Source organism: Capra hircus, chromosome 13, assembly GCF_001704415.2.
Source record: "Capra hircus breed San Clemente chromosome 13, ASM170441v1, whole genome shotgun sequence".
NCBI lineage: Eukaryota > Metazoa > Chordata > Mammalia > Artiodactyla > Bovidae > Capra > Capra hircus.
In genome coordinates, this window is record NC_030820.1 from 43,212,019 (window position 1) to 43,356,197 (window position 144,179).

At 42.5% G+C, this 144,179-nt stretch overlaps 4 protein-coding genes across 7 annotated transcripts; 3 read left to right on the plus strand and 1 right to left on the minus strand.

Annotated features, from left to right (window-relative positions):
* On the plus strand, positions 17,137 to 34,240 carry LOC102188418 (dihydrodiol dehydrogenase 3-like). Its single transcript, XM_005688138.1, has 9 exons — positions 17,137 to 17,246; positions 19,856 to 20,023; positions 20,862 to 20,978; positions 22,309 to 22,386; positions 22,801 to 22,923; positions 28,491 to 28,600; positions 29,488 to 29,653; positions 32,146 to 32,228; positions 34,099 to 34,240. Exons 1-9 carry the CDS (start codon positions 17,163 to 17,165, stop codon positions 34,139 to 34,141), a joined length of 972 nt encoding a protein of 323 aa, XP_005688195.1. The 5' UTR covers positions 17,137 to 17,162; the 3' UTR covers positions 34,142 to 34,240.
* LOC102188684 (prostaglandin F synthase 1) lies at positions 37,846 to 66,910 on the plus strand. Of its 2 annotated transcripts, XM_005688139.3 has the most exons (10): positions 37,846 to 37,978; positions 51,709 to 51,848; positions 53,805 to 53,972; positions 55,921 to 56,037; positions 56,984 to 57,061; positions 58,647 to 58,769; positions 60,424 to 60,533; positions 61,720 to 61,885; positions 62,469 to 62,551; positions 66,428 to 66,910. In XM_005688139.3, the coding sequence occupies exons 2-10, from the start codon at positions 51,765 to 51,767 to the stop codon at positions 66,468 to 66,470; spliced, it is 972 nt and encodes a 323-aa protein (XP_005688196.1). In that variant the 5' UTR covers positions 37,846 to 37,978; positions 51,709 to 51,764; the 3' UTR covers positions 66,471 to 66,910. The 2 variants fall into 2 exon arrangements, with proteins under 2 accessions (XP_005688196.1, XP_017912815.1); XM_018057326.1 differs by lacking the exons at positions 62,469 to 62,551; positions 66,428 to 66,910 and having other exon boundaries at positions 58,647 to 58,905; positions 61,720 to 61,758.
* Positions 72,348 to 84,174, minus strand: AKR1E2 (aldo-keto reductase family 1 member E2). 3 transcript variants are annotated; one of them, XM_018057329.1, is made up of 10 exons: positions 84,004 to 84,174; positions 80,533 to 80,700; positions 79,748 to 79,864; positions 78,839 to 78,916; positions 77,205 to 77,327; positions 75,275 to 75,372; positions 74,825 to 74,897; positions 74,443 to 74,532; positions 73,399 to 73,481; positions 72,348 to 73,126 (listed from the first exon to the last, which is right to left on the minus strand). In XM_018057329.1, exons 1-10 carry the CDS (start codon positions 84,040 to 84,042, stop codon positions 73,084 to 73,086), a joined length of 912 nt encoding a protein of 303 aa, XP_017912818.1. In that variant the 5' UTR covers positions 84,043 to 84,174; the 3' UTR covers positions 72,348 to 73,083. The 3 variants fall into 3 exon arrangements, with proteins under 3 accessions (XP_017912818.1, XP_017912817.1, XP_017912816.1); XM_018057328.1 differs by lacking the exon at positions 74,443 to 74,532 and having other exon boundaries at positions 75,275 to 75,345; XM_018057327.1 differs by lacking the exon at positions 74,443 to 74,532.
* Positions 97,626 to 98,458, plus strand: LOC102188953 (malignant T-cell-amplified sequence 1). Its single transcript, XM_005688140.3, has one exon. It carries the CDS (start codon positions 97,769 to 97,771, stop codon positions 98,312 to 98,314), a length of 546 nt encoding a protein of 181 aa, XP_005688197.1. The 5' UTR covers positions 97,626 to 97,768; the 3' UTR covers positions 98,315 to 98,458.

Consider the following 144,179-nt stretch of genomic DNA (forward strand, 5'->3'; position numbering starts at 1 on the left):
GAGACAGGAATCAAGACCATCCCCAAGAAAAAGAAATGCAAAATAGCAAAATGGCTGTCTGAGGAGGACTTACAAATAGCTGTGAAAAGAAGGGAAGCAAAAAGCAAAGGAAAAAAGGAAAGATATACCCATTTGAATGCAGAGTTCCAAAGAATAGCAAGGAGAGATAAGAAAGCCTTCCTCAGCAATCAATGCAAATAAATAGAGGAAAACAATAGAATGGGAAAGACTAGAGATCTCTTCAAGAAAATTAGAGATATCAAGGGAACATTTCACGCAAAGATAGGCTCAATAAAGGATAGAAATGGTAGGGACCTCACAGAAGCAGAAGATTTTAAGAAGAGGTGGCAAGAATACACAGAAGAACTGTACAAAAAAGCTCTTCACAACCCAGACAACCACGATGGTGTGATCACTCACCTAGAGCCAGACATCCTGAAATGCAAAGTAAAGTGGGCCTTAGGAAGCATCACTCTGAACAAAGCTAATGGACGTGGTGGAATCCCAGTTAAGCTATTTCAAATCCTAAAAGATGATGCTGTGAAAGTGCTGCACTCAATATGCCAGCAAATCTGGAAAACTCAGTAGTGACCACAGGACTGGAAAAGGTCAGTTTTCATTCCAATCCCAAAGAAAGGCAATGCAAAAGAATGCTCAAACTACTGCACAATTGCACTCATCTCACACGCTACTAAAGTGATGCTTAAAATTCTCCAAGCCAGGCTTCAGCAATACGTGAACTGTGAACTTCCAGATACTCAAGCTGGTTTTAGAAAAGGCAGAGGAACCAGAGATCAAATTGCCAACATCCAATGGATCATGGAAAAAGCAAGAGAGTTCCAGAAAACCATCTATTTCTGCTTTATTGACTATGCCAAAGCCTTTGACTATGTGGATCATGATATACTGTGGAAAATTCTGAAAGATATGGGAATACCAGACCACCTAACCTGCCTCTTAAGAAACATGTATGCAGGTCAGGAAGCAACAGTTAGAACTGGTCATGGAACAACAGATTGGTTCCAAATAGGAAAAGGAGTATGTCAAGGCTGTATATTTTCACCCTACTTATTTAACTTATATAGAGTACACCATGAGAAACTCTGGGCTGGAGGAAGCACAAGCTGGAATCAAGATTGCCAGGGAAATATCAATAACCTCAGATACGCAGATGACACCACCATTATGGCAGAAAGTAAAGAAGAACTAAACAGGCTCTTGATGAAAGTGAAAGAGGAGAGTAAAGAAGTTGGCTTAAAGCTCAACATTCAGAAAACGAAGATCATGGCATCCAATCCCATCACTTCATGGGAAATAGATGGGGAAACAGTGGAAACAGTGGCTGGCTCTATTTTTTTGGCTCCAAAATCACTGCAGATGGTGAGTGCAGCCATGAAATTAAAGACACTCCTTGGAAGGAAAGTTATGACCAACCTAGACAGCATATTAAAAAGCAGAGACATTACTTTGTCAACAATGGTGTGTCTAGTCAAGGCTCTGGTTTTTCCAGTGGTCATTTATGGATGTGAGAGTTGGAGGTCAAGAAAGCTGAGCACTGAAGAATTGATGCTTTTGAACTGTGGTGTTGGAGAAGAGTCTTGAGAGTCCCTTGGACAGCTAGGAGATCCAACCAGTCCATCATAAAGGAGATTGATCAGTCCTAGGTATTCATTGGAAGGACTGATTCTGAAGCTGAAACTCCAATCCTTTGGCCACCTGATGCCAAAAGCTGACTCATTTGCAAAGATCCTGATGCTGGGAGGGATTGAGGGCAGGAGGAGAAGGGGACAACAGAGGATGAGATGGTTGGATAGCATCACTGACTCAATGGACATTGGTTTGGGTGGACCCCGGGAGTTGGTGATGGACAGGGAGGCCTGGCGTGCTGAGGTTCATGAGGTCGCAAAGAGTCGGACATGACTGAGTGACTGAACTATAACTATACTTATTTTTCACTTAACATAAGTATTTTTCTAAGCTATCAAGTATTGCTTCATGGTTTCCAAAGGGGAAGGGGGTGGGAGAGGGTTGGATTGGGAATTTGGGGTGAGCAGATGCAAATTGGTATATATAGAATGGATAAACAACAAAGTCCCACTGTTGTAGGAGCTATTATAATCACATAGGGAGCTATTACATATTCCTATGGTAAATATAAAGGAAAATAATATGAAAAAGAATATATATATATTTGTACATATAACTGAATCACTTTGCTGTGCAGCAGAAATTAACACAACATTGTAATTCAACTCTCTCACAAGCTGCAACTGAAGATCCTGCATGCCCTATTGAAGACCCAGTGCAGCCAAATAAATATTAAAAAACAAAACCCCAGAACTATTAGAAGTTCTTTATTTATTTAAAAAAATTATTGAAGCATAGTTGACTTACACTATTGTGTTAATTTCTGCTGTACAGTAAAGTGATTCAGACATATGTATACATATATATTTTTTTTGCTCAGTATTTTAGTTAGTTCTTACATGTTTTGCCATTCATTGATTTAATCAGCAAACTTTATTGAACATTCTTTAGTAGGACATTGTTTTATCAATAAATATCAGTAATTAAAGTAAGAAATGTCTTTAGTTGATAATCTAGTGGAGGATGAGACTATGAATGAAATCAGGAGTATTCAGCTGTTAGAGATGGGTAAGTGCTTGTTGGAGATAATTCTGCATAATCTCTCACATTTCTGTACATCTGTTAGGCACCAGCTACCCTTCATCCCACACAACTTTTCAGAAACAGCCTTGAAACAGAGATAGTGGCTCCCTTCATTTCTCTGGAACAGAAAATGCCAAGTTCAGGAAGAAAGAGTGTTGTGTAATATTTAAGGGCCAGCAAGTCAGCTGATGTGGGTGGAGTTTAGTGAGGTGGGGAGATAGGAGTTGAAGATAAGGCCAGAGGACCAGTGGGGTCAGGGGGCCTATGTCATTAGGCTTTAGAAAGGAGTTTAGTCTCAGAGAAATGGAAAATAATACAGGTTTTGAGCAGAATAGCTACATGAGCTGACAGGTTAGAAGGACTTTAAGATAAAGAGTTAATTATCTTTATCATATAGATAAAGAAATTATCTATAAAGATAATTGAAATAAAGAGATTGGAATGTTCCTGGATTACCTGGGTAAGCCTAGTGTCATCATGAATCTCTCATGCATAATACCTGGGAGGGTTACAGTCACAGAGGAGGTGGTAATATAGGAGCTTTAGATGAGAAATTCAAAGAGGCTATCAGTTCAGTTCACTCAGTCATGTCTGACTCTTTGTGACCCCATGGACTGCAGCATGCCAGGCTTCCCTATCCATCACCAACTTCCAGAGTTTACCCAAACTCATGTCTATTGAGTTGGTGATACCATCCAACCATCTCATCCTCTGTCAATACCTTCTCCTCCTGCCTTCAATCTTTCCCAGCATCAGGGTCTTTTCTACTGAGTCAGCTCTTTGCATCGGGTGGCCAAAGGATTGGAGTTTCAGCTTCAGAATCAGTCCTTCCATTGAACACTCAGGACTGATCTCCTTTAGGATGGACTGGTTGGATCTCCTTGCAGTCCAAGGGACTCTCAGGAGTCTTCTCCAACAGCACAGTTCAAAAGCATCAATTCTTCAGTGCTCAGCTTTCTTTATAGTCCAACTCTCACACCCTTACATGACTACTGGAAAAATCATAGCCTTAACTAGATGGTTTGTTGGCAAAGTGATGTCTCTGCTTTTTAATACGTTGTCTAGATTGGTCGCAACTTTCCTTTCGAGGAGCAAGTGTCTTTTAATTTCATGGGTGCAGTCACCATCTGCCGTGATTTTGGAGCCCCTCCAAAAAAGTCAGCTACTGTTTCCACTGTTTCCCCATCTATTTGCCATAAAATGATGGGACCGGATACCATGATCTTAGTTTTCTGAATGTTGAGCTTTAAGCCAACTAAGCCAAAGAGGCTATGCAGATGGCTTTGAAGATGGTGAAATAGTCCCCAAGGCAATAGATGAAGGAGTTCTCTAGGAGCTGGAAAAGGCAACCAAGTAGGTTTTTCCCTAAGAACTCAAGAAGAGATGCAGACCTGCTAGTCCACTGAACGGAATGTTGAATTCTTGACCTCCAAAAATGTAACAGTATTATTTCAGGCCACAAAACTTTTGGCCATTTGTTGGAGCAGCAACAGTAACTAATATGGATGTGGTTCAAGCCAGCCGACCTCTGTGTCCTGCATCATAGGTTTCCCCTCTCTGGGGACTGTTCTCTGATCTCAAAGGCAGGCAGTCATCTCCCCCAATAGGAACCTCGTCTCTTGATTTCGCTTTCTTCTTCAGCAACTGCCAACACAGTATCAGCCTACTCACACCACTGATAACTCCCTAAACAAGACCACCTCCTAGAAACAAATAATACTGGCCTCAAAATTTTATTTAAAAAAAATCCACATCAATATACCATTTGATGAGTAAATATTTGCTGTTCTATGTACACTGATGAGTCTCTTCAAGGGAGTGATTGAAGAGAAATAAAATCAATTATTCACTTGTGGCACAGGAGAATTCTTGTGTATAATTCAAGATTCCTCTTTTCTCCCTGCCTTCCTCTTGTCCTCTTTCTTCACTCTGAAAAGCATTTCTTGTTAAGATGAATAATATGAAAATTTACTTGCATGTGCCTCATCTAGTCAACATAGAATTGGTAGTTTTGACTAAAATAAGAAAATAAACAAAAAGAAAATACTATACTTCAAAATAAAATTATCTCTGTTCTGAGATGACATAATTATGTGTGTAGAAATCCATAAAGATAAATTTTTTTAAAGAATTGCTTAGAGCTAAAGAACAATTACAGCAAAAGTGTAGGATAAAATGTCAACATAGAAAAATCATTTCCATTCTATATACAAATGATGAAGAACAGTCTGAGAAGAAAATTCAAAAAGCAATTTCATTGAAAATATTATCAAAAATACTCAGAAATAACCAAAAGAGAAAAGAAATGTATCATTTAAAAGTATTGTTTGAAGAAAATAAAGACACAAATATTAGCAATTTAACCATGTTCATGAATATTAAAATGACAAGAGTGCCTGATGAACTATGGAATGAGGTTCGTGACATTGTAGAGGAGACAGGGAACAAGATCATCCCCATGGAAAAGAAATGCAAAAAAGCAAAATGGCTATCTGGGGAGGCCTTACAAATAGCTGTGAAAAGAAGAGAGGTAAAAAGCAAAGGAGGAAAGGAAAGATATAAGCATCTGAATGCAGAGTTCCAAAGAATAGAAAGAAGAGGTAAGAAAGCCTTCTTCAGAGATCAATGCAAAAAAATAGAGGAAAACAACAGAATGGGAAAGACTAGAGATCTCTTCAAGAAAATTAGAGATACCAAGGGGACATTTCATGCAAAGATGGGTTCGATAAAGGACAGAAATGGTCTGGACCTAACGGAAGCAGAAGATATTAAGAAGAGGTGGCAAGAATACACGGAAGAACTGTACAAAAAAGATCTTCATGACCCAGATAATCATGATGATGTGATCACTAATCTAGAGCCAGACATCTTGGAAAGTGAAGTCAAGTGGGCCTTAGAAAGCATCACTATGAACAAAGCTAGTGGAGGTGATGGAATTCCAGTTGAGCTGTTCCAAATCCTGAAAGATGATGCTGTGAAAGTGCTGCACTCAATATGCCAGCAAATCTGGAAAACTCAGCAGTGACCACAGGACTGGAAAAGGTCAGTTTTCATTCCAATGCCAAAGAAAGGCAATGCAAAAGAATGCTCAAACTACTGCACAATTGTACTCATCTCACATACTAGTAAAGGAATGCTCAGAATTCTCCAAGTCAGGCTTCAGCAATACGTCAACCGTGAACTCCCTGTTGTTCAAGCTGGTTTTAGCAAAGGCAGAGGACCCAGAGATCAAATTGCCAACATCCGCTAGATCATGGAAAAAGCAAGAGAGTTCCAGAAAAACATCTATTTCTGCTTTATGGACTATGACGAAGCCTTTGACTGTGTGGATCACAATAAACTGTGGAAAATTCTGAAAGAGATGGGAATACCAGACCACCTAACCTGCCTCTTGAGCAATCTGTATGCAGGTCAGGAAGTAACAGTTAGAACTGGACATGGAACAACAGACTGGTTCCAAATAGGAAAAGGAGTACGTCAAGGCTGTATATTGTCACCCTGCTTAATTAACTTATATGCAGAGTACATCATGAGAAATGCTGGACTGGAAGAAACACAAGCTGGAATCAAGATTGCCGGGAGAAATATCAATCACCTCAGATATGCAGATGACACCACCCTTATGGCAGAAAGTGAAGAGGAGCTAAAAAGCCTCTTGATGAAAGTGAAAGAGGAGAGCAAAAAAATTGGCTTAAAGCTCAACATTCAGAAAACGAAGATCATGGCATCTGGTCCCATCACTTCATGGGAAATAGATGGGGAAACGGTAGAAACAGTGTCAGACTTTATTTTGGGGGGCTCCAAAATCACTGCAGATGGTGATTGCACCCATGAAATTAAAAGATGCTTACTCCTTGGAAGAAAAGTTATGACCAATCTAGATAGCATGTTCAAAAGCAGAGACATACTTTGCCCACTAAGGTCCGTCTAGTCAAGGCTATGGTTTTTCCTGTGGTCATGTATGGATGTGAGAGTTGGACTGTGAAGAAGGCTGAGCACCGAAGAATTGATGCTTTTGAACTGTGGTGTTGGAGAAGACTCTTGAGAGTGCCTTGGACTGCAAGGAGATCCAACCAGTCCATTCTGAAGGAGATCAGCCCTGGGATTTCTTTGAAAGGAATGATGCTAAAGCTGAAACTCCAGTACTTTGGCCACATCATGCGAAGAGTTGACTCATTGAAAAAGATTCTGATGCTGGGAGGGATTGAGGGCAGGAGGAGAAGGGGATGACCGAGGATGAGATGGCTGGATGGCATCATGGACTTGATGGACATGAGTTTGAGTGAACTCCGGGAGATGGTGATGAACAGGGAAGCCTGGCGTGCTGCAATTCACGGGGTCACAAAGAGTCGGACACGACTGAGCGACTAAACTGAACTGAACCAAAGTGATCTATACATTTGATAGAACTTTATGTATACCCCAACAAGTCTCGGAAAAGAAAAAATAAAAAGAGAGCGCATTTAGGTTTCTCACAATTACAGATTTCAGAACTTACAACAAAGCTATTATCATCAAAATAATGTGAATAATGGCAAATATAAAGTCAGATATAAAGACCAGTGAAATAGAACAGAATACAAAAATTAACACAAATTAATGTTGATTGACAAGTTTGCCTAAGACCCATTTACGGGAAAAGTGCAGTCTTTTCAACAAACAATGCTGATAAAACTATACATCAATCTACAAAAGCATAAAGTTAGACCTGTCTATCTTAAACACAGACACACGTACACATAGAAACCTCATAACATGTCCAAGACCCAGACTTACAAGATACAGGTATGAAAGCCTTAGAAGACAACATTGAGGAATGGTTTCATTACATTGGATTTGGCTATGATTTCTTGGGTATGTCACCAAATGAAAAACTAAATAAATTAGCATTTGTCAAAATTCAAAAATTTTTCATGTCAAAGGAAATTATGAAGAAAGTGAGAAGTCAATCCACCGAATGAGATGAAAAATCTTTACAAAATATATTTCTGATAGAGCTGAATGGAGTGGAACTTCCTGGAAACACACCCTAAAACCTTATCTCAAATTGCTTGGCTCAGTTGCCAAGGTCACCTGGTGATCTTTGTTCGTCGATACTTACTATTTCCAAAATTAATCTTTTGATTATCCCTCCTGGTGGTGCAAAATTTAAAGTTTTTTATATTTCCTCACTCTGAGTTTGTCTTGACCACCATCTTTTCTCTTCCCTACTGAATTCAAAGTGTTTCGTAAGAGCATTTGGATTGAACTGGCAGACTTGGACATGGTAGAAATTTGAACAGCCGACACACAGGAATGGAAACACATTGTTCCACAAACATCAACCAAGCACTCTAGTGTATTCTCTCCACACCCTTCAGTAGCCACTTTTGTTTCTCTTTGACTCCAGTTTTCTACACAGTGCATCCCAAACCACAGTAACTATGGGGACAGAATGATGGTAAGCTCCAGGTGACGGTGGCCCAGGTGCTTTGGTCACATTCCCCCAATCCTGCTTCCATTCCTCCCCTCCACATCTCAGAAGAACCACCTGTTCTTCTTCATTTTTGTATTCGTGCACTTACCAGATCTCAGTGTTTGAGAGAACTTGAAGGCCAGTCACAGTCACAGAATAATTGTGATCAGATCGCAACTGGAATAAAGTGTTACATCAATAAACATCATATTTGTTATAGAAAGTGAAAGTGAAAGTTGCTCAGTCGTGTCTGACTCTTTGTGCCCCCATGGACTATACAGTCCATGGAATTCTCCAGGCCAGAATACTGGAGTGGGTAGCCTTTCTCTTCTCCAGGGGATATTCCCAACCCAGGGATCGAACCCAGGTCTCCCGCATTGCGGGCAGATTCTTTACCAGCTGAGCCACAAGGGAAACCCAAGAATACTGGAGTGGGTAGCCTACCCCTTCTTCAGCAGATCTTCCTGACCCAGGAATCAATCTGGGGTCTCTTGCCTTGCAGGCAGATTCTTTACCAACTGAGCTAGAAGGAGTTGATAGTAATGTACAAGAAATGCTCAGATTCGCAAGCTTTCAAGGAGCTCCTCTTAGGTAACATGCATTCTAACATCTGTGGGATGTTCATCCACTCCATCTTCAATCAGAACGATTTCCTCAAGTCCTGGAGCAAGTACACCTATTGTTCTGATAACTAGGAAAGTCTTCTCAATATAGTGTTCATGATTTCCACCCACAAATTCAGATGAATAAGAAGAAAACACAGTTATTTGTTCTTCTTTGAATTGATATTTCTTGGAAAATTGTAGCTGAAGAACATACTCTAGTCTAGATACAGAACCAAGACTTGGGAGTACCCTCATCATCAGGGACTAGCTCCACAGAGACAGCCATTGTCCCAAGTCCTTTTGTGCATTCAGGTCCAGCTGTCCGCATGGTGATCAGCTCAGCTCCAGAGGGAAAAGAGAGGGTTACTGCTTTGAGGTCTCAATGTCTAATTGTTGATACAAAACAGAAACAAGAAAAAAGCTTAACATGATGGCCTATTGCAGATGGAGGACATCTTGGATCTGTGCTGGGAGAAAAGACCTCCACTTCATAAGACCTTTTTTCTTATTCTCCAGACCACAGAGAGTCTCTCTCAGACAATATCTGGAAAATTTCACAGGTGAATTTTGGCATTCACAGTAGAAACAGATATCAAGGACTATTGCTCAAATATACAGAAATTCAGGGTCATTTATCTTACTTATTATTTGGTCACAAACTTTGGAAATTGCTTCTAATCAAGTCTATGTTCCTTATCTCTAAAACATCTTTAGTTCTCTCTTACAGGGAAGAACTGAGAGAGTCATTTCCTAGGCAGGTTGATAAGAAGTCTAGGGGTCCCCAAGGAGAGAGGGGTCTGGAATTCTCAAGGAGGAAGAAAAGGACAAACTTTTTTTTTCCTTCTCTACATTCTTTAGGATTATATAACAACAATGTATTCTGCCTGAGGACAGTCTCTGGATTAAACCTTATGGCTAATTCTGTAAATTTTGGGAGTAGACCTGCTCTTTACAAGGATTATATAACAACAATGTATTCTGCCTGAGGACAGTCTCTGGATTAAACCTTCTGGCTAATTCTGTTATGTAAATGATGGGAGTAGGTCTGGTGAGGTCTTTACAACCACCAGACATTCTTTGGATTCATTGGAGAGTATATAAACTCATTGCTAACAGTAACAAGCAGGTACTCTTTCTGCCCTCTTCTGATGCCTATGTCAGAAGCTTTCCCTATCTCCTTTATACTTTAATAAAACTGTATTACACAAAAGCTCTGAGCTATCAAGCCTCGTCTCTGGCCCCGGATTGAATTCTTCTCCTCCGGGGGCCAAGAATCCCGGCGTCATGATTCAACAACAACCTTTCAGAACCCTGACCTCATGGTTACACAACATGTCTAAGGTACCCAACACAACTGGTGGATCCAAGGAAGACAGCTCATTCATTACTCACCACCCAGCAAACACCAGATTTACTGTCATGTATGCAACATAATAAAAAATAGATGTCCCAAGGACTTGGGACAGTGGTTGTCTCTGTGGAGCTAGTCCCCGATGATGGGGTATTCCCAAGTCTTGGTTCTGTAGCAAGATTAGAGTATGTTTTTCAGCTACCATTTTCCAAGAAAGATCAGTTCCAAGAAGTATGAATAACTGTTTTTCTTTTCTATACCTCAGCATTTATTTGCCACAGAAACTGTATATTCTACAGAGAATGAGAAACAGATATTTTGGTTTTCTATCTCTTCAGAAATTAACTAAAATTACAACTACTTCCCCTTCACAAAGCATGGAACACTGCTCTGCTCATGCCTTAGATCTGTGAAGCAGGGAAAAAAAAAAAAGAAACAAAAATAATTTTAATCACAGACACACTGGAGCAGAAATGTTGTGTTGATGGAGCAACAGCATCAATTATATTACCCAATAGTTTGAGCGATTGTTGTTTTCCAGGCAGCAGTCTTAATGATTCAAACACCCTATGAAGTAAATTCAACTATTAGCACATTTTACAGATAAAGAAACCACAGAGGTTATTGACTTGTCCAAGGCCACATGGAAAGTGATTGTTTTTGTTACTTTTGTAAACCTAAAGAGGCACTGTATTATATAAATGGTTATAAATTTCCCCTCCTTTTCTACTTTTTGCTTCCTCCCTTATCTGATAACAGTGTGGGTAAGGTGGATAATTTTGAGAAGGGGCAAGGGAACATTGGCAGAAATTTTCTTGCCTTACATTTGAACTGTATAGAAAATGGGCAGCTACTTGGAAGAAGGGAGATGGCTTGAGCTCTGATTTTCCAAGTTTTCCCAAGGGCACCTCACGGGTAAAGTGTGCACACCTGTTCCAGCAGCACACCTGGACAGACACTGCAACTTGAGCAAGACGGGCTTGGCATTTGACACATATGTGCATCATGCCAGATATAACTCCACTCTTCTCCCAATGGACCACCTGCACCAGCATTTAACGATCATATGGAGAGTCACCATGTCCAGCGAGGAAGTTATATAGAACTAGGTGGTCCTAGTGCCTCCCTCCTATGGAGGACGGTCAGAATTTGTCCCATGATCTCAGTTATCAGTTCAGTTCAGTTCAGTTGCTCAGTCGTGTCCGACTCTTTGCGACCCCATGAATTGCAACACACCAGGCCTCCCTGTCCATCACCATCTCTCGGAGTTCACTCTGACTCATGTTCATCGAGTCCGTGATGCCACCCAGCCATCTTATCCTCTGTCATCCCCTTCTCCTCCTGCTCCCAATCCTTCCCAGCATCAGAGTCTTTTCCAATGAGTCAACTTTTCGCAAGAGGTGGCCAAAGTACTGGAGTTTCAGCTTTAGCATCATTCCTTCCAAAGAAATCCCAGGGCTGATCTCCTTCAGAATGGACTGGTTGGATCTCCCACAAATGGATATGAGTAGGGTGAAGAATGCACTGGTTGGTGTCCCTTCCCTTGTGTGCTCTCTGATCCTGGATGTTGTTTGGATTTCAGCTGATGACTTTTCTTCTCTAGTCAGTCCTCTGAGTATTCAGCTCCCCTGCCTCTGTATCACTGAAGTCACTCATTCAAATGGCAGGTGTCTGGTTGGAATGTTGTGGAATTTTAATACCCAGACACACTCCAAGTGCCATGACAGTGTTGCTGGTAGTGGTTTGGGGCTGCCCCATTCTTTCTTTGTAAGGAAGTTAACATTCCCTGATGTAATGCTATTTTCTAATCTTTGTCCTGTTCTAACCTTTGACTCAGTCATATTGTGTTCTGTCAAGAATCATGATGAATATAAGATTTCAACCTAATTTGTGAGCTAACAAATCAGCTTGCCCTGGTTTCACAGATGCTGGTAAAGGAAAAAAAAATTATTATTCATAACAAATGCTGTAGCCAAATAAGTATCATTTTTCAGCTTTGTTGAGCCATAATTGACATAGAACATTGTATAGAATTAAGGTTTACAGGGTAATGAGTTCATTCACAGAGTATATTATGGAAATGTTCTTCACAACAAGGTGTGTTGTGCTAGTTCCTTGGGTTCCCATTTCTAAAGTTGGAGTGAAGGTCCCAGGTGATGCCTGAATATTCAGTGAGTTGAGTGACAGGAAAAAAAACCTTGAGTCTAGGGATCCTGGGTCAATGAAAGTATGCTCTCAGCATCCCTCCTTTTCTTATGAGGGAGAGGTTTTCTTTACTGCACAGCAAACATGCCTTCCATGTCTCTGCAAGGAGTCACTGTCTCTATATTGCAAGGATGTTCACTGGACAAATGTCTTGAAAACTTAGTGTGGGATGAAGCGTGGTCAGAGTCTCTGCTTATCAGGTGCACAGAAATGTGAGAAACTGCAGGGTTATCTCTCAAGGGGAACTCTCCCACTCCTAACAGCTACATACTTTTGATTTTATCCATATTCTCTATCCTCCACTAGACTATCAACTCAAGTCATTAAAAAATTTTATTTCCTGTTTTTGTTACTTGTGGATAAAAGTGTCTGGCACATAAAATATTTTCAATAAAGTTTTGCTGTATGAATCTATGAATGAGTGGCAAAATATGCAAGAACTAATCAAATGCTTAAGAAAACCCAAATGATGAAAGAATAAAGTACATTAAGACAATATACTACTCAAAAGAAGCAAAATATAATACTGGATTTTTAAAATAATATTTGAGAGCTTCAGAAGATACTTAAGTCAAAAGGAAAGCACACAATTAACATGTTGCAGATTATCTGATTTGTAAATAAAATACAAATTCACACATTTGTCAAGGCTGATTGGGCTTCCCTTGTGGCTCAGATGGTAAGGAATATGTCTACACTGCAGGAGACCCAGGTTTTATCCCTGGGTTGGGAAGATACCCTGGAGAAGAGTATGGCAACCCACTCCAGTATTCTTGCCTGGAGAATCCCAAGAACAGAGGAGCCTGGCGGGCTATAGTCCATGGGGTTGCAAAGAGTTGGATACGACTGAGTGACTAATCACAACAGGCTAATTATAGGTTATATTTATTCTCTAACCTCTCCTTTCTTACCCTAAATTCTGTGATTTGTATGTATGATTTTAATGATCAGGAAAGCAAGCATTCTTGTCTTTTTCATTGAAATATAGTTGACAAAATATTCTATTATTTCAGATGTACAGCTGAGTGATTCATTATTTCATAGATTATACTCCATTTCGAGTTATTATACATTATTGGATCTATTTCCTAGTATCCTAGGTTGTAGATTTTTTTCCTTTCAGTACTTTAGGAACATCATGCCACACTGTTGTGCCTAATTTCTGCAGAATAATCAGCCGAAAGCCTGGTGTCTTTTTCCTTGTATGTGACTCATCATTTTTCTCCTGCTGCCTTTAGACTCCTCTCTTTATCTTTAACTTCTGCCTTTCTAATTTTGATGTGTCTTGGTGTGGGCCTCTTTGGTTTTATCTTATTTGGGGCTCTCTGTGCATCTTGTACCTGGATAGCTTTTCCCTTCTGCAGGTTCAAGATATTTTTAGCCATAATTTCATCAAATGCCTTTTCTACCCCCTTCTTTCTCCCCCTTTCTTCTAGGACTCTTATCATGAGGATGTTAGTACACTTGATGTTGCCCGAGAGGCTTTTTAAACTGTTTTCTTTTTTAAAGTTTGTTTCCCTTTTTGCTGTCTTTAATGCTAATGCATGATTCACATAAATCTCTCTTCCAGGTCACTTATAAATTTTTCTGTATTACCTAGTCTGCTACTAATTCCTTCTAGAGTGTTTTTTTTTTAATCTGAGTTATTGCATTTTTCAGTTCTGACTGGTTATTTTTTTTAATAGTTTTTAGTTACTTGTTAACAGTCTCACTGTATTCATTTACTCTTTTCCCTAGTTCAGTTAGCATTCTTATTACTGACACTTTCAATTCTGGTAAATTACTTTGGTAAGCAATACATCTGTTTCATTAGCTGATTTTGCAGGTGTTATTTTCTTATTCTTTCATTTGAGATGAATTCCTCTGTCTTTTCAATTTGTTTAACTTTTTCCATTTCTACGAAACTAGTTATCCATCCATGTCTTGCAGGTGTGTCCTTGTATGGGCACTGCCCACTCTGCCCAGCATGGGTGGCCCTCACTCCAGGGGGGTGAACTGGATCCAGAGGTGCTAAGGGGGCATCTGTAGGCTGGGGGCACACAGGCTGCCCAGTAAACCAGCCCGAGTCTGAGCAGTGTCCTGCCGCCCCTCTCAGCCTGTTCCAGGAGCAGGAGCAGGTGCGTGTCTCAGGAGACGAGTCAGGTTCCCAGGCCTCCTGCGGGTCCCCCTGGGTTCACAGCAGCTGTGGGGCTGTGACCTCCCGGGGTCGTCCCAGGGCTGCGGTGCCCAGTGTGTGGTGTTCACGGGTCTCTCCAGGGAGGACCTCTGAGCCCCTGTTCCTCCTCCTCGTCTGGGGCCCTCCCAGGGGCTCAGTCCTGATCTGACGGCTTCTCTTCCCTTCCCACCCAGCTCCGTGGGGACAGTTCTTTACAGCCCTGGTGTGGACAAGGCTTTCTGCTGGTGTCGTGTGTTTTCAGGCCATGGGATCCTGATGTGCTCCTGGGGGAGCTGAGCTCAGCATCCTGCCTGGAGCTCCTCCCAGGACAGTGTGTGACACTCACGGTGTGCTAAGTGTGGCTCCTGTGACTGTTCAGGAAGAGTCGGTGCCAATTTATTTTCTTCCTTTCCTGGACTATGGTTTCCTTTTTCTTTCTTTCTCCTTCTTTTCTTTCTCTCTTTATGTCATGTGTGTGTGTATGTGTTCCTGTGTGTGTTCACAGCTGGGTACTTGAAACAACAGGCAAACACTCACTGCTGGTAGATTGGTTTCATGTCCTGACAGTACTTCACTAGTTTGCTTGGAATACTCCTAGTCCTGGGATCAGCCCAAAGGAAAACTGAGGACAACTTGGTTCATTTCTGAGTCATAATCTTGCCTGGCATATGTGAACCTTTTTGATTCTCCTGAATTTAGGATGGTTTTTGAAATAACCTACTGTCCCCCAAATCCACACTCCAGTACTACTCAGGGTTTTACATGGTCTATGTATCCACCCTTATCCTTTGTCCCTGGCCCCACATACGTATAGTCCCCCTGCAGCTGTAATGAGATACCCCAGCTGCTCTTCAGTTTAAGCTTAAAACATAGAATGAAACAGTCACCAGTCTCCAGGCAGCCCCTAAGTAGGTTGGAACATTGCAGATAAGGTTTTCTGTGATCATTCTGGTTTGAGGGAGGCAGCTGGGAGTTGAACAAGATTGCATTGCCCCAAGCAGAAGGGTACAGGTGGGTGAATCCATGATGAAATTTCCTGCCATTCTGTTCTGAATTTTCCTTAATTGGGCGTTCATTTGGTGTTGTTGTTTAGTCACTGAGTTGTGTCTGACTCTTTTGAGACCCTATGGAACTATAGCCTGCCAGGCTCCACTGTCCAGGGAATTCCCCAGGCAAGAATACTGGAATGGGTTTTCATTTCCTTCTCCAGGATATCTTCCTAACCCAGGGATTGAACCTGTGTCTCCTGCATTGCAGGTGAATTCTTTACCACTCCATCACCTGGGAAGCTGGTTCATTTGTCATTCTAGGTGTTCTTCTGACTGTTTCCCAGGGCTCCTATGAGGTTGTATAGCTAGTTTATAGCTAGTTTCTTTAATTTTCCTTATGCTTCCAGGGGAAAATCCAGCAGCTCATAGCTCACTCTTTAGCTAACTTTAATTTCCATGTTAAATTTTAATTGGCTTCACAACATTCCATTGTAGCAATGCTTGATGATTTTCCTCACTCTTCCAGATATATTATAATTTAACTTGTTTACAGGTCTTCCTTTTATGAATAATGTTGAGCAAGATAACAAATTATATAAAATATCATTTACGTCATGGCAATTTTAAAGGTTCTCTAACTAGCTTACTCATTAGAAAAGACCCTGATGTTGGGAAATATTGAAGGCAGGAGGAGAACAGGATGACAAAGGAAGAGATGGTTGAATGGCATCAGTGACTCAGTGGACATGAGTTTGAGCAAGCTCTGGGAGATGGTGAAGGACAGGGAAGCCTGACGTGCTACAGTCCATGGGGTCGGAGAGTCAGACATGACTGAGCAACTGAACAACAAAACTAGCTAAAAGATTGGAACAGAGAGTCTGTTAACATATCGTACACAGTAAAAACCATTAATAACTAGCCTCTAATAAGATCTTTGCCAGAATGTCTGATTTTCACATCATTTTCAGGATTTCACCCCCATCTATAAGCAAAATAATTTTGCTGGTAGGATATATAAAAAGGCAAATTTATATTCATTTGATATTTTCATTCTTTATTAAGTGTTAGCATTTTGAGAAGTCCTTATTAGTCATTACTTTAAATTCTGTGACTGTGTGTATAAGTACGTATGTGTATGCACTGTAATATAGATAATTGTTTCAATTGATGTTTGCTCAAGTTGGGCTTCATAATTAGAAAATTTTAAAAATTGGTACGTGTGGTTTCTAGTCTAACATATGGTCAATAATTATTCAGCAAATCCCATGAAATAATTCACAATAATGTAAGTGGATCCAGAATTCAAAATTTACTTATTAAAAAAATAAAGTAAAGATGGTATGGGGAGGGAGATGAGAGTGGGGCTCAGGATTGGGAACTCATGTACACCCGTGGTGGATTCATGTTGATGTATGGCAAAACCAGTACAGTATTGTAAAGTAAAATAAAGTAAAATAAAATAAAAATTAAAATTAAAAAATAAAGTAAAAATGTCCAAGAAATTGATGATTTATATCACTGTATCATAGGAATATTGTTCTGATAAAAAAGCAAACAAGTTAACACCCTTTGTTTATTTCTTACTCCGTGGGTATTGGTTCAATCATGCCCCTCCTACAATGTATCTGCTGACATTGGACAGTGCAGTTGGGGTGTTACCTTCGTATTACTTATAACCTGTGAGGGCAGAAGAAGAAAATCAGAGTCTGCTTACTCAGAAGAGCAACAGGCAATGGATCCCAAGTACCAGAGGGTGAAGCTTAATGATGGCCACTTCATTCCTATCCTGGGCTTTGGAACCTATGCACCTGAGGAGGTAAGAGTAGTGGTTGTGGGTTGACATAAACTGTAGTGGATGTGACATGAGTGGAAGGAACTTGGGTTGTCAAGCACTGAGTTCCTGTGTGACTCTGGGAGGATCTTGTGGTTCTACTAACCAGGCTAGAGCCATGCCCTGTGAAAGGGGAGAGAGCATCCAGTCTCCACTCTGCATCAGGGTCTGAGGCTGTGCTCACCTGCAGATTACTCTGGATTCCCCCCCAGCTTCCATCTCTTTCCCAGCTTGGCAGGAGAGGTGAGACTCAGCTGTCAAGAACACTGACTGTCAGCTGCTTTGCTTTGAGGGTGATTGTAATGGCTAGGTTTCTCTGTATATTTCATTAATTCCAGAACCATTTCCTCCTTCCAAAAAGACATGACCCAGAGAAGTATTTGAGGTAAAAATTCCTAAAGATGAGGTGACTGAAAACTAATGGGAGAGAATTGCTTTTCTACTGTGGAATACCTAGCAGGTCACAGGGAAGAAAGACTTCAACTGTGTTTTGCCCTATACTTCTGTTTCTGAGTGGGAACTTCTAATGGAAAGTTCAGTGCCATTTGAGGAGACAAGCTATAGTCTTACAGGAAAAGATTTCAATTCTTGGTTTTTGTAATATATTTTTATCTAACTATGGTCTTCAGTGCTTGAGTGTAAGAGGGACAAAGAGGATAATTTACTAGACTGGAATCCAGGAATTTTGCTACTCATCTTGTCTTTACAGTATGTATTGAATAGTTGTATGACAAGGTTCTGGTCCTTAAACTTTGAATATCACTTATTTTATGTATGAAACAGAAGGAAATATTCAGAAAAATTTTGAAGACAGAAGACAGGACTTTGTGGTGCAAACTGGGATGAGGAGAGGGAAGGGTTCAGCTATTACTGAAGCTCACTAATTCATTCCTCAGCACATCCCTGAATGCCCCTGCATTTAAGGAAAGGCAGAACTAGACCCAACAGATGGAAGTTAGACAAGCACCTCCTTTAAAAAGAAAAGATTACAAGTCACATAAAAAGAAGCAAAATATTATTCAGGCTTATAAAAGAAATGATCCATAATTTGCAACGACATGGATGAACTTGGATAACATTAAGCTGAGTAAAATAAGTCAGACATAAAGAACAAACATTGCATGATCTCTCTATGAGTAGGATCTATAAAAAAAGTTGAGCTCATAGAAGCAGAGAGTAAAATCTCAGGGACCAGGAGCTGGGGATAAAGTTGGGGAAAATGGAAAGATGCTGGTCAAATGGTAAAGGCCTTCAGTTGTAAGATATATAAGTCTGGAGACCTGATGTACAGCACAGCGGCAACTGTTAATAATAATGGGTTATATTCTTGAGATTTGCCAGAAGAGCAGACCTTAAAGGTCTCACAAACACCTATAAAAGTTAACTATGTGAGGTGATGGAACTGTTAGCTAGCTTGGTTGTGATATCATTACCCAGGGAAAGAAAGCAAAAGTGGTAGTCCACCAGTTGTGTCCAACTCTTCGCGAACCCAAGGACTGTAACCTGCTAGGTTCCTCTCTCCATGGGATTTTCCAGACATGAATACTGGAGTGGGTTGCCATTCCATTCTCTAAGGGATGTTCCTGACCCAGAGATCAAACCCACATCTCCTGCATTGCAGGCTGATTCTTTACCATCTGAGCCACCAGGATAGGCATTAAAAAATCACTTAGCACACTTTGAATAGGTATAGTTTTTATTTTGCGGAGAAGGAAATGGCACCCCACTCTGGTACTCTTGCCTGGAAAATCCCATAGACGGAGGAGCCTGGTAGGCTGTAGTCCATGGGGTCGCTAAGAGTCGAACAGGACTGAGCAACTTCACTTTCACTTTTCACTTTCATGCACTGGAGAAGGAAATGGCAACCCACTCCAGTGTTCCTGCCTGGAGAATCCCAGGGACGGGGCAGCCTGGTGGGCTGTTGTCTATGGGGTCGCACAGAGTCGGACACGATTGAAGTGACTTAGCAGCAGTTTTTATTTTGTGTATTCTGCATGACTACATTGGTAGATAGAGCACTCTTAGAAGATTTCACCTTGTTTCTTGGTGCTTTGTATCATGAACCTTTACCCTCATTGACTTTGCATAAAATATCTCACTGTATAAATCATATCTATGGCTCAGATGGTAAAGAATCGCTTGCAACTCAGGAGACACAGGTTTGATACCTGGAGAAGGGGATCTTCCTTTCTTGCCTGGAGAATTCCATGGACAGAGGAGCCTAGCGGACTACAGTCCATGAAGTTGCAAAGAATCGGACAAAACTGAACCACTAACACGTTCACTTTTTTCACTTTTATGAGTTCCTCCAGCACATCACTGAACCTGGAGGTGGCTTTTGGGGTCCTCTGATGCCTTTGATCAACCACTGATCACCTGGGATTGAAGACTTCCTGGGTGTTCATTTAAAAACTTTACAGGAAATTTCAGATAACTTATCATGGGTTCAACACCACACGTGCAGAACTAACCAAAGGCACAAAGAAACATTAAAGCTTTTGTTTGTTAATTTCTCTTGGGAAAAATCAAAGCTTGCGCATCAGCAGTTTATTTATCGTGTGAATATTCAACTACCACACTTGTTGCGTATGTAGGTTCCTAAGAGTGAAGCTCTGGAGGTCACCCAATTGGCTATAGAGGTTGGGTTCCGCCATATTGACTGCGCTCATTTGTACCAAAATGAACGGCAAGTTGGACAAGCCATTCGGAGCAAGATTGCAGATGGCACTGTGAAGAGAGAAGACATATTCTACACTTCAAAGGTGTTGTGTGTGTTGTGTGTGCACATGTATGCAAGTCATTGTGTGCAGGTGATAATTATGTAGCCAGATCAATAGCTGTTTGGTGAACAGTGCTTATCGGTACAACTTTTTTCACACATATTTGTGTATTAAATCTGGTATCCAAAAATAAAGTGAGAGTGATGATGGCTTTCTCATCATTGGTTCAAATTTTAATTTTAAATTAAAGTCAATTTGTTTTTCTGAGCCTAGACCAGAGTAGTGTGATTTAGTATGGGCTAATGAATCAGACAGAAATAATTAGATTATAGCTTTCCTTATCATCTAGGAAACTTTCCAAATTTTATTCAAATTCTAAATCTCAGTTCTTACTTTCATCTAAGAGGTGGAAATAGGAGGAGCTGTTTTTTTATTACATAAGATCTAACCAAATGCCTTAAATTATGTTCTGTACATAATAATATGTTCAAAACACTTCCTACATTTATGTAAACAAAAAGGTTCTAATTTCTCCTAAGAGGATTGATTCTTTGATAGAATTAGATTGACTTTGTGAACTGCTTTTAAACGTTATTAAACATAATTCAGATGATGGGTACATTAGTTATTTGATAATACTTTTCATTCTTGGGTCATTTTCTTCCATTGTGAATGATATACTAATGATAAATTCAATCAAATAACAAAGTTTACATGGGTTGGTTAGATAAAAAATGGAACTGAAAAAGAAATAGGGTGGTTTTCCTCTGTGATCATCCATTTCTAATCAGGAAAAATCTCTGATTTTTAGATGAAAGCATAAAAACAAAATTACCTACAATGTTAATTTCATGCAGCTTCCTTTCTTTAATCTCTGCAGCTTTGGTCCACTTTCCTTCAACCAGAGTTGGTCCGACCAGCCTTGGAAAAGTCACTGAAAAATGTTCAACTGGACTATGTCGATCTCTACATTATTCATTTTCCACTGGCTCTGAAGGTTGGCAATTTGTATGATTACAACTATTTTATTTCTTTTGTCAGAATGTCTATCAACCTGCATGGATGATTGACTTCAGATTTTTCATAGTAGGATATACTCTTCACTAGAGTAGAATTCCCAAATAATCATTTATGATTATCTTTTTACTGAGGGGTTTTTAAAAAATTTTTAATTTCTTCGTCATTCCTCCCAGAGAAAAAAGCTCAATAATCTCATGTTCTCCGCTCAAAAATTTGAGGGAATATAAATAGGTGAGTTCTGCACACAGTACTGAATATGACTCTTGAGTCCCTTGGGGATTTTAAGAACACAGAGTTTGGTGTAGCTGTGGTGAGCATGACATTGCCTTACACTCGAACAAGATGAGTTTATCTCATCTTTCACCCTTTCAAGTTGAACAGATTTGATGGTGCTCTCTCTAGGTGAGTCTAAACCTTTATTGGGACTTAGGTGACCTTGCCTACACTGTTGCCTGTCTTCATGATGAGGTCTGTGGACTGCACTTTGCCATTAAGAACTGTATTACTTTGAACTGTTTTTTTTTTAATTATTTATTTATTTTAATTGGAGGTTAATTACTTTATAATGTTGTGATTGTTTTGCCATACATAAACATGAATAGGCCATAGGAATACATGTGTCCCTCCCATCCTGAAGCCCCCTCCCACCGCTCTCCCAAACCTATCCCTCTAGATTGTCCCAGAGTTCTAGGTTGATGTTAAGTTGCAGAAATAAACTCAAGCCAAGCCATCCTATGGAGAAGAGTTTATTGGTTTATGTAGATGGCAAGGCCCAGCTATGGAAGATTTAAGGATCTGCAGTACTCTTCAGAAGTGTCTCCTTCCCCCCCCCCCCACTACTTAACTTTCCATTACTCTTGGTTGGCTTTATTTTTATATCAACATTTTCCATCAGTGGTAAATTAACCTTGATTAGTTCAAGGCTCATGGTCATGAACATTTGAGAACATGTCTGGATCTTTCACAGCTCATATCAACCTAAGGATAGTCTTGTTGGTTCATGTGTCTGCCCTAGGGCTATCAGATGATCAGAGAGAAAAGAAACTGTATCACATCTAAGTCAAGACTGTAATTTTTATTCTGGAAATAAAGCCATGTAACATTGCCATTCTTTGCATCAGTCACAATGAGTCCCCTTTAGGACCTAGAAAGTTCTATTTATTAAAACATATGGTAAGTGTAAGAGATCTGGAATGTTGTAAACCTGTCTTATGGACGTTAATGTCCTGGTCCTAGATGTGCCTGGCAGGCTGACTAAATGGAGAAATTGTTTTATGACATCTCTAAAATGACTGCTTCTATTCCAGCCAGGAGAGGAACTTTTTCCAAAAGATGAAAATGGAAAAATAATGTATGACTCAGTAGATCTCTGTCGCACGTGGGAGGTGAGTCCAGGGAGGAGAAAACCAGGGGAGGAGTCAGGAGACAGGGAACCACCTTCATTTCTTCCACCTGTGAGAATGGGCTGTGGACGGTCAGACTCAGCAGTTCAAGAATCTAAGGACTGGGATGCTGGGGTTGTGGGGAGGAAACCATTGCTGAAATGTTCACAGAAAAGGACGGAATCTGGGACGGTGAAGCCAGGCATCTATTTCCTTCCATGTGATATGTCTTCTCTAGGGTTTTCTAAGGAGGAGATGATTAATTCTTCTTCTTGTGTCATGACCTTCTTCTCCTTTCTTCTTTCTTAAAATCAATGTCAATTCTTGACACGAGACACTTTTTACAGATTTTTTCCAGCATTTATTCTTGATCTATCACTCATTTCTAATTACTGCTCACCACCCTTCCCTCCCCAGGCCCTGGAGACATGTAAAGATGCAGGGCTGGCCAAGTCCATCGGGGTGTCCAATTTCAACCACAAGCAGCTGGAGAAGATCCTGAACAAACCCGGGCTCAAGTACAAGCCTGTCTGCAACCAGGTGAGGATCTTCTCCCTCCTGCTCTTCAGAACCTCCTTCTTGGACTTCAGCCTGATGTCTGTCTGTCTCTCCTCCCCTCCTGTTCATCCGATCTCTGTGGACAGATGATTCTAGGGATCAGAGCCCCTGTCTGGATGGTGTAAATAGAACCAAAAAAGGTATCTCTGTCTGAAAAAGTCTGGGTGGAAAATCTGGGGATGGCTCCCTGCTAAATTGTGGTGAGGACTGAGGGAAGGTAATGGAGGTGAAGGGAGTTAGGCTAGTCCCCTAGAACTTAGAGGAAGGAGGTGTTTCCCTGAGCTGAAAGGATCTCCAGAAATCAGACGGTAAAATTGCCTCAGAGGAAACTATGTACCCGAAGAAAGACCATTAAAACATGGAATAGGAAGTAAATAGAGATAAATCAGCTGAGACAAGTGTTAAGAGTTTGTGTGGGGTTTGGATACCCAAATCCTTAGTCTTGGTGTCTCTGCGTTTATAGGGTCTTCAACAGGAAGCACAGTACAAAAAAATTTACTGGAGGCTATGAAAATCATTCAGGTTATAGAGTGAAATCAACATCTTATAGCAATACTAACAGTAGATAAAATAGGCAGGAATTAGAGCACACCCTGTGATTTACTCAGAGCACACCCCGTGATTTACTCAGTCTTAATCTTTTTCTCCCATTGATGTCTATCATAAAGTTAACTGTTTAAATACATTTTTCTTTGTTTGGTTCTGTACTCTTATTTTTTTTTAATTTTTTACTTTATTGCTGTAAGAAAAGTTAAAATGATTCATTTAAAAACATTTTAAGTATATAACACTGCGCAATACAATGTACTTTAAGTTTATTGTATTGTGTTATATAATACAATAACTTTAAGCATAGGGACGATGCTGTACAGTAAGTCTCTAGAATTTATTCACCTTGTATAACTGAGACTTTGTACCTATGAATAGGAAATACTGATTTCTCCCTACTTCCCCCCCCCCCCACCCTATGGTAACCATCACATTACTCTTTAATTCCGTGAGTTTGACCAATTTAGGTATTAACATCGGTCTTTCTGCAACTGCTGTATTTCATATAACATAATGTCCACAAGCTCCCTGGTGGCGCAGTGTAAAGAATCTGCCTGCCAATGCAGGAGACTCTGGTTCAGTCCCTGGGTTGGTAAGATGCCCTGGAGAAAGAAATGGCAACTCACTCCAATATTCTTGCCTAGGAAGCCTATTGGGCCACTAAAGAATCAAACGACTTAATGAGTAAACAACAACAACAATGTCTATAAGGTACAACCTGAAGAAAATGCAGCTTGTAAAATTCAGGATAAATATATATATCAGTTCAGTTCAGTCACTCAGTCATGTCCTACTCTTTGTGACCCCATGAATCACAACAGGCCAGGCCTCCCTGTCCATCACCAACTCCCAGAGTTCACTCAAACTCATGTCCATCAAGTCGGTGATGCCATCCAGCCATCTCATCCTCTGTCGTCCCCTTCTCCTCCTGCCCCTAATCCCTCCCAGCATCAGGGTCTTTTCCAGTGAGTCAACTCTTCGCAAGAGGTGGCCAAAGTATTGGAGTTTCAGCTTCAGATCAGTCCTTCCAATGAACACCCAGGACCGATCTCCTTTAGGATGAACTGGTTGGACCTCCTTGCAGTCCAAGGAACTCTCAAGAGTCTTCTCCAACATCACGGTTCAAAAGCATCAATTCTTCAGCGATCAGCTTTGTTCACAGTCCAACTCTCACATCCACACATGACCACTGGAAAAACCATAGCCTTGACTAGACAGACCTTTGTTGGCAAAGTAATGTCTCTGCTGTCTAGAGACATTTTAATGTCTAGCACATTTTAATATGCTGTCTAGATTGGTCATAACTTTCCTTCCAAGGAGTAAGCGTATTTTAATTTCATGGCTGCAGTCACCATCTGTAGTGAATTTGGAGCCCCAAAAATAAAGTCTGACACTGTTTCCACTGTTTCCCCATCTATTTCCCATGAAGTGATGGGACCGGATGCCACGATCTTCGTTTTCTGAATGTTGAGCTTTAAGCCAACTTTTTCACTCTTCTCTTCCACTTTCATCAGGAGGCTTTTTAGTTCCTCTTCACTTTCTGCCATAAGGGTGGTGTCCTCTGCATATCTGAGGTTACTGATATTTCTCCCAGCAATCTTGATTCCAGCTTGTGCTTCCTCCAGCCCAGAGTTTCTCAGGATGTATTCTGTGTATAAGTTAAATAAGCAGGTGACAATATTCAGCCTTGATGTACTCCTTTTCCTATTAGGAACCAGTCTGTTGTCCTATGTCCAGTTCTAACTATTGCTTCCTGATCTGCATACAGGTTTCTCAAGAGGCAGGTCAGGTATTCCCATCTCTTTCATAATCTTCCACAGTTTATTGTGATCCACCCAGTCAAAGGCTTTGGCATAGTCAATAAAGCAGAAATAGACGTTTTTCTGAAACTCTTTGGCTTTTTTGATGATCCAGCAGATGTTGGCAATTTGATCTCTGGTTCCTCTGCCTTTGCTAAAACCAGCTTGGACATCTGGAGGTTCACGGTTCACGTACTGCTAAAGCCTGGCTTGGAGAATTTTGAGCATTACTTTGCTAGCGTGTGAGATGAGTGCAACTTGCAGTAGTTTGAGCATTCTTTGGCATTGCCTTTCTTTGGGATTGGAATGAAAACTGACCTTTTCCAGTCCTGTGGCCACTGTTGAGTTTTCCAGATTTGCTGACATATTAAGTGAAGCACTTTCACAGCATCATCTTTCAGGATTTGAAATAGCTCATCTGGAATTCCATCACCTCCACTAGCTTTGTTCATAGTGATGCTTTCTAAGGCCCACTTGACTTCACATTCCAGGATGTCTGGCTCTAGGTGAGTGATCACACCATCATGATTATCTAGGTCAGAAGCTCTTTTTTTGTACCTTTCTTCTGTGTATTCTTGCCACCTCTTCTTAATATCTTCTGCTTCTGTTAGGTCCAGACCATTTCTGTCCTTTATTGAGCTCATCTTTGCATGAAATATTCCCTTGGTATCTCTGATTTTCCTGAAGTGATCTCTAGTCTTTCCCATTCTGTTGTTTTCCTCTATTTCTTTGCACTGATCGCTGAGGAAGGCTTTCTTATCTCTTCTTGCTATTGTTTGGAACTCTGCATTCAGATGCTTATATCTTTCCTTTTCTCTTTTGCTTTTCATTTTTCTTTTCACAGCTATTTGAAAGGCCTCCTCAGACAACCATTTTGCTTTTTCACATTTCTTTTCCATGGGGATGGTCTTGATCTGTGTCTCCTGTACAATGTCAGAAACCTCTCTCTACAGTTCATCAGGCACTCTGTCTGTCAGATCTAGTCCCTTAAATCTATTTCTCACTTCCACTGTATAATCATAAGGGATTAGATTTAGGTCATACCTGAATGGTCTTGTCTAACTCAGTGAAACTAAGCCATGCTGTGTGGGGCCACCCAGGATGGGCAGGTCATGGTGGAGAGGTCTGACAGAATGTGGTCCACTGGAGAAGGGAATGGCAAACTACTTCAGTATTCTTGCCTTGAGAACAGTATGAAAAGGCAAAATGATAGGATACTGAAAGAGGAACTCCCCAGGTTGGTAGGTGCCAATATGCTACTGGACATCAGTGGAGAAATAACTGCAGAAAGAAGGAAGGGATGGAACCAAAGCAAAAACAATACCCTGTTGTGGATGTGACTGGCGATAGAAGCAAGGTCCCTGGAGAAAGGATAGGTTACCCATTCCAATATTCTTGGGCTTCCCTGGTGGCTCAGATGGTAAAGATTCTGCCTGCAATGCAGGAGACCTGGGTTTGATCCCTGGGTTGGAAAGATCCCCTGGAGGACGGCATGGCAACCCACTCCAGTATTCTTGTCTGGAGAATCCCCATGGACAGGGGATCCTGGCAAGTTACAGTCCATGGGGTCACAAGGGGTTGGACATGACTGCACAACTAAGCACAGCACAGCATATATGTATAATCAATATTCTAAATTAAAAGGGCTTCAAAACTATTGTGATTTTAGCATTAATTTTGCCTCCAAGTTTTCATTGTGAAAATTTTCAGATATTAAAAAATTAAGGGTACGGTCAAGGACACCCATATTTTCCCTCTTGTATGCAAAATGTTTCACATTTTGCCACATTGGCAGATGTGTATGTGTGTTCATATATATGTATATTTACATGTGTAATATTAGCTTGAACTGATCTCATTGTGGCTCACATGTTCACTCTGAGTCATGTATCTCAAGCTCTTTTAATCTGTCATGGTCACTCAATTATAATTTTTAACCATGATATCCAAACAATTTTTCAACAAATATAATAGATTTATCAGGCTATCATCTTGTATTGTTAATTTGTTTCTCAATTCCTGTAAATTAACAGATAGACCTGAACCCCTTACTCATGTTCATAAATTTATACATTTTGGGCATATGTCCTTTGCATGCTGTTCCCCTCACATGGCACCCAGCAGGAAGCACGTGATGACCAGCTATCCCACTGTGATGATGGTATTTTTGTTCTCCTAGTAAAGCTACTGGTAGCTAGATTTTTAATTTGGAAATGTGTATTTCCCATGTTGAAATTGCCTAGTCATCTACTGGATAATAATTGTCATCAAAGGAATTTCAGTTTCCCCCAAGTTTTCATATAATGGTTGACAATCCATCAATGATGTTCACCTGAATTAATTATTTTTCTAGGACAATTTTCAATATTTTCAATGTAAGCACTTTTTAATCTTCTTACCTGACATTTTATTGTAAAAATAAAATTCCCTCATTAAGTCAGGATAATATGCACCTATTCCCATAAGACAGAAGGCAGTGGCACCCCACTCCAGTACTCTTGCCTGGAAAATCCCATGGACAGTGGAGCCTGGTGGGCTGCCGTCTATGGGGTTGCATAGAGTCAGACATGACTGAAGCGACTTAGCAGCAGCAGCAGCAGCATTCCTATAAGACAAATCAAAAATGTCCTTTCTTCCCTTTAATTGTCAGTTTCTGAGAAAGGAGTTTTCATAATAATCATCTGTAGACGGAAACGTTTTTGCTCTTTCTCTCTCTCTCAGGGATTTTTGTTGACTCTGCGTGCTACATTTGCTCTCATTCATGATTCCCTTTGGTGTTAAAATCTACTCAGATGTTACCAATGGGAACCCATCAATCTGGTTCTTTTGTCCTGCAGACATTTATTCATGTATCTTGGAGCAAATTCTTGCTTTTTGCAAGAATTGATGTCCAAGGCTCAAACAGTTGTTTTCTTGTCTCAGATCTGGAGTTAGGTATGTCCCCTGGTAATGTATTTAGTAACTGAGTTCTGGTCCCTAGGGTTGCTTGTTCTCAGGAATGTTATTACTTTTTCTGTTTTCAGGAATAGAGATATAATATGTATTTCTTTAAAAAATTACCTGATATTGATATTTTCAGTTCCAATTTAGTGTTCCATAGTTTATTTTTTCTTTAGATGTTTTAAACTTTTTGCCTTTCTCTGTCATATTGATATCACCTTCCTACATAACCTGACACTCTTCTATGTTGGCATTCTGCAGGTAGAATGTCACCCTTATCTCAATCAGAACAAACTGTTGGAGTTCTGCAAGTCACATGATATTGTTCTTGTTGCTTATGGTGCTCTGGGATCCCAACGATTGAAAAATTGGTAATGAACACTAATAAGACAACAGAGAGTTTACCTAAAATTCAATTTTTCATGGAATATGTTTTGTTATATTGTACTCAGTGCTCTCAACTGGCAGGCGGTAGAGAGGGGAAATGGAAGAGACTTCTCTTTTGTCTTCTCATCACCCAGCCAATTATTTTTTACATTATATGTGTCTTGTTGTAGATTAATTAATAACAAGTGACTGCATTAAAATCTATATATAATCCCCCAGTTGAGATCTAAGACATAAGCTTAAGACATGATTTACTTACTAATGAACACATTGCTAGTAAAAGACTCTGAGCTTCCCTTACCGTATGCCGAAAGTCAGGATAATAAACCTCCCAGGTCAATGATGATCCAAAAAAAAAAAAAAAAGTGACAATTTGAATCATTTTTTTAAACATCTGTACAAGTACTGCACACTGTAAATAGTGATGAAAAGAATAGTTACTATGAGACTACTCAATTTTTATCAATACTGAGAAAGTTAAACTAAAAAGTATCCCAGTCTTTTGCTTCTCCTTTTATGCTCTTGTACTTACTTTGGGGCTATGATTGGAGAGGAAAACCAACCCCTGAAATGTACAAGAACAAAACCACAGCTGTGGAAGCATTGATCTCATTTCAGTATACACCCAGGTGACCAGGAGAACTTTGTAAACACAGATAGGGAAGTGACAGAGTCGAGTTTCTGATTCAGTTTGACTTCAGCTAAGCCATGGGATTTCTAATAAGACTCCAGGTGAAACCGATGCTGCTGGTCCCTGGACCACACTTTGAAAAGCACTGGTCTAGAGTGGACCTACTTGGTCTGTTTGAAAAGCCTCTTAGAAACTGAGTACTCACTCTCAGCTCCTCAGGATTTCTTAATTTCCTTTCAGGGTGAACCCGAACTACCCTATTCTTTTGGAGGACCCGGTTCTTTGTGCCATTGCCAAAAAGCACAAGCAAACCCCAGCTCTGGTTGCCCTTCGCTACCAGATACAACGTGGGGTTGTGGTTCTGGCCAAGAGTTACAACAGGAAGCGGATCAAAGAGAACATGCAGGTGATGAGTGGGGCTGTGGGCAGAGGGCTCCTAAGCAATATCCTTCATGAGGGTCATTTTTGTCCAGCTCTCAGATTAATTTTGCGTCAAAATGAGTTACCTGTTTTTCCCTGTGCATGAATGCCTTGTGTGTGTTTCCAGTGGTTTTCCCCTCCTGATGTGGCAACAGGAGAGGTGGCATGGCTGGAGAGAGTTAAGGTTGCACAGAAAGTAGAGATTTTAGATCCAGCATTACATCTGGAACTTATTCTGTCAGCTTGTGCAAATGACATCTTATTTTCTTTGTTTTCAATTGACAAAATTGCATTATGTGATTTTCTTAAACTGTTTAGGCTGCTCTAACAAAATACCACAGATTGAGTGGCTTAGAAAAAGAATTGAAATGCATTCCTCACAGTTCTAAAGCTGAAAGACTGGAGCCAGGGTGCCTGGGTGATCAGGTGAGGGCTCTCCTCCAGGTCACAGGCTTCTCCTTGTATCTTAACACGGTGGAGTGGGCAACAGAGCTCTCTGAGGTCTCTCATATGAATATGATACTGTTCAAGTCTCGTTCACAAAAGCTCCACTGTCATGAACTAATCACCCCTCAGAAGCTCCCTTTCTAGCACCATCACAGTGAGGGTAAGGTTAACAACATATGAACTTGGGGACACACGAGTGAGAGTAGCCATCCTGAACCAATTCATCCTGGTTTTATTTTACATTTCTCTGAATATTAATGTAGTTTCATTTTCATGCATTTCAGTTTCTGCCTTTGTGATGTTCCTGTTTATGACTTTGTACATTTTCATTAGATTGTATGTCTTTTTATTTTTATATTATACCATTAGTCTAGCTGTACAGGAAATCGCCCCCATTTAAGGGTTTAAGGCAGAGATCGTTTACGCATCTCTCTATTCTGTGGTTTCACAATCAACCTGCACTCAGCTAAGCTGTTGTCTTCTTGGCTGAGCTCTTTTGGGCATTTGCAGTGCAGTGCAGAGCTGCTCGGCACTTCTGCTTTAGCAGGTGGATGAGGCTATTGTAAGAGGAGACTGCATGCTTCTCTGTATATATATTTTCATATATATTTGGCTAGACTGTTGTCAACCTACTTGGTCTTTATCTCATCACAGTGCTATTAGCCCTAGTCAGTGAGTGGGAAAAATCCTCTTCCTGTCTGGGCTCAGATCTGACTCACCACTCCAGGGAAATATCACTGTTCAGTGGAAGTTACAGGTCAAACTAAGTCAGTGAAACAGAAGTCGCTCAGTCGTGTCGGACTCTTTGCGACCCCATGGACTGTAGCCTACCAGGCTCCTCTGTCCATGGAATTTTCCAGGCAATAGTCCTGGAGTGGATTGCCATTTCCTTCTCCAGGGGATCTTCCCAACCCAGGGATCGAACCTGGGTCTCCCACATTGTAGACAGACGCTTTACCGTCTGAGCCACCAGGGAAATCCAAGTCAAGGGTAAGGGAAATGTTCCCTAATAAACTGGTTTTTTGTTTCCACTCAAATGTCGATCTGTAATACACTTAAACTGATTTTTAACTATGACATGAAAAGGTATATACATATAGTTAAACAGAAATCTATGTGTCAGTATTTTCCCACAGATTTTCACTGTCAACTCTGTCATGTTTCAAATGTTCATAAGTACATTTCTGGCCTCTCTCTGTTCTATTTAACTATTTACTTCTCTGTACTACTTTATTATAGTGGAAAATAAACTTGTTTTAAATAACATTCTTTTTTTCCCTTCAAGTATGTCTTCACTGCTCTTGACTAGCTGTTTTTTTATATAAAATTTAGTATCAATCTACCAACTTCCACAAAAGAATAACTGTTTAAGACTTTGGTTCACATTGCATTTCTCACTTTGGAGAAAATTGATTTCTATACAAAACTGACATTTCCATTTTGTGACTATGATATGCATTTTTAATTATTCAAGTATTCTTTAATATTTTAAATGCATTTCATAACTTTCTCACAGAGACATGTACATAATCAATGTTTTAGATTTATTCATAGGTAATGAATAAGTTTGCTATCAGATTCTTGATTAGGTTTTCACAGGGGGATCCTCTTTTCCATACTTGCTTAAGCTCTATGCTGTGTCATATTTTAGGGAATGTTAAGAAGGAAGAAAACAGTCTAGTGTTCAGTCAAGTGCACGTATTTTGTCCAGGTTGTCCAACAGTGCCTTTGTTTGCAAAAAAGTTGATTTTTGTTTGCTTGTCTTCTGTCAAAAGAAATTCACGTGGAAAGATAGGGGATTGATGCCTTGCAACCTGTGTGTGTGTGTCTGAGAACTGGAGTAGAAAAGTAGAGGTTGTAGAAAGAAGTGAGAACTCTGCAGAGGGTCCCAGGTTGTTCACCTGGAAGCTGAAGACAGACACGGCTTCTCTGTCTCCTCTTCTTGTCTCCATCCAGCTGGAAAGTCCTCCAGTCCCTGGGGGAGGCCAGCTTCTTAGGGGAGAAGTCAATGTGATTCTTCCTTTATTCCAGGTTCTCGACTTTGAATTGACTCCGGAAGACATGAAAGCAATTGATGGCCTCAACAGTAACATACGATATTATGATTTAGTCTTGTAAGTGACTTGTGTATATTTCATACATACACTCTTTTTTGTAGCAGGCAGGTCAGTAGAGGAACTAAGCTTTTTAAAAGCTTAATTCTCAGAAGACAGTCCTGGTTTCCAGAGTAGGTGTAAACCTGGGGCTTCATGCAGACCTCAGACCAAAGGTTTCCTCCACGGCTCCATCTCTGACCAACAGAAATGTGACTAGGGCCCAGGACAGCCCATAAATAAAATCCCCATATTTGACATGGTGTTGAATTCACTACTTTGTGCCCCTAATCCCTGTGACTAATGTATCTCCTCTCAGGGTCCAGGAATCCAGTAGACACAGAGGGAACAGTGCCTGCAGCCCACTATTCTTTTAGGGACCTGTGAACATATTTTGTCTTTAAACTTTTTATAAAATTGGGAGGAAATGATTAATAGTGACTATTAATAATGAATCCAGCTTGGACTACATTTGTGTTTATCCTAACACAATTGTAAAATATATTGTTGATATTTTTTATGGAGCAAAGTCTCATGAAAGGCAGAATGCATCAGTACTGAGAGGTCACATGGCCCAGCCTCCACTCCCTTCCCTAAGTGTCTGGTGAATTTTCTCCCTAATGGGCCTTTCTTTACCAAGACACCATCCATTTCTTTCAAATAGATCTCTTCTTTGGCCTTTTCCCCCTATTAAAAATCCCGTGTCCTCATCCTTATAATCTCACAAAACTGAATTACAAGGCAATCATGAGCTTAACTGACCCTCCAGTGAGTGATGGCCGTGTCCTTAGCAGGACACACCCAGGTAAGATCGTCTGGGTCTCTCTGGTTTCTTGAGTAAAGACTCACTCCAGTGTTGCCTTTGTTCATCAGGGATTATCCTCTAGGAAACCCCCAACTCCTTGACTTTGATTTAGTCACTAACATGAAATTCCAGCTGCCTAATTACTGCAGGAGGATGTCAGGATTGAAGAGAAAGAAGGGTAATCAAACAGAGATATTAGAAGAGAGTTTAGAGAGAAGGTAATACAAATTATTAGTAAAAGGAAGATTTAGTTTTAAATGAAAGATGTCAAAACTTTGTCTCCTGTTTGTAAAGCTATATCATGATTCTGAAAAAGGATATTACAAATGAAAACAAAAAGATGGAAATTTACTTTTCTGTACTCAAAAACTTTTCAGCATACTTCTCTGTTCATCTTCATCAGGCTGTCAGTGCCTGGCCTTACTCATGTTTGTGGGTTTAAGTCAACAGCATAACTCTTGGCATATGGAATCACTCAGAATGTACTCTCTAATGAAATAAATGGAAAGGAATAAATTTAGGAAGAAAAGTAAAAACATAGTGAAAAAAAGGAGAGCAGCAGTAATACTAATTATTAATTAACCACTGTTTTAATCCTTTGTAAATTAAGAAAATAGTCATCTCACTTTATCAGTATTGTTGCTTATGAGTCCGTGACATCTCAAGAGATCAGAAGTTTCTTAATGGAATGCCTTCTATTTTGGGGGGTGCTCAGTACTTACTTGTTGAATGGATGTGTTAAAAAGGTCTGCACAATTGTTACTGAGATCATCATCATCACCACACAGGACCAAATGTTCCACCTAGGGCTGAAATGACCTTGATGTTTTAGCTGTAGTTCTCAGACCTTCTTATAAACTGTAATTCCAATCAAGGTAAATATCACTGTGATGTTTATATTGCTTGTGACTGTGGCAATCACACACGCAGGCACTGTTCACACATGGACCTGGGTGCCTGGGGTAGAAGGTGGGATGTGATTGTAGACTGAGATGTTTAGGCTATCTTGGCTACATACACAGAGAAGCACTCTCCTTGGCCATGTGATACAGAATTAATAAATTAACATCCCTCCTTCTCTTTCAGCCTTGCTGATCACCCTGACTATCCATTTTCCGAAGAGTACTGATTGTGAGCGATCCATCATGGTTCTATCAGAATTTACTGATTTTCGGGGTGTGGAGAGAGTTGTTATGATTGGTGGAGCTAATTAAAAACTGTGTCTCTAGTTTAAGTCTTCTTGCTTTTTGTGTATGTGAAATAATAAAGACTTCAAAGCGAGGATACTTGGGAGGGGATTAAAAAGCAGAGTTGGAGACTTCCCTGGTGGTCCAATGGTTAATAATCCATGCTTCCACTGCAGGGGGCATAGGTTTGATCCCTGGTTGGGTAACTAGATTCCCCTGCTGAGTTGTGCAGCAACAATAACAAATAAAATGCCACTATATAGAGAGTAACTCTTCCTGCAAAAAATTTGAAGAGTAGCAGGAGAGCAGTGGCTCTTCTACACCTGAGGCCATCACGAAAGAACTCACAGAGTCTAGCTGGCATGTAGGAGAAGAAATCTAGTTAAGATCCACACCCCTAGCAGGTGACACAGAAGAGGAGAAGTACCAACAGGCTCAGACATTGTCCTTAAAGATCGAGGGGTTTAAGACCCATGTTAGGAACCCCAGGTCTGAGGATGGGCCCTGGGAAGATGAGCCCCTTCGACTCATTTGAAACCTTGTGGGGCTTTACCAGAGGGTGCAAGGAGCCAAGACTCTACTTTGCTTGAGTGTGTGCATATGTAACTGCTCTCAAGTCCATGGGGCACTGCCTGATGCTCTGACCAGCCTGCAGGACCACGTCAGTCCAGGCCACCCCCCCTGCACAGGCTCCTCCTGCAGCCACTCTTGCTTGGCACTGATGCCTACTGAGGGGGAGATGGCCATCAACCATCACAGGCACTGGGGAAAGTGGGGCCAACTCAGAAGCATGACTATGAACAAAGCTAGTGGAGGTGATGGAATTCCAGTTGAGCTGTTTCAAATCCTGAAAGATGATGTTGTGAAAGTGCTACACTCAATATGCCAGCAAATCTGGAAAACTCAACAGTGGCCATGGGACTGGAAAAGGTCAGTTTTCATTCCAATCCCAAAGAAAGGCAATGTCAAAGAATGCTCAAATTACTGCACAATTGCACTCATCTCACACGCTAGCAAAGTAATCCTCAAAATTCTCCAAGCCAGGCTTCAGCAATACTTGAACCGTGAATATCCAGATGTTCAAGCTGGTCTTCAAAAAGGCAGAGGAACCAGAGATCATACTGTCAACATCTGCTGGATCATCAAAAAAGCAAGAGAGTTCCAGAAAAACATCTATTTCTGCTTTATTGACTATGCCAAAGTCTTTGACTGTGTGGATCACAATAAACTATGGAAAATTCTGAAAGAGACAGGAATACCACACCACCTTGACCTGCCTCTTGAGAAACCTATATGCAGGTTAGGAAGCAAGAGTTAGAACTGGACATGGAACAACAGACTGGTTCCAAATAGGAAAAGGAGTATATCAAAGCTGTATATTGTCACCCTGCTTATTTAACATATGTACAGAGTACATCATGAGAAATGCTGGGCTGGAAGAAGCACAAGCTGGAATCAAGATTGTCGGGAGAAATATCAATAGCCTCAGATATGCAGATGACACCACCCTTATGGAAGAAAGTGAGGAGGAACTAAAAAGCCTCTTGATGAAAGTGAAAGAAGAGAGTGAAAAAGTTGGCTTAAAGCTCAACATTCAGAAAACTAAGATCATGACATCTGGTCCCATCACTTCATGGCAAATAGATGGGAAAACAGTGGAAACAGAGTCAGACTTTATTTTTTGGGGCTCCAAAATCACTGCAGATGGTGACTGCAGCCATGAAATAAAAGACACTTACTCCTTGGAAGGAAAGTTATGACCAACCTACATAGTATATTGAAAAGCAGAGACATTACTTTGCCAACAAAGGTCCATCTAGTCAAGGCTATGGTTTTTCCTGTGGTCATGTGTGGATGTGAGAGTTGGACTGTGATGAAAGCTGAGCACTGAAGAATTGATGATTTTGAACTGTGGTTTTGGAGAAGACTCTTGAGGGTCCCTTGGACTGCAAGGAGATCCAACCAGTCCATCCTAAAGGAGATCAGTCCTGGGTGTTCATTGGAAGGACTGATGCTAAAGCTGAAACTCCAATCCTTTGGCCACCTCATGCAAAGAGTTGACTTATTGGAAAAGACCTTGATGCTGGGAAGGATTGGGGGCAGGAGGAGAAGGGGACGACAGAGGATGAGATGGCTGGATGGCATTACCTACACGATGGATGTGAGTCTGAGTGAACTCTGGGAGTTGGTGATGGACAGGGAGGCCTGGTGTGCTGTGATTCATGGGGTTGCAAGGAGTCAGACACGACTGAGTGACTGAACTGAAATGAATTGAACTTTTTTTTTAAAATTTTTATTTTTACTTTATTTTTCTTTACAATACTTTATTGGTTTTGCCATACATTGACATGAATCCACCACAGGTGTACATGCGTTCCCAATCATGAACCCCCCTCCCATCTCCCTCCCCATAACATCTCTCTGGGTCATCCCTGTGCACCAGCCCCAAGCATGCTGTATCCTGCATCAGACATAGACTGGCAATTCAATTCTTACATGATAGTATACATGTTTCAATGCCATTCTCCCAAATCATCCCACCCTCTCCCTCTCCCTCTAAGTCCAAAAGTCCGCTCTACACATCTGTGTCTCTTTTGCTGTCTTACATACAGGGTCATCATTGCCATCTTTCTAAATTCCATATATATGTGTTAGTATACTGTATTGGTGTTTTTCTTTCTGGCTTACTTCACTCTGTATAATCGGCTCCAGTTTCATCCATCTCATTAGAACTGATTCAAATGTATTCTTTTTAATGGCTGAGTAATACTCCATTGTGTATATGTACCACAGCTTTCTTATCCATTCATCTGCTGATGGACATCTAGGTTGCTTCCACATCCTGGCTATTATAAACAGTGCTGCAGTGAACATTGGGGTACATGTGTCTCTGTCAATTCTGGTTTCCTCAGTGTGTATTAACTGAACTCTTAAGGGGGCCTGTTCTTCTCCAAGGTTGTTCTGAGTAATTATCTCTTAAATGACTGGGTAAGGAATTCTGGAGATCGGCCAGAGGCTGAATGGGCTGGGAGCTGAGCACAATCAACCTTAATGTCCATTTTTTTGCCTTCCAGTGAAAGAGTTCTTTTTTTTGCATAGAATACTGGGGAGGACCTGGAGGGGAGTTTTAACTCCAGGCTATTTTGAGCCATGTGGATGACAGAGGATGAGATGGCTGGATGGCATCACTGACTCGATGAACGCGAGTCTGAGTGAACTCCGGGAGTTGGTGATGGACAGGGAGGCCTGGCTTGCTGCGATTCATGGGGTCACAAAGAATCGGACACGACTAAGTGACTGAACTGAACTGAACTGAACTTTCCTTCATTTCAGACCCTAAGGAATGTATACAAAAAGAGAAAGAGAGGTGGGCATTGCTAATGCTCAGGGCTTCTTGGTGCTAATAAATGAGGGTCAGAGGTTCGTGGTCTGAGAGGAAGTCTAAGGCCTGTAGTGTTGATTTTCTAGTCTAGCTGTCAGGGTCTCCAGCAAAAGAACAATCTTGACTTGATCTCAGGAAATGGCTCAGATTCGGTCTTGGAGGAATCCCTGGAAAAGATTAAACAAACAAGGTTCAAAGGTGAGTAGAAGGATGATAAAAATTAATGTTCCGAGAAGGCATAAAACCCAAGGCATCCAGTTCCAATCTGTTAAGCATGACTGCCAGGAGTTGTTTAATCTCTGGCAGATTCATGAGGCTCGATCTGGAAGGTTTTTTGTACCTCCTTGGGCAATAAAGGACTGGTGGCATAGAAACAGCAGGATTCATCTGGAAAAAGGTACAGACCTCCCTTCTCTATAGTGAGTAGATCTAATCTCCTTCAATTTTGTAAAACTATGGACACCAAGGAATCAAGTTGATTTTGGATAGTTATTAGGATAGTTAATAATATAGTTGAATTTGGATAGTTAATAATATAGTTATTAGTTTGAGCTATTTCCTGGAGGCCGTCTGATAGGTCCTTAGAGAGTGTCTGATAGTTTTGGATGGAGGTGGTTAAGCCAGCGGTTCCTTTTCCAATTCCAGCCACTATTCCTATTCCTACTAAGAGGGGATTGAAATGAATGGCTCGTTTTATTCACTTGTGGATGAGAGGAATAGGCAAGGGCTGATCACTGAGGGCTATTAAAATGTTTGGATTGGCATATACCAGGGTGCAGGTCCCGGTCCAATTAGTAGGTAGAGAGAGGTATGTAGACATCCCACACAGGAAAAATAGGCCAGGTGTCATAATACAACAGCTGAAGTCAATGGTGAAAAGGAGTTGGGGGGCAGGGGAGGGGGGGTTTATCGTTTGTTCAAGGACGCTTACAGACCCCACTAAAGTGACCCCAATAATGGGAGAAGTGGAGGAATATGTTGAGGGAAACCACCCTGAAAATGTTAAAGAGTGTCCTGTAGTACCAGAAACATTATATATAGCCTTTCCAGTGGCAAAGAGGTGGAGGTATGTTTGCACATGGAGTTAGGGATTGTGTCCATAGTCATATGAACTGTTTTGGGAATTTCTGGATATGCAAAAAGGAGCTGGTCGTAACAGTGTTACTCTGCGGGCCATAGGGCCTCCTATTGGACATTTTACATTGAAGGAGAAAAGTTCAGTGAGTAAAGATTTTAAGAGTATGTCTAAATTTTGGATTTGGTCACTAGTGTGAAGATATTTAAGATATGAGACAAATAAAGGCTCTCCAAAGTATGAGTGGTGTAGGGACATTTTACCTGTGGTCCAGTTAAGGATGGATGTGGGGAAGGATGAATCTCACAGAGGAATTACGAATAAACATATCCAGCAGTCTTTAGCCAATTGAGGGTTAGAAGCATTGAGAAGCTACTGCTGTTGCTAAGTCGCTTCAGTTGTGTCCGACTCTGTGTGACCCCATAGATGGCAGCCCACCAGGCTCCCCTGTCCCTCGGATTCTCCAGGCAAGAACACTGGAGTGGGTTGCCATTTACTTCTCCAATGCACGGCAGTGAAAAGTGAAAGTGAAGTTGCTCAGTCGTGTTCGACTCTTAGCGACCCCATGGACTGCAGCCTACCAGGCTCCTCCATCCAAGGAATTTTCTAGGCAAGAGTACTGGAGTTGGTTTCCATTGCCTTCTCCGGCATTGAGAAGGGTATAGGCGCTAAATTAAGGGTCTGGAATAGATAGTTGAGTTTAGGATGTTGAAGGAGTTCGTGGGTCAGAGGAAGAAGGGAGGATAAGAAGAAGATATTAAACAACATTTGGGGAAGTGAGCATAAGATAGATTACTATGGAAAAGAATTGGATTTCAAAGGGCTAAAAGTTATAAAGCGTTTCTTGTAGCCACAGGGTGGAGGTATAATCTTCAATGTGTTCAAGCATGGATCCTTGAGGACTCGAGACCCAGATATCTGCTAGAAGTGGCTCCAGGAATAATTAAAGCTGTGAAACAGACAGGCTCATCCATCGCCAGTTGAGGCTGGTGGAAGCCGTGAGAACTTTAGAGTTGTAGGGCCTGTGTGAGAAGCTTGATAAGTATTAGTCTGGCAAGCATTTTCATCATTGGGCCGCATAACCGTTTTTAACCTCGTGGTGTGTACCCAAGGGGTGATTTATTTCAATTTTGTAGTGGTAGGGGTCAGCAGAATTACCATGCAGGGTCCTTGCCATTTTGGGGTTAGATCTGAGTAGGACTGAACTGTCATATAGACCTTGTCTCCTGTTTGAAGGGATGGGTATGGAAGATTGGGTTGCTGTCAAGGGAGTAAGTTATCCATATGTTGCCAAAGGGCATCTCCTATCTGGGCAAGTAAAGGAAAAGGAAGGTGGTAAGGCAGTTTGGGACCGTCCTGGGAATGGGGAAGACCCAAAGGTATTATGGGCCTCCCATACATGGCCTTGAATGGACTGATATTTAAGCGGTTTTTTTTTGGTAAGGCCCAGATCTTTAGAGGACTAAAGTGAGGAGTTTAGTCTAGTCTTGATGAAGATGAATCATTAATTTGGTCTGAGGGTTTTTTTTTAGGACTCGGTTGCCTCTCTCAACCTTACCAGAATACCAGGGATGATAAGGAATGTGAAACCTCCAAGGAACTTGAAGGACTTGTGGAATATTTTGGGTGATTTGAGATGTGAACTTGGGCCTGTTGTCAGACTGGAGGGAGGAGGACACTCCAGACCTGGGGAGGATTTCAATAAGAATAAGCTGAGCCACAGTAGGAGCTTGTTTGTCAGTAGATAGGAAAGCTTCAATCTATCAAGAAAATGTATGTATGAAGACTAGGAGAAATTTAACCCTTTTTACAGGTGGCGTGTGGGTGAAATCTACCTGCCAGTCTTATGCGGGAAGATGTCCACAATTTGGTGGGTGGGGAAAGGAGGGGGGCGAATGTTAGAATTAGGATTTGTCTGCTGACAAATGGTACACGTTTGAGTCAGATTAATTAAATAAGTCACATCGTCCTTAGTTAATTCAATAAAGTTCTGAAGGAAAGTCTTAAGTACTTTTGTAGAGGGGTGGAAAAGGGAATGCAAGTATCAAAGTAATGGGCGGACGTTAGGCTCATCTATTTGGGCCATAGTAAAGACAGGACTAACAGAGGCACCCTGCTAACAGAGCTGGTTTGTTTGGGATCTGCTATATTGTTATAAAAGGAGATAGGACTATGTCACTGATGTCCCGGGCAATATATTACAGCAGCTTGGTTTGGGAGCTGAGCCACATGGAGGAGTTCAGAAATAAAAGAAGCATTGAGAATAGTTGTGCCCTTCTGAGTGACGAATCCCCTCTCCCTCCAGATTATAATGTTAAAATGTGATGTGTTATAGACATATTTGGAGTCAGTGTAAATGTTTATCTTTTGGTCTTTGGCTAGGGTCAAAGCTTGTGTAAGAGCTGTCAGTTCAGCCTGTGGTGAGGATGTGTGAGTTGGGATTGTGGCTGACTTGATGAGGCAAGGAGGGATAACTTTGTCGTGCTGTCCCTGGACTATAGCGTGAAGTGGAGTGAGTGAAGTTGCTCAGTTGTGTCCGACTCTTTGCAACCCCATGGACTGTAGCCTACCAGGTTCCTCCATCCATGGGATTTTCCAGGCAAGAATACTGGAGTGGGTTGCCATTGCCTTCTCCTCTCCCGCATTGTAGGCAGACGCTTTACCATCTGAGCCACCAGGGAAGCTCGGGCTATAGTGGATCCAGCCCCAAATAGGGCTTGTTTCTGGGCAGTGCCATCTATAAACTAGGATGGGACTGTGGGGTCAGTAAGGGGCTGATCAGTTATATATTCAAATGGATAAGTGTCATATTTAAGGTCTAAACACAGTCATGAGATAGGTGTTCTGCTTCTGGATCTGGTGTAGGGATTAAGCTAGCAGGATTAAGAGGTTTAAAAGGCATAAAAGAAAGGAATGGGTCGAGGAGATATGCCTGGAGGCTTTGTAGTCAAGCAGAGGGCAGAGAAAGGAAAGCCCAATGAGAGAATAGATCTTTGAAGGAATGAGGAGAGCATAAATTTAGAGGAGCATTTCAGGTTAGCTTTTGGGCCTCAGGTATTAAGAGGGTGGTTGCAGCTAAGGCCTGGAGACAAGGTGGCCATCTGAGCATGATGAGATCGAGTTGTTTAAATAAGTAAGCTAGAGGCCCCCATATGTCTCCCCCTTTTATGCACAGAATCCCTAAGGCATGTCCTTGCAGAGAATACAAAAAGTAAAAAAGGCTTGGTGTAATTGGGTAAGTAAAGAGAAGGGGCCTGTCGTAAATGTTTGATAAGAGTCTGAATTAGGGTGTGGAGAGAAGTGGGGGTCAATAGGGTTCATCTAAGTTTTCTCAAGTAGCTTGGTAGAGAGATTTTGTGTGGAGGGCAAATGTTGGGACACATATTTGGAAGAAGTTTAAGAGACCTAATAGAGGAAGAAGTTCTCTTGGTTTGGGCCTGGGGGTCTGTGTCAAGGCTTGAAGTGTCTGAGCTGGGATTATTTTGGGTGTGGGTGTGAGAAGTAACCTCATGTAATTGACAATGTTGGAAGCAATTTGTGCTTTGGAGAGTGAGGCTCTGTAGCCCCAGTTGCCTAGGGCATTTAATACCTTTGCAGTGTGGACTAGGCAGTTATGGTGAGAGGAACTACATAACAAAAAATCGTCTCCATATTGGAGTAAGGTAGTAGAGCCTAGGTCTAAAGTTTGTCAGTCCCTTTGAAGGTCTTCACCGAAAAAATGAGGGCTATCTCTAAACCCTTGTGGTAAAACAGTCCAAGTTAATTGTTCAGATTGATATGTGTCTGGATCTGTCCAGGTGAAGGCAAATAGGGGCTGTGAGGAATGATGTAGAGGTATAGTAAAGATAGCATCTTTGAGGTCTAATACCAGGAAATAGAGTTGTCAGGGGGAATATGTGAGAGAAGGGTGTAGGCGTTAGTGACCAATAAGTATATGAGTATAATGGCCTCTGATCTTGCGAAGATCTTGAACTAAATATCAGGAGTGGGGTCCCTTTTTGACTTCCAGTATAGGAGTATTATGAGGAGGATAGATAGGCAGCAAAAGGCCGGCTTTAAGCAGTCGGGAGATTATTGGTTTAAGCCTTTGACGGGATTCTGCAGTCAGGGTATGTTGAGTTTGGGTAATTTCTTGAGAGGGATTTTTAAGAAAGACCTGTATGGGAGAATGGTGTCGGGCTACCGACAGGGCTTCAGTGTCCCAGACCTGAGGATCTATCAGGGGAAGGTCAGGGGGCAGGTTTTGGGAGTGAGGGCTGGCCAGGGGTTTGGGTGCCATTTGGATGCAAAGAATTGATATGGGATCTAAGAATGGGAGGTTTATAACAGTTTGTATCTTAGCCAGAAGATCACGTCCCATCAATGCCATTGGGCAATGAGGAACTACTATATAAGAATATGTTAGTGTTGTTTTGTCAAAGGAACAAAGGAGAGGAGGGGTTATTTTGGGATAAAAAGGGATGCCTGAGACCCCCTTTGATAGCCACTTCTGAAGGTTGGAGAGGGCCCTTAAAGGAGGTTAAAAGTGAAAAGGCCATTCCAGTGTCTATTAGGAATGAGACTTTGTGTCCAGCCACTGTGCCAATTACCAGAAGCTCTGAGTCCACCTGTATGGGGTGGACTTGGGGTCTGGAGCTTGGGCTCCATCACTGGAATAACTCAGGCACAATTGGATCATCTTTCACTTCATCTGAGGAACCATGGTCTGGGTTGCCGGGGCTTGCCTGAGTCTCTCTCCTGGCCCATTGTTGTTGAGCCTGGGATGGACCCCGAGATTTGGTGGGTAGTGTCTGAAAACAATCTATTTTCCAGTGGTCCCATTGTTTATAGGTGGGGCAGGGTTTGGTGGGTGGCTGGGGATTTGGGCAAGACCTAGCCCAGTGTCTCATTTGGTTATATCTAAAGTAGGGGCCTGGAGGGTTAGGTCCCATACGGGTGGGCCGAGGTTGATGGGCCAAAGGGGTTGATTTTTTTTCTTGGATAGCTGCAACAGATAAAGCATATTTGGCCTTTCTTTCCTTTTCTTTTTCTTTTTTCCCTTCTTCCTCCCTATTGTTGAAAACTTTAAAGGTTATTTCTAGGAGATCTCACTGAGGGATTTCAGGGCTCTTCTCTAACTGGCCTAGTTTCAGTGAATATTGGGGGCTGATTGGCTTATGAACTGGATGTGTAGCTACAGAAGTCCAGTGGGGGTGGAAATATCTAGATTAGTGTATTTTTGGACTGCCTCAGTAAGCCATGAAAGAAAAAGGGCAGGATTTTGATCTTTTTCTTGAGTCACTTCCCTAATCTTATCGTAGTTAACATGAACGTGAGAGCTTTTTAGCATTCCTTCTAGTAAACAGGTGATCATATGATGCAGGTACTGGATGCCAGCATCACCTGCTTGATGTGTCCACCCTGGCTCAGTTAAAGGGACTGCATCATCAGCCACCGGATTAGTCCTGTCTTGGTTATGGAGCTGATCAGCATGAGTCTGGGCTGCCTGCCATATCCATTTCTTTTCATCAGGGGTTAAAGTGGCATTTAGGATGTAATAAAGATCTTCTAGGTTAAATGACATGCTTGTGTAAGTTTCAGGAATTCTTTTTTGTATCTGGTAGGATTTTCTGAAAAGGATCCCAATTTTTCCTCAATCTGGTTCATATCAGAAATTGAGAAAGGCACATGAACCCGTATAGGGCCCTCTGGTCCCGCTACCACTCTGAGAGGAAACATGCAGTTGCTTCAGGTCCTGGCCAATGGAGGGGGGATGGAAATCTCTTTTGGGGTTTCAGACTGTTTTGGAGGAGGAAGGGCTAGAGGATGGGGTCTCGTCTCTGGAAGCTTTCTCTCTGGGCAGTAGGGAGGAGGCTCATCTGCCATGTCAAAATCGGGAGCTGGTGGTTTAGAGGGCCTTTTGGGGGCTTTAGATTTGGATTCTTTTGTAATGGAGGTGGAGAGAGAGCAGAGCAGGATTTGATAGGTAGAACAGTCCTTGCAGAGAGAAGGATGGCTTCTAAGGTCCCAGAAGGCTTGAATATATGGGACCTCTGACCATTTGCCATTCCATTTGAGGAAGTTAGTGAGATCTGATAAAATATTGAAATTGAAAGTCCTGAACTCAGGCAAGTGGTTTTGGTTATCCAGTTTGTATTGAGGCCGAGTTTGAGTGCAAAGTGACTCAAGTTTATGAACCTTGAGATCGGTCAAGAATAGAGGTTTGAGGTTTCATTTTATGCAGGCCAAGGGAGAGTGGGACGGATTGGCTTGACCCCATAGCAAGTGGCTAGCGACTGTCTGGTGGAGAGAAAAGGGTCGTCACCTAATCTTTTAACTAGGCAAAGAGAGAGAGGCTCTGAAGGAGGGAGGGGCATCCTCCACATACCTCCCCAGGGGGCCTTTTGGCCAGAGGGTTCTTTGGGAACCCAGAAAGGAGGATAGTCTATGGCGCCCTGGAGTACCGTCTGAGCTTACTCGGGCTACTGGGTCAGGCGAGAATTCGTGGTGGATGGAGCGAGGTCGAATGGCAAAAGGCCTCTGTCCTGGCATTGGTCGGTCTCTTGGAAAAGAAAGTGCAGAGAAAAGAGGGAGAGAGAGAGAGAGGGAGAGACCAGTATTCCTTGGGTTATGTGGAAAACCAATAAAGCCCTCACATAGGACTTGTACCACTCACGAAGGCACGGGGCATCCTCTCGAGGAGATCTTGAAAGTCCGGGCAGGAAAGTGAGCTCGGCAGGCTTCCACGCTCCAAAGAGCTGGCTGTGGAGAATGAGAAGGACACGACCTCCGTGGTTTCGGCACCAAAAAATGTAGGGTAAGGGAGTTAGAGAAGGTGAGGTTCAGAAAAAGAACCAGACTGGCACTTTACAGAAACAGATCACCTCTAATGAGGCAAGAAGGGGCAGCAGTCAGATTAGTGAGCTGCTGCACTAACCCAAGAAGAGACTAAGTATATATAGGCAGATATGTTCAAATCTACTGTCTTAAGGGGGCCTGTTCTTTTCCAAGGTTGTTTGGAGTACTTATCTCTTAAAGGTCTGGGCAAGGAATTCTGGAGATCAGCCAGAGGCTGGACGGGCTGGGAGCTGGTCACAATCAACATTAAAGTCCATTTTTTCCCTTCGGGTGAGAGAGTTCTTTGTTTTGCATAGAATGGTGAGGAGAACCTGGACGGAGTTTTAACTCCAGGTGATATTGAGCCGTGTAACTTTCCTTCACAGCTGAGTGCTGGATGAGAAACACTGCACCTGGGTTTTGCCTCTTACTCTTGTTACTGCTTGGAAACTTATCTTGAGTAGAAAATATATTATGATTTGTAGGAATAAGCTGCACTCTTATAGGGCAAGGCCTAAATTCTTGGTCCTTGTTACTGTATTTTAATGGGAATATAACTTCAGTGCTTGGACTTAAGAGGGGCTAGTGGACTGGAAGCTCTATACTGGAAGCCAGAAAGTTTTCTGTTCATTGTGACTCTAGAGTGTACAGTTGTATGACCAGGGACTGGTCCTTAATTTTCGAGTCCCAATTTTATCCTCTGGAAATACAAAAAGAAATATTCTTGGACACTTTACCAAAGAAGATACTCAGCTGGAAAATATGCATATGAAAAGTATGTGTCATTTGGACTTGCAAACTAAAAAAAAAACAAAAAACTATTAGGTTCTCCTACATACTTATCAGAATGGCTAGACTCAAAGCAGTGACAACATTGAATGTTGTGATAGAATCTCCCTTTATGAGTCCTGGGAATGCAAAATGGTACTGTTCCTTTTGGTCAATAGTTTGGGGTTTCTTACAAAACTAAACATACTCTTAGTAAGAGATTCAGCGATTGTGCTTTTGGATATTTACACAAATAAGCTGAAAACTTATGTCCACACAAAATCTTGCACATGAATGGTTACGCTAGTTTTACTAATTGCTGTTTAGTCACTAAGTTGTGTCCAACTCTTTGCGACTCCTTGACTGTAGCCCACCAGGCTCCCCTGTCCACAGGATTTCCCAGACAAGAATACTGGGTGGATTGCCACTTCCTTCTCTAGGGAATCTTCCTGACCCAGGGACTGAACCTGAGTCCTGCTTGGCAGGTGAATTCTTTACCACTGAGCCACCCAAGTTATAAATATAGAGATTCATTGGATACAGAGACATAATTTTATCCATCTGTAGAATCTTATTTAGTGGTAAGAAATAAACTATCAGGATATGAAAAGCCATGGAGGAAAATTAAATGCATATTGCTATGTGAAAAAAGCAACCTTAAAAAGCTACATACTATATGTATGATTCCAACTGTATAACATTCTGGAAAAAGCAAAATATAAAGAGAGTAAAAAGATCAATGTTGCCAGGGATTTAGAAGAGGAAAGAAAGGGAAAGATGGCTACTGGAGCACACAATGTTCAGGGTGGTGAAACTATTCTCTATTACGTATACAGTAATGGTGGATTCTTATGTCAATATGCATTTTTTAGTATGCATAAAGCTGCTGTACAACTAAAAGTTTGAATTGTTTTGCACTCTATGGCCTTGCTTAATAGTAAAGTATCAATATTAGCTTATCAGTTTTAACAAAAGTTGCACAGCAACGCAAAATGCTAATAACAGGGCAAAGTGTGGCAGGGGATGGGGAGGAGAGGAGGGATTTCCCTGTCCAACAACTACTCTAAAAATAGTCTAGTGTTAAGATAAACAATGTAAGGTCCAATTTTTATTCCTTCGAACAGTTTGAAAGTGTTAGTTGCTCAGGGGTCTGACTCTTTGCGACCCCACAAACTGTAACCCTTCTGGCTCCTCTGTCCATGGGATTGTCCAGGTAAGAATACTGGAGTGGGTTGCCATTCCCTTCACCAGGGAATCTTCTGACCCAGGGATCAAACCCAGGTCTCCTGCACTGCAGACAGATTTTTTTTACTCTTTGAGCCACCAGTTTAGGAATCCCTAAACAGAGAGCAGAGCGCGATTTTGATCCCTCAGCTTCTGTGTTATGGGCCCAGCACACCTCTGCTATACCACTCTGCTGAATCCTCTAACAGTTTATTTCTTTTAACTTTTTAAAGAACTTTTTTGAGGATCTGCTAAGAGTCAGATTTTGTGATTATTTCATGACACCACTGTTAAAGGATTCAACACTCAAATTGTCAGTGTTTCTAATAGTTTTCAGGTCTATGAAGGTGAGCTAGAATGACAAATAGGCTATTTTGTGGTCATCACCTATGTCTTAGCAAAGCAGTTTAGCAGACTTCCAGGTGATCCACATGAAATTGTGTGGAATAGTTTTGGATAGACTAGCTTTCAAAGGGCTATTCCTTCCCAAGGAGAGTGGAATTTGACTTCAAAGGACCTTCCATGTCTGTGAACTGACTTTCCTACCTCTACAAATATGTGGCAGTTTTCCTCATCTAGAAGAGAAGGGATAGGCTGGAGAAGGGATAGGCTACCCACTCCAGTATTCTTGGGCTTCCCTTGTGGCTCAGCTGGTAAAGAATCCACCTGCAGTGTGGGAGACCTGGGTTTGATCCCTGGCTTGGGAAGATTGCCTGGTGAAAGAAAAGGCTACCCACTCCAGAATTCTGGCCTGGAGAATTCCATGGACTATACAGTCCATGGGGTCACAAAGAGTTGGACATGATTGAGCAACTTTCATTTTCCTTATCTGGTCATTTTCTGCCTGCATAGCAGTTGGCGGTGCCAGATTCTTTCATAACTCACACAGCAAAGTAACTTCAATCCATGCTGACCTATAGTACCACAAAGATAAAGTTCACTGAACTATAGCAAGGTTCAGAGATAAAATCTAAGGTGGTACAGCCTCTGAATGTCACCCATGCCTGAGGCAGACTGAAAGAAGAGCCTCGTAGTTGTAGAACTCAGCCAACTGGGGCAAAATTCCTAGTTTGATAATAATTTCTATGTTTTATTGTTTGGAATCAAAGTCACCAAAAATGGTCTTTGCCAACAAGGACCCATGGAAATTGCAGTGCCAAACACTATGGATTTGAAAAACCATGGGATTCATTCAGAAATTCAGCTAAGATTCTCCCAGCAAAATACTAAAAGGTCATAGTAATAGTGGCCTGTTTGGAATTGATATTATGAAACCTGACATTCAGACTGAATAATCCTGAAGCTTAACCTAAGATCTGAAACCACAAGAGTTACCATCAAACCCCATGACAAGCAGTCACAGGGTTGTTTCTCAAATTAAAAATAATAGATGCAAATGAGGAAATCTAATACTTCTCCTTTTATAATAAAGTGTTTTTACTTATTTATTTGGCTGCACCCTATGGCAGCATGTGAGACCTTAGTTTCCAGACCAGGGATCAAACCTGCACCTCCTACATTGGAGTCTTAACCAGTGGACTCCCAGGGAAGTCTCTATAATAAAGTGTTTTTCAAAAACCTATTTTGATATAAATCTTTAACTTCCTGATTATGTCTGTCATTATCTACTCAAAGTTTTGCCTTTTGTTTCTAGTAGAGGAGGTTCTTTTGACATTTTATGTAATGCAGGAAAAGTTACTGAAACTTTATGGGGTCACAAACAGTCAGACACAACTGAGAGACTTCACTTCACTGTAGACAGCATATTAAAAGGCAGAGACATTATTTTGTCCACAAACGTCTGTTTAGTCAAGGTTATGGTTTTTCCAGTAGTCATGTATGTATGTGAGAGTTGGACCATAAAGAAAGCTGAGCACCGAAGAATTGATGCCTTTGAACTGTGGTGTTGGAGAAGACTCTTGAGAGTCCCTTGGACTGCAACAAGATCCAACCAGTCCATCCTAAAGGAAATCCGTCCTGAATATTCATTGTAAGGAATGATGCTAAAGCTGAAACTCTAATCCTTTGGCCACCTGATGCGAAGAACTGACTCATTTGAAAAGACCCTGATGCTGGGAAAGATTGAAGGCAGGAGAAGAAGGGGAAAACAGAGGATGAGATCTTTGGATGGCATTACTGACTCAATGGACATGAGTTTGAGTAAATCTGGGAGTTGGTGATGCACAGGGAAGCCTGCATGCTGTAGTCCATGGGTTCACAAAGAGTTGGACACGACTGAGTGACTGAACTGAACTGAACTTGAACAACACAGGTTTGAAACATGTGGGGCCAAGTGGCATTTTTTTCCAGTAAATATGTACCACACTGGTAAACCCAGCTTGGTTGGAGATACAGAGGCAGAACTGAAGAGGAGACTCTAAAGTTAAATGTGGATTTTCAACTGTGCTTGGGTTAGCACCCCAATCCCTGCATTGTTGGAGAGTCAGCTGTATATATATGGACTATTTATCTCCTATCTGATCAATGACAAAAATCTCTAGTATATTCCAGTAAACTTCTTTTTTTGCTGTAATTTCTTGTGTTTGTGGATATATTTGCATCATCCAAGACATTTTTACTTTAGTCAAGTTTGAACTAACATCCTTGTATTATCTAATTTTAATGAGATGACATTAGAAACACAAGCTGGAATCAAGATTGCCGGGAGAAATATCAATAACCTCAGATATGCAGATGACACCACCCTTATGGCAGAAAGTGAGGAGGAACTAAAAAGCCTCTTGATAAAAGTGAAAGAGGAGAGTAAAAAAGTTGGCTTAAAGCTCAACATTCAGAAAATGAAGATCATGGCATCTGGTCCCATCAATTCATGGGAAATAGAGGGGAAACAGTGGAAACAGTGTCAGACTTTATTTTTGGGGGCTCCAAAATCACTGCAGATGGTGACTGCAGCCATGAAATTAAAAGACGCTTACTCCTTGGAAGAAAAGTTATGACCAACCTAAAGAGTATATTCAAAAGCAGAGACATTACTTTGCCGACTAAGGTCTGTCTAGTCAAGGCTATGGTTTTTCCTGTGGTCATGTATGGATGTGAGAGTTGAACTGTGAAGAAGGCTGAGCGCCGAAGAATTGATGCGTTTGAACTGTGGTGCTGGAGAAGACTCTTGAGGGTCCCTTGGACTGCAAGGAGATTCAACCAGTCCATTCTGAAGGAGATCAACCCTGGGATTTCTTTGGAAGGAATGATGCTAAAGCTGAAACTCCAGTACTTTGGTCACCTGATGCGAAGAGTTGACTCATTGGAAAAGACTCTGATGCTGGGAGAGATTGGGGGCAGGAGGAGAAGGGAACAACCCAGGATGAGATGGCTGGATGACATCATGGACTCGATGGACGTGAGTCTGAGTGAACTCCCGGAGATGGTGATGGACAGGGAGGCCTGGCGTGCTGTGATTCATGGGGTCGCAAAGAGTCGGACACGACTGAGCGACTGAACTGAACTGAACCAGATCTTAAAGTAAAACAATACTTTGAAAGATCAGCCAACAGGGGTTTTAGCATGCAAATTGTTTCTTATTCCTGCAGGAAATGGAGTGGGCTGACCTCAGTGGTGCTGACCAGACAATTTCAACCTGGCTAATCAAAATTACAATTTTGATGAAGCCATTTATCCAAAGAAGACAAACAAATGGCCAATAGGTATAAAAACATGGTCAGCATCACTATTCATCAGGAAAATCCAAATCAAACTATAAGATACTGTCATACTTGTCAGAATGGCTATTATTTTAAAAGGCTGATAGACACAATAAATGTTGGAGAGAATGTAGAGAAATCAGAAGACTTGTACACTGTTAATAAAAATGCACATAATGCAGCTACTATGAAAAATAGTATGAATGCTCCTCAAAAAATTGAATATAGATCTGCCATATTCAGCAATACTTGTTCAGTTGCTAAGTTGTGTCCAACTCTTTGCAACACCATGGACTGCAGCATGCCAGGCTTCCCTGTCCTTTGCTATCTCTTGGGGTTTGCTCAAACTCATGTCCATTGAGATCCAACCATCTCATCTTCAGTCACCCCCTTCTCCTCTTACCCTCAGTCTTTCCCAGCCTCAGGGTCTTTTCCAATGAGTCAGTTCTTCACATAAGGTGGCTTCAGCTTCAGCTTCAGCATTAGTCCTTCCAGTGAATATTCAGGATTGATTTCCTTTAGGATGGACTGCAATCTTACTTCTGTGTTTAAGAAAAAAATTATACTATTTTCTTCCCTTTGCAGATTTCTCTTAATAAATAAGAAAATCACAATTTGTCTAGCCAGAAAAGTGAGAGAAGATGAATCAAGTGAAACTTTTTTCTTTAAAGATGAATGATGGATACTTCATGCCTTTGTTGGGATTGGGCACCTCTGCTTCTAAGGTAATCAGGATGGTGTTAGAGATGGAGGAGTAGCAGACTCGGGTCCTGATCAGAACCAGCCATTGTGTGAATTTGGGAAATCCAGATGGAGCACCCTTTCTTAATTTATATTATGCTTCTCTCCAGGGTAGCTTATTTTGTGCATTAAGTCAGTGCTTTTTGAATTTTCAGGATGGGTCCACCTTTTCCCTTTATTCTCATCTGCTGTCCAGTTGTAGCCATTTCACAGCAGATTAGAATCAATGACTTCCCTAACTGGTGTCCCATCATTCCCGTCAATGGTGTCCCAGACAATAAAGAGTCTGCCTGCAGTGCAGGAGACATCAGTTTGATCCCAGGATGGGGAAGATCCCCTGGAGAAGGAAATGGCAACCCACTCCAGTATTCTTGACTAAAGAATTCCATGGGCAGAAGAGCTTGGCAGGCTACAGTTCATGGAGTTGCAAAGAGATATGACTGAGTGCCTAACACTTTCACAATCAATGAAATCCAGCTGTCGTGATTGGTGGTTTGGTCACTTAGTCGTGTCCGACTCTTGCAAACCCATGGACTGGTAACCTGCCAGGTTCCTCTGTCCATGGATTTCCCAGGCAGGAATACTGGAGTGGGTTGCCATTTCCTTCCTCATGGGATCTTTCCAATCCAGGAATAGAACCCAGGTCTCTTGCATTGCAGGTGGATTCTTTATGGACTGAACTACAAGGGAAGCCCATTTACCATGTATCAGAGACCTTGATGCTAATTTGCTTGTGATGCAGTTTCTCTGAAATTTCTAACATCCAAGTTGTCCCCTCCTATGTACCCCCAATCGTAGAGCATCCAGAGAAATCTTGGGGATAAAAGGACCTAGAGAAAGAGATTAATCTTTCATCTCAGTGGGAGTTTCTGTGGTCTAAGGTGGAGATAGTCCCTTAGAGGTCAGGCTATGAATACTGAGCTGTGGGAAGAAGCATGCGGCACATGGAAATTCTTTCTCTGTTTGGAAGACTGAACTTCATGTTTGATGCCCCAGCAGGAGAGTCATTCAGTGTATGATGTTGAAGTCTGACACAAGGACACTGGCAGGAACTATTGCTTAATTTTGACTTGGCTTTTTCCTCTGTGAACAGTCAGTTCATCTCCATGGGACTAGTTAACTCATCAGGAGTTTCAAATTAAAAAACAAACAAACAAACATATATATATATATATATATCCAAGAGACATTTTTCTACTGAGTAAAGTAACAGGGGTAATGGAGAGGTGAAAATTTTAGATAATTTCAGAAGACCAGCCTGGTGGACCAGCAAACCAGTAGACAGCTAAGAAGAATATCAGTTTTGAAGAAGAAAATGTTAGCTAAGGAAGAACTTAGTTAGCCAAAAAAGAAATAAATAATAAGAAATTTTTAAGTGAAAAAAAGTGATTTTTTTTTTACAGTTTTATTTCTTCCTCAAATGTCATTTGAAGTGTTTCTCCAAGTTTACTTAGGTAATTCACTAATTTATTCCATCTGAAGTTATGTCCTCATTGCACTGATAATTTTTTGCACTGGATATCTGGGTTGAAACCAGTTTAATAATCTCTTACAAAGTGAATTAATTTAGAAAGGTAACTCTATATATTATGTAAATCTACACGTCATGTAGATAGTGGAAGTCCAGAAATAGAGGGTAAATGATATGATGTGCTGGGACCAGTTCATGAACTCAAAGTTTCCATCATAAGTATCTTTTCCCAACATTGGCTGCATGAAATGAGCCATGGTGGGAGTATTTCCACCATAGAAAATGGCTAATGCTATAAATCAGGACTCCTGTTCTTCAGACTCAGTTGCTAAATATTTACCATGAAATTAAAGTCAATATTACGTTTTGTCACCACTAGCTCTTAACTCTTAGAGTGATGGCTTCTGCTTGTGGAATTGGTTCTCTGTTCCTGATTTAAGTAGATCTTTATCTTGTTATGCTTTTCTAGGTTGTTAAGAGTGAGGTAGAAAAAGCTGTCATGAGAGCAATTGATGTTGGCTACCACCATATTGACTCAGCATATATTTACCAAAATGAAGAAGAAATTGGGAGGGCCATCCAGATGAAGCTTGCAGATGGTACCGTGAAGAGGGGTGATTTATTCCTCACTACAAAGGTGCTGTGTGCAGCTACATGTGTACCTGTGGGGAGCTCACTCTTTGAGGAATCATTTCTTGGCAAATTCTTCTTCTCACTGGTTTAATTCCTGTTCACTCTCAGACCTTGAACTATGAGAAGGCTGGTTTGGAACAGATGAATAACAATATGAATTCTGTGGTCAGATTTCCTGTATTTGAATCCAAGTTCTGTCACTTACTTACTTTGGACAAACTACTTAAATTCTGTCCCGTAGTTTCCCAAGCTGTAAAATGAATAAAATAATATTTACCTTACAGGATTTTTTGAGTATTATTAATACATCAAAAACAGATGTAAAGCTTTACAAATATTTAATGCATTTTAAACGCTCATAATACTAGTTGCTATTATTGTCATAAGGTTTAAAACTCAAAGTGGATTTATCTTTTCCAACTCTGTCATACTCACATTTTGATGTCATGACTTCATCGTTTTTAGCTGTAGTGTGAGAGAGAGCAATTTATCAGAAAAGATAGGGTTATGGAAACTAAAATCAAATTTTAGCTTTTTAATATCCCATATATTTGACTTTGTGAAATTTCTTAACCAGAAAAAAAAGTCTTTAGACTTCTTTAAACCTTAGTCTTTTTAATCTCAGCCTATATAGCATTATCAATAGACATTTGTTTCTCTTTCCTATAAGATAGGAAAAATTATACCATGGAACTCATATGAGGGTAACATTCATGTTTATAAAAGCATTTCTAATGTATTTTTTAAATCTCTCAACCATTTTTACTCATATAATTTATATCCACTGATGCCATATCTAAAACAAAAAAACTTAATATTTGAATCGGATTGGAAAGGGAACCTGAGAGGAATTTTCCCCATCATGTTCCTTGAACGGACTTCTAGAAAAAAAAGCATTTGAATTGGAGGTAATGCAGCCCAAGAGGAGGGAGACGGTGTTCATGGTAGTGAACCCATCCTGGTCTATGAATGGATATTCATTCCTTCCAGCTCCAGAGGTATCCCTACATCACTAACCCTCTTAACTCTCATCTTCCATCCTCTTTTCATGGGATCCTTTTGTTTCTTTATCCTTAGTAATTTTGATAGATTTTCCTTATATTATTACACTTAAAATGAAGTGACTAAAACACCCTCTACCCCAAAATTCCTAAGAGACCTAACTTTCTTTGGCAAATCTAACCATTGAATACAGCTGATATCACAATCACTTAATGTCCTTGTTTAAAATGCAGTTTCCTTGAACTACCCTGGTGGTCCAGTTGCTAAGACTCTGCACTACCAATGCAGGGGGTTCTGGGTTTGATCCCTGGTGGGGGACCTAGATCCCATATGCCACAATTAAGAGTTCACTTGCCACAGATAAAGATTTGGTGTGCTTTACAATATTATGTTGATTTTTGCCATATTATCATGCTGTACACCTTAAGCATACAGTGAAAGTGAAGTTGCTTAGTCGTGTTCGACACTTTGTGACCCCATGGACTGTAGCCTTCCAGGCTTCTCCATCCATGGGATTTTCCAGGCAAGAGTATTGGAGTGGGTTGCCATTTCCTTCTCCAGGGGATCTTCCTGACACAGGGATTGATACTCAGTCTCCTGCACTGCAGGCAGACGCTTTACCCTCTGAGCCACCAGGGAAGCCCCAAGCGTGCAGTGTTATATGTCAATTATCTCAAGAATAAATGAACTTTAAAAAATAATTTTTTAATGCAATTTCCCATCCCAGTCTCCAGACATCTTTATGTTTCCAGTTTTGAGAACACCTGTGTAAGACCATATTTTAACTTCCTACATTGGTGTCTTACTTCAGTGCGAAAATAAACTATGATGATAAAGAATCCCGAGCTTCACAAGTGGGTTTCTGGTTGTTTCTGTTTACTCACCATTATATTCATCTCTCCTGAATATTCTTAAATGATCCCACCCAACTTCTCTTTCTGCCACTGCAGCTGTGGAACACTCTTTTCCATCTAGAATCGGTCCAAACCTGCCTGGAAAGCTCGCTGAGAAAACTTCAACTGAGCTACGTGGATCTTTATCTTATTCATTCCCCAACAGCTCTGAAGGTTAGTGAGAGTTATTTTACTTTGGTTATTAATGTCATTAGGAGTGAAATAAAAAGAGGACATAGTTTGTGAAAGTGGGCCATATCATACATAATACTTTGACTTTCTCTTTGTTTTTTCTTTTTTCTGCACCTATCCCCATTCCAGCTTACTATTCCAGTCCCAGACCGAAGGGTTAGTTGTTGTTCAGTTGCTGAGTCATGTCCAACTCTTTGCAACCCCATGGACAGCAGCATGCCAGGCTTCCCTGTCCTACACTGTCTCCTGAAGTTTTCTCAAGCTCATGTTCACTAAGTCAGTGATGTCATCCAACTATCTCATCCTCTGTAGTTCCCTTCTCCTCTTGCCCTCAATCTTTCCCAGCATCAGGGTCTTTTCCAATGAGTTGGCTTTTTGCATCTGGTGCCCAAAGTATTGGATGGATTTACTGGTTTCAGTGTCTTTGCCTCGATCTTGTGGACAAATGTCTAAATTTTCCAGGCCCTGTACTCTTGAATTTCCACCTCATGCCCACTGGTGTCTGGGGGAACATCCTGATGTGGAAACTAGGGAAGGCACAAAATGTATAATGAGGATGAGACTCAGCTCTGAGATGCCCACAAGTCCCTTTCTCATACAACCACCTCCAGGTGGAGAGCAGGGGCGGAAGAGTCTTACCCCACAAGGATCGGGACCAAGGAGCCCATTTGGCCGTGGCACCACTCTGGGCTCTCACTATGATGGGGTCTTGGGTAACTCAAATTGTCCTTACACAAGCAATATTTATTAAATCTTCATGGGTTAAAAACATTTCTAGAAGTATACTTTTTTAATGTATTACTTTACCCTCTTCCTTTCAAGAACAAGGCTAGATTGTTTCATTAGTCTCAAGGTCTAAAGGCTCCAAACAGCTTGGCTGAAGCCAGACACAGCCTGATATAACCTCCTCTTCTTTCCTGTGTTCCAGCCTGGGGAGGACCCAATCCCAGAGGACACCCATGGAAACATCACTTTTGACACAGTGGATCTCTGTATCACGTGGGAGGTGAGTGCAGCTCCAAAGAGGCCATATCTTTGCACACTGAGAGAGACAGAAGACTCACAAGGAGCTGAGGGGAGGTGGACAGGGTCCAGTTCTGCCTCTTGTGTAGACGTGGACAAGGCCATGAATGTCCCTGTACCTCAGTTTCACATTCCATCTGTGTAGATTCAGTAAGTAGTTACTGAGTGCCTGTGATGTACTTAGCCCTGGGTACTTCCATGTACTCAGGCTATACCTGTGAACAAAACTAAGGTCTCTGGCCCCATAGTGTGGTAGGTTCTACTGGGCAGGGGAGGAATGCAGTGATATAGGAAAGTGAAGCTGATTCAGGGAACTGAGAATGCCAGGATGGTTTGGGGGCACAGATAGGCAATTAAAAACAAAATGGACATGGGGCAGTGCTCCCAATACAGGGGCCCTAGGTTCAATCTGGTTGGGGAACTAGATCCCACATGCTGCAATTAAGAGTTCACAGGAAGTATTAGTTTCTCAGTCATGTCTGACTCTTTGCAACTCCATGGACTATAGCCCTCCAGGCTCCTCTCTCCGTGGAATTCTCCAGGCAAGAACACTGGAATGGATAATCATTCCCTTCTCCAGGGGATTTATCCAACCCAGGGATTGACCCTGTGTCTCCCACATTTTGGGCAGATTCGTTACCATCTTAGCCAGTAGGGAAGCCCCAAGAATACTAGGGTAGGTTGCCATTCCTTTCTCCAGGGGAATCTTCCTGACCCAGGAATTGAACCTGGGTCTTCTGCATTGCAGGCATATTCTTTATGATCTGAGCCACCAGGGAAGCCAAGAGTTCGCATGCTATTGCCAAAGATCCCACATGCTACAACTGAGAACTGGCACAGCCAAATAAATAAATTGAATAATTTGTTTAGAAAAAGAAAAACAGAAGGGATATTGCAGTCCTCTTTGAGAAGGTGACATTTGACCAAAGACTTTCAGGAGATGAAATTTATTAAGCGAGCATCTGGAGGAAGACTGATGTAGGCATAAAGAAAATCAAGGCAAAGATAAGGTAGGAGAAAGTCTGTGTGTGCGTGCTAAGTCGCTTCAGTCGTATCCAACTCTGCGACCCTATGGACTGTAGCCCATCAGGCTCCTTTGTCCATGGGATTCTCCAAGCAAGAATCCTGGAGTGGGTTGCCATGCCCTCCTTCAGGAGATCTTCCTAAACCAGGGATCGAACCCAGTTCTCTTGCATGTCTCCCAATGGGAGGCAAGCATGGCAGCTTCCTGTTTCCCAGGCTATGCCTAGCTCAAGCTCCTTTCTCCTAGCGCTTATTCTGCTAGTGTTTTACCAGATTTTTCTAGATGATCAGCTAAAGATCGTACTGGTTCTGTTAACCCTGCCTGGGCTGCTTTCATCCTTTTCTTTTTCTATCTTCTTAGCCAATTAAAAAACTATTTTTAAAAATACTTCTCATTCTCCTATTTCTCATCCTCTTCCTATTGGCCAACTCCTGTCTCATTTATTGCAATCTGCATCTTGGATTCTCCCTCACCCAGAGCCACTCATGCTACCATTTAGCATGCTTCTCTAGCCAGTTACCCCTCACCACCCCTCCCACCCCAGGCCCTGGAGAAGTGTAAGGATGCAGGGCTGACCAAGTCCATCGGGGTGTCCAACTTTAACCACAAGCAGCTGGAAAAGATCCTGAACAAGCCGGGACTCAAGTACAAGCCTGTTTGCAACCAGGTAATCCCCTCATTAATCTGCCCCCACTCTCTTCTCCCTCCTCACCAGCTTACTCTTCCTTCATTTCAGCAAAGTCACCAAATGGCACTTCCCTCTTTTCCAGTGACCTCGGGACATCAGCTGATCCAACAGAACAGAATGTATTTTAAGTTAATGAAGATATTGCTAAAGATTGCATCCATTTATTTTTATTTCTTTTATTTGTTTTTGTTCCCATGTCATTTTACAAGAAACATCCAGGAGTCAGGTTGAAGTATAATCTACTAAGTGTTACGGTAGTTGGCCCTAGAAATTCAGAGCTAGCAGATGATTGACCTTTTGCATAAAAGGTCAGAAATATTGGAACACTCATGCATCAGAGAGAATGAGTAATTCATCTTTTAACAGCTCTTTTTAGTTCTTTGTCATGAGATAACCACTGGGATTCTTTTTTGAAGTTTTTATTTTATCTTGGAGAACAGTCAATGAACAATGCTGTGTTTGTTTCAGGTGTACAGCAAAGTGATTCAGTTACACATATACATGTACCTAGTCCATTTCAGATTCTTTTACCAATTGTTGTTGTTGTTCAGTGGCTCAATCATACATGACTCTTTGTGACGCCATGGACTGCAGCACGCCCGACTTCCTTGTCCTTTGCTATTTCCTGGAGTTTCCTCAAACTTATGCTCATGTGATGCCATCCAACCATCTCATCCTCTGTCGCCCCCTTTTCCTCCTCCTCTCAATCTTCCCCAGCATCAGGGTCTTTTCCAATGAGTCAGTTCTTTGCATCAGGTGGCCAAAGTATTGGAGCTTCAGCTTCAGCATCAGTCCTTGCTGATGTTTTTTCCAATTAAGTTGCTACATAATGTTGGACAGAGTTCCCTGTGCCAGAGAGTAATTCCTTGTTGGTTATCCATTTTAAATATAGTAGTGGCTACATGGCATGAAATCACTCCCAAATGACATGAATGTACTTAATGCCTTTGAACTGTATACTTAAAAATGGGTAAAATGGTAAAAGTTTGTAATGTAGCTTTTACTCCCATAAAAAACTTGAAAGTTAAAAAAGTTTAGAAGTCTATTTGTTAAGATAAACTCACATTAATGAGCAACACATGCACTTCCTTATCTTGGAGAATAGGGAAGGAAACCATGAGTATAAAAATATTAATAACTGGCAGCACTTCTTCCTGGCAGATGGCCTACGTTTCTACATGATCTTATCTCCTTTTAGATATCTCACATCTAAAGGCAATCCATATATTAGATATTAGTAAGGCTTAGTGTTTTCTTCCTTGTAGATAAAAATAAAAACAGAAGTTCTAAAAAATGTTTATTTTTTGTCCTTTGGGAGATTTGCCTTTGCTTTGGAGATCACTGATTTGAGAAAGGAAAGAAAATTGGCTGCTAAGCATTCTTTCCTGGGGAGGGAATGAGGGATGAATAGATAAAGCACAGATAAAGCCTAAATAGATTTTTAGGCAGGAAAACTGTTGGGGTCTTGTGCACCAAGGTCACAGCTGTAGATGACGGTTATGTGCTGGCCCTTGTTGCTGGTATTTCTAAGTAATTCTGACACCGTGACTATAGCTCTGTGTGTTCCTTGTATGTTTGGGGATGGTGATCCTGCTGACCCCACACTCTAGCACTTCTGCTTGGCAATATACAGGTGGAATGTCACCCTTACCTCAACCAGAGCAAACTACTAGAGTTCTGCGAGTCCAAGGACATTCTCCTCATTGCCTACGCTCCCTTGGGGTCTGACTTAAGGAAGAAATGGTAACGATCTCTATAAAGGTATTCTGATCCTAGATGCTGCGTCTTCTGGAGCCATCTTTCAACTGTCCGGGGGAAATTAAGGATAATTAGCAGGAATGATCCATCTTTGCAAATCCTTTCCCTAGCCTACATTTTGAGGACTCAATAAAGTGTTATTGAATAAAAAGTAATTATTGCGTGAGTGCTAAGTCACTTCAGTCGTGTCTGATTCTTCGCAACTCTATGGACTATAGCCCAGCAGGCTCATCTGTCCGTGGGATGCTCCAGGAAAAAATACTGGAGTGGGTTGTTATTTCCTCCTCCAGGGGATCTTGCTGACCCAGGGATCGAATCTGCGTCTCTTATGTCTCCTGCATTGGCAGGTGGATTCTTTACCACTAACGCCACCTAGGAAGCACAAATTATTATTACTAATTAAAATGTTCATCCAATTCAAAAGTTTTGGCTTTAAAGATTGACAAGGTTTCCAAGTCATGATTCTGACACTTAGCAGTTGAGTGATATGAGATAAATAACAATTTCTGTAAGTTTTAATTTCGTGATCTCTTGAAGGGGCTTCCCTGGTGGCTCAGAGGTTAAAGTGTCTGCCTGCAATGCAGGAGACCTGGGTTCGATCCCTGGGTTGGGAAGATCCCCTGGAGAAGGAAATGGCAACCCAATCCAGTATTCTTGCCTGGAGAACCTTATGGACACAGGAGCCTGGTGGGCTACAGTCCACGGGGTCGCAAAGAGTCGGACAGGACTGAGGGACTTCACTTTCACTTTCAGTCTCTTGAAGAGGAATATAGATGTGTACCTTTTACCACTTGAGTACAGAACAGAGACAGTTAGTCAAGTGCATCTTTTGAAATAGCAAATTCTTATAAAATTCTTGACTATTTGTTACAATGGTGATCATTGGGTCTTACTTGGAACAACAATTTTGCCTTCTTGACTTATTCCATATTTTGCTAAGTTTCTCAAAAATGTTTAAAAGATGAAAAAAAAAAACCTGATTTTCCCTTCTCACCTTGCTTTCTCTTATTTTTCTTCTTTGACTTTCCCAAAAGAGGCAAAAGAGCTATTGAGACAGCCAGAGTGTCATGAGGAAGATTCCAGTGAATTAACCACCCCTAACCTGATTAAACTAACCCAGGTAGAATGGATGTGCAACCTCAGAAACAGAGCATCTCTGTCTCCTTCCCAGGGTGAAAAAGGAAAATCAGGTTCTCCTGCAGGATCCAGTACTCAATGCCATTGCTGAAAAGCACCGGCGAACTTCACCCCAGGTAGCCCTGCGCTACCAGCTACAGCAGGGTGTGGTGGCCCTGGCCAAGAGCTTCAGTGAGAAGAGGATCAAGGAGAACTTCCAGGTACCTGAAGGATTGTGGGTAGCAAGAGGCTGACAGAGGCACATTGTCTGTCCTCTGGGATGGATTGTTTGGGAGGTTCCCAGCGTGTATTTGGATAAAGCTTATCTCCCTATGTGCTCTATGGGTATATGTGCTGTATTTAACTCTCCTGTCCTCCAAACCTACAAGGCAGGAAGCATAGTGTTTGGAAAGAACAGTCTACAGAGGGTTTGAGTCAAGTTTAAGTCTCAAACCTGGTTTTCACTCCACAGTATGGCCCTGAATAAATCATCTCTTGATTTCTTCAGATGAAAAAAATTAAGGAGTTTGTCAAGATGAGATCTGGGCTCAGAAATCTCTAAGATTCCTTGGCTATCACCACAGTCACCCAAAGTCTCTGAGGGTGACCAGAATCACCAACCTCAACTCTTGAAATGCATAAATTTCTGTGACTTTTGCTGGGGATGAACCCCAGGTTCATGAAAACTATACAAGTTCCTATATAAATGTGTGTGTTTGTATCTGCATGCTGGGGGTGGGGGCGTGCAGGGGTGGCAGTACTTGCCTCTGGGAAATTGAATTGGTCGTCTCATATTTCTGATAGGTTTTTGAATTCCAGTTGACCCTGGAGGATATGGAGTGTCTGGATGGCCTAAATAGAAACATACGCTATTTTGACTGTGGCGAGTAAGTAGCTGGTTCCACTGTAGATGCTGTGGGAGCAGGGTAAGGAGGGAATTCCATTTATTCTAGTCCACAAAGGACAGGGTCCTCTGTTGCCTCTTCTTTTAGGGAAGTGGATGGAAAACCTCTCTTTCCTTCAAGCTCTCATAACCTCGTTGCTCCATGCCCCTCAGTCCATGTTCTTCCTGAATTCCAGAATCGATCAACATGTTGACATCCTTTGCCCGTACTTTCAGGTCTCCTCGCTCTTTGTCTTACTCCTTGGTCTAAAACCTGGCTACATCCTGCTCTCCACCTGCGTCATCAGTTTCTTCCTCCCTGGGAGAATATATATATATATATATATATATATATATATATATATATATAACTGAATCACTTTGCTGTACACCTGAAACTAACACAGCATTGTTAATCAACTATACTCCAGTAGAATATAAAAATTAAATTGAATAAAATAAAGATACTACTATTTTCTAGGAAAAAAATAAAGGTCTGATCAGGAACCTCTCTTCTTGGCATCTGGCGGCCTGCTTTCTCACTTGGAGCAAAGGCCAAAGTCCACACAGTGCCTACAGAGGCAGCAGGACCATCCCTCCGTGTCTCGGCCTCCACATCGGTCCTGCTGCCCAGCCCCTATGACTCAGTGCAGCCCAGTGGCCTCCGTGCTGCCCCACGTGTCAGGCCCAACTCAGGGCCTCTGCCCAGGCTGTTCTCTCTACCCAGAATGCTCTTTCTCCAGATACCTGGGTGTTCCCTCTCTCACCAATGTCAGTCTTAACTCAGATGGCACCTCCGGGACACCTTCTCTGCCATTTCATCTAAAAAGGCGGCCCAGCCCACACAACACTTCCTCCCTCTGGGTCCTGCTCTGTCTCTCTCTTGGCACATCTCCCTCATTAACATAGCACATGGTTTGCTAACCTATTTTGTGTACTTTCTGCTTATCATAGAACAGTAGATTCCTAGGGAAGGAATTTTAAGAAACTATTTTCTCCCTGAGTAATTAGTGAATACTGGTTGAATGAATAATAAAATAATAGGGTAGAGTAACAGACAGTGAAGAAGCAGGCAGTAATTTTTAGCAATTAATACCAGTCATTTTTATCAATAATAATTATCCAGTGATTTAGCACCACCTATCTCAAAAATGATGACTTTATATATACAAAGAGAGTTCAGCTTCTTTGCCAAAATGGAAACCCTTGTTGAAGTCGCTTAAATTATAATCACCCTATCCATTTCTAGGTCTAATACATAATTTTTCACCCAGTGAAGTCATAGGTAAATTATTTCTTAGTGCTTTGAAGAGACTGAACAGCAGTATTATTCTTGTCACCTTCCTCACCGTCACCTTGAAATATTTGTTAACTTCAGATATTAAGCCAGAATGGCACTGTTTTAAAAGAGGAAGAACTCATTTCTGCCCTCTTGGGAGTTTATAATATCGACACAAATTGTTTATCTCCTTATGCTGTAGAATAACAAACCTACAAAAATTTAATATATTGGTTTATTTTTGTGCATGTGCCCAAGTGCATGTAAGCATATTTTTTTCTACAATGTGTTGATTACACTGCAATGCAATTGCACATAGTGGTTATAAAACTGGATGGGCTTGTACTTGTCCAAAAGGAAAATTACATCAATTCTTTTGCTCAAGTTCAGTTCAGTTCATTTGCTCAGTCATGTCCGACTCTTTGCAATCCCATGGACTGCAGCAGGCCAGGCCTCCCTGTCCATCACCAATTCCCAGAGTTTATTCAAACTCATGTCCATTGAGTCAGTGATGCCATCCAACCATATGATCTGTTGGCCCCTTCTTCTCCCACCTTCAATCTTTCTCAGCATCAGGGTCTTTTCAAATGTCAGCTTTTCACATGAGGTGGCCAAAGTATTGGAGTTTCAGTTTCAGCATCAGTCCTTCCAATGAACACCCAGGACTGATCTCCTTTAGAATGGACTGGTTGGATCTCCTTGCAGTCCAAGGGACTCTCCAACATCATAGTTCAAAAGCATCAACATTTCGGTGCTCAGCTTTCTTTATAGTCCAACTCTCACATCCATACATGTCTACTGGAAAAACCATAGCTTTGACTAGACAAACCCTTTTTGGCAAAGTAGTGTCTCTGCTTTTTAATATGCTGTCTAGGTTGGTCATGACTTTCCTTCCAATGAGTAAGCATCTTCTAATGTCATGGCTGCAGTCACCACATGCAGTCATTTTGGAGCCCCCCAAAATAAAGTCTGTCACTGTTTCCACTGTTTCCCCATATATTTGCCACAAAGTGATGAGACCAGATGCCATGATCTTAGTTTTCTGAATGTTGAGTTTTAAGCCAACCCTTTCACTCTCTTCTTTCACTTTCATCAAGAGGCTTTCTAGTTCTTCTTTGCTTTCTGCCATAAGGGTGGTGTCATCTGCATATCTGAGGTTATTGATATTTCTCCTGGCAATCTTGATCCCAGCTTATACTTCATCCAGCCCAGTGTTTCTCATGATATACTCTGCATATAAGTTAAATAAGCAGGGTGACAATATACAGCCTTGATGTACTCCTTTCCCAGTGTGGAACCAGTCTGTTGTTTCATGTCCAGTTCTAACTGTTGCTTCCTGACCTGCATACAGATTTCTCAAGAGGCAGGTCAGGTGAGCTGGTATTCCCATCTCTTTCAGAATTTTCCACAGTTTATTATGATTCATACAATCAAAGGCATTGGCATAGTCAATAAAGCAGAAATAAATGTTTTTCTGGAACTCTCTTGCTTTTTTGATGATCCAGTGAATTTTGGCAGTTTGATCTCTGGTTCCTTTGCCTTTTCTAATTCCAGCTTGAACATCTGAAATTTTGTAGTTCACATACTGCTGAAGCCTAGCTTGAGAATTTTGAACACTACTTTGCCAGTGTGTGAGATGAGTGCAATTGTGTGGTAGTTTGAGCATTCTTTGGCATTGCCTTTCTTTGGGATTGGAATGAAAACTGACCTTTTCCAGTTCTGTGGCCACTGTTGAGTTTTCCAAATTTGCTGGCATATTGAGTGCAGCACTTTCACAGCATCATCTTCTAGGATTTGAAACAGCTCAACTGGAATCCCATCACCTCTACTAGCTTTGTTCATAGTAATGCTTTGTAAGGCCCACTTGACTTTTCATTCCAGGATGTCTGGCTCTAGAAGAGTGATCACACTATTGTGATTATCTGGGTCGTGAAGATCTCTTTTGTACAGTTCTTCTGTGTATTCTTGCCACCTCTTCTTAATATCTTCTGCTTCTGTTAGGTCCACACCATTTCTGTCCTTTATTGAGCTCATCTTTGCATGAAATGTTCTCTTGGTATCTAATTTTCTTGAAGAGATCTCTAGTCTTTTCCATTCTGTTGTTTTCCTCTATTTTTTGCACTGATAGCTAAGAAGGCTTTCTTGTCTTTCCTTGCTATTCTTTGAAACTCTGCATTCAAATGGATATATCTTTCCTTTTCTCCTTTGCTTTTTCCTTCTCTTCACAGCTATTTGTAAGGCCTCCTCAGACAGCCATGTTGCTTTTTCACATTTCTTTTTCTTGGGGATGGTCTTGATCCCTGTCTCCTGTACAATGTCACAAATCTCCATCCATAGTTCTTCAGGCACTCTGTCTATCAGATCCAACCCCTTGAGCCTATTTTTCACTTTCCACTGTATAATCGCAAGGGATTTGATTTAAGCCACACCTGAATGATCTAGTGGTTTTTCCCTACTTTCAGTTTAAGTCTGAATTTGGCAATAAGGAGTTAGTTCATGATCTCTTGGGCTCATGATCTCTTGCTTAAGTCAGTTTAAAAGAAATCTCTCTACCCAGCCCAGAAACAGGTACTTGACTAAAACTTTCCCTTTATCCCTCAGGTTTGCTCATCATCCAGATTATCCATTTCACGAGGAATGTTAACAACTGTGTCTGTGGTTGTTCCAGAGTTCTTGCATTGGGGTTGATGATCGAACCACATCTCAAGGTGCCTGCTTTATTAGACATCACTTAGCCTGGTCAGTTATACTACTAGAGTAGGAAATAAAAATCTCTGAACCGAGTCTTTTTCCCCAAAAGTAAATAAAGACACAATCCAAACAATCCAACATACTGCTTGTTTAGCTTTCTCATCTTTTCCCCCTGTGTAACTGAGATTGAAATGCTGATGTCCCTGGAAGTAATTGTAGAAGATGGAGCCCTCAGAAAAAGCTAACCATAGTATATTTTTCAAATATTCCAGGTGTGGCTTTTCACCTGTCTGTAGTTCTTACGTGTTTTTTCCTCTTCCGTTCAATGAATTTCCCACACTATGCAATTTTATGAGACCTTTTAAAGGGATCTAAAGCTTAATGAGAAATAGATTTAAGGGACTAGATCTGATAGACAGAGTGCCTGATGAACTATAGACGGAGGTTCATGACATTGTGCAGGAGACAGGGATCAAGACCATCCCCATGGAAAAGAAATGCAAAAAAAAGCAAAATGGCTGTCTGAGGAGGCCTGACAAATAGCTATGAAAAGAAGAGAAGTGAAAAGCAAAGGAGAAAAGGAAAGATATAAGCATGTGAATGCAGAGTTCCAAAGAATAGCAAGGAGAGATAAGAAAGCCTTCCTCAGCAATCAGTGCAAAGAAATAGAGGAAAACAACAGAATGGAAAAGACAAGAGAACTCTTCAAGAAAATTACAGTTACCAAGGGAATATTTCATGCAAAGATGAGCTCAATAAAGGACAGAAATGGTATGGACCTAACAGAAACAGAAGATATTAAGAAGAGGTGGCAAGAATACACAGAAGAACTGTAGAAAAAAGAGTTCATGACCCAGATAATCACAATGGTGTGATCACTCACCTAAAGCCAGACATCCTGGAATGTGAAGTCAAGTGGGCCTTAGAAAGCATCAGTATGAACAAAGGTAGTGGAGGTGATGGAATTCCAGCTGAGCTATTTCAAATCCTGAAAGATGAGGCTGTGAAAGTGCTGCACTCAATATGCCAGCAAACTTGGAAAACTCAGCAGGGGTCACAGGATTGGAAAAGATCAGTTTTCATTCCAATCCCAAAGAAAGGCAATGCCAAAGAATGCTCAAATTACTGCACAATTGCACTCATCTCACATGCTAGTAATGTTCAAAATTCTGCAAGACAGGCTTCAGCAGTACATGAACCGTGAATATCCAGATGTTCAAGCTGGTCTTCAAAAAGGCAGAGGAACCAGAGATCAAATTGCTAACATCCGCTGGATCATCGAAAAAGCAAGAGAGTTTCAGAAAAACATCTATTTCTGCTTTATTGACTATGCCAAAGCCTTTGACTATGTGGATCACAATAAACTGTGGAAAATTCTGAAAGAGATGGGAATAGCAGACCACCTGACCTGCCTCTTGAGAGACTTATATGCAAGTCAGGAAGCAACAGTTAGAACTGGACATGGGACAACAGACTGGTTTCAAATAGGAAAAGGAGTACATCAAGGCTGTATATTGTCACCCTGATTATTTAACATATATGCAGAGTACATCATGAGAAATGCTGGGATGGAAGAAGTACAAGCTGGAATCAAGACTGCTGGGAGAAATATCAATAACCTCAGATATGCAGGTGACACCATCTTTATGGCAGAAAGTGAAGAGGAACTAAAAAGCCTCTTGCTGAAAGTGAAAGAGGAGAGTGAAAAAGTTGGTTTAAAGCTCAACATTCAGAAAATGAAGATCATGACATCTGGTCCCATCACTTCATGGGGAATAGATGGGGAAACAGTGGAAACAGTGTCAGATTTTATGTTAGGGGGGCTCCAAAATCACTGCAGATAGTGATTGCAGCCATGAAATTAAGACACTTACTCCTTGGAAGGAAAGTTATGACCAACCTAGATAGTATACTGAAAAGCAAAGATATTACTTTGCCAACAAAGGTCCATCTAGTCAAGACTATGGTTTTTCCAGTGGTCATATATGGATGTGAGAGTTGTATTGTGAAGAAAGCTGAGTGCTGAAGAATTGGTGCTTTTGAACTGTGGTGTTGAAGAAGACTCTTGAGAGTCCCTTGGACTGCAAGGAGATCCAACCAGTCCATCCTAAAGGAGATCAATCCTGGGTGTTCATTGGAAGGACTGATGCTGAAGCTGAAACTCCAATACTTTGGCCACCTTATGGGAAGAGTTGACTCATTGGAAAAGACTGATGCTGGGAGGAATTGAGGGCAGAGGAGAAGGGGGCGACAGAGGATGAGATGATTGGATAGCATCACCAACTCCATGGACATGAGTTTGAGTGAACTCCGGGAGTTGGTGATGGACAGGAAAGCCTGTGCTGGGATTCACGGGGTCTCAAAGAGTCGGACATGACTGAGAGAGTGAACTAAACTGAACTGAAAGCTTAATGAACACACAATACCCTCATTGTCTAGATTTCAATTAAAGTTACTCATTATTCCCCAAACAAAGAAGTCATCAAATTGAATTTAAAAATACAAGCTACTGATGCCTACACCAAGACAACTGAGATATTAGAATTATTTGACCAAGATTTTAGAGTATCCATCATGAAAACGTTTCAACAAGCCATTACAAACGTACTCGGGACAAATGAAAGAGTAGAAAGCTTCAATGAGGAAACAGTGTCTTAGCAAAGGAACAGAAGACATAAAGAAAAACCAAATGAAAATTTTAGAAGTAAAATATATAGTAATGAGAATTAAAACCTCTTGGAAGGACTCAATAGACCTGAAGGAAAAGAATAAATACAGTGTTCTGGAGATAAAACAATAAGAATTACTCAGAGAAAATAAGAAAAACTAGGTTTAAAAAAAAAGGGACAGTGCCTTGGGGACCAGAGGAGCAATAACAAAAGATATAACATTTATGTGATTAGAGTAGGGAAACAGGGAGATGTTCTTCAAAAGGGAATCAACTTTCAGTCGTAAGATGAGTAAGTTCTGAGGATGTAATATACACCGAGGTGACTGTAGTTAATAATATTGTGTGTATAACTGAATTTGCTTATAGATCCTAAGGGTTCCCAACAAAAAAAAACAAGTAATGGGAGAGTTGATGGATGTGTTAATTAGCTTGATTGTATGTGGGGACCATTTCACAATGTATATTTATAGCAGGCCATCATTATATTTAAAATTTCAATTGTCAATTATACATCAATCAATATAAAAAAAAAGTGATGAATCTCATCAAATGTCCTCTCATGGAATCAAACAATAAAGCTGACAATGAGGAGAATACTTTGAGTTTATAACTATTCCAATTTTAAAAATTGATTTTTATTTTTATTGTGCTAGTGTCTACTATCTACTAGGGTAAATCTCAAGCCTTCTCAGCACTCAGAAGGGAACTATGTTAGGTGATGGGAGTTAACTCATATCATTTCACAATGCGCCTGGATAGCAGAACAGAATCCGCCTGCAATGTAGGAGACCAGGGTTCCACCCTTGGGTCAGGAAGATTCCTGGAGAAGAGAATGGCTACTTGCTTCAGTATTTTTGCCTGGATAATTCCATGGACAGAGGAGCCTGGCAGGCTACAGTCCATGAGGTCGCAAAGAGTTGGACACAACTGAATGAGTAATACTTTCACTTCATAGCAGATCACCATGCCATGTGCTTAAAAGATGCGGTTTGTTGATTATACCTCAAGAAAGCTGGAAAACCAGAGGAGGGAGTGGGGCAGAAGTGGGGAGGACAGTTATAAAAGGGATGCCTGTGACGATGGCAAAGTCCTGTGACCTGACTGTGGTCACGACTCATGAAATAAACGTGTGAAAAAATTGCACAGGACTAAATGCTCGTGTGTTGCTAAGTTACTTCAGTCATATCCGACTGTTTGTGACTCCATGGACTGTAGCCTGTCAGGCTCCTCTGTCCATGGGGACTCTTCAACAAGAATACTGGAGTGGGTTGCCATGCCCTCCTCCAGGGGATTTTCCTCACCCAGGGATCGAATCTGGATCTCCTGCATGGCAGGCAGAGTCTTTACCCCTGAGTCACAGGTCAAGCCCAGCAAAATGCACACCCAGCACAAATCTAGGAAAATCTGAACAGGGTCAGTGGGTTGCATGGATGTTGATATTCTGGTTGTGACGCGTGCCTGTTGGTTTTGCAAGACAGTAATGTTGGGGGAATAGACGAGACACAAGCTTGCTCTGTATTCTTTTTGAACTGCAAGTGAATCCATGATCACCTCAAACTAAAAGTTTACTTTAAGGACTGCACTGGTGGGCCAGTGGTTAAGACTGTGTTCTTCTACTGCAGGGGGCACAGGTTTGATCCCTGGTCAGGGAACTAAGATCCCAGATGCCGCAATGTGGCCAAAAAAGAAAACGTTTACTTTAAAAAGAGCCACTGAAAACTTGGCACCAGCTCCACGTTCTCCTCACTTTTGCATTCCTTTCTAGTCAGAAGAATTTTGATGTGGCTCTAGTTTCAGGCCCTCCCTACTTACTGTGGAATCCAAAACTAAAATTCTGCCCAGAGCACAGGCTGGAGGAAATGGGAATAGAAGTCTGGGCCATGAAAACCAGAAGCTGAACGAATACACAACCTGTTCTATGGAAATGAACTTTCGAAACTGGATGCCAGTCCTGAGATTTGGCACTGCTATCACCAAAACAGTGGGCTTCCCTGGTGGCTCAGTTGGTAAAGAATCCACCTGCAATGCGGGAGATCTGGGTTTGATTTCTGGGTCAGGAAGATCCGCTGGAGAAGGGATCAGCTACCTACTCCAGTATTCTTGGGCTTCCCTGGTGGTAAAGAATCCACCTGCAATGTGGGAGACCTGGGTTTGATTTCTGGGTCAGGAAGATCCGCTGGAGAAGGGATCAGCTACCTACTCCAGTATTCTTGGGCTTCCCTGGTGGTAAAGAATCTGCCTGCAATGTGGGAGACCTGGGTTTAATCAATGGGGTGGGAAGATCCCCTGGAGAAGGGAAAGGCTAATCACTCCAGTATTCTGGCCTGGAAAATTCCATGGACTGTAGAGTCCACGGGGTCACAAAGAGTCGGACATGACTGAGCAACTTTCACTTTCACTTCGTTACCAAAACAAGATTATTGAGGGGGGTGGGAGGCGGAATTTTAAAAGAGGGGGTTGAGACCAGGAGAAAAATAGTCCTTTCTGGGAAGTTTTTTTAAATTCAAATTTTAATTTTTTCCCACAACTGCAAATGATTAACCATAAGCACAACTTTTCTATAGCAACATACTCTAACTTGAGAATTTGGGGGGAACCCCTCTTTTTTCCTAAAGTTCAATGCTTAAAGGCTCAAATGCCATCAATTAATATGCACATTTTTAGTGATTTAAAAATATAATACCAAATTGCTTCCAGGAGTATCTACATAAATTTATAATCCTACCCAAAGTTACTGAAAGTGCTATTTTTTTCAAAATACTTCAAGTGTTTTGGAGGTTGATTTTTTTGTTTTATTTCGGGTGGAGAAACTGGAAAATCACTGTCAATTCAGTTTTTATTTCTCTTATAATTAATTTGCCCACTGGTTTTTGGGTATTCAAATCCTAGCTTCAGCCTTCACAGCCAGGTAATCTTTGGGAATTCTTCAGCCACCTTGTGCCCGTCTTCTTAAGAGGACTCAGCACGTTCTGCAAATTAAAGGCCTAGTGGGCTTCCCAGGTGGCTCTAGTGGTAAAGAATCTGCCTACCATGCAGGAGATGCAGGAGACCCAGGTTCAATCCTTGAGTTGGGAAGATCTCCTGGAGGAGGGCATGCAACCCACTCCAGTATTCTTGCCTGGAAAATCCGGACAGAGGAGCCTGGCGGGCTCATCCATAGGGTCACAAAGAGTTGGACACAACCACACAGCACAACGTGGTAAGTAATCGATAACTGTTAGTTACTGTGCTCCTCCAATATCATCCTTTTAAACTGGGAATTCATCATTTCCTCATTTATAAGAACTGCATTATGGTTTTATTACTTTGTCTTTTAGACAGGTTAGAAATCATTTTTCCCAGGCTATGGAAAACCTGTTCCCTATGGCAGCACGTTAGCATCAGTGAGGGATGGGACAGTGGCAGGCGGCTGAGCACACCCTTTTGTTGTGTGTTGTGTAAGAATTTTGCTTTAAAACCGTCTGGGGGGATTGGCAGGGAACAGAGGATCAGAGACAAAGCAAGAAGGGCCAGGGACTGACAATGGCTGAAGCTGAGTGATGGGGGTAGAGGTTCCTTATACTGTAGACATTCCAACATTTCCATAGCAAGATTCTTTTTTTTCTTTTTAATGTGAAGGCAAATTATTCACGAGTCATCGAATATCCTTGTTTGAGGGTGCAGTCCGCGCCATGCACTTGTGAGAACCCAGCGCACTGTGGGCTCCTCGGATTCTAAAACCTGAATGGGTCTCGGTGGAGAGCGATCGCTGCTCTCATGAAGCCTCCACCTTCAGGCACAGACCATATTCAGTTCTTGGGACTTCTCAGGGAGCCCACCCAAATCAATCTGTGTCCCCTGCCCTGTCCAGGGCTGCCCTGCGTTGGCAAGGATTCATCTGGGCTGAGCAGGATCCTCAGAACTCTTCTCTGAAGGGATAGTCCTTGTGATTTTCAGTTCTGAAAAAGAGAAAAAAAGATCAAAGATAGAAGCAGAGAATGGTTAATATTTTCAAGAGAAATGTTGAAAAAATACACTTAACATATTGTTTAAACTCCTGAGTGTACGGACTTAGTCTTATAATTTACCTCCAAAGTGGCCTGTCCTTAGGAGAGAATTATGAAAAGGTTAACTTAACCCCAAAGGTGGTAAAGCCCTCTGCAGGAAGCAGTCACGCAATCTGGACCTTGCTCCTCCACCTTGGGAAGGAGGGTAAAGGAGTTGTATTTACATGGGGAACGTAGACAAACGGAGATTCCTGTCCAGGCCGAGGAGGTCAGTCATATCCTCTTCTGATAATTCAAAATCAAACACCTGGAAACCAGAAGGAAACAATCACTGGGAACTTAGTCTGGTAGATCTTTGGCTGAGCCACCTCAGCTGCAAAACACAGGTGGGGATCAGGCTTCCTGTGACACTGGACCAAACCAGGCAGATTCAGCCTCTGCTGCTTAGGAATCCCTGGGAAGACAGGTATACCCTGAGTGTGGCCCACAGGGTAAGGGATGTTCCAGAATAGAAATTTTCCCAACGTGCAAACCAAAACAACACCACAAGATGAAACAAAACAAAACACCATCACAACAACAAAACCAACAAAATCTCCCAAGAAACACAGCCCAAAAACACTTCTTCCACACACCCCCTTGGTGAGGGAGACTCCTGGTCCCTGGAGGCACTGATGCTCACTGTGTAGTTTTTCTTTTTAGTCCTTCAAAAGTACTATTCTAAGCAGCTCTCCCCTCTTCCTATCCCTAACACATGTGCAGACCATGACCCTTGCCTGCATTAAGAGCCGGTCCACTCAGGGACAGCCAACCCTGAGCCCACAGCTGAGGAGCTGGGGCCGGGAGAGGGACAGAGCCTGGCCTAGCCTCTACCTGCAGGGTAGAAATCAGAGACTTAGTGGCAACCAAAGCAGAAATCAGAGACTCAGTGGCAACCAAAGTTCTGCCTGGAGAGACAGCTGGAGCCCCGACACGTCAGGGCTGGGGCAGCCTGGGTGCAGTGGCTGGCACTGGGGTAAGGGTCAGCCTAGAGAGAACTCTGGCTGCAGCCCTGCCTGCCCACCCCCACCCCCTGTTCTATCCAGTCTAGTTCCAACAGCTCAGGCTGGGAAGGGTCTGTCTCTACTCCAGAGGCCTCACACTGACACCCCTGCAGTGTTAAAGACACAGGGGGTGTGGCTGCTGGCTCTCAACATCAGCACACCCCTTCCCCAAGCTAAGAGGTGACCCCAGAGGCTCCAATGCCATGTGATTCAAAAGGAGGAAGCACTTTCCTGGAAGTTCTCAAGAATCCGCTTTGGGTTGACAGATTTGGGAATCACTCTTAGGTTTCTCTGGATCTGAAATCGGATCAAAATCTGCAGGGAAAGAAACTTCCAACATCAGACACAGGGCATTACCGGGGTCAGAGCTCACCAATTTCCCCGACGGTCATGCTTAATTGTGCAGTGAAAGTCCAGAAGCCCTCGGTGGGAGCATGCACTGCAAGTGCTTTCATTCTGAGTCATTCAGAAACCCAACTGGGATTCTCTGAGCAGTTCTAGCAGGAGAAGCTCAGAGGACCTGCATGCACCTTAAGGAGAAATCACTGACATGCCCCATCCCTTAACGATGAGACAGTGGAGCCAGGACGTGGCGACCCCCACCTACCTGGGCTGCGGACTTCCTGTGCTTCTGAGCGATCGTCTGGATAGTAGGGTCTTCCATCAGGTGCATCCCCCCACTGGAGAGAAGAGTACAGGGCAGAGACCATGAGGGCAAATGAACATACTTCCTTCTTTAGGAAAACCTCACGCTTCCTCCAAACACAAAATCTAGATGTATTTTTGTCACGATACTTGTTCATCATAGGAAACTTAAATGATGCAGAGAAGCTGCCACTCAAATCTTCTCACTCAGACAAACCACTGGTAATGTTTTAGGGGAGGCAACTAGACACACAGCTTTTCACATACACTTGGTGCTTTTTCTCAAGAACCAGGTGGCAGTGTTGGAGGCCATGGGCAGTAGGTCTCCGTGCTTCGGTCCCTCTGACCTCTTAGCTTGGGTACAGCCATTCCCTGCTTGGGCCTCAACTCAGGGCCCCTGGAGCATCCCTACCTGGAGCCACCAAAGGGCAGGTAAGCTGTCACGGACACATTTCTCGATTGGCAGAAACTGATCAGGTTCTTCTGAGTGAGATACGGGTGGCACTCGATCTACAAGATGACAGCTCACCAGGAAAACAGTCCACCAGAAAAGGGGCCCACATTCCTTCCTGGACCCTGTCACTGCTGAGCTAGGACCCACTTCTAGTATCTCCACTGGGAAGTGGAAAAGCCTGGACTGTGGTCCCCAAGACACCAGCCTGCTGGGAAGACCTATATCAGGAGCACTTAAACCTCCCCTGCTCTGCGAGGCCATCCTCAGCACTTTAGGTAAAAACCTCGGGCTCCCATCTGCTCTATGCATGCAGAGAAGAATGGAAACCCATGTCACAGGTGGGTGTGGAGCCCATGAGGCACAGGGCTGAGTGAAGGACCAGGACACAGACACCACGAGTGGGAGGCAGCATGGTGTCCGCACCAGGTGCTAACACTCTTCACACTGCTGGAGACCAGAGGAGTGGCTGCCCTTCCTGAGGGAGGGGACTGAAAGCAGCACCAAGGGGCTTCTAGTGGGCAGTGGGGCTGGTCCGCATGCTGGTCAGAGCCAGGCTCAGCTTATGAGATAGTCTCAAGCTCTTTCTTACGTGAGCACTTTTTGTATGGACTTAACACTTGAAAGTGAAAGAGGAGAGTGAAAAAGTTGGCTTAAAGCTCAACATTCAGAAAACGAAGATCATGGCATCCGGTCCCATCACTTCATAGCAAATAGATGGGGAAAGAGTGGAAACAGTGTCAGACTTTATGTTTGGGGGCTCCAAAATCACTGCAGATGGTGACTGCAGCCAGGAAATTAAAAGACGCTTACTCCTTGGAAGGAAAGTTATGACCAACCTAGATAGCATATTGAAAAGCAGAGATATTACTTTGCCAACAAAGGTCCATCTAGTCAAGGCTATGGTTTTTCCAGTGGTCGTGTATGGATGTGAGAGTTGGACTATGAAGAAAGCTGAGTACTGAAGAACTGATGCTTTTGAACTGTGGTATTGGAGAAGTTTCCTGAGAGTCCCCTGGACTGCAAGGCGATCCAACCAGTCCATTCTGAAGGAGATCAGCCCTGGGTGTTCTTTGGAAGGAATGATGCTAAAGCTGAAACTCCAATACTTTGGCCACCTCATGCAAAGAGTTGACTCATTGGAAAAGACTCTGATGCTGGGAGACATTGGAGGCAGGAGGAAAAGGGGACAACAGAGGATGAGATGGCTGGATGGCATCACCGACTCGATAGATGTGAATTTGAGTGAACTCTGGGAGTTGGTGATGGACAGGGAGGCTTGGCGTGCTGTGATTCATGGGGTGGCAAAGAGTTGGACATGACTGAGAGACTGAACTGAACTGAACATTTTAACAAAAAGTTTAAAATAAAGTACTGCAAGAATGTCCTTTCTACTTGCAGTGCCAGCCCACCTAGAGAACTCAACACTCCTACTGGCACTAGTCATTTCTCTGCATTAACCTCTTGGCAGTCTGTGACCTGGGCTGAAGGATGTCCATTCATCCAAGCCTTTCAGGCTGAAACATGCCAGGCTGGAGAGCAGGGGGTTCCCAGTGCTTTCCCGTGAAGCCCACTCACCTTGGAGCATCACCACTGGTGAAGGGTCAGGGCAGCTGGGACCGCTCCATTTTTGAATGCCCACAGCTGCGTACGGGAGCTAAGCTCAGCTCAGGCCCTTGCTCTGAGGGCACCACCTCACCAGACCAAACTTTTGGGGATCTTCTTCCCCCTCACCCACCACCTGCCTGACTGCTCCCAGTTCGCAATGCTGACAGCCCTGGGGAAGACACCTACACCTCTTGATCCACCCTTTCTTCCGTGGACCCTGCAGCCTCCTGGAGTTAATGGCTGAAAAGCTGATCCAAAGCCTCTGAGCTGGCCCCATGCTCACCTGGTTGGTCACCGGCTTGAACCTCAAGTTGGGTTTATTCAGAAGTCTCTTGAGCTGCTGATGGTTGAAGTTTGACACCCCGATGGCTCTCACTAGGCCTGAGGCCACCAGGTTCTCCATGGCCTAGGGGGGAGAAAGAACCATGGGGCATCCGGGCTGGGTTGGCCCCATGGGTAACCCACACAGGGTCCGAATAATGGCCCCGCCTGCTGTTCGAAAGTATTTCCCTCAAGGCTTCTCCAGCGCTTCTGTCCTCCAGGTCTGTCCCTGTTGCACCACTAGGAGCTGGGGGCCGTGGGCACACCACGGGACCTCACCGAGCCTGTTTCCTCACTCGCACACTGGGGACCACCCCGTCCAGGTCATGGGGCTGTTTAAGGGCCGTGCGAGCAGATGTATACAGAGTTTTTCATTGAGGGCTGTAGTCGAGCAAACGCAGCAGGTCAGGCCGCCATTACCAAGTCCCTGTCACCTGGTATCTGCAGGGCTTCCACAATGGCCTCACCCGCTCACCCCTCTTCGCCTGGATCACAAGCTGCTTCAGCACCATGACCTGTGCTCAGTTCCTGTCCCAGTGCCAGTTAACGTCTTCAGGGACAAGGGCAGAACAGCTCCGCTGTTCACTGACTACGAGCTGGGCCGCCCTTGGCTTCAAAGGAATGCGGCCTGCTGCCAGGCGTGGGCAGCTGAGTCTGAGCAGCCACGGCTGGTGACCAGGGTCCCTGTGTCCCTGTGACTCCCTGAAGTGGCAACAGCTGCCCAGACCCTCACTTGGGCCACACAAACAGCCCAGGGTTTGACCTGGATCCTTGAGAACAGGCCACGCAGTGGACAGATGGGCCAGGTGAGCTCAGTTTCCCTGATTTGGTTGTTTGGTGAAAGGGGAGGAGAGGCTGGCCTGGCCCCGCACGCCTTCCCATCCGTGCCCCCTCACCGCTCTGCCTAGATGAACCCACACCCCATGCCTGCACCCCTCACCCCACACGAAGAGCTCACACTTCGTCTCCCTGAACTCTGCAAGTTCCGGTGTGAACCTCCCCTTCTGGCCTCCACCCCTCCCTGCCCGTGTGGGGGTCACAGGCACCCGCTGGCCTGACTGGACACCCTGCAGGCAGGAGCCCTCCTCCCAGGCCGGCTGCCCACTGCCCAGTGCCCCACGCCCACTGCCCTGACTGGCATGCTCCCGCCTTGCTTCCACCTCAGCACTTTTCATCTGGACTCTGGTTTGAAATAAGCTACCCCTTCCTCCACTTCTCCCTGCCCACCCCGAGACGTCCCCTGCTGCTGAAGTTATGGTTCCGAAATGCTGACAAAGCACTAAAGGGAACTACAGGACGGCAGCGTGGTCACCGCCGGGACACGGAGAAGCAGGTTTTCAAATTTTCCTTCTTTCTGTATGTTTTACACTTTCTATGTTTTCTGTAAAGACCATGTGATCTTTGTTTTACTCAAACCATTCTGAATTAGTTTGAATTAGCTATCCCTAAAATAAGTGCTTCAGAAAGATGACCGACCCGCGCTGAGGTCCTTAGTCAGGTGCTCATCCTCAGTTCGTGCTGCAAACCAGGGGCCTCTGAACGGGCAGCTGCAGGCCTCACGGTTCCCTCCGGAGATGGTCAGCGGGGCTGGCTTACCTCCCACGTGTTCAGGAAGTCCGTGTCGCTGGGGATGATCATGCCATTGTGGTCCACCGGCAAGTCTGCCTCTCCGGACTGCAAGAGCCAGAAGGAAGGAAAGGCACTCACTGGGGCTCATGGTGACCCCCGGAGAGGACAGGCAGGAAGGGAAGGAAGAACACTGGACCAGAGGGCAGGAAGCCTGGGCTCTGCTCCAACACACAGCTAACCTTCTCCAGTACTCTGAACTCGCTGCCCACCACTCACCCAACAGGGAAGGAAGACCTGGAATCCTTGCCAGCAGCCATAAAATTGTAGCAATTTCAGGCAAAAAAAAAAAAAAAAAGGAGTCTTTCATGTCCTAAGGGCCCCATCTCCCAAGTCCACTGGTAGGATCGTCCCTCTTTTCTTAGAATCCCCATCACGGTGAGAGATAGTGAATCAACTAGTACAAGGGTGCCGGGAGGTGCAAGGCAGAGAAAGATGGCTACAATACTGAAGTGGGTTGCCACCTCCTCCTCGAGGGGATCTTCCTGGCCCAGGGATGGAAGCAACACCTCTTGCGTCTCCTGCACTGAGAGGTGGATTCTTTACCACTACTGTCACCTAGGAAGTGCCAGAGAAGGATGGCAGGAAATTTTTAAAAATCTAAAGCCAGACCTCAGCGCAGCCTCAGGGGTTGGTCTGCAACCCCTCTACCCCGCCAGGTATAGCCCCCCGAAGCAGGTCAAAGGGGAGGCCTGTGTGTGAACTGAAAGGATGGGCTGAGAGGCAGGACCTGTAGGGCACTAGAGCCTGCGGGCTCTGAGGTCCTCCAGCCCATGCCTCCCCAGAGCTGAGCCCCAAGGGAACTTTGTGCTCAGTGAATGATGATAGGATGCAGCCAGGAAGGGAGGTGTGGCCTATGGGGGTCTCCTCGTCCTGTACCTTGAAGCCCATGGGCCAATGCATGAGGTAGAGGTCCAAGTAGTCCAGCTTCAAGGTCTTCAGACTCCGGGTGCAGGCTGCTTTCACCAGGGACTTCTTATGGCAGGTGCACCAGAGCTGCAGGGGCAGGGAGGAGGCACACACACATGGCCATGGAGCCCGTGGGAGCTGTGAGTGCACACCTGCCTGCTGGCCCAGGATCTGCAAGATGCACGATGTCCAGGACCCCCTGGTAGTAAATTCAATGGGGCAGTGACACGTCCTCCGGGCACCCCGGGATCCTCCATGGCTGCCCTTGTTCAGGCTGTCAACCTCTCCCATCTCCTGTACAAACACAGTGTCTACAATCTCCTCGACACCACACCGGCCTCGCTTCTATACAACACAGTTCCCTATGTAACAACGTTCAACTGTCAACCGTGCTTTCTAAAGGGAAAAGAGTGAACTTCTTCCACAGTCCGGCCCGTTCACTTCCCCAACCTGGCAGCTCTCTGCTGCCTAGCAGTTTTTCATCTGGGAATGCCAGCCAAGCTTCTTAGGGGGTCCCTGCACCTGTGATGTCCCATGCCCCGTGCCTTTGCTCATGTCACACTGTCCCTGACCCCCCTGACCTGCAATGCTCCCAGCCTGTGCATGGAGCTGCACAAGTCCTGTCCCGCGGGTTCAAGATCGAGTCATCAGCTCCTACAAAGGAGACTGGAAAACCCTCCCCGTGCTGTTCCCACCATCTGGTAGCCCGGCCCTGAGCGGTCGGTGGCCCTCTCTATATATACAGGAAATCCTACCTTGCTGACAATAAACAGGTTCTCCCGTCTCACCGCACCCTCCTTGATCTTGGACTGGATTCCCACTCCGACCTCATTCTCATTGTGGTACACATAGGCGCAGTCCAAGTGCCGGTAGCCCACGTCTATCGCCACTTTTACAGCCTCTGTTACCTCCCCTGGAGCCGCCTGCAAGACAAGAAGTCAGCCACCTGCACTCAGGAGAGCCCGACCCCAACAACCCCTGTTCACTCTAGAATACAGAGTCAACAAGCCATAAAAAGTGAAGTTACTGAGTTGGTACTCATAATCATCCATCCTAAAATTAGGGACATCAGCGTCAGAAAGAATTTATAGATAATCTAATTTCAAATTCCTTTACTTATTTGGGGAAAATGCTTTAGGCATGTTTGGTGACTGCAAATGACTGAGCTAGAGGCTGTGCTACTGGAATGAAGGTGCGTAAATAAATTTAGGATGAATAATGATGACAGGTGTGATGCAAGGAGGTACAGACTCACCCACTCCCCACAACGGCCATCAGCCCAAGTGTAAAAGCAGACAGGTGTACACAAAGAGAATCCACCACACAGAGCATTGCCAGAAGCCAAAGGAATTCAATGGATGCTATCAGCAATGTTCAAGTTCAGAAAAGAAACATTCTCTGTAAAGCAGGCTGCTCGAGCAGGCAAGGGGCCTGGAGTGGGGGAAGAGGCTCACGCAAACCACTAAACCCCAAGGGGTCTCAGCTCACAAGGTGCTTTCTCCCTTGAATGTCACGTCACCCCGTGAAATGCATCTGTCATAATGATCTTCATTGAATGAGAACACATTCAGAGCAGATGACAGCTAATGAACCAAGCATCCACTTCAGAGTTGGGAGGACCACCAAGAAATCAGAAGGAAGAGAAAATGAATATAATAATGAATATCAAATACAAATTGATAGAGAAGACCAACTAGGCCTGTGGTTGGTTTTTTGAAAAATATTAATAGACTCTCTCTTTTTTTTAAATTTTTGGCCACACAGCACAGCATGTGGGATCTCAGTGCCCCAACCAGGGACTGAGCCAGGGCCCCCAGCAGTAGGAGCATGGAGACCTGACCACTGGACCTCAAGGGGATTCCCTAAAGTAGACAAACTTTGGACGAGACTGGGGAGACCAAGGTTTTTTTTTAAATGACATGAAAGAAAAGCAGTATATACAGATAAACAATACATATTTAAAAACCTAAGAAACTATTATCAATGACTAGAAGCCGACAATTTGGAAAAGTGAAACGAAATGGAAAAATTCCTAGAAAAACTTAAGAAGAAATAAAGCTCAATTGTTCTATAACTATTTTTTAAAATAAAGCAATTAAACACAATACACAGAGTTTTACAAAAATTTCCAGTTAGAATTCATACCAATTAAAAACAAAGTTCTTCTGACCAGAGGAAAAGAGGAAACACTTTCAACTTATTTTTAGTTCAGTTCAGTTCAGTCGCTCAGTCGTGTCCGACTCTGTGCGACCCCATGAATCACAGCATGCCAGGCCTCCCTGTCCATCACCATCTCAACTTATTTTACTCGACCACAGTAAATTAAACTATTAATACATCCCTGACCTCTACCAGTTGCTAAGTGGATAGAAGAAATAATTTAAATAATATTTTGATGAGTAAGGGTGATCATTCTAATTTCTGTGTGTGCTCATTGGTGTCTGACTCTTTTGCGACCCCATGAACCATAACCTGCCATTCTCCTCTGTCCATGGGATACTCCAAGCAAGAATGTTGGAGTGGGTTGCCATTTCCTATTCCAGGTGATCTTCCTGACCCGAGGATAGAACTCCTGTCTCATGTCTCCTGCATTGGTAGGCAGATTCTTTACCACTTGCACCAGCAACCAATAATTTTCTATGTGAATTCTTAAACAAGCATTTTTTTAATTAAAGACTGTTTTTAAAAGAAAGCAAATTTGAAAGGCTTTATAATTAGCGCTGTCTAAACCATTGACAGGGATTAGAAAAAGACAAAGCAGAGGAAGGTCCAAAGTACTTCCACTGAAGATTGAAGGCAGAAGGAAAAGGGGATGACAGAGGATGAGATGGTTTGATGGCATCACCAACTCAATGGACATGTTTGAGCAAGCTCTGGGAGTTGATGATGGATAGGGAAGCCTGGAGGGCTGCAGTCTATGGGGTTGCAAAGAGTTGGACATGACTGAACTACTTAACTGAACTTCCACTATCAGGTTTTTACACTGGGAAGAAAAAGTTTGAAAGTTTCTTTTTAAAACCAAGTTGGCAATGATAGCATTTTCCTGTCTCTTTGGTACAGACACTTCCCCATCTCCCTGTTGGCTGCTGCTCTGATCTGTCAGGTGACAGTTCCCTGCTCTTATCCAAGCCTGACAATCTTTTCTTCTGGGCGTTCTCAGACTTTTTTTTTTTTTTTTCCTGAACAGTTATAATGGAGCAGGGTGGAGGGGGCCGCTTCTTTGGTGGCTCAGTGGCAAAAAAAGCCTCCTGCCAATGCAGAAGACACGGGCTTGACCCCAGATGGGAAAGATCCCATATGCCTCGGGGCAACTAAGCCTGTGTGCCACAACTAGGGAGCCTGTGCGCTAGAGCCCAGCGAGCTGCAACTGCTGAAGACCACACACCCTAGAGCTCTGGCTCCCCAACAAGAGAAGCCACCTCAATAAAAAGCCCAGCTAGAGCAACTAGAGAAAGCCCAGGCAGTGAGGAAGACCCAGCGTAGACATAAATAAACAAACAAACAAATAAATAGTCTCTGCTTATTAAAAAGCAGAGACAATACTTTGTCAACAAAGGTCCTTCTAGTCAAGGCTATGGTTTTTCCAGTGGTCATGTATGCATGTGAGAGTTGGACTGTGAAGAAAGATGAGCACCAAAGAATTGATGCTTTTGAAGTGTGGTGTTGGAGAAGCCTCTTGAGAGTCCCTTGAACTGCAAGGAGATCCAACCAGTCCATCCTAAAGGAGATCAGTCCTGGGTGTTCATTGAAAGGACTGATGTTGAAGCTGAAACTCCAATACTTTGGCCACCTGATGCGAAGAGCCGACTCATTTGAAAAGACTCTGGTGCTGGGAAAGATTGAGGGCAGGAGGAGAAGGGAACGACAGAGGATTAGATGGTTGGATGGCATCACTGACTCGATGGACATGGGTTTGGGTGGACTTCCGGAGTTGGTGATGGACAGGGAGGCCTGACGTGCTGCAGTTCATGGGGTCGCCAAGAGTCGGACACGACTGAGCGACTGAACGGAACCGAAATAAAGTGATTGGGAAGGACAACCCCCAATTCTAGAAAACCTAATGACTAAACACTCCATTTCCAAAAGCCAGAGGGGGGCCCCCGGCAGGTGCCAGCGACCAGCTGGACCTACGGAGGCTGCTGCAGGTGTCCCGAGGTAGGTGGTTCTCCACGCAGGGGCGTGTCGAAGGAAGGCGCCGCCCCTCCTCGACCAAGAATCCTTCTCACCTTCCAGGTGCCCAGGCCCAAGACAGGTATCTCCTCCATGGCTTGGAGCGCGTCCCCGCCTGCCCGCGCGGCTCCCTAGGGCCGCTACCCGAGTGGACGCCGGACTAGCTGCCGGCAGCAGCAGAGGCCACCCGGGTTGGCTGACTGCGCGGAGGCGGCGAAAGAAGCCAAAGCACGGTAGGCCGCGGACACGCCCAGCTGTCGGGGCCAAGGGTGGGGCTTCGAGGAACGGACGCGCGCCGGCACGGGGCGAGACAGCCCTGGAGGGACGTGGCCCCGGCCCTCGGTCTCCTAGCAACGCCTCCCCCCAATCCCGGCGGCTCTCGGCATCCGGATCTTGGCGTGGATCCCGAGGTTCGCAGGGGCGGCTGGGCCAGGCCACCCCCAGGGCAGCAGGGAGAGGCTTGGTGTCCCGCTCTCTGAGCCCTGGGAGGAGGCTAGGCCCCTGAGACTCGTCCCTGGGCGTGGGGTCTGGGGGACGGCTTCAGGGTGCCAGAGGGAAGTTCTTTTCCCTCCTCTACAAGTTGATGTGCTTGGGCGGGACCCTAAGGGTCTGCGGTACCATACAAGAGTTGGTAGCCTTAGCTCCCCGTTGGTGACCCGGTGCTCCGAGTCCTGGGAATGTTTTCTAACTCCCGGAGTCCGTGGGAGCAGAGCGCAACCAGGGGACCCGGGGAGCCGGGACGCGGTTGGTACGGTGCCGCATCTCCCAAGACTGGGGGTGAGACCCTCCCTGCAGAGCCTCCAGTCTGCAGGTGGGAGTGGGCGGAGCCATTGCGGGAGTCCCGGCCTGCGGTGCCCCTCCTGGTGCTCCAGCACCCAAGACGGACTCCTCTCCAAGGTTGGGCTCGGGGAACACCTCTTGGGCGTGGACTTTGGGGTCAGTCTCAGGCAAGGTTTGTCATTATGTCTCTTAGTTTGGCTGTACTTGGTCACTTAGAGCTGAGTGACCCTGAGCACCCATGCCTGGCTCATCAAGAAACTGGGGTGATCTAAGTGCCAAGGAGAGCTCCCTAATAACAGTAATTACTCCTAACACTCGGGCCTCATTGTGGAGCTCCCTGCTCTCAGGGCTCCCTCCAGCCCCTTACACGAGCCAGGGAGCAGCCAGGGCCAGGCTGGACCTGGTGCAGGTCCCAGGTCCTGCCAGAGAAGATGGGACAGGCTGGAGAAGAGATGAAGAGGGGAAAGGACAGCCTGACCAGGCCTCCTGACCTAGCGGTGCAGGGAGCTGGCCGCTGCTGGTAGGAGGAGGGATAGAGTGGGACCAGGACAGCAGGATCTGTGGGAGATTATTCTATGACTTCATGTCCCCTGGTCTTCAGCCAGGTTGACTGGTGTGGGGTGGTTCGTGGGTCCCTGGGGTCGTGGGGTCGCAGTACGGTGGCCATTGGCACTGGGTGGTAACCGCTGGGATGGGAGCCGTTGGTACATTGGACACGGGTTCGCCCAGACGGGGTCTCTTTCGAGCGCTGCTAGATGTGTGCACGTGCACTAGACAAGCTAGATTAGGCTGCCCCACCACCCCTCGCTAAGTCCGCATGTGGGAGGGAGGCCCTTTGACTTGGAGCTCATCCTGCTGCATCTACCCACGGAACTGGGGGCCAGGCGCCTGGGCCATCCCCACACCGAGTGGGGCCCATGCAGTTGAGTGCCCATCCCCTCCTGGGACAATGTGGCAAGTGAGACAATTAGAGCCAGAGAGGTGGGCGGAGTCCAGAGAAGGGAGGGTTCAATACCCTGAGGTCAAGGTCAAACCCTCTCTTTGGGTGTGCTTTGGGAATGGGAACCCCTAACCAGTCCATTCTGAAGATTAACCCTGGGTGTTCTTTGGAGGGAATGATGCTGAAGCTGAAACTCCAGTACTTTGGCCACCTCATGCGAAGAGTTGACTCACTGGAAAAGACAGATGCTGGGAGGAACTGGGGGCAGGAGAAGGGGATGACAGAGGATGAGATGGCTGGATGGCATCACTGACTCCATGGACGTGAGTTTGAGTGAACTCCGGGAGTTGGTGATGGACAGGGAAGCTTGGTGTGCTGCGATTCATGGGGTCGCAGAGAGTGGACATGACTGAGACTGAACTGAACTGAAGCCCCTGCGCGCCCCTTGCCTCTGGGCATCCCGATACGGTGTGCACGTGACTTCCGGTCTCCTCCCTATATGCGCGGTGTGCAGAGACTATTTTTACAGTATGAGAAACTTGGCAGTGTTACCTGTGCAATGAAGCAATGAGATAGATGACGACGTTATTAAAAACTGGCTGTTGTGAGATTACTTTCACAATAATGTGTTTTAAATTTTCAAAAATAGTTTATGCTTTGAAGCAATGTGAGAAAAGTTATTTTTCATATTTATTTCAACAGGTCAAAAACGAACGGTTAATTTTTTAATAACATTTCAGAAGGAATTATTATCTGTAGACGCAGAGAAAACCCACAAATTGTAAATCAAGTAGATTCTATTTATAATCTGCTTCACCTAAGCTTGGGAAATATTTTCTGACTCTGCAGAGATGGGTTTATTTAGGAAATACAATTGAGGTAAAACAACTGCATGATAAAAAACTGTTACCTATTTAGTTGAAAATACTCCTAAAACATAACTTCATTCTTGAGCTGTATGTAAACTTCGTTTGAGTCTTCTGCCCTCTAGTGGTCATTTCTCAAAATGCAGACAAAGCTGTATGCGGTGAACTCTGAAATGAACACAACTGGAAGTTGGTGATGAACAGGGAAGCCTGGCGTGCTGCGGTCTATGGAGCCTCAAAGAGTCGGACATGACTGAGCGACTGAACTGAAGTGTAGGAATCCAGTTCCAAATTTTAAGACATTTGAGGAAGCTGAGAGTTTTCTAACTTGGTTTCCTCATTTTCACAACATAATCACCAAGTCACTATTACATACTCCCTTGAGATTACTGATATAAAATTGAATTTGGGCATCTCTTGACCATTTGACTTAATTTCCTGTAAAACTGGTACATATCTAGTATAGTCTTATCACTATTGCATAAAGGTTGTTTTTAAAATTAATACTTTAAAATGTACTACACTGTTTCCTATTATTAAGTCCATTACATGCTGTATCTTTTATTCCTCTTACTACCCCCATATACCTTGTGAAGTACACACTGTATTATTCCAATTTCATGAGAAAATAAAGTGATACTGAACAGGGGTTGATAAGACTTGGGAAGTGACACACCCTGAGCCTGAAAGACTGAGTTTTGTGTCATGATTTTCATTCTTCTAACAATTCATAATTAATTTTGAGTTAATTTTTAAATTATCAATATTTAACCATAAGTGTTACCCTCCAGCTGAGCTATTTAAAATCCTAAGAGATGATGCTGTTAAAGTGCTGCACTCAATATGTCAGTAAATTTGGAAAACTCAGCAATGGCCACAGGATTGGAAAAGGTCAGTTTTCATTCCAATCCCAAGGGAAGGCAATGCCCAGGAATGTACAAACTAGCGTACAATTATGCTCATTTCACCTGCTAGCAAAGTAATACTCAAAATCCTTCAAGCTAGGCTTCAGAAGCAAGTGAAGATATTAAGAAAAGGTGGCAAGAATACACAGAAGAACTATACAAAAAAGATCTTCATGACCCAGATAATCACGATGGTATGATCACTCACCTAGAGCCAGACATCCTGGAATGAGAAGTGGGCCTTAGAAAGCATCACTATGAACAAAGTTAGTGGAGGTGATGGAATTCCAGTTGAGCTATTTCAACTCCTAAAAGATGATGCTGTGAAAGTGCTGCATTCAATATGCCAGCAAATTTGGAAAACTCAGTAGTGGCCACAGGACTGGAAAAGGTGTTTTCATTCCAATCCCGAAGAAAGGCAATGCCAAGGAATGTTCAAACTACTGCACAATTGCACTCATCTCACACTCTAGTAAAGTAATGCTCAAAATTCTCCATGCCAGGCTTCAACAATATGTGAGCCGGGAACGTCCAGATGTTCAAGGTGGTTTTAGAAAAGGGAGAGGAACCAGAGATCAAATTGCCAACATCTGCTGGATCATCGAGAAAGCAAAAGTTTCAGAAAAACATTTATTTATGCTTTGTTGACAATGCCAAAGCCTTTGACTGTGTGAATCACGATAAACTGTGGAAAATTCTGAAAGAGATGGAATTACCAGTGAAGGAAAGTTACCTGACTCAAAATAGCCTGGAGTTAAAACTCCCCTCTAGGTCCTCCCTACCAGTCTATGTAAAACAAAGAACTCTCACCCAAAGGAAAAAACAAAATGGACATTAAGGTTGATTACCCCCAACTCCAAGCTGGTCCCAGCCTCTGGCCAACCTCCAGAATTCCTTGCCCCAGCCATTTAAGAGAGAACTACTCCGAACAATCTTGGAGGAGAACAGGCCCCCTTAAGACAGTAGATCTCCATATAAATGCCTGTATATACTTTTTTCTTGGGTTACTGCAGCAACTCACTAATCTGACTGCTGCCCCTTCTCACCACATTAAAGGTGATCTGTTCCTGTAAAGTGCTGTTCTTGTTTTTTTCCAAACTTAACCTTCTCTAACTCCCTTACCCTACATTTTTTGGTGCCAAAACCCAGGAAGTTGAGATTCCTTTTCGTTCTCCATGACCAGCTCTTCCGAGCGTGGAAGCCTGCTGAGCTCACTTTCCCGCCCAGACTTTCAAGAGCTCAAGAGGACACCCTGTGCCTTCGTGAGTGGTACAAGTCCTGTGTAAGGGCTTTATTGGTTTTTCACGTAACCCAAGGAATATTGGTCTCTCTCTCTCTCTTCCTCTTTTCTCTACACTTTCTTTTCCACAGACCAACCAACTCCAGGAAAGAGGCCTTTTGCCATTCAACCTCCCTCCATCCACCACGAATTCTCACCTGACCCAGTAGCCCAGGTAAGCTCGGACGGTACTCTAGGGTGCCATAGACTATCCTCCTTTCTGGGTTCCCAGAGAACCCTCTGGCCAAAAGGCCCTCTGGGGAGGTATGTGGAGGACGCCCCTCCCTCCTTCACAGCCTCTCTCTCTTTGCCTAGTTAAAAGATTAGGTGACGACCCTTTTCTCTCCACCGGACAGTTGCTAGCCATTTGCTATGGGGTCAAGCTAATCTGTCCCACTCTCCCTTGGCCTGCGTAAAATGAAACCTCAAACCTCTATTCTTGACCGATCTCAAGGTTCATAAATTTGGCCTCAATACAAACTGGATGACCAAAACTGCTGGCCTGAGTTCGGGACTTTCAATTTCAATATTTTATCAGATCTCACAAACTTCCTCAAACGGAATGGCAAATGGTCTGAGGTCCCGTATATTCAAGTCTTCTGGGACCTTAGAAGTCATCATTCTCTCTGCAAGAACTGTTCTACCTATCAAATCCTCTGCTCTCTCTCCCCTTCCATTACAAAAGAATCCAAATCTAAAGCCCCTAAAAGGTCCCCTAAACCCCCAGGCCCTGATTTTGACCCAGTAGATGAGCCTCCTCCCTACCTCTAGCCCTTCCTCCTTCAAAACAGGAAGCGATGACTCCGAAAACCCAAAAGAGATTTCCACCCCACCTCCCCATCGGCCAGGACCTGAAGCAACCACATGCTTCCCCTCAGACAGGTAGCGGGACTGGAGGACCCTACACGGGTTCATGTGCCTTTCTCAATTTCTGCTATGAGCCAAACTGAAGAAAAATTGGTATCTTTCTGAGAAAATCCTACTAGGTATAGAGAATTCCTCTACCTTACACAAGCGTATCATTTGACCTGGAATGATCTTTATTACATCCTAAATGCCACATTAACCCCTGATGAAAAGGAATGGATATGACAGGCAGCCTGGACTTATGCTGATCAGCTCCATAACCAAGACAAGACTAACCCAGTGGCTGATGATGCAATCCCTTTAACTGAGCCACGATGGACACATCAAGGTGATGCCAGCATCTGGTACCTACATCATATGATCACCTGTTTACTACAAGGAATGCTAAAAAACTCTCACACTCATGTTAACTATGATAAGATTAGCACAGTGACTCGAGCAAAAGATGAAAACCCTGTCCTTTTTCTTTCATGGCTTACTGAGGCAGTCCAAAAACACACTAATCTAGATATTTCCACCCCTGCCGGACTGACTACAGGTCCAGTTCATAAGCCAGTCAGCCCCTGATATTCATCGAAAATGATGCCAGTTGGAGGAGGGCCCTGAAAACCCTCAGCAAGTTCTCCTAGAAATAGCCTTTAAAGTTTTCAATAATACAGAGAAAGAAGCAAAAAAAAGAAAAAGGAAAGGAACGAAAGGCCAAATATGCTTTATTTGCTGCAGCTATCCAAGAAAAAAATTCAACCCCTGTGAGATAAGAGATGATCCAATTGTGCCTGAGTTACTCCACTGATGGAGCCCAAGCTCCAGACCCCAAGTCTGTCCCATAAGGATGGACTCGGAGCTTTGGGTAATTGGCACGGTGGCCGGACACAAAGTCTCATTCCTAATAGACACTGGGACTTTTCACTTTTATCCTCCTTTAGGGGCCCTCTCCAACCTTCAGAAGTGGCCATCAAAGGGGGTCTCAGGCATCTCTTTTTATCCCAAAATGACCCCTTCTCTCCACTAACACATTCTCATATAGTAGTTCCTCAATGCCCAATGGCATTGATGGGACGTGATCTTCTGGCTAAGCTACAAATTTCTATAAACTGCCCATCCTTAGATCCCATATCAATTCTTTGCATCCAAATGGCACCCGAACCCTTGGCCAGCCCTCACTCCCAAAATCTTCCCCTGACAGATCCTCAGGTCTGGGACTCTGAAGCCTCGTTGGTAGCCCATTCCCCTGAACAGGTTTTTCTTAAAAATCCCTCAGGTAATAACCCAAACTCAATATACCCTGACCACAGAATCCTAACAAAGATTAAACCAATAATCTCCCGACTGCTCAAAGCCAGTCTTTTGCGGCCTATCGTTCTCCTCATAATACTCCTATGCTGCTGCTAAATCACTTCAGTCGTGTCCGACTCTGTGCGACCCCATAGACGGCAGCCCACCAGGCTCCCCCGTTCCTGGGATTCTCTCGGCAAGAGTACTGGAGTGGGGTGCCACTGCCTTCTCCAATACTGGCAGCCAAAATGGGACCCACTCCTGGCATCTAGTTCAAGATCTTTGCAAGATCAATGAGGCAAAAATACCCATATACCCCGTGGTCACTAATCCCTACCCCTTCTCTCACATATTCCCCCTGACACTCTACTTCACAGTACTGGACCTCAAAGATGCTTTTTTTACTATACCCCTACACCACTCCTCACTGCTCCTATTTGCCTTCACCTGGACAGATCCAGACACAAATCAATGTCAACAATTAACTTGGACCGTTTTACCACAAAGGTTTAGAGATAGCCCTCATTTTTTTGGTCAAGCCCTCCAAAGAAACCTACAAACTTCAGACCTAGGCTCTACTACCTTACTCCAATATGTAGACAATTTATTGTTACGTAGTTCCTCTCGCCATAACTGCCTAGTCCACACTGCAAAGGTATTAAATGCCCTAGGCAACTGGGGCTAGTCTCACTCTCCAAAGCACAAACTGCTTCCACCACTGTCAATTACATGGGATTGCTTCTCACTCCCAAATCAAAATAATTCCAGCTCAGACACTTCAAGCCTTGACACAGATCCCCAGGCCCCAAACCAAAAGGGAACTTCTTTCTCTAGTAGGTCTACTAAACTTCTTCCGAATATGGGTCCCAAATTTTGCCCTCCATGCAAAACCTCTCTACCAAGCTACTCGAAGAAACATAGATGAACCCTTATTGGCCCCTACCTCTCTCTACACTCCAATATAGACTCTTATCAAACATTTACTACAGATCCCTTCTCTTTACTTACCCGATTACACCAGGCATTTTTTCCTTTTTGTACACTCTCGACAAGGACATGCCTTAAGCATTCTGCGCCAAAAAAGCGGGGACATATGAGGGCCTCTAGCTTATCTAAACAACTCGATCTCGTCACGCTCGGATGGCTACCTTGTCTCCAGGCCTTAGCTGCAACCACCGTCTTAATTCCTGAAGCCCAGAAACTAACCTGAAATGCTCCTCTAAATGTATGTTCACCTCATTCCATCTTAGATTTACTCTCTCATCAGGTTTTCCTTTCTCTGCCCCATGCTTAACTACAGATCCTTCACAGACACCTCTTTGACCCATCCCTTTCTTTTATGCCTTGTAAACCTCTTAATCCTGCTAGCTAGCTTAGTCCCTACACCAGATCCAGAACACCTATCTCATGACTGTGTTCAGGCCTTAGATATGACACTTAATCCATTTGAACATATAACCGATCAGCCCCTTACTGACCCCATAGTCCTATCCTGGTTCATAGATGATAGCGCCCAGAAACAAGCCCCATTTAGGGCTGGATACACTATAGTTCAGGGACAGCCAGACAAAGTTATCCCTCCTTGCCTCATCACATCACTCCCAGCTCACACATCCTCACAACAGACTGAACTGACAGCTCTTACACAAGCTTTGACCCTAGCCAAAGACCAAAAGATAAACATTTACACTGACTCCAAATATGTCTATAACATATTACATTCTAACATTATAATCTGGAAGGAGAGGGGAGTCCTCACTCAGAAGGGCACACCTATTCTCAGTGCTTCTTTTATTTCTGAACTCCTCCATGCGTCTCAGCTCCCAAACCAAGCTGCTATAATATATTGCCCGGGACATCAGTGACATAGTCCTATCTCCTTTTATAACAATATAGCAGATCCCAAACAAAGTGGCAGGCTGCCTCTGTTAGTCCTGTCTTTACTATAACCCAAACTGATGAGCCTAACATCTGCACATTACTTTGATATTTGCATTCCCTTTTCCACCCCTCTGCAAAAGTACTTAAGGCTTTCCTTCAGAACTTTATTGAACTAAGGACAATATGACTTATTTAAATAATCTGACCCAAACTTGTACCATTTGTCAGCAGACAAATCCTAATTGTAACATTTGCCTCCCTCCTTTCCTCACCCACCAAATTGCAGACATCTTCCACACAAGACCGGCAGGTAGATTTCACCCACATGCCACCCATAAAAAGGGTTAAATTTCTCCTAATCTTTGTCTATACATTTTCTGGATGGATCGAAGCTCTCCTGACTACTAACAAACCAGTCCCTACTATGGCTCAGCTTATTCTTATTGAAATCCTCCCCAGGTCTGGAGTGCCTTCCTCCCTCCAGTCTGACAACAGGCCCAAGTTCACATCCCAAATCACCCAAAATATTGCAACAGCCCTTCAAGTTCCTTGGAGGTTTCACATTCCTAATCATCCCTGGTCTTCCAGTAAGGTTGAGAGAGGCAACTGAGTCCTAAAAAAACCCTCAGACCAAATTAACAATTGAACTTGATCACAATTGGACTAAACTCCCTTTAGCCCTCTTAAAGGTCAGGGCCTTACCAAAAAAACCCTTAAATATCAGTCCATCCGAAGCCACGTGTATGGGAGGCCCATAATACCTTTGGGTCTTTCCCCCTCCCAGGATGGTCCCAAACTGCCTTCCCACCTTCCTTTTCCTTTACTTGCCCAGATACGAGATGCCCTTTAGCAACATATGGATGACTTACTCCCTCGACCACACCCCAATTTTCCATACCCATCCCTTCAAATAGGAGATAATAAAGTTTGTATGACAACTCAGTCCCACTCAGACCTAACCCCAAAATGGCAACGTCCCTACAGGGTAATTCTGCTGACCCCTACCGCTACAAAATTAAAAGAAATTACCCCTTGGGTCACATCACCCGGTTAAAAAAGGTTATGCAGCCCAACGATGAAAATGCTTGCCAGACTAATACTTACAAGTTTCTCACACAGGCCCTACAACTCTAAAGTTCTCACGGCTTCCACCGGCCTCAGTGGGAGATGGATGAGCCTGTCGGTTTCACAGCTTCAATTATTCCTGGAACAACTTCTGGCAGGTATCTGCGTCTCGAGTCCTCAAGGATCCACGTTCAAACTTGCTGAAGATTACATCTCCACCCTGTGGCTAGAGGGAACCTTTTATAACTTTTACCCCTTCGAAATCCAATTCTTTTCCATAGTAATCTATCTTATACTCACTTCCCCAAATGTTGTTTAACATCTTCTTCTTATCCTCCCTTCTTCCTCTGACCCAGGAATTCCTTCAAAATCCTAACCTCAACTATCTATTCCGGACCCTTAATTTAACCCATACACTTCTTAATGCTTCTAAGTCACAATTGGATAAAGACTGCTAGATATGTCTATTCATAACTCCTCTGTGAGATTCAGCCCTCCCCACATCCATCCTCAACTGGACCACAGGTAACATGTCCCTACACCACTCATACCGTGGAGAGCCTTTATTCGTCTCATTGTATCTTAAATAGCTTCACACAAGTGACCAAATCCGAAATTCAGACATACTCTTAGAATCTTTACTCACTGAACTTCCCTCCTTCAATGAAAAACCTCCAATCGGACGCCCTACTACCTAGAGAGTAACACTGTTACAACCAACTCCTTTTTGCATATCCAGAAATTCCCAAAACAGTTCATATGACCAACCCATGGGCACAAATCCCTAACTCCATGTGCAACCATACCTCCACCTTACTGTTTGCCACTGGAAAGGCTATATATAATGTTTCTGGTACTACAGGATACTCTTTAACCTTTCCAGGGTGGTTTCCCTCAGATATTCCTCCACTTCTCCCACTGTTGGGGCCACCTTAGCAGGGTCTCTGACCATCCTTGAATGAACGATCAAACCCTCCCCCACCAACTCCTCTTCGCCATCAACTTCAGCTGTTGTATTACGACGCCTGGCCTATTTTTCCTGTGTGGGGCGTCTACATACCTCTGTCTATCTACTAACTGTACTGGGACCTGCACCCTGGTATACTCCAATCCAAACATTTTAATAGCCCCCAATGATCAGCCCTTGCCTATTCCTCTCATCCACAAGTGAATAAAATGAGCCATTCATTTCATTCCCCTCTTAGTAGGAATAGGAATAGCGGTTGGAATTGGAAAAGGAACCTCTGGCTTAACCACCTCCATCCAAAACTACCAGACACTCTCTAAGGACCTATCAGACAGCCTCTAGGAAATAGCTCAAGGCCTAATAACTATCCAAAATCAACTTGATTCCTTGGCAGCCGTAGTATTACAAAACAGGAGCTTAGATCACCACAGAGAAGGCAGTTCTGTGCCTTTTTCTAGACGAATCCTGCTGTTTCTATGCCAACTAGTCCGATATTGTCCAACGAGCTGCAAAAAACCTTAAAGATCAAGCCTCACGAATTCGCCAGAGATTAAGCAACTCCTGGCAGTCATGGTTAACAGTTTGGAACTGGATGCTTTGGGTTTTACGCCTTTTCGGACCATTCATTTTTATCATCCTCCTACTCACCTTTGGGCCTTGTTTAATCTTTTCCAGGGATTCCTCCAAGACCAAATAGGAGCCATTTCCCGAGACCAAGCCAAGACTGTTCTTTTGCTTTAGACCCTGAGGGCTAGAATAGAAAATCAACACTACAGGCCTTAGACTTCCTTCCTCCCAGACCACAATCCCCTCAACCTCATTTATCAGCATGAAGAAGCCCTGAACATTAGCAAAACCCACCTCTCTTTTTACATATATTCCTTAGGGCCTGGAATGAAGGAAAGTTACAGGCCTCAAAATGGCCTTGAGTTAAAACCCCCCTTCAGGTCCTCCTACCATTCTATGAAAACAAAGAACTCTCTCACCAGAAGGGAAAAACCGTTGAGATTGATTACGCCCAGCTCTCAGCCTGTCCCAGCCTCTGGTCAATCTCCAGAATTCTTTGCCCCAGCCATTTAAGAGATAACTACTGGGAACAACCTTGGAGAAGAGGCCCCCGTAACACAGTAGCTTTCCACATATATACCTATATATACTTACTCTTTTCTTGGGTTAGTGCAGCAGCTCACTAATCTGACTGCTGCCCCTTCTCATTAAAGGTGATCTGTTCCTGTAAAGTGCCGGTCTCCTTCTTTTTCCAAACCTCTCCTTCTCTCTTACCCCACAACCAGACCACCTGACCTGCTTCTTGAGAAATCTGTATGCAGGACAGGAACCAACAGTTAGAACTGGACATAGAACAACAGACTGGTTCCAAATAGGAAAAGGAGTATGTCAAGGCTGTATATTGTCACCCTGCTGATTTAACTTATATGCAGAGTACATCATGAGAAACACTGGGCTAGATGAAGCACATGCTGGAATCAAGATTGCCAGGAGAACTATCAATAACTTCAGATATGCAGATGACACCACCCTTATGGTAGAAAAAGAACTAAAGAGTCTCTTGATGAACATGAAAGAGAAGAGTGAAAAAGTTGGCTCAAAGCTCAACATTCAGGAAACCAAGATTATGGCGTCAGCTCCCATCACTCAACGGCAGATAGATGTGGAAACAGCGACAGACTTTATTTTTGGAGCTCCAATATTACCGCAGATGGTGACTGCAGCCATGAAATTAAGATGCTTACTCCTTGGAAGGAAAGTTATGACCAACCTAGACAGCATATTAAAAAGCAGAGGCATTATTTTGCCAACAAAGGTCCGTCTACTCACAGCTATGCTTTTTCCAGTGGTCGTGTATGGATATGAGAGTTAAGACTATAAAGAAAGCTGAGCGAGGAAAAAGTGATGCTTTTGAACTGTGATGTTGGAAAAGACTCTTGTGAGTCCCTTGGACTACAAGGAGATCCACCCAGTCCATCCTCAAGGAAATCAGTCCTGATTGTTCATTTAAAGGTCTGATGCTGAAGCTGAAACTCCAATACTCTGGCCACTTGATGTTAAGAACTAACTCATTTGAAAAGACCCTGATACTGGGAAAGACTGAAGGCAGGAGTAGAAGGGGACGACAGAGAAGGAGATGGCTGGATGGCATCACCGACTCAATGGACTTGAGTTTGAGTAAACTCCAGGAGTTGGTGATGGACTGGGACTCCTGGCGTGCTGCAGTCCATGGGGTCGCAAAGAGTTGGACACGGATGAGCAACTGAACTGAAGTGAGCTGAATAAGGACCGAAATCCTAACTGTAACATTCGCATTCCTCCTGGGCATAGAGCCCCTTCTCTCCGAGTGCAGGTGGAGAGAAAGGGGAAGGTGACGAACAGCAACTGTAAATGAGTACTCGGGCCTGCGCTAGACGAAATCGGCGAGCTTGAGAGACCGCGAAGAGGAGTAACCGCCAGGGCGCAACTCCTCGCCGCGACCGGGAGGAGGGGGAGGGCTTACCGCTCCGGGTTCCTCCGGTTCCCGGCCGGGTTAACAGGACGGGAACAGTTTCAGAAATGGAAACCAGCCCCCGCCTCCCCCCACCCCCGCCCCCCGCCTCCCCCCACCCCCCGCCTCCCCCCACCCCCCGCCTCCCCCCACCCCCCGCCTCCCCCCACCCCCCGCCCCTAATCTCTTCTTACAGCAAAAATAACCGCTCTTCCTCCCCTCCCTCAAGTCCCGCCCTTTCACCCACCAGGCTCCGAAGAAGAACCCACGACCCCTAGAAAGCCGCCGAGCGCGCGGCCGGGCGGTGGAAGTAGACGTGCCGGAAAGTCGTGTGCCGGAAGGTCGTAAAGCGCGCGCCTCTTCCGGTTAACGACAGCCGTGCCTAGCGTCCCCTCCGGCAGCCGATCCCGGGTAAGCGTCTCCGCCGGACTCCTGGTAGTTCAGTTTTCTCCCCGCTTCCCGGCCACGATTTTCTGGTCGCCCTCTTTACCCCTGCATCATGTTCAAGAAATTTGATGAAAAAGAAAACGTGTCGAACTGTATCCAGTTGAAAACTTCCGTTATTAAGGGCATTAAGAACCAGTTGCTGGAGCAGTTTCCCGGCATCGAACCGTGGCTGAACCAAATCATGCCAAAGAAGGATCCGGTCAAAATAGTGCGATGCCACGAGCACATAGAAATCCTCACGGTGAACGGGGAGCTGCTGTTCTTCAGGCAAAGGGAAGGGCCCTTCTACCCAACGCTGAGGCTGCTGCACAAGTATCCGTTCATCCTGCCCCGCCAGCAGGTGGACAAGGGAGCCATCAAATTCGTGCTCAGCGGAGCCAACATCATGTGCCCAGGCCTGACCTCGCCGGGGGCACGCCTCTTCCCCGCTGCAGTGGACACGGTGGTGGCGATCATGGCGGAGGGAAAGCAGCACGCTCTGTGCGTGGGCGTCATGAAGATGTCCGCGGACGAGATCGAGAAAGTCAACAAAGGAATCGGCATCGAGAACATCCATTACCTCAATGACGGGCTGTGGCACATGAAGACATACAAGTGAGCCTGGGAGGACGCGCGCCTGATGCCCCGCCGACCTCGTGCCCAGCCTGTGTCTTTGTGACGCCAGGGAGGCAGCTCCTCAGTGCTTAAGACATTCAGGGGACACTAGAAAAGGAGAAAGGCCAAGTAAAAGTTTTGGAACGAACCCCTCTGTCTGTGTGTGTGTCATTTGTCTGTGTGCCTGTGAGTGTGTTTGTGTCCACGGCAGTGGTCAGTTTAGATTTCCTGTCTTGTTGGTCTGAGCAGGTATTCATTGGAACAGGCTCATTATCTCCCTCAGAAAAGTGGATTTCAAAGTCAAGAGCGTGCACTTGATAGACGGACCCTAGTGAGTGAAAAGGTAGGGGAAAATGCCGAGGGACTTCCCTGGTGGTCTAGGAATTAACACTGCCGCTTCCACTGCATTGGGCTCAGATTCCATCCCTGGTGCGGGGAGCTAAGAACATACCCTGAGGCTAAAACAACTGAGTGGAGAGAGGCCCGAAACAACTCTGTTCATGACTGCTTTAATGGGTGAATACTAGATACAAAATCCGGTACAAAGTAAACGTCAGACTTTGTTGGTTGTCCACCCAGCGAACATTATTCCTGCTTTTTCCTTCTTGGTGGTGGAAACGTGGGTCCATCCCTTGCCTACAGGAGTCTGGAAAATGGTCATTAGTCCAGGCCTATCATGGTGGGTGGTCTATTTCCCTAGGAGATGGACTCATTTGTGGGTTGGCATGGGGCCCTAAGGCCAAGCAGGATCTTCTGTTTAGGAAAAATAGGGTCCCTCCTCCCCTGGTTTTGAGTCATTTATAGCTGGGTGAGTGACCTGCGTTAGGAGGGGCAACTGAAAAAAAAAAATCTTGGGGAGAAACTCTCCCTTGGATGGCAAATGATTTTGTTCTTGCTAAACATACACCCACACACCCTTGATAATAGTCTGAAGGTGGTTATGTTGAAAATAGAAAATAATAGTGCCCTTGTTGACTTATGAACTGATGATTAATCAACTATGCAGACTCCTTATGTTGAGACTTCTTAAGGGATGTGACTAAATTCTGTGAAATGAAAAAATTTTTCTTGTAGATTGATTCATTTTTACTTAAGTTTTCTGAAATTTAAATCTATAAAGAGCTCAGTTTTTATAGGGAGGCATCATAGACCCCTAACTGAAAAATATTTTAAGTGGGGATAAAATAAGTCAGCTGAAAAATTCATTGGTGTCCTTCATATGAGCAGTTTCAGTGAAATGCACATGAATGCCAGATAAATTGCAGTAGATTTAGGGGTGAAAGGGGAAGAGTAGGTTAAGATGTGGGAGTCCACACTTAATGTTATTACTTAGAGAACTTGGGGAATTGAAAGGTGGGTGAAAGAAGGTTGTAGTCAAGATACTGTTTTGGAGCTTATTTGCTGTTGTTATTTTAATTGTGTTTTTTTCTTTTTTCTTTCTTGTGGCATGTTTGTTAGTGGGCTGAGTATATTTGTATGCTGAGGGGAGAGACTGACTAAATGAGGAAGGCTTGGTGGGGATGTAGTCTGGAATAGGAGAGCAGGAAGGAGTGGCCCCAGAAGCAGGGTTCTAGGATGGCCACTGTCCTCAGAGATCTGCACGTTCGGGTTGTCTCCTTTCACCACAGGCTTGTCACGGAACAGCTCTTAAACACTCCTCTTCAAAACAGTGTTTTTCTCCTCAAAGGAGTAGGGCTTTTGCCCCTATTAATTCTCCACCCCTGTCAGCAACATTAACTCTGGTCACTGGTGGATCACTGTGGAGGGTCTCTAAACTCATGATGATCCTCTGGAGCACTCACATATCCGATGAACACCAATGGAGACAGCCAAGCCAGCAACCTCACAGTTTTGTTTTGTTTGTTTGTTTTTTTTTAACATACTCTGACGATCTCCACAAAACGCTGAACACGGACTTTGTGGATCTGCTCTAAGCTGCCTTCTTTCAGGTCTCTTCAATTCTTTTTCTTCTCTGCCCCTCTGGCTCGTCTGATCCTATTGGATGCTAATGATATACTTTTGAACAACTCAGGATGGAAAGCCTGTATACACAGTGGAAATCAGATGGAGGTCAAGAATTCTATGAACTTCATGAAATTTCAGGAAAATTTGGTGTGTGTGTGTGTATGTGTAGATAACTGTGCTTGGGAAATTATTGTCTGCATTGATCATGTGTTTAAGGTGATCTGTGAGCCTAAAGGATATTGTGCGTGATTAGAAGAGGATCCCCTCTACTTCCTTTCTGCTACTGCCAGGGCCTCGTTCAATGATAGGGATGCTGGATAATGATATACAAATTATAGTCACATCTTAACACAATAATCTACCCACCACAGTGCTCTGTAACCCAGAATAGTTCAACAAACATTACTGGGTATTCCTTTAGGTTCAGACACTGGGCTAGAAGTGAGGGACTGAAATAGAAACATAATATTACTTTAACTGTTTTCTAGAAGGTTGGCCTTGTTAGGGAGGCAAACTTAGATAATGTCACTTTCCTATGTTTGTATATGTATTTAACCTTCCCTGGTGGCTCAGAGGTAAAGAATCTGCCTGCAATGCAGGAGACACAGGTTCAATCCCTGGGTTAGGAAGATCCCCTGGAGAAGGAAATGGCAACCCACTTCAGTATTCTTGCCTGAGAAATCCCATGGACAGGAGCCTGGCAGTCTACAGGGTCGCAAGAGTCAGGCATGACTTAAGAGACTAAACCATCACCACCATCTAAACTAATATTGTAAATGCCTGAATTACCTATGATGAAACAGCATGAGTGAATGAGGAAAAATTGTCTCTCCCTAGAGAATCAAAGGGAGAAGGCGATGGCACCCCACTCCAGTACTCTTGCCTGGAAAATCCCATGGATGGTGGAGCCTGGTAGGCTGCAGTCCATGGGGTTGCTAAGAGTCGGACACGACTGAGCGACTTCCTTTCACTTTTCACTTTCATGCATTGGAGAAGGAAATGGCAACCCACTCCAGTGTTCTTGCCTGGAGAATCCCAGGGACGGGGGAGCCTGGTGGGCTGCCCTCTATGGGGTCGCACAGAGTCGGACACGACTGAAGCAACTTACCAGCAGTAGCAACAAGAAAGAGTGAGACATGAACAATATTACATTTTGGGTAGATGATATAGGTAAAAATAGATCCGGGGGGCTGAGACTGGAAAAACTAATATTGCAGTGTGGCAGATATAAAAGGCAAAAAATGATTTGGCACTGGTGAAAAGGATTTGAGTTATTCTTAAAATATTTGCAGAGGAAATTTTCCTAGGACGTTAAAGGAACTGCCAGCCACTTGAGAAGAAATGGATAATAGTGTTATATCTATTAAAGTACATAACTGTTTGCGCTTACGTTTTTTCAAACAGGATCTTCACTGGGTGGTCCAGTCATTAAGACTCTAGGCTTCCTCTGCAGAGGGCACTGGTTCCATCCCTGATGGGGAGCAAAGGTCCCACATGCCCCACAGTGTGGCAAAAAAAAAAAAAAAATCTTCCAGATCCGGAATGTTTCAGTAGTAAGTTCTACCAAACATTTCAGGAAGAAATCATTAAAAATTTACATAATTTCTTCTACAATAAAGAGGTTTGGGAGACAACTTCCAACTCATTTTATGAGGCCAGCAGTACCGAAAAATCCAAAGACAGCAAACCTCCCTGTGAAACTATGGACCAACATCCTTCTCTCAGTTCAGTTCAATTCAGTCGCTCAGTCGTGTCCAACTCTTTGGGACCCCATGAACCGCAGCACACCAGGCCTCCCTGTCCATCACCAACTCCCGGAGTACACCCAAACCCATGTCCATCGAGTCAGTGATGCCATCCAACCATCTCATCCTCTGTCGTCCCCTTCTCCTTCTGCCCTCAATCTTTCGCAGCATCAGGGTCTTTTCCAGTGTGTCAGCTCTTCGCATCAGGTGGCCAAAGGATTGGAGTTTCAGCTTCAGCATCAGTCCTTCCAATGAACACCCAGGACTGATCTCCTTTAGGATGGACTGGTTGGATCTCCTTGCAGTCCAAGGGACTCTCAAGAGTCTTCTCCAACTCCACAGTTCAAAAGCATCAATTATTTGGCACTCAGCTTTCTTTATAGTCCAACTCTCACATCCATACATGACCACTGGAAAAACCATAGCCTTGACAACATCCTTCTTTATATAAATGCAAATACTGTTTACAAAATGAGCAAACTGTGCCCAGAAATATGTAAAAACTGCAAAATGTGTTTATTCAGGAAATGGAAGGCTGATTAAATATTTGAAATCAATGTAATGTATCATATTAATAGATTAAAGAAGAAAACAAGATGCAGGAAAAAAAAATTGACATAGTTCACTATTAATTCATTCACTAAAAGAAATCTTCCTTAACCTAATGAAGTGGATGTATAAAATACCTGTAGCTCACATGTATTGGTGAAAGACTGAATGCTCTTTTCCTAAAATCAGGAACAGGACAGAAATCTATATCAGTCATCTTAGATATGAAACAAAGGAATAAAATGCTTATAATAATAGGCTTATATCTTGTGTAGATATTACACATATGTATGTGTGTAATTAGAATATATGTCTATTCACAGACAATTGAGTAGAAAATCCAAAGGAATGAAGAAAATAAACTGCTAGAACAGATGTGTGAGGTTAGCAAATCAGTATTGTAAAATCAATTGCATGTCTACAGGCTAGCAATGAATAATTGTTGAAGTTTAAAAATAAGCCAGTTTCACTAGCACAAAATAACTCGAGATCCTTAAGTATCAATCTAATAGTATATGCTTGATCTGTATGCCCAAGCCACAAAACACGAATGAAACACTGAAAGGGCGCTTTCATAAACTGGTTTGATCTGTTCAGGAACAGGAAGGCTGAATAAGGTGATAACTCAATTTTCCCCAAGTTAATAAAGAAATTTAATACAAGTTGAGTTAAAATCACACAGGTTTTTCATAAGAATTGACAAACTATTTCTAAAATTTTAATGGCAATTCAAAAGGACAGGACTGTTAGCCCAAACCATTTTGAAAAAGGAGAACAAAGTTGGAGAGCTCACATGTCCAGATGGTAAGGATTCCTATGAATCTGCTGTAGATGGTGCGGTCTTAGCAAAAGGATAGGCTCATGAATCGAGGGAGCTGAGAAGTGTCCAGAAATGCACCTGCTAAATATTGTTAGTTGATTTTCTACAGTTTCAGAGGTAATTCCATTGAGGAAGAATAGTCTTCTCAACAAATGCTACTAGGGACATCCATATGCAAAAATATTGAACTTTGGCCCTTACTCTGCAATGTATACAAGAGTTAACTCAAAATGCATTGTAGACCTAAATGTTAAAGCGTATCAAATTTCTGGAAATAACCATAGGAGAAAAGCTTTGTGACGTTGTGAAAGTTGCTCAGTCGTGTCCGACCCTTTGCATGGGCTATAATCCTGCCAGGCTCCTCTGTCCATGGAATATTCCAGTCAAGAATTCTGGAGTGGGTAGCCATTCCCTTGGTCAAGGGATCTTCCTGACTCAGGGACTGAACCCAGGTCTTCTGGGTTGCAGGAGTTTCTTTGCAGGAAACTGCCAGGAAATTGCAGGCAGTTTCTTTACTGTCTGAGCCACCAGGGAAGCCCTTGTGACCTCAAGTTTAGCAAAGATTTCCTAGATATAAAACCAAAAATCTTTTGCCTAAATGAAGAAATAGAATTAACCAAAATTAAAAACTGAGTTTGTAAAGACACTGTTAAGACAAGGAAAAGGCAAACCATATTCTACGTATTTGTTTCTTATCAACGCATATATTTAATAAGCTGTGAGCGTTCAGAATTCAATGATGATAAAGCAGAAGCAATAAAAAACAGGCAAAAAGGTTTGAACAGACACTTCGCCAAATTAGATATATGAATAGCAAATAAGCACGTGAAAGGATGCTTACCATCTTTAATCATTAGAGAAATTCAAATTAAACCACAGTGAGATCCACTACATTTGAACAACAACAACAGAAAAGGCCGACTGTGTAAATGTTGACAGAAATACTCAGCAAACAAAACTCATCCGTTGCTGCTGGGAACACAAGTGGTGCAGCCAGCCATGGAAAGATACGTTAACAGTGTCTGTAGCTGTAATCCCCCCCAAACTTGAAACACATAAAGGAATGTTCTTATCATCGTCATATACTTACCCATTCTCAATCTTCATTTGACTAGGATTTTTTTTTAACAACAAACATATTACAAATAATGATCAATACAGATTTTGAATATTATATTTCAGATCCTAAAGATTAATGATAACAAGCATGTTAGCACATTTTTTCACCTCTGTGCACTTTCTCATTCTTTTGAAGATCGAGTCTGCATTAATCCCAGGACCACAGTTCTTCAGTTCATCCTCACATGATAAACTCCAGGAAAACTTTAAAACACGTATAAAAAGCATGATTGCAGTTCTTGTATGCTTTTTCAGCAGAGCCAAATTCAGGGTATAATTATTTTCTTTAAAAATTCAGTTGACTCAACATATTTTCAAAGGAGGAAATTCCAAGGCTCTGAAAAGCACATCTGTGTTACAGAGGAAACATTTTCTAAGCAGGAAAAGTCTTTCTGACTCTGCAAAGCATCACAATTTCAATCCAACGTTTTGGGGTTATCTTCGTTGAAAGACTTTCTCCTTCAGTCCAAATGATGTAAGAAGGGAGGCAAACAAGTCATGGTCATGTCAGAAGCTCAGCCAAACAAACGTGGAAACTAGATGTGGTATTAAATGGCTTTCCTCGGGCAAAATAATGCTTTTAAAAGTAAGCCCTGCTTTTCTGGTGTGTTGAAGACTTGCACTGATGATGACCAAAGCTTTCAGAACAATGAAGTAAGCAGATCCTCTACAGACACACCGACTATTGGTAGTTATGTCTCTATTCTTTTGAGGTCAAATGACAGTCGATCCTTTTAAATTTGTATTTATCTGTACATTTCAATAAAAAATCTATGATGATGAAAAAGGCATAACAACATGAGTGACCGTCAAGAGAATTATGCTAAGTGGGACACAGTCTTAAAACTGTTGCAGATTCTCAGGCCAAAGAGAACTGTGGTCTGTTTGCTGTGTTTATCAATTATGTGGTCTTGTTTTTTTTTTTTTTTCTTTCTGATGAACCTTCCAAGTTGTACTAGGTGTCAACGAAATATTAGTAACAACCTCAAAGTTGAGAGTTTTTTTATTTGGTGGGAATGTTTAGGACCCCAAGATGGGGGACGGGGAAACAGCATCTCAGTAGCTCTGAGAAAACTGCTCCAAGGAGGCAGGAAGGGGAGTCAGGCTGTATATAAATTTGCAACAAAGGGAGCAGTCAGTCTGAACATTAAAGATCAGATATCAAGTTAAGGAACTTAGTGTTCTAGGTATGGGAAGATGCCAGACTTTGGGTTCACTGAATCCGTTCCTTTCATCACACCTCGGCTATCTGGGGCCAAATTCTGTTTCCTTGTTCACCTTAAGGAATGGCAGGTGTGGCAGATGGCTGATTCGTGCATTCCCCCAGCTCCTCAGCAGTCACTGTAGGGGCTGGAGGCATCTGCTGGATCCCACTTTGGTGAGCCCTCATTCACATTTGAACGCCAGAAATCCCTGTTGGCTGTGACATTTCTTGTTTATTGATATGTCAGGAGACATTTTCATTCCACATAGGACACTTTTGAGAATCTGCAGGAAGGTTTACAGTATCACTCTTAATTACAGGTCAAGCACCACTTCAGGAATGTGATTTGAAAATGAACCCTTAACCAAGTGATGCCATCATTCTGGTGATGCACCAAAGAGGCTTTGGTTTATCGCTTTGGTAACAATTCAGTTAATGTACTCTTACTTGCAATTAAAGGATGCTATTTCAGACTAGCTATTTGTAGATGGATGCAGAGAAATTCCCTGAGCTGTGGGTACTTCCCCACAGGATCAGGTGGGGACTAATCCGTAGCTGCTAACAATTTTTATTCTATCCATCTTTTCCTAGTGCTATTCGCACAAATCCATGTCCCCAAGGCACAGTGAGGCCAAACACATGGAAACATCACAGTCTGGAACAGAAAAGGGGTTACTCCAGGGCCTTGCAGGGAGATGAGTGGCTCCTGACCTAAAAAGCCCTGAGCTCCCTGAAGGGTTTCCTCAAAGCACTTTCAAAAGCCCCGTGAGGGAGAGGGTGTCTCAGGGTTTGAGATCAGCTCTGTGCGCAGTTCTCTGATTGACTGATAGTGAGATAGCAGGGTGGTGTCACCAGGGTTAACATTGTCAGTCCTCAGGGTCCAGGAGGCTTGGGGCAGTGTGCTCATGGTCGTCAAGCAGTTGTTCAGTCGCTCAGTCGTGTTCAACTCTTTGTGACCCCATGGACTGCAGGTTTCCCTATCCATCACCTTCTCCCAGAGTTTGCTCAAACTCGTCCATTGAGTCGGTGATGCCATCCAACCATCTCATCCTCTGTCACCCCCTTCTCCTCCTGCCCTCAGTCTTTCCCACCTTCAGGGTCTTTTCCAGTGAGTTGGCTCTTCACATCAGGTGGCCAAAGTATTGAAGCTTCAGCTTCAGCATCAGTCCTTCCACTGAAAATTCAGGGTTGATTTCCTTTAGGATTGACTAGTTTGATCTCCTTGCAGTCCAAGGGACTCTCAAGAGTCTTCTCCAACACCACGATTTGAAAGCATCAATTCTTCAGTGCTCAGCTTTTTTATGGTCCAACTCTCACATCTGTACATGACTACAGCAAAAACCATAGCTTTGACTAGACAGACCTTTGTCATCAAGCAGTTAACATTTATCATTTGGTGGAGGGTTTTCACATCTGTAAAACAACTCAGGAAATGTGCATCAGATACCATTATCTATTCACTAGGTACTTTTCAGAGAGGCGCTAAAGCAGAGGATACGGGGAAGGCCTGTTCCGGGAAGGTCCATGGAGTCCTGCTCAGTTCCAGTTCCTCTTTTCCCAAACCTTCACAGCCCTTTCTCTGCAACCTCCCCCTCTCTCCATATAACCTTTAACATATCCATAATTTATGAGACCAACTGAGATAGGGTTATAACCTCCTTTTTGGTGTTGACAACTTGAGGCACTGAGAGGCTAGGCTAATTACCCAAATCACAGAGCCCCTGAATGATGGAGCTGGGGTGGGTTTGAAACATCTGACTCCAGAATCTGGGCACTCATCTGTAGAAGACACGACAGTATTTCCCCACGAGATCTGACCTGCCTTTTCACTTGTTACCTCACCCCCAGGGACATGCAAGAACCTCTGTTAGTTTCCTCTTACTGAGAAAAAAAAAAGTCACAGGCTCTCAATTTTTGTCTCCAAAAGCGGACCATCCCATCTCTCCAGTCCAGCCAACCTGGTTTTCTCACTCTCTCACACTTTTTGTGGACATTTTGGAGTCAAGCTTAGGTTCGAATTATTTATTCCCTTATCTTGAGTTTTCTCTTCCCTGTTGACTTAATTATATTATCGCTTTTCTTCAGAATTTAATGAAGGCTCTGCATTTCCTCTATTAGATTCTCTTTGATTCTTCCCTTCACCTAAAACTGTATCTTCTGAAATCTTAAGAGAACCTCATGTCTGTACATCTCATTTTGCCATTTTATCACTAAGGCCTCAGGGAATCAAATAAGAGCTTTATCGGTTGTCATCTACTAGCAAAAACAATGCTGTGGATGTTAGGATGGCAACACTGCATAAAACAGGGATTTTTACAGTGAACTTATTGGGTTGGCCCCAAAGTTCATCCGAATTTTCTGTAACATCTTAGGTAAACATCTTCACTTTATTATAGGGACTAGCCTGGTAGTCCAGTGGTTAAGACTCTGCACTTCCATTGCAGAGGGCATGGGTTCAAAGCCTGCTTGGGGAACTAAGAGTCCATATGTTGTGTAGTGTGGCTCCCCGAAAATGGATGTTGTAATTCAGGTAAGATAAAATCAGTGCAAAAATTTAGCTTTACAAGAAACTCACCCCCCACCAAAAAAAGAAAAGAAAAAGAAATACCAAAAAAGAATAAAATGTGAGGTGTATAATTTTTCACATCAAACTGTAGTTCAGGGATAGATTATATATATTCGTGTATTTGAATACCTAAAAATTAAGAAATATGTGATATACAATATGCAAAAAATCTAAAGTGTGAACTTATAGTAAAATGGGTTTTTGGTATATTCTATTAGAATATTATAATGTAATAATAAACAATGAACAAAAAACACTTTTATGAAACTCATTCCTCAATTTTAATACACAACCCAATTATCAGTAATAATGGAGAAAACCTTGATATTTCTTGTAGCTTAAAAAAAAATTATGGTTCTTCCTTTTAGACCTACAGCCTGAACTCTAAATAAGAATTAGCTAATTTTAACATTATAAAATGCTCTTTTAATTAAGGGCTGCACACTGGATATTTCTTGTTCAGAGACTTTACACAGGAAAGGACCCCTCCCCACTGCTCCAGTCCTTCACCACGCTACACACATCATGTCTTTTCATTTAAAACAAGTATTTCAAGCAAGGTAATAATATTGGAATAGAGGAGAGTCTATTTTGACTCCATGCTGGATCTGTTTCTTTGACTTTAAACCTTATTTTTCTGTCATTTTTGTTATTATAATCGTACACAGTGTTGTTGTTGTTCAGTCATTAAGCCCTTTCCAATTCTTTGCAACCCCATGGACTGCAGCACCCCAGGCTTCCCTGTCTTACACTGTCTCCCAGAGCTTGCTCAAACTCATGTCCATTGAGTTGATGATGCCACCCAACCATCTCATCCTGTCACCCCTTTCTCCTGCCCTCAATCTTTCCCAGCATCACCGTCTTTTCCAATGAGTTGGCTCTTCACTTCAGGTGGCCAAAGTATTGGAACTTCAGCTTCAGCATCAGTCCTTCAGTTGAAAATTCAGGGTTGATTTCCTTTAGAATTTCCTGGTTTGATCTCCTTGCAGTCCAAGGGACTCTCAAGAATCTTCTCCAACACCGCAGTTCAAAAGTATCAATTCTTTAGTGCTCAGCCTTCTTTATGGTCCAAGTTTCACATCCATACATGACTACTGGAAAAACCATAGCTTTGACTATATAGACCTTTGTTATAGATAGTAGGACACAATAGTTAACTATAAGAGGCTTACATATAGTTGAGGAGTCAGACTGTATGTACTTACATACAATAATAATACTGGAATGTTATGGAAATGCTAAATGCATGGCACAGACTAGTTAACTAAGGTCCGTCTAGTCAAGGCTATGGTTTTTCCTGTGGTCATGTATGGATGTGAGAGTTGGATTGTGAAGAAGGCTGAGCACCGAAGAATTGATGCTTTTGAACTGTGGTGTTGTAGAAGACTCTTGAGAGTCCCTTGGACTGCAAGGAGATCCAACCAGTTCATTCTGAAGGAGATCAGCCCTGGGATTTCTTTGGAAGGAATGATGCTAAAGCTGAAACTCCAGTACTCTGGCCACCTCATGCAAAGAGTTGACTCACTAGAAAAGACTCTGATGCTGGGAGGGATTGGGGGCAGGAGGAGAAGGGGACGACAGAGGATGAGATGGCTGGATGGCATCACTGACTCGATGGACATGAATGTGAGTGAACTCCGGGAGTTGGTGATAGACAGGGAGGCCTGGTGTGTTGCGATTCATTGGGTCACAAAGAGTCGGACACGACTGAGCAACTGAACTGAACTGAACCAGACTGAATGGGGCTGTCTATAATTAAAAATTTAGCAAGCTTGTGGAATTCTTGGCATATGATAAACTCTCAGTAGTAATCATTAAAGTTACTAATATAGTTAAAGCTATGGTTTTTACAATAGTCATGTATGGATGTGAGAGTTGGACCATAAAGAATGCTGAGCACCAGAAAACTGATGCTTTCAAATTGTACTAGAGAAGACTCTTGAGAGTCCCTTGAACAGCAAGGAAAACAAACAAGTTAATCCTAAAGGAAACCAACCCTAAAATATTCGTTGAAAGGACTGATGCTAAAGCTGAAGCTCCAATACTTTGGCCACCTGATGTGAAGAGCCAACTCATTGGAAAAGACCCTGATGCTGGGAAAGACTGAGGGCAAGAGGAGAAAGGGGCAACAGAGGATGAAATGGTTAGATAGCATCACTGGCTCAATAGACATGAGTCTGAGCAAACTCCAGAAGATAATGAAGGACAGGGGGCACTGCCGTTCATGGGTTCGCAGAGAATCATGTATGACTCAGTAACTGAACAAGTTAAAAAAGAAATGAAGTGTGTGTGATTTTCTTCATAGACTTACATTGAGAGAAAGAAACAATAGGTAGAAACATCAGAATGAAGGTTTTTCTGGTGCTATTGTTGTTGCAATTAAGACAAGAAAATAGGAAAACTTTGCATTAGTAAAATGGAAACAAAAGCAGAGGAGTCAAGGATTTTACTTACAATGGCCATGGATAAGGTGTGTTTGGCAAAAAAAAAAAAAAAAAAAAAAAAAGGAACAGGAGAAGAGGAAGGAGGTGATGGAAAGGACGGAGCTCCTGTGCTAGCTTAGGTCTCTGGCTGCATCACCACTAGCAACAGTAACCATAGTGCCTAGAGGTCATAGGCGCAGTGTGAGTCAGAGGTCAGGTTGAGGATGGAGGCTTTGAGCAGCCCCTCGTGGTCCAGGAGGCCTCCTGTTTTCAGCGGGGTGGGTTAAACCTCATAGCACACGCCTCTTGATGGGGTGCCATGCAACGAGGGCCACCCACGTGTGCAGCTCTTCCTGTTTCCATGGTTCCTGAGGATTTATTTCCTCTCTGAACATGCATCGCTCATTATGAATGTGGAGATCACATTCCTGACATGAATGTGAATTCTAGGAGGTAAAGGTAAGCCACTTTAAAATCAAGGTGAACCAGTCTGACATTGGCCCGAGGCCCGAAGCCAAGGTACTCGCATTGGTGCTGGGAGAGGGACTTGAAACCGTGCTTGACATTCACATAATGAGCTAGAAATGTCAATTGCTGCTCGAGGTAAACATTTATTTTCCAGAGTAAATGTTACAGCCCCTGCTTTTTATGACCCCGTGTCATTTGAGCACTTGTCTAAAAGGGTTGAAATACAGCTTGAAGTAGCTTTCATTCCTAAACACAATCCACACACACAAATTTGTGTTTAACTACGAAACCATTTGCTCCACCAGCTCATTGTAATCATCAAAACAGAGAACAGCACACACTTCCTTCATTATTAAAATAAAACAAAACCAGGCGCTTCTCTCTGCCTTAGATTCCTTTTGAATACTAATGTATAAAAGCCCTGATTAAATTAATCTTGGCTGTCACAGTCACACTTGGCAAATGAATCATAAAATAGTTTCCTCTTCATATGACAAGTTGTCCTTGATAGCAAATTGAAATCTTAATAAGGGTTTCTGAAATGCACATGCATATATACATGCCTAATCTCTTTTATTGGAGGGCAATGTCAGAATACAGAGTATTTTTCTTTGTTTTGTTTTTTTGTTTTTTTCTTTTCAAATGGTGAATTTTAAAGAACATCTTCCAGATCTCTTTGTCTGGTAGTTTCAATCAATACCCTTGAATACGTTTAACTTGCCTACAAAATAAATGTTTTGGAAATTTTGCCAGAGCTGCTGGATAATGATTTTTTTAATCACATAAAATTATTTATTAACTATTTAGTTAAATGATAAACATATCAATGATATGAGTCATTCTACCTCTTAGCTTTCCTCAACAGCAGTGTTCCCTCAGGGCTGTGATTTCACATGTCAACTGAAAAAAAAACACACAACTTGAAAGTTGTGGGTTGTTTTATTTGGGGCAAAATGAGGACTGCAGCCTGGGAGACAGTACCTCAGATAGCTTGGAGAGACTGCTCCAAAGAGGTAGTGGAGGAAGGTCGATATGTAAGATTTTGGTGAAGGAGGAGTTCAATGCAAGCAAGCACTTACTTTACAAAAGGTTTTCTGTTAGTCACGAGGAGCTGATGTCACCATTAAGGGATTTAGTGATTTTCTAGATGTGAATAGATACAAGGATTGAGATAATGAAAGCAGTCCCTCAAAATATGTAACTAAAGACCTGTTCCACCAGTTTCCCTGGGGCACAAATTTCCTCACTCTCCACCCTGAATTCCCTTCTGGGGGTGTTGAAGGTTGGCAGCTGCAGCAACACAGGGTTCAATCTCCAGAAGTGGATTAAAAATGCCCTCGTTATTATTCACTCAGTGGCAGATGATCTTGGCAAGTGCCAATTTGTAGTTGACACACATGAAGAAATCAGAGACCAATTACAAGACCAGATTCCCGCTAGCTGTCCAGATCTGGAGATGCAGCTGTCAAGATGGGGAGACGTTGGTAGAAAGACACATTGGGAAACAGGCAGAGACTTATAGCTTCAACTCTGACAAGTAAAGAGCTTGAAAGTTGTCATTAGCATCTTCAGATCAGGAAAAAAGATGAACTAACTGGAAAAAAAAGAAAAAAACCTTGATGAAGTCTCAGGTGTAGGTACCACTCCAAACTCTGGAGAAAAAGGTGAACTTGGAGAATGAGAGTCCAGACCTGCTTACCTGGAATAGAACCCTCTGGAACCATAAACTGGTAGTGATACTTAAATTATATTTTTGTTGAATTTCTGGAAGCAGAGGGTGGACTAGCTTGAGAATGAGAGGTTGATGGAGACCACAGAAAAGGGCTTTTCCTCCAGGAGCTCTGTGAAGAGCCGAGGAATAGCCCCTTGTGGCTCTGGTGGGGAGAAGGGTGTTTGAGAAAGACACTCAAGTGTTCTCACGAACAGAAGCCTGTTCTGTGGGGAGCAGATTGTCCCAGGGCCTTTTCCCTCTTGGGGGAAGCCAGCTGCCCTGACTCCAGCCCCCGCTTCCAGAAGTTGAGCAGCACATGTGAAAGGCACAGCCCATGGACACCGGCCCAGCAAGAGACTAGGGTTTAACCAGAATGTAACAGAGCACATCCCTGTCCCCACAGTCCCATCAGGGGGGCTCCCGAATGGTAGCAGTAGATTGTAGGGAGCTCAGACTCTATCTAAGGAAGAATTCTAGGGGAGCCATGAAGACAGCAGGGGAGAAAAACCGACAGAAGTAGAGGACTTTGATGTCTCTGGCATGTACAGCTACAACAAACAGCCCGAACCCCATAGGGAAGATCTCTTTAGCTTGGTTCCTATTACCCAGCACATCACGTCTGGCTTTCAATTAAAAAAAAAAAAATCACACGGTGTGCTAAAAGGAAGGAAAATTACAGTCTGGAAAGACAAAAAGAGCATCAGAGATATACTTAGCTACGGGACAGATTCTGGAATGCTTTGAAATCACTACAATTAAGCTCTAATGGAAAAGGTAGACAGCACAGAAGAAGGAATGAATGATACAAGCAGGGAGGTGGGAACTATCCCATGGGCTCGTGATTAGATTAGACACAGACAGGGAAAGAATCACTGAGCTTGAAGGTGCGTCAGCTGAAACGTTCCAAACGAAAATGCAAAGAGGAAAAAAGAAAAAAAATAAGGATGGGAGGGAAGGAGGAAGTGAAGGAGGAAGCAGAACAGTCTCTCTCTTGAAAGCAGGACTCCATCTTGGGCTGGACTGTGGACTTTGAGCTATATGCCCAGTATCTATGGAAAAGACATACCAACTGGAAAACCAGGCCCCCAGAAGGAAGAGCCCCAGGGCTCTCCATCACCTAAAAGAATACCCTAATTATCTGTGGAACCAGATAGAATCATACATTCTATTATGCTTATTGGGGTATGACCACAGGCTTATTGATAATTGTCCACTGTTAACTACCTAGGCTTCAGTTCAGTTCAATTCAGTCGCTTAGTTCAGTGTCTGACTCTTTGCGACCCCATGAATCGCAGCACGCCAGGCCTCCCTGTCCATCACCAACTCCCGGAGTTCACTCAGACTCACGTCCATTGAGTCAGTGATGCCATCCAGCCATCTCATCCTCGGTCGTCCCCTTCTCCTCCTGCCCCCAATCCCTCCCAGCATCAGAGTCTTTTCCAGTGAGTCAACTCTTTGCATGAGGTGGCCAAAGTACTGAAACTAATCTGAACAAAGGAAAAAGGATGCAATCAAAGTTAACCTGTAATTCATATGCCTTGAAGAAACACAAGCTGGAATCAAGATTGCTGGGAGAAATATCAATAACCTCAGATATGCAGATGACACCACCCTTATGGCAGAAAGTGAAGAGGAACTAAAAGAAGTTTCAGCTTCAGCATCATTCCCTCGAAGGAAATCCCAGGGCTGATCTCCTTCAGAATGGACTGGTTGGATCTCCTTGTAGTTCAAGGGACTCTCAAGAGTCTTTTCCAACACCACAGTTGAAAAGCATCAATTCTTCGGCCCTCAGCCTTCACAGTCCAACTCTCACATCCATACATGACCACAGGAAAAACCATAGCCTTGACTAGACGGACCTTAGTCAGCAAAGTAATGTCTCTGCTTTTGAATATACTATCTAGGTTGGTCATAACTTTTCTTCCAAGGAGTAAGCATCTTTTAATTTCATGGCTGCAGTCACCATCTGCAGTGATTTTGGAGCCCCCAAAAATGAAGTCTGACACTGTTTCCACAGTTTCCCCATCTATTTCCCATGAAGTGATGGGACAGGATGCCATGATCTTCGTTTTCTGAATGTTGAGCTTTAAGCCAACTTTTTCACTCTCCTCTCTCACTTTCATCAAGAGGCTTTTTAGTTCCTCTTCACTTTCTGCCATAATGGTGGTGTCATCTGCATATCTGAGGTTATTGATATTTCTCCCAGCAATCTTGATTCCAGGTTGTGTTTCTTCAAGGCATGTGAATTACTGATTAACTTTGATTGTATCCTTTTTCCTTTGTTCAGATTAGTTTCAGGGAATTTGGGGAGGTGGGTTTGGGCACATAAACTTAGGGTATATAAGGTTTTCACAAAAACTGGTCAGGGTCTTTGGCTAAGAGGAGACTCTGTCTTGGGCCCACCTGTGTAATAAACTGCTCTCCACCATCTGCACTGTCCTTCTGAGTGAGTTTGTTTCCTGGAAAACGTGGCTACAACAAAAGGACCACAGAAGCTAGGATCTGGGTAATTTAAGCCCAGCTCAGAGGCGTTTTTTAAAAAAATTGTATTGTTTTTAAATTGGAGGATAACTTCTTTACAATGTTGTGTTGGTTTCTACTTTACAATGATGTGAATCTGACATAAGTATATATATACATACATATATGTATGTGTATATATATATCCTTTTCTCTCTCTTGGGCCTCCCTCCTCTCCATCCCACCCCTCTAGGTCTTCACAGAGCACTGGGCTGGGCTCCCTGTCATACAGCATCTTCAAAGAGGCATATTTTAACTGAAGGTTTACATCAGAGATTGCTTTCTCCCGATGCCACATCTTCCCTGCGCGCCCAGTCTCAATCCTGTCCTGTGGGCCTTGGAGGGAACAATAGGCGCTAGCAAACACGAAGTGCAGTACAACTCGGGCTTCTCTGTTTCCTGGCACTGGCATCCTGTCACGCGAGTGTATGTTCCTCGATTCTTTGTCTCATCACAACAAAGATTTGGAGTGACGGACGTTAAAGCCCCCTCGGCATGTCACAGCTCTCAGGTCTTGGATAGACCGTGTTATAGCTCTCAGGTCTTGAATGGACCATGTTATAGCTCTTAGACAAAGCAGTGTTACAGCTCTATTTTATTTAGAAGATGGCAGGAAAATCCATCTTCGAGGCGTGAGGGCACGTGGATCTAAAGACAACGAGGAGAAGAGCGCCCCAGTGCGTGGGAGAGAGAGAGAGCGAGCTGGCTTTGGCTCTTCTATTTATACGTTTATCTCTCCCTGGGCCTGTCCTATGTAAATTGGGCCAGCCAGGAGTGTTTACCCGAGGTCCTCACTCCTGTCCTCGGACCTTCTTTTGTTTCATTTTTGCGGGCTTTTCCCTTCCTTGTCTTGTAGCCACCACCATCTTGGACTCCTTTCCCCTGTCCTACCTACCTAACACATCCCAACTTTGAATCCATGTATGCGAGACGGCAAGCAGTGCTCCAGTAATTATGACGGCCACATTATGCCTGTGCATCTGACGCAACTGAAAGCAGACTGAAAATTGTTCTCAGACCCATTTTTCTCCATTTCAGTATTCCAGTGTCTTTATAGATTTTTAGATAAAACATCATTCAAATACGGACTTTATAGATGAGAAATGGTCAAAGTTGCCTGTGTTTCTAATAATAAATATGATAGTTTGCAAGCTCATGTTTTGATTTACATAAATTAATGCCTTATATTTTTCTATAATACTTCCTGATGAAATTTCATTTGGTACTTGATGACGAAGCTTACTTGGAGAGTCATGAATGCAGTTCCATAATTATTGATTTTCTAAATAGAACAGTTGGCAGCTCTTTCTTAGCATTGATGACATTTGGGTGATCCTAAATCAATCAGGATATAAATACTAACCTATAAAAAATAGATGTGTGACTATAATTTTATATCAAAGAATGTTTGGTTTAGTTGAAACACTGAAATATTAGATGGTCTTTGCTGAGCGGCAAAATATACTGCAGGGTTTGAGGTCATCAGTTCTGGAATAAATTTTCTGGGTTGAGATCCTGTTTCTGTCATACAGGCTCTGTGACTTTGGGGATGTAACTCAATCTCTATATTCCTCAGTATTTTCATATGCAAAATAGAGATTAAAATACCTCCCTTGTTTAGGTCTCATGAGAGTAAAGGTTATTACTATACACAAGTCACTCCTAAAGTGACTAAATAAGTTAATGAGTATTTGCTGTTATTTTAAAACTTTCTCTGATCCTAAAAATTAAACTGCCCAGAGACCCCCTACTAATGTCAAAGCCAACTGAAGATAAACTATTTGTAGTCCTGAAAAACACGTTAATGTTTGACTAAATGGTATTTTACTTGCCACTGATGATGCAGAATTTGATCATATGGTCAATACATCCTCCCATAATAGAAAACATTGAAAAGAACCATATTTTCCTAAGCCTGATGTAAGGATGAATACTTCTTGCTTTGAATGGGCTCCACCTGAGGTTCTTTTTGTTCTAAAAGATAATATATTTAAAAGCAGTTTCAGTTTTGCAACTAAATTGAGAAGAAGATAGAGATTTCCCATATACCCTCAGCTCCACAAATTCTTAGACCTCACCATCAACAGTGCCACTGGAGGAATGGTCCTTTTCATGGCTCAGAGGTTAAAACGTCTGCCTGCAATGTGGGAGACCTGGGTTAGATCCCTGGGTCGGGAAGATCCCCTGGAGAAGGAAATGGCAACCCACTCTAGTACTCTTGCCTGGAGAATCCCATGGACAGAGGAGCTTGGTGGGCTACAGTCCACAGTCTCGCAAAGAGTTGGACACGACTGAGCGACTTCACTTCATTCTTTTAAAACCGAGGATGAACCTACTTTTCTTTTTTTAATGTACTAAGGAAAGACAAAACAAAATTAAAGTCCCCTCGTGTTGTTGTAGCCACGTGTTCCGGGAAACAAACTCACTCAGAAGGACAATGCGGACAGTGGAGTGCAGTTTATTACACCGGCGGGTCCAAGGCAGAGTCTCCTCTTAGCCAAGGACCCCGACCAGCATTTGTGAAAATCCTTTATACCCCATGTGTACGTGTCTGAACCCACCACTCCAGATTCCTTGAGACTTACATAAACCAAGGAAAATACAATCCTAATACCCCCATCATTCACATGCTACGTGCTCATGTGCTCAAACAGTTAAACAATTAGCTAATAATCAATAAACCCGAGATTGCACTCTGACTGATACAGAAAAATTTATGGCCTGCCTGGAGGAAGGGGTGATTAGTGTGTGTTTTCTCTTAGGTGATGACTAACCTAGATACAGTCTTCAAGGTTCCCCTGTCTGGAGGGGGTCTTATCCTTCTGTTGTTATTTTCATAGGCACTAAACACAGAGTTGGTGATGGACAGGGAGGCCTGGCGTGCTGCGATTCATGGGGTCGCAAAGAGTCAGACACGACTGAGCAACTGAACTGAACTGAACTGAAACACAGAGTTCAGAGTCCATTGCAAAGGTGGCTGAGCATGATCAGCATGAACAGGCCTAAGATGGAGTACAGGCCCTATGAATTCCTTCTTCAGCATCACCGACTGGATGGACATGAGTTTGAGTAAGCTCCAGAAGTTGGTGATGGACAGGGAGGTCTGGCGTGATGCAGGTCTGGGGTCGCAAAGAGTCGGACACAACTGAGCTACTGAACTGAACTGAAAGTCCATTCAATGCCCCTGTAACGCACGTAGCTCCTCTTCTCACTTTCTTTTCTGCTCTTGAACGTTCTCAGTGGAAAAACATCCTTTATCAGAAGCAAAAACTGTCTTAACATTTGGGTGCGGGCTGTGAGAACTTTGTTTACAAAGAATTTGTTTTACTTCCCGCTTCCTGTAGATGGAGCTAAATCCTCAAGTATGTGTTCTGTGTTTGCACATCTAAATTCCTGAGGAGGAACTCTTTGGAAGGCAATGTTGTCTGAAGATTCTTCATCGCTTTTACTGGAAGTAGCTCTACAATGTGCAAATTCAGTGCTTTAAAAAAAGAAAGCATTTTTTGAGACACAAGCCCTGTGCCTCCTTCCTCTTTGCAGGGAGCCAGTCTTAAATAGCAATGGCCAGACCTTTCCCTCCAAGGAGCAAGTGTCTTTTAATTTTATGGCTGCAGTCACCGTCTGCAGTGATTTTGGAGCCTCGCAAAGTAAAATCTGTCACTGTTTTCATTTTTTCCCCCATCATTATAGTAGCTTGTTGCTACTGTTTTATATTTCTGTGTTTTGAGAAAAATTAAACTGCCCATTATTCATTGTCCTTTTCTACGGGTGTTTCCTGTGTCCTGGTCTCCTCACTTGCTCTGTGTGGTTGAATGACCATATATAACAAGTTGTGGTGACCTCTCAGTATTTCAATCAGTTAATAAACATTGCATATCTGGGGACAGAGAGATGCACTTGATTACTTTCTCACATGGTTTCAAAAGGATGTGAGAACACAATGTGTCAGACCAACAGGAAACTTAAAAAAGGAAACAGAAAAAAATGTTTTAAAGGATTTGATTGTGTCCATACCAAGTTCATAGCCCTGTATTTGTTCATTGATTCCAAAACCAGGAAGAGAAACTTTATACCTTAAAAAGGAAAAGAAAAAGCCTCATAATATTGAAAGGATTTTAAATATCATTATTAAGATAGAAAACATTTTGATTAAATGAATTTTCCTATGTCTTAAATGTTTTTTTTAATTTACCCAACAGATCAGTGAGTACAGTTTATTTCTTAAAATAAGAAAAAAGAACTTTTCAAAAAGTTTTTAAGATGTTTTAGTATTTTTTTCCTATTAGTGTCCAGATTTGTAGCTAGGCTAAGTCAGAGGCAGAATAAAAAATGAACCAATGCTTTTAATTGTAACCTAAAATGTTATCTTGAACTTAAGACATTGTAATTATTTTGAATTTCAGGAAAATGCTGACAGAATTAAAGGCTACACAAGAGCCATAAAGTTTTTAACATGTAACAAGGTAAATTTCATGCTCCACATTTTAAAGCTACCTGTTAAAGACTTTACCCTCTTATGTACCTTTTAATTCTCTAAAGCTAGGACATTTTCAATAATCAAACATAGTTTTTTGGGGAGATTAATATGTGAATTTGCAGGTTGGGTTAATTTCACTAATATCTGAGTTTAAAGTTTATGTCTCAAATAATTCTCAAAATATTGGCTTACTCAATTTCATGTATTTGTTAGCATTCAGATGTATCATTTACTATAGTTTTCAGAGTTTAGAGGATTAAAGAAAAGAAATGATACTAAAGAGGTAAATTATAAAATTAGTGGTTCTCAAAACAATATCCATGTTTATTCCTTTAAAAAATGATATAACTTTTCTCAAAGTTACATTTACTATTATACAAGCTATCTCTTGTTTTGATTTATTAGGAGGATATTAAAGGCATTTTCTTTTTTATGCAGTTTTCTTAAGATTCCTTTAAAACAAATGACTTTCTGGTCTGTGCCTCTTTCCAAGTCAGATACTGATTTAATATTGATTTGCAGAAGGGACTCCATTACAGAAACCTTTTGTAATTGTCCAGATTCCCTGTGTTTAGGAAGCTTTTGAGACATCCAGGAATAAGCAGTTTCTGTAATGGTCGGAGAGAATTGCATGGTGCAGAAAATAAAGGCTTGTCTGTTGACTCAGGCTTGTGTATGAGTTAGTATATAATTTACTAATTAAAAAAGATGTTAACCATGAGTTGTATTGTTGCTTTCTAGATTAAAAAGAAAACAAACTGCCAGCAACTCTAGTTCTTTTTTTCCCTGTGAGAACACTGTCAGCCCACTGTGGAACTGAAATTCCATAAGATGAAGAAATTTAAGTTGATTTTATGTGCCATAAAGTTTATGGAAAAACTCTTCACAGGTAAACATTATACTGGATTCTGAAACATTGAAAGGATGCCAACTGACAGAGATTTGTAAAGATAGTTGAACATGTTATGTTTGCATAGGTAGCAATAGTATATTTACATTTTAAAATGGGTGCCAGAAACTAGGGGTGGAGGGTGGTGGAAGAAATGGGGAAGTACTGGTCAAAGGGTAAAACATTTCCAGTTAAAAGATGGGCGAGTTCTGGATCCAGTGTACAGCATGGTGACTGTAGTTACTTATACTGTGTGGTGTACTTGAAAGTTGCCAAGAGAGTAAATTTTAGATGTTCTCCTCTCTCACACACACAGTGGTAACTATGTGATGTGATGGAGGTGTTCCTTGTTGATAAGGTGGTCATTTTGCTACAACATTCAAGTGTATCAGGTCGTCACGTTGTACACCTTAGACCTGTAGAGTGTTATATCTCAATTATATCTCCATAAAGCTGGAAAAAGAGAAGAATAATTTGAATATATACTTTCGTATGGGTTAGGTGTTTTACAGTTGGTCATGCTCAAGTCTGTTGTTTCCAACTCTCCCCTGGCTTAAGACCCTCTGTGGGCAAAGGGGAATAACTGAGTTAGGGTAATGGTTTCCAGGGTCGTCTTGCCTGTTACCTTATTTAATAAGGTTTGGCTGTGCAGTCACTAGTTGGATTCAATTACGTCTCTTCCTGACATTTTCATTCATTTGATTGCCTAGACCTAGTATGTCAGGGAAGACGAAGTCTGGGGCCAGGACTATTTTCCTTTGAAAGCATCAGTGCTGATCAGATTTAAATATTTGCTTTCCCCCTCTCCTGCTACCATCCCCACCACCTTGGCCATATCTAAGTCAACCAAATACCCTCTCAAAAAATTTTTTTAAGGTTTTTTTGATATGTGCCATTTTAAAAGTCTTAATTAAATTTGCTATGATATTGCTGGTTTTTTGTTTGTTTGTTTGTTTTTTATGTTTTGGGTTTTTGGCTCTGAGGCGTGCAGGAGCTTAGCTTCCTGACCGGGGATAGAACCAGCACCTCTTGCACTGGAAGGCGAAGTCTCAACCACTGGACCACCAGGGAAGTCCCTCTTTCCCGTAAAATTTGTGAAAGCCCCCAAATAATTAAGAAAGGCACACGTTCAAACCTACTGACTCATCTATAAATTGTTCAGGTAGAAAAGCGTCTTTTATTCATTCAGAAAGCATGGAAGGCAGTTCTAGCAAGGAAGCCACCTTGATCCTAAGGGGCCCCTCGATGCATTTCTCTCTTTTCCTTATCTAGGTTCTATAGCTGTCAACGGAAAACTGTCACCTGCCAGAACAGATGTTACAGCCATCAAGCCACTGCAGACACTCCAGCGGGGCACCCTGAGGGGACTCAGGAGGAGAAAGAACCAGACGCTGGCCCCAGATGGCTGAGGGTACATCAAAGGAATGACTTCCGTGAGGCCAGACTCTTGCAACTTCCTGTACACAGAAAAGTACAAAATGCCGTACCTTGAGATGTCCGGTTTTCTTTACTTAACAGTAATCCCTTGATGTTCTAACTACCTGGTCTTTGTTGCAAAAACTCCTATGTGTCCTGGCTTCTCCCTTACCTCTTTGGGGCAGTTCTTTAGGATAGCTGTCCCCAACCATTTTGGTCCCAGTGACTGGTTGTGTGGAAGACAATTTTTCCATGGCCCAGGGCTGGGGGGATGATTTTGCGATGATTCAAGTGCATTATATTTGTTATGTGTGTGAGCGTGCTACGTCGATTCAGTTGTGTCCAACTCTTTGCAACCTCATGGACTGTAGCCCACCAGGCTCTTCTGTCCATGGGATTCTAAGGCAAGGATCCTGGAGTGGGTTGTCATGCCCTCCTCCAGGGGATTTTCCCGACCCAGGGATTTAACCTGCATCTCCTTCACTGCAGGCAGGTTCTTTACCACTAGCACCACCTGGAAAGCCCACATGTATCATGCACTTTATTTCTGTTATTATCACATCAGCTCTATCTCAGATCATCAGGCATTAGATCCCAGAGGTTGAGTACCCTTGCCTTAGAGCTATCTGAAGGGCTGCTTCAGGGGCTTAAGTCCTCAGCTTTGCTTGCCAAATAAAACATGTATCTCAACTTTTAGGTCATGTATTTTTTTTTCCAGTTGACACAGTGCCCACTATGCCCAGGCAGGGGGCTGGTGGGAGAATGAAGGAAAAAATAAAGCAGATCACGGGCCTAATCATGCAGCCAATCCGAACTGCATAACCTGACAGACACTGTTTTACAGGCACATGAAACAATAAGCCTGCATTTCCTGGGTAGGTCCTACCTCATCTATGTTGTGATTAAATCACTCAGTTATGGATCTGAGAGTTCAGGGCAGTGAGGCTGGTATTCAGTGGAAGCCCCTGAGTCTTTCAGCAGAACTCTGCCATGGATGTCGGTGATGGCACCAGCCCCTTATGAACTAAACTAAATGTGGATTTCATTTTAAAACAGTCTTGTTTTGCATGTCATGCTCTTTCAGTCCCATCTTATCTATCAGCGGTTCCAGTAATTACCTGCCTGCTCACTCCAAGCATTACAATATGATTATACAACATTTATAAAATTTGGAACCCATCCTGTCCTCCACTCAGAGCAAGACTTCAGGATTTAAAGATGCCTTCTTGTGTATCATATCATCTTTGGTGTGTGCAATGGGCAGGTCCTTGTGTGGTTTCTATAAATTCACCTAAATGGGGGACTTTTCTAGAAGAGGTTCCTTCACGCTGCCTTCCGTGAAGAGTGATGGAAGAATACAGTTAATTTTGTGAGTACAAGAATCATAAAAATGTCACTGACATGAAATTGCCTTTTTGTTTACATTAAAAGGGACAAATATTCTTCCCTCTATAGAAACTTAATTTAAAAAAAAAAGAAAGAAACTTAATTAGAACATCTTCAAAGACCCTGAAAGAGACATAATTTCAGGAACTTTCAAGTAGTGAGTAATGGAGGTTTCCTTTATTTATTCCTTTGATTAATTCTACCCAAAGTGCATTTCCCCCCCGCCCGAGAAGATATTTTCTTTGTTCTTTGTTCATTAGAAAATCTTTATTCATCATGACTCGGAATCCAATCACTCCTCTTGCAGAGCTGTCTGTGTTCCCTCAGTTTCCTTGGCACAGTGGATGCACACACGTGTGTGACACTCATAGTGTCATTCTAGGAATGGCCTCTTACTCTATAAGTGGCAAGAAACAGAGTAAGGCTGTGTAGCCACAGAACCCACTTTATTTTATAGCCTTCAGCTTCCTGAAGAGAGTCCAGAAATGAGGCTGGGACTTCATTTGGAACACTAGGTAAGTAGAGTTCAAATGGTCCACTTATTTATATCAACAAATTCAATCCAGGCATCTCAAAAAATCTCCAAACAATAAATGCTTGAGAGGATGTGGAGAAGAGGGAGCCCTTCCTGCGCTATTGGTGGGAATGTCAGTTGGTACGGTGACTATGGAGAACAGTGTGATGGTTCTTTAACAGACTGAAAACAGAGCTACTGTATGATCCAGCAGTCCCACTCCTGGGTGTGAAAGTGAAAGTTGCTCAGTTGTGTCTGACTCTTTGTGACCCCATGGGCTGTACAGTCCATGGAATTCTTCCAGGCCAGAACACTGGAGTGGGTAGCCTTTCCCTTCTCCAAGGGGTCTTCCCAACCCAGGATCAAACCCAGGTCTCCCGCATTGCAGGCGGATTCTTTACCAGCTGAGCCACAAGGCAAGCCCAAGAATGCTGGAGTGGGTAGCCTATCCCTTCTTCAGCGGATCTTCCCGACCCAGGAATCAAACCAGGGTCACCTGCATTGCAGGTAGATTCTTTACCAACTGAGCTAGGAGGGAAGCCCTATACCTGGAGAAATCCATAATTTAAAAACTACATGCGCCCCAGTGTTCACTGAAGCGCTATTTACAATAGCCTCTTTGGAGAAACGTGAAAATGTACCATTAAATGCTCACAACTTTACTTCCAGACCAGCATAGCTATCTTGGCATTTCTATTTACTGTAAATAGAGATCAGAAAACAATTTTGAAAGCTATTGGGAGCAACAGGGGGAAAAAAGCACAGATATCCTTAAAACGGGAAAATTAATGCAGTCACCTGATAGGCAACCTCAGAAATACCAGCAGAGGGCGCAACAGCCTGTTTTATAATGAGGGAGAAGCAACGCTCCGAAAACAACCTAAAATGGCATTTTCTCTCCTTGCTTATTAGTTCCTAATACACTAAAAAATGTAATGACTTTATTGACAGCAACATTTGAAACTAAAATCTCAGAAGTTGTAATAACTGTATTTGAGTCGTGAGAGGATTATTGTACGTAATATCTGACTTTTGGAACTAAAAGGGACTCTAGATCTTTCTGGTCCAATTTCTCTGTTTAAGGCCAGGGAGACTGAGGTTCTTAATCTTGAAGTTAAGATTCAAGGCAAGAGTTTTGATGGGAATTCTGGTCGTATTACAGGGTCCAAGACTGTGATTTGGCAACTCTGCTACTCAGCCAACTGTGGTTTTAGCCTAATAACTGCAGTTCGTCTGGATAGGGAACTGGATGGGTGGGTGGGATATGGGATCACTGAAGTCAAGAATATTTTTCAGCTGATGTTTATCTGTAGAATCTCCTTGGCTCTCTTATAAGAACGTTTATATTTTCAGAGAAGTGGCATTTTCAGGGAGAACCTGCCATTCTCCTGTAACCGCTTCACCGTTTTCTAAAGTATCTCTGTTTCCAGCTGTGACCGAGCAAAGTTGTTTTATCAAATGCTGTCTTTCCAGCCTCTGGTTATTTCTGCAGTAGTGGGGGAGGGATATTTCACACATTTGGTTTATACTAAGAAGATACTTCCTACAGCATCAACAAATATCCCGTAACAGGAATGAGCATGGAGACCAGGCTTCGGTTCTGTAGCAAGAATTCTCATGAAAGTTACGCTGCTATTCAGGAAGTGGAGGCTGACATAAAGCTACATTATTAACTCACAGAAGTAATGAAAGCTTGCATTCAAAAGCTTTGAATCATCTCCGAATCATCACTTGACCTCAAAACAAAAAAGAAAACTGACATGACAATCATGGACATTAAAATATTGAAAATTTATTTTGTAATTTACATTGTTTCTTCTTGCTAATATTGTGAAGTGGCTTGAAAACTGTCTAAAGGACCATAAATGGTTCACACTGGGAATTATAGATTAGAAATTTTTGTTGAGAAGGTGAGAAGAGAGAGAATTTCTGGGAACCTGGCTATACTACAAGATCTGTCCATATTTGTTTCCTTTTATCGCAAAGAGTCAGACATGACTGAGCGACTGAACTGAACTGAACTGATCAGCAGGTCAGAGAAGGCGATGGCACCCCACTCCAGTACTCTTGCCTGGCAAATCCCTTGGATGGAAAAGCCTAGTGGGCTGCAGTCCATGGGGTCACGAAGAGTCAGACACGACTGAGCGACTTCCCTTTCACTTTTCAGTTTCCTGCACTGGAGAAGGAAATGGCAACCCACTCCAGTGTTCTTGCCTGGAGAATCCCAGGGACAGGGGAGCCTGATGGGCTACTGTCTATGGGGTCGCACAGAGTCGGACACGACTGAAGCGACTTAGCAGCAGCAGCAGCAGCAGCAGCAGGTACTACTTTCTATCAACCATTCAAAACGGGGATAATAGTTTAACAAAAAAATTACTTTCAATGTGTTATAGACAATACAAGGTAAATAAAACTTCAATCAAATATCTGATTGGAAAACTTTACAGAAACTCTTCTAAACATGATTTAAAAATACAGTTTCCTTTTGAAAGTATCTGAAAATCAAATTACCCAGATCATTACACATTTAACTTTAAGTTTCAGTTTGACAAAGTTTCTCTATTGGAATACATATTTTAGAAGTAAGATTAAATTAGTAAACAGATTAAATGAGTAAGCATTTTCCCCTTTGCCTGGCTCAGACAGCTTGTTACTATTATTTTAAAAATTTCCATTACACTGCAGCAAAATGACCATCCAGTTTTCAGCGTGTGCAACTTCTGAGCAGAAGGTTTTTTAGGTAAGAACTGAATGTCCTTTTTCTTATAAAAAGTAAGTGGTTTAATCACATGTTCTTTTGGAGACATCCAAGGTTTAGCATTTCATGGTTTTACCATCTTTGTCCAAATAAAGGAAATAAGGAAACCTCTCTGGTTTCATTGTGAGAACTCTGTGTGAACAGCTATGTATAACAACTTGACAACATTATTCGAAATTTCCGGAATTTTATTGTAATATCTATTTGAATTGGTGATGATCCCTGAGGACAGGACTTTCCTCATGCTTATTCATTAGAAACTTTTCTGGATTAAATGCTGGCGAAAGTCTTCTTGGGAGCAGGGTCTGCATTATTTAAAAGGTCTCATGATCTATCTTCATGTCCAAATTTACACTGTTTTGCGAATCACATGCTTTCCTTTGGGTCAAGTTTAACTAGCCTTTTTTCTTTTTGAATGAATAGAAACCTAACAAGTAGAAAATCTGATGATGATTTTCATTGTATGAACCAAGAAAGTAATTTGAACCAAGTAGTATTAATAACTATAACAATTATTGCTCATTAATTATTATCTTTTTTCTTTTAGTGTCGACCTATACTCAAAAGTTGCCAGATTTTCTAATTTATGGATTGAGATACATAAAAATGTGTCACAGCTAGATGTGAGAAGCCCTCTGGGTCATAGTGTCCCCATTCAGGATAGGAGTTAGGCTGAATGAGAGGTGGATTCTTTTACCAGGTTGGATGGGGTGGACTGTCTAGAATGGTTCTGCTGGAGCCCAAAGGGGTAGTGAGCAAATCCAGGGCCCTAGCGTCCAGCAGGCAGGTTCCCAAGGCCCCATCCCAAACACACAGGGTCTGATGTGAATTTTGATCTGAATTCAAAATTCAGATTTGGGTTATCTTTTTGGATTTTAGAAAGGAAAAACATGGCGGATACAATGGATCATATGGTGTCCCGACCACCTTCCTACAGTCAGGCACACTAAGGATTCTGGAGCTAACTAAGGACAGTATATAGTTTATCCTCCCCTCGGGCCACCTGATGAGACTATAGGAATTATGAAGGGTTTTTTTTTTTTTTTCCTGTTGTTATTGTTGTTTGTTTGTTTGTTTGGTTGGTTGGTTTTGGCTGCACAAAGTATAGGTGGATTCTTAGATCCCTGACCAGGGATGGAATTCATGCCCCCTGCAGTGGAAGTTGGAATTCTTGAGTTGTTTTTAAATCTTTATTCAATTTTTCACAATATTGCTTTATGTTTTGGTTTTTTCGCCCTGAGGCACATGGGATCTCAGCTCCTAGACCAAGGATCAAGCCTGCATCTCCTGCATTGGAAGGCAAAGTCTTAACCATTAGACTGCCAGTCTCTGTTTGTTTGTTTTTAATGCATTATGGATTTTGAATTATGGATAGAAGATCATGGACCTGGATCCATGTGAAGCCTACTGATTAAATACAAACACTGAGAAAGTAAAACTTGTGATAACTCTTCCTGCAGTAGAGGTGTGGGTATCAGGTAGGACCTGACAAGCACGCATTTCTACTCTGGGGAAGGCGTGTGCTTTGGGTGATGATGGGGCATTGCTGTCAGTAGTTATTTCCTTCAGTTCAGTTGAGCTCAGTCACTCAGTCGTGTCTGACTCTTTGTGACCCCGTGAACCGCAGCATGCCAGGCCTCCCTGTTCATCACCAACTCCCGGAGTCCACCCAAACCTGTGTCCATTGAGTTGGTGATGCCATCCAACCATCTCATCCTCTGTCGTCCCCTTCTCCTTCTGCCCTCGATCTTCTCCAGCATCAGGGTCTTTTCCAATGAGTCAGCTCTTTGCGTCAGGTGGCCAAATTATTGGAGTTTCAGCTTTAATATCAGTCCTTGCAATGAACACCTGGGACTGATCTTTAGGATGGACTGGTTGGATCTCCTTGCAGTTCAAGGGACTCTCAAGAGTCTTCTCTAACACCACAGTTCAAAAGCATCAATTCTTTGGTGCTCAGCTTTCTTTATAGTCCAACTCTCACATCCATACATGACCACTGGAAAAACCATAGCCTTGACGAGACGGACCTTTGTTGGCAAAGTAATGTCTCTGCTTTTTAATATGCTGTCTGAAAGTGAAAGTGAAGCCGCTCAGTAATGTCTGACTTTTTGCGGACCCCGTGGACTGTAGCCCACCAGGCTCCTCCATCCATGGGATTCTCCAGGCAAGAATACTGGAGTGGGTTGACATTTCCTTCTCCAATATGCTGTCTAGGTGGGTCATAACTTTCCTTCCAAAGAGTAAGCGTCTTATGATTTCATAGCTGTGATCACCATCTGCAGTGATTTTGGAACCCATAAAAATAAAGTCAGCCACTGTTTCCCCATCTATTTGCCATGGTTCCATATAATTTTCACTATCTTTTTTGTGCCTTTTTTTTTTTTTTTGGTGGTAATACAAACATACAAACTAAATGAAAAATAAAAAGCTAACTTTTATTAACTTTGCAATTCAGTAACTGAAGGATTTTATTATGGAACCATTGACCTTTTACAGACTTTTTCTAATACATTACTTGGAAATATATGAAGACTATACGGATGGGAACAAGCAAAGGCTATTCATTCTGAGCTTCCTGGAGTGAAGGCAGGCAGCTACCCTCAGTTGCTTTTGTCAGGGGACTCGTAGGCAGGCAGGGGAGCTGGGCAGCTTCCTTGTGGACAAAAGGGAGGGCTTCAGGGGACCCCAGATTGAGGCTGTCGGGGTGGTGAAAGCTATAGGCAGGCTAATATTACCATGGGGCCCCTAGGTGACTTTCTCTGGTCAGTTCTGTGTTAGGAATATGAGCAGGGGCCAACATCAGAGAAGCTGACAGTTATTGGCCCAGTCCTGGCCATTTGGGGCTGATGGCTATAGGGATTGTGGTTTAGCCTCCTGGGCTGGCTGCTGCAGAGGTTGTGGTCAGAGTTCTGCTGCCACAGTGGTGGTGATGGGTTGGTCGCCAAGTTGTGTCTGACCCTTTGCAACCCCATGGACTGTAGCCTGCCAAGCTCCTCTGTCCATGGGATTTCCCAGGCAAGAATACTGGAGTGGGTAGCCATTTTCTCCTCCAGGAGATCTTCCTGACCCAGAGGTTGAACCCAGGTCTACTATACTGCAAACTGATTCTTTACAGCCGAGCCACTGGGAAAGACTCAGTTTAGCTACTGTTGTCTTCTCCGTTCTGTCTCTCAGTAGAAGAGAGATCCAGAGGGAGTCCCAGAGTTTCTCAAAAGGAGAGATTTACAGGGATAACTTGATGGATGGGGAGTCTAGAAGACTTGCGGCAGGCTTTCCTTAGATTATCTGCTTATTGGAGTGGCTTTGGAGTCAGGACATGCTGCATATAGAGGGGCTTCTCAAGTCCCCACCGCTTTCTGCAGCTTTGCAGCTGGGGGTGCCTCCCTGTTTTAGGCTCCTTTCATTTCATCAAGCACCTAACGTTCACTTTCTAACTGTGTTCTAATAGCAAGATTGCCTCTAGGAACAAGCGCAACGTTCAAATCTTAAAGCAAAACATTCCCTTTCTGTGCAAAATTCCACTCTAATGCAGCACATTAAGCAAATAATCTGCTTAGCAGATCCCAGGGAACTCACTGAGAAAATGATGAATGGGAAGAAGAGTGAAAGAACAAAAAGAATGAAAAGAGAGATGGGCCCATGAACTTCTGAGTCACTTGAACAAAATCGAATACTAACTATGAAAATTAACCATTAGTCAAACTAATTGACTTATAAGATGAATAGTCCTCTCAGAATCAAAATAATGATGTTAAATGGCAGAATAACTGCATTTGAGGTTATTGAAAGGGAAGACAATCTCTGGAGTGACTAAAGTTAATGGCCTGCTCTCGCCCTGCTGTCAACTTTCTCTCTTCAGAATATATATATTCTCTCTGTCTTCCTCCCATCCATGGATTACTAACACCCATATCACACATCACAATAAAACAAAATGATGATGTGACTATCACTCCCATATTTTGAATACTCCCTGAAGTGCTTTCTTTGGGGGTGATTAGGGTGATTTTTCATTTAGAACATGAAATTACTGATTTTTTAAATGAATCATTTCTGATACACATGGCACCTAAAGGCACAGTATCATTTTACATTTTTATATAGATGTTCATCTGAGGTGCCCAACGCCCCTGGTTAACTTCAGTTTGTCTTATGTCGAGTTTTGTGAGTGCTCTGAAGATGCAAACACCGTGTGGCTTCCTGTCCCAACTGCCGAGAGTGGTGAAGCACGTAGGATATCACCCAACTTGCAACCAGCAAGTTAGGCTGTCAGTTCCATGGATGGTCTCAGAAGATAGGAGGCTCCAGGTCAGAGACAAAGCAGAAATTTGATTCTGCCAACTGGGATACTAAAGTTTGCCCTTTGTGATCTTCTCTTAATAAAATATAAGTTGCCCTGTGAAAATGTTTATTCGTGGATCATCACGGTGAGCAGGACCTTGATCCCAGAGGAAGGTCTTCCTGCAGACACTCAGCCTTATATGGCTGTGAACGTGGTAGTGGTTTTCAGAGAGCAGTGCTGGCTGTAAATCTGCCACTCAGAGCAGGTCAGGCTACGCACCTCCAGCCTTTACTGCCGTGTTCGCTTGACCTCTTTATCCAATTTTTCCACCCGCTTTCCAATATCACCTTGTTCTGGTGTGGGTTGTGCTTCAAGTTAGCATCAACCTACTAACAAATGAGGTGAAATCCACAATGCAAAATATTACCTCTTGTAGGGAGGCAGAAGGAAGACATCAGAGAGAAGAACACAGGTAAATACGAATATAAATGCAAATATAAATATTGTTAATGATCCAGATTTGGGGCTGAGTGATTGCTTCATGAAAGTACATTTACTTTGCTTTATTTTAGTATTTATTTATTGGTTGCACTGGGTCTTCACTGCTGGGTGGGCTTTCTCTAGTTGCGACAAGTGGGGGCTACTCTTGGTTGTGGTGACTGAGGTGGCTTCTCTTACTGTGGAGCACAGGCTCTAGGGTGTGTGGGCTTCAGTAGTTTTGGCACTCAGGCTCAGTTGCCCCAAGGCATGTGGAATCTTCCCAGACCAGGGACTGAACCCTCGTCACTGCATTGGCAGGTAGGTTTCTAACCACTGGACCACCAGGGAAGTACTTGTGCTCTATGTTTAAAAAGACACAGCACAAACATTCATTTATGTGTATTTCATATGTAATATTTGGATATCAAATAACATCTAAAAATATGAAGGGGGGGGAATAATCTGATAGACTTATTATGAAGCAAAGCTCAGATTCCTCCTTCCAGAGGTTTGATTCAGTAGATCCGAACAGGGTCTGTGAATCTGCATTTTGAAAAAATAGACTGAGGTGAGATCTGTATTAGGAGGCATCAGAATCCTGTTGAACAGAGAGTTTGCCTCAGGAGCAGCAAATCAGGTGTGCAACAGGAAAGAGCTCCAGACTGCACATTTCCAGTCACTGGCTGCAGCCTGGGGGCCAGCACCCTTCAACAAATCAATCAACATTCACTTCTGCATTCCCTGCAGCAGCTTTGCAAGCTGTTTTCAAAAATCATTGAACCACTCACAGCTTATCCACTCTGCAAAATAAACACAGCTTCTCATATCCACCACGGCTACTCCCCTCTTGGCTATATTCAGTTCTTTCAATAAGCAGCAAATATACACACCTTCCCAGGGAGATGACTCTTACCACAAAATTGCCTCATATTTAAATGTCAATGAGACTCTCCAAAAAAGAGAGCAAGAGAGCTGAAGTGAGGGTCTTCCCCTAATGTAAACAGATCTGTCTTGGCAATGGCCAACATTGCTTCACCCTTAGGCGTGAACTTCACCACCTCCAGCCCCAAGGAAATCACCAGCAAAAATGTTATCCTAAACTTTGGCTTCTATCAATATTCCAGTGCCTCAGATGCATATGGAGTCCCAAAGGGTAATCTGTGCTCCACCATCAAATTCTTCCTCCAGCACTGTGACCATCATTCACACGACTGTCAGGAGTGTGGATTTTGACTGATCACTGCTGAGTCTGCCTCAAGCCGCCGTGTCTCCACTGGGGACATCTCTGGAGGACTGGGGATGACCCCAGGTCCATCTAGAGGTCCATACATCAGCATTTCTGTTGTTTGTTTAGTTCTGGTATTCATGCTGCACTTGTATTTCAGTTCTTTGGTGTGTATTATTATGTTGCTTGATTCTTTCTGTATCAGTGAATAATCACAGTGAAAAGTCAATCTGGAGGAAAATTTTAGCCCCTAGAGTCTTAGGCAATGGCAACCTACTCCAGTACTCTTGCCTGGAAAATCCCATGAACGGAGGAGCCTGGTAGGCTGCAGTCCATGGGGTCGCGAAGAGTCGGACACGACTGAGCTACTTCCCTTTCACTTTTCACTTTCATGCATTGGAAAAGGAAATGGCAACCCACTCCAGCATTCTTGCCTGAAGAGTCCCAGGGACGGCAGAGCCTGGTGGGCTGCCGTCTATGGGGTCACACAGAGTCCGACACGACTGAAGCGACTTAGCAGCAGCAGCAGCAGCAGAGTCTTATGGTCACAGAAATTTTTGCCCACATTTTTACTGAAGTGAAAAAAATATGATCAACAAAGCATTTTCTGAAATAAAAACATTTACACTAACATAAAATTTAATGGGAGAAAAGGAGTGAAATTTACATTCAGGAAAGAAAAATCATGTAAAATAGCTGACGGTTATTTGAGCTTGTTTGTGTGTACTATTCAATGGCTAATTCAAAATATAAAATGATTACAATTTTTAGATTTCATTAGGTAAATTTAACAACAGTTTTCTAAATTTTAGTTAACTTATTTTTAAAACTTCAATATTTATTGATCTGGAAATTACACTCTTTGCAACTATTTCAACTTATGATAAATTTTTTTTTGTGGCCACTTAACATTGTGTGAAGGGGTATATAGTTTTTCAAAATTCTTCTGGCTGTTATGCAGGCAAAAATTTCCACCAAACTAGATGACTCACACTGTCTTTTGACTATAAATTCAGTCATGCTTTCTTTTCTTGTTTTCTAGAGATAGTCAATCTAATCTAATCTTTTGGGAGTAATCACTCATCCACAGTGAAAAAAGAATTATTAACAATGAGAGAGGAAATATCATCAGAAAAACAAAAGCAAGAGATAATTTAAGATGGTATAAACTTTGCAAGAAGCATAGTAGGCTAAAAAAAAAAAAGTCAAAGAAGAAAGAAATCTGTGGGATTACAGATGTTATTCTCTGCTCACAAACCACACATTCTCATCAGGACTTGCAACACCCTCATTTCAAAGCCTTAGACTCACATGTCCTTGCTGTTGGTCTCTCTAAAGGAAAAGGAGACAGAAGGATTTCTGCCTTCCTCCCTTGCCCTCTGATGACTACCGTGAAGGATGGAGAAGTGCTTTCCAGAAGAAGGAAGCTCCCTGTCCAGTGGATACATCCCAAGAGTCTGCATAACATGACCTTTCAGGTACCCAAGCATCCATGTGATGCTCATGCAAACAGACAAGCTGGCTTCCAGTGTCCTCGTAACTGACCTGCTTAGAAAAATGTACCTCTGTCACGGGTAAGAGGTGCTGCTGCTTCAGGAATCTTACTGCTCTCTTCATAGTTGACCTCATGCATTTGTGCTATGTGCTAAGTCACTTCAGTTGTGTCCGACTCTATGTGGCCCTGAGGACTATACGTAGCCTTCCAGGCTCGTCTGTCCATGGGATTCTCCAGGCAAGAATATCTGGAGTGGGTTGCTGTTTGCTCCTCCAGGGGCTCTTCCTGACCCAGGGACCAAACCCAGACATCGATCTTACGTCTACCTGCATTGGCAGGCATTCTTTACCACTAGAGCCACCTGTGCATTTGTGGTACCGATCTATCCTCCTTAATTACACTACAATTATTATCAGAATAAAAATCCACTATTTTCATACAATTCTTTTTATATTTCTCTAAGATGAAATATTTCAATTTTAGATGACATTTTAGATGACATCTTTATAAGATAAATGTAAACTGCTTGATACATTCCCTGAATATATATTTCATGACTGAAAAAAAATAAATTTCTTCCCACAAAATGGAAAGTTACTAGAAGCAAAGATGAAATGGAGTTATAGTCAGGGAGGAAGAAAGAGGCAGAGAGGAAAGGGGAGTAAAAAAAATAATTCTGTTCCTCTGCAGGACAACTGGAATCAGCACTTCAGGTGTCTTCCCAGTCATTCTGTGGTCCGACTGGTAAAACGGCTTTCTTCCCTGGAAGGAACTATCCTGATGGATTGGAACTTATTCCTTTGCAAAGTGCTAGAAAATCCACTCACTGCTAGCAGAAGGGCAGTGACCTACTGAAAAACTGACAGGATTGTAGAGTTCCATCGATTAACTGTTACATGAGGCACTAAACACTTGAAACATTATCACAAGACTATTTACAGACCCTTTCCTTTCACTTTTCACTTTCATGCATTGGAGAAGGAAATGGCAACCCACTCCAGTGTTCTTGCCTGGAGAATCCCAGGGACGGGGGAATCTGGTGGGCTTCCGTCTGTGGGGTCGCACAGAGTCAGACACGACTGAAGCGACTTAGCAGCAGCAGCAGCATTTACAGACCTATGCATTTCCTATACTTTTAAACGATAATGTTTCTTTCCACCTCAGCTCTGTAATTTTATATGGCCAAATGTTAAAGACAAACAGACATTATGTTTTCCTTCTGTCTTCTCTTGCTGGAATCATTGCAGGAGTTTTCCTCATATGCCAACACTTAAATCAGCAGCTTCATCTTGTCAAGAGAGAAGCATAATAAGAATCACATCCAGAATAATAGGAAGAGCAATGACTCATACTTAATTATTCTAATGACGTTCTTAAGAGCTAGTCAATATCCGCATGCACGAAAAGCTGAAAAGACAGGTGGGATCTGACAAGTGTGTAGAAGTACCTTCCATCTCTGGAAGAGACATGCCTTCCTTTCTATAGGAAAAGATGGAAGGTCTTCATCTTACTTAAGCCGGTCTAGACACAAACACGAGCATTTAGAACAAACCCATGGCAGAAAAAGGTAAATAAGACCAATAAGAAATTGTTAATGAAAGAAGATAGCTGATCATCAAACCTCAGGGGAAGGTAATTAATGGTGATAAAAATAGTCTGGTCTCTTTACTCCTTAACTCTCTTCTTAACATAATTTTATTTGTTTATTTTTGGCTGTGCTGGGTCTTCATTGCTGGGCATGGGCTTTCTCTAGTGGCGGCGAGCAGGGGCTGTTTTCTAGTTGTGATGTGTGGACTTCTCACTGCAGCGGCTTCTCTTGTGGCAGAGTATGGGCTCTAGGGTCCCTGGGCTCAGTAGCTGTGGCACATGGGTTTAACTGCCTCGAGGCATGTGGAATCTTCCCAGACTAGAGATCAAATCCGTGTCTTCAGAATCAGCAGGCAGATTCTTAACCACTGGACCACCAAGGGAATCCTACTCCTTAACTCTCTTACCAAAATAAAAATGAATTCAGTTGTAAGTGATTCCAAAAATTCAGAAAGCAAGCTCTTATATTAAATGGGTGAAGATAATATACGCCAGTTGAAAATATGGTCTGAGTTCATGAGGGGCTTCCCTGGTGGCTCAAAGAGCAAAGAATCTGCCTGAAATGCAGGAGACCCAGGTTCAGTCCCTGGTTAGGGATTCCCCAGAGAAGGGAGTGGTAACCCACTCCAGTATTCCTACCTGGAAAATTCCATGGACAGAGAAGCCAGGTGGCTATAGTTAATGGGGTCACAAAGGGTCAGACACAACTAAGCAACTAACACTTTCACTGGGTTCATCAAGGAGTTTCTATTTAGAATGGAAAGAATGAGAGCATTTACTAACACAATCAGATTTTCCCTTAGGTAAGGCCAGATTTGAATGTGTTATTTTATCTGGAAAGGCTGCAAAACCTTGAAATTTCCTCACTTTCTGTTAGAAAGTGCATATCCAACCTTGCTTTGAAAGGAACGCTGATGCCTTTAGCAAGGTCTTTAAAAAACAGTTGGAAGTTTGATAAGAGTTTTTCAAAATTACTAAAGATTCATCTCTATACAAGATTTTCCACTTTTCTAGCAAACATGAATTAGAGTTATAACATTTTCCAAAAGTTAATTATATTAGTGGATATGGCTATAAATAACCCAAGGTCATAGGGTTGTGTATACATCACATAACAAGATTTTGTTGTTGTTCATTTTTCTTGTTATATCACTATAATTAGTGATAAATTATGAATGTACTAAATAATGAGTTAGAATGATTTTTCTAAAGTGGAATGTTCAGCCTGTTCAAGGTTTCAAAATAGCACATTGTGCAAGTGGAAAGCAAGCATCCTGGAAATACTTACTGTTATGTAATTATTTTTACCATGACTGACACGTCTTAAGCAAAGCATATTTCCATGAGAACTCATTCTTGCAAAGTGACTTAAAATGATCACATACAAAATATCGCACTTTTGTTTTTCACATTTTTTTCCATGTCAAATACATAATATCAACATCCAAGCTGGTTGCTCATTGGCAATGCAAAAATAATAAGACTGACCCAGGTGATAGAAAAATGAATTTGCCTCTGATCAGAGGAAGGCTTGGTTTGTCTTCTCTGCACACTTACATCCACCCTGTGGAGAATTCTGTAATCACTCTTGTTTAGGAAGGTCTCATTCTCAAGGTTCTTTCCCTGTACCATTCAATGAGCACTCTGTACACAGTGGCTAATCTATCAATTATTTTTACCCAGTAATTTAACCCTTGACAATAAACTATTTTGTTCTCTAATTTTTCTTGAATATGTTACTTGTCCCACTCAATCATATTATAAAATTCAGTCCAGATTCCAAACTGCCTGAGATCCAATCTTGGGTCTTTCACCAAAAAGTGTTTGTAACTTTGAGAAAATCACTTAAATCATTTTTGTGCCTCAATTTTTTTCATGCAAAGTAGAAACAATGATAAGCAGTACAGTTTATGGTAGTAAATAATAAACATAAAAAAAAGTAGAATAGTTTCTTTTTTTTAAACTTTGTTCAAGTACAGTTGATTTACAATGTTGTGTAAATTTCTGCTATATAGCAAAATGATTCCATTATACATGGGTAGACTTTCTTTTTCAGATTCTTTTCCATGATGGTTTATCACAGGATATTGAATATAATTCTTTGTGCTAGACAGTAGGACCTTGTTGTTTATCCACTATGTATATAATACTCTGCATCTGCTAATCCCAAACTTCTAATCTTTCCCTCCCCTAATCTCCTCCTCCTTGACAACCACAGGTTTGTTCTTGGTGTCTGTGAGTCTGTTTAGTGGATAAGTTCATTTGTGTCATATTTTAGATTCCACATATAAGTGATACCCTATGGTGTCTTTCTCTTTCTGACCTACTTCACTTTGTATGATAGTGTTAGGTCCAGCCATGTTACTGCAAATGGCATTATTCCATTCTTTCTTATGGCTGAGTGGTATTTCATTGCGTATATGTGCCATGTCTTCTTTATCCATTCATCTATCAGTGGACATTTAGGTTGCTTCTATATGTAGGAAGGTTTCTGACATGTGTGTTATATAACATTCTCTATCATCACTACTATTTTATTGTTATTGGTACTCTCAATTCCAGGGACTTCATACCATACCTTTGGCATAATGCCTTGCACAAGACTGGTCATACAATGACTTCTCCATCAATTTTGATGACTAAATAGTAAGACTAGAGGGCAGAAGAAAATCCATAGACCAGTGTACAGTGTCTGCATATGCATGAGTCTGGGTGTAGCTAATGATGAAACCATCACTGCTGTTGAATAACTGAGTAGGGCTATACAGCCATAAAGCATAATTGTGAGATGCTGATGAAACAGCAGCAGAGAGGTTCATTCACAACACGTCAATCAAAAAATGGTGTGGATTTTCATGTAAAGCTTTTTTGGAGTTTATGGTGATACCAAATAGAAGCAGATGTTTTGAAATAAGCTCATGGTAGCTCTAAGGACAACATAAATGTATCAGTGGGAAAAGTGTCTAATTTTCAGTTCCACTTATTCATCTTGATGAATTCAACATCATCTTCTTTGAAAACTGGAAGGGCAGATTTTAATAATTGGAAAGGGTTAAATTAGATTTAGATAGAATATGACATAATCATTCAAATATGATTGTGGAAAATTGAATGTAAGGAAAATTGTTCATGTTGTTAAGAGAGAAAAGATCAGTGTAACTGAAGCTTGGAGGATGAGGATGAGAAAAAGGAATAGAAGGAGGGGAGGAGTTTGCTTTCCACACTGCTGAGTTTTAAGCTAAGACATTTCTGAATGAAGAGACAGTCTAGCCTTTTTACAGAGTGCAACCCAAGAGGGGGCTCCTTATTCCTGAGAAGGAAGAAGTAACAACACATGAGCAAAATGAATGTCACTTATAAAACAGTCCTTCTTTCTCTAAAAATAGAGTGGAAGGCTGGGATACTACACATAGCTTGGAAATATCATATATGTATTTCTTTGTTCAAAAAACCAGATAAAAATGATTACTTGGAAATAAATTTAGGATGTAGGGAATCTTAGGATATTCAGGGCAGAAGGAAAGATAAAAGGAAAATAAAAATCTCTGTGTGTAAACATTTTAACACTTACTTTATTTTGTTTTATTCAAAATTAAAAAATAATTTTTTTGCCATCTTAGTTCCCTTACCAAGGATTGAACCTGCACGCCTGGCATTGAGAGCGTGGAGTCTTAACCACTAGACTGCCAAGGAAGTCCCAGCTCAATTTTATTTTTAACTTAAATTTATTCTAATTTGAAATTCTACTAAAAAACAAGTAACTGTATAATCTGTATGTAGACCCAAAAGCTGATTTATTTCATTAAAAACAAACCTGTAACATAAGCCATACATGCAGCTTCTCATTTCGTCCACAGGAATTTTTTCTTAGAAAAACACAAAGTACTCTGGAATAACTTGTACATATTTGCACTGTTATGAGTCCTATTTTGAGTTATAAATGATAGTTAATAATTTTTATTTCATTAGTCGTATTTAATCTTTTCTAATTAAACACTTTATTTGAAAGAGAGTCATGAGCTCCTCTTAAAATAAAACGAGATCTTTAATCTGACTTGGCTACATACAAAGGGCTGGAAGGCTGCTGTTTCAAGATTCCTACTAGGAGACAGTTTAGGTTTCAATCTAGCGATACGTCCTGGCAAAAACGGAAACTCAAACTGGATTTAAGCAGTAAAAACTCCAGGAGCATGTGGTCAGCAATGACTATCTTGGTTTTAATGTTATAGATTTCTTCATTCATATACCAGGGTGACTAATACGTGTAATATGTGGGTACAATTACAGTTAATCATTATTATAGTCAGGTGGCGTGAAACCATACTTATTGTAAGGATATATACTGATAATACACATGTATTTTCACTAATGCTTATAACAATCTTTCTACATAGAGATATTATTCTCTTCAGTTCACAGGTTTGGGGCCTTATACCAGTTTGCTGACAATATAAGTGTCTTCGTGAACTGAATCAAAAGCTTAGGCACTGTGACTATTCTCAGTTTCCAAAAGAAAACATTTCATGGTGTCATTCCAAATCTTTATTGTATATATGTGTGTGGCTCATACAAAATCGTCTTTATTTGGAGGGTTATTTTCTGAAGGAATGGAAATTTAGAGAACAATGTGATTTCTGAAATAAAGACTATATTTATGATCAATGAGTCAAGAAAGGAACTAAAAGAAGTCTTAAATCTGGCACTAATATTGTGAACAAAAGTACATTAGGTGAAAATCCATAATACAGTCATAATATTTATGACAGTAGCCAAAAAAAAAAAAACCCAACCCAGAAATACAATAGCCTTTTAAAGTCCATAGACAGAATATTATCTGGAAACAGTAACTTTCCATTATTTAGTAGTGAAGTGCCATTCAAAGATATCAAAAATATTGCAGACACAGTGCAGTGTTTTTCCTGCTCTCTGAATATCATTGTCCTTACAACCTGGCATAATATGGTACCACCCTCACAAAGAGTGATTGAAAAGTTGTCAACAGATCAAAACCTTGCAAAGGTCTAGGTAGAGTTGATGGAAGCAAACAGCAGATGTAGATGGAGGCGGAGGCTAAGAATTTCAGGGAGTTATCACTACCTTTGTACCTGCTGCTGCTGCTGCTTGCTGCTGCTAAGTTGCTTCAGTTGTGTCTGACTCTGTGCGACCCCATAGACGGCAGCCCACCAGGCTTCCCCGCTCCTGGAATTCTCCAGGCAAGAACACTGGAGTGGGTTGCCATTTTCTTCTCCAATGCATGAAAGTGAAAAGTGAAAGTGAAGTAGCTTTTGTACCTAATGGGGCAAAAAAGAGAAAACTGGTTGCTGCAGCCCAGCAAAGGGCTCTTGTAGGCGAGGGTCGTTAGATGAGAGTTGTGCCCTCTCTATCACTTGGACTTCCAAGCCCGCTAAGCCCTGGATCGGAGGAATGGGATGCAACATTTTTCAAATGGTTTATGAAGTATAGTAACAAAAGGGTCCTTCCCCCACCTCCATCCTTCCCTTGGTTTCGAGACCTCGTGCTTTCAGGTTTGATGGGGGCTGCATCGAGCTCCACCTGCTTGTGTAAAAGGTGCACTGCGCCTTTGTGGGATGGCAACCTAAAGGGGCCTAAAGGAGAGCTCCGTTGAGTTAGAGGGCTAGGGATGGGCTCGCTCCAAGCCCAGAGTTCACATTTCTCGCTCTGCATGGGATTTTCTGGGCAGGCTGGAAACTCTGCTGGAGTGGGACGCGGTGATCATGGGTGGGCGGACTCTGTCATCCCTGCATGAGAGGGCTAGGGGCTGGCTGGTCTGCTGTGGGCTCAGTGGAGCCATCTGAGCCCTCCTGCGTCTGCGGCATCCTCCAGTGGCTGGTTCAGAACACTCTCTCGGCCTGCCTGGGCTCCAGGAAAGAGTGTGACAGCCACATGCCCTTTCCTCTTCCTGTAGTATATTTGGAGCTGTCCGTCGACCAAAGTGAATCTATGGCCAAACCCAGAGTCTGTGGGAAGAAATTAACTGTGGGAATGGATACGGGGAGATAAGGGAAATTAACTGTCAGTGCAGTCGCCTGTAGGTATGTTGGCCTCAAAAAACAAACTCAGAATTGTTCCTTTTCAAATATTCTCTGGGTGAGTTTATTGAATAGTTACCATCTATTTCTTTCTTTAATTTTTTTAAAATTTATTTTTAGCTGAAGGCTAATTGCTCTACAATATTGTGCTGGTTTCTGCCATACATCAACAGTTATCATCTATTTCTTAAAAGCTGGGAAGACTTCCTCAGTGAAGGTATTTAAATCTGGGGTTTTCATTTCTGGAATGTTTTGAATAGCATTTAATTAATAAGGAATCACTTCCTTTCATAGACAAAGAACAATTTTAAGTTTTTATTGCTGCTCAATTTCGATGAAGTTTTTGTTTTTAAATAAAAGTTGTTACATGCTTTTCAAGTATTTGTCATAAAGTTATCTTTTTAAATGTGTAGGATTTGTGGTGGTAAGCCCTGTATCCTTTTCACATGTTTCGTTTACATTTTTGGGTTATTATTAACACTAGATCAATCTTGCTAAGATTTTATCAGTACATAAAATTCACTATCTTAACCAGTTTTTTTAAATTTATTTATTTTTAATTGAAGGATAATTGGTTTACAGTATTGTATTGGTTTCTGCCAAACATCAATATGAATCAGCCATAGTATCTTAACCAGTTTTAAGTGCACTGTTTAATTGCATTAGCCTTTCCCTTCTCCAGGGCATCTTCCCAACCCAGGGATCGAACCCAGGTCTCCTGCATTGCTGGCAGATTCTTTAACAGCTGAGCCACAAGGGAAGCCCAAGAATACTGGAGTGGGTAGCCTATCCCTTCTCCAGCGGATCTTCCTGACCCAGGAATCAAACTGGGGTCTCCTGGATTGCAGGGGATTCTTTACCAACTGAGCTATGAAGGGAGCCCAATTGCATTAAGTACATTCATATTTTTGTGTAACCATTACAATCATCCACCTCCAGAAATTTTTTCATACTGAAAAACTGAAACTCTAACCATTAAACAATAACTTCCCATCTGCTCTCCCCACTGTCCCTGGCAACCACCATTCTACTTCTATCTCAATGAATTTCCCTACTCTAGGTAGCTCATATAAGTGGAATCATACAATATTTGTGTGTGTGTATGTGACTGGCTTGTTTCACTTGGCATTAGTCCTCAAGTTTCACTCATATAACAGAGTACAAAATGCTTATTGATAAGGTTTCTGATCCCACATTATAGTTTTTACATTGAAAGAAACTCCCACTTGTCCGATTTTGGTATGGCATCAAAAAATATAACAATGATCTGAAGAGGGTATTGCAATATTCCTCTTTTCCAGGTATATATTTTGTATAATGCTGAATTTTTTGCAATATACTTTATTTCAATACATATTTCAATACAGTTAATGTAAATGCAGACATTCAGATATTCAGAATTCAGAAACTCTATGACATCTCTAATATTTATATCTATTAGTTTAATATTACTAATAGTTTGATATTTACTAATTCAGATAATAAAGAGATTTTCAAAAAGGTAACACAATGTCTCTCTTGTTGCTTTTTTTTTCTATTTTTTTTTCTTTTTACCGTATAGTTACTCTTCTTAGAAAATAATGTAACAGGGTATGGGTTTATTATTGATAAATAACTGTTTCCAATATTCCTGTGGCCTGTGAGCTTTGTAATAGCATATAAAATGGAAACATCAAATCAGTACTTAAGAAAAATCCCAATATCTCTAAATCACCTAGAGAAGTACAAAACTGAGAAACAATGTCAGTTTGTTATGCCATTAGAAGCGATTTGAACAATCAGTGCATTTGAAGTAATTTCCTGGCATTACTGGCTAAATGACTCAATTATTCCTCTCATTCCTGTACAGATCTATTACTGGGATCAGTATTTATAAGCAAGGGGCAATGTGAAAAATACAGAAAGTGAGGAAGTAAGTCTATAATGCTGAGGACTGATGATGAGTCATGTCAAACTTGAACTGAATGATGATTGGAATGATGATTGTGATGTAGACCTGGGCTGCCCAGTAGAGTAGCCACTAACTCGCTGTGACTGTGAGCACTTACAATGTGGCTAATCCTATTGAGATATGCTTCAGATGTAAGATACACGCCGGATCTCAAAAACATAGTAGGAATAAAATAGTGTGCTATATTTCATTTATAATACTTATGTTGATCACACTTTGAAATGATATTTCCTGAATATATTGGTTTAAATAATATATAGTTAAGTTAA

What these genes read in the sequence shown, in the direction of transcription:
- LOC102188418 (XM_005688138.1), top strand. Translation starts at nt 17,163, where the DNA reads ATGGATCCCAAGTACCAGAGGGTGAAGCTTAATGATGGCCACTTCATT. An exon ending in ATCTCTGTCGCACGTGGGAG is followed by an intron (nt 22,387 to 22,800) that starts GTGAGTCCAGGG and finishes TTCCCTCCCCAG; the next exon opens with GCCCTGGAGACATGTAAAGA. An exon ending in GGATCAAAGAGAACATGCAG is followed by an intron (nt 29,654 to 32,145) that starts GTGATGAGTGGG and finishes CCTTTATTCCAG; the next exon opens with GTTCTCGACTTTGAATTGAC.
- LOC102188684 (XM_005688139.3), top strand. Translation starts at nt 51,765, where the DNA reads ATGAATCAAGTGAAACTTTTTTCTTTAAAGATGAATGATGGATACTTC. An exon ending in ATTTATTCCTCACTACAAAG is followed by an intron (nt 53,973 to 55,920) that starts GTGCTGTGTGCA and finishes CTGCCACTGCAG; the next exon opens with CTGTGGAACACTCTTTTCCA. An exon ending in ATCTCTGTATCACGTGGGAG is followed by an intron (nt 57,062 to 58,646) that starts GTGAGTGCAGCT and finishes CTCCCACCCCAG; the next exon opens with GCCCTGGAGAAGTGTAAGGA.
- AKR1E2 (XM_018057329.1), bottom strand. Translation starts at nt 84,042, where the DNA reads ATGGAGGAGATACCTGTCTTGGGCCTGGGCACCTGGAAG. An exon ending in ACCTGTTTATTGTCAGCAAG is followed by an intron (nt 79,865 to 80,532) that starts GTAGGATTTCCT and finishes CTGCCCCTGCAG; the next exon opens with CTCTGGTGCACCTGCCATAA. An exon ending in ATTGGCCCATGGGCTTCAAG is followed by an intron (nt 78,917 to 79,747) that starts GTACAGGACGAG and finishes TGGCTCTTGCAG; the next exon opens with TCCGGAGAGGCAGACTTGCC.
- LOC102188953 (XM_005688140.3), top strand. Translation starts at nt 97,769, where the DNA reads ATGTTCAAGAAATTTGATGAAAAAGAAAACGTGTCGAACTGTATCCAG.